This window comes from Sander lucioperca, chromosome 7, assembly GCF_008315115.2.
Source record: "Sander lucioperca isolate FBNREF2018 chromosome 7, SLUC_FBN_1.2, whole genome shotgun sequence".
Classification (NCBI taxonomy): Eukaryota; Metazoa; Chordata; class Actinopteri; order Perciformes; family Percidae; genus Sander; species Sander lucioperca.
In genome coordinates, this window is record NC_050179.1 from 24,856,741 (window position 1) to 24,978,636 (window position 121,896).

The following is a 121,896-nucleotide window of genomic DNA, read 5'->3' on the forward strand; positions in this document are numbered from 1 at the left end:
TCAAAATATACATTTTAAAGTTTCTGAGCACTAGTGGCACTGAAGATGTTTTAATGAGTTAATGTGTCATTTCTATCTAGCTGGTAGTGAAAATGTGTTAGCAATATGCTGTTGACATTGCTGGTTTATAGTCTGTTCAATAAAAATAAATAGGCTTTGCAAATATTTGAGGTAAGACATGATTTTGCCAGGTCTTACGGATAAACACAGAACATTTATTTATTTTTTTATTATTATTATTTTTTTTTTTTTTTTCCAAAGAAAACTGCGCAGGCTACCTGTAAAAGCATGGTTGATGTACAACTCTCTTTCTGCATAACTGTTCTATTGTAAACCAGATGCATGATTTGCATTTTAATTGATACCACATACACACGCGTGTAAGTGCAGCAGTTGTGGACTGGGTGGACTGTACCCAGCTGAGACTTGTACCTGTTTGGTTCCTCCCTTATTGGTTATGTCCTTCAAAAATAACCAACAGGAACAATGAACAGTGCTGCAAACTGCAGCCCGCAGAACAGGGCCACATCACATCGTGTTTTCCTTTGTCCAAACAAATGAAATTTTTCTCCACAATATACATGTGTCATGACTTTTGAGTGGACTTTATTGCTCGCCTATTTAGCACGTTCCCAACCTGGTGACTGGCATCTACACCATTGGCCAGCGTGTGATTGTGACGGACGTTCAGGAGAGCCTGTTCTGGGTTCGTTACCGACGCAACGAGAACCAGCTCATCATCTTCGCCGATGACACCTATCCCCGCTGGGTGACCACAGCCTGTCTGCTCGACTACGACACCATGGCCTCTGCTGACAAGTTTGGGAACATCAGCATCGTAAGTCTGGGGACACGACGTGTTGGGTGTGTGCGAATATCTGACTTGTATTAAATGGCAGAGAGTAGGCGCAATTACCTCTTTGTAGCATTTGACTCAAAAACATCAACAGTGATCGTAACACAAAAAAAACAACTTCTGGAGCCCAGTAGGACTGACGAGCTAAAGAAATTCATGTCTTCATTTTCTATTTCATTTTCTCAGGTGCGTCTTCCCCCCAACACCAGCGATGATGTGGATGAAGACCCCACAGGGAACAAAGCTTTATGGGACAGAGGCCTCCTTAATGGAGCATCACAGAAGGTAAAACCATCATTCGTCAAGCCGTCTGCCCTGCGAGGCTTCTGAAGGTGTACAGTGTAATTAATCTACATTTTTTTCCCTTTTATTAATCTCTAGCATACTCTAGGAACCAGTGATACAGATTCCCTGAATGAAATTCTTTCTCTATTTCACTGGTCATGCCAGCATATGTTGTTGTGGTGTAGAGGTCTTCAACTTGACATAATCCTGACAGAACATGTCAGCCTTAAAGACGGCGCAAAATGAACCTAGGGGTTAATAACACGTGTACCGAGTCGACCGTTCTCTGGGATATGTTTTCATGCTAATCGAATGTGTCTCTAGCTTGAAACAAGCTAGCGCGAACCGCTGATTAGCTTATAATGCTAGGCTTTCGGGGCACTGGTAGAGTAAAAATAAATTGCTATTTCTGTCCCACTAACAAGGCTCAAAATAGCAACACACTTCAACGGTAGCATAATGAGGGTCCCTACATTTAAACCGGAGCATTGAGAACTTTAAGTGTACAGACAGTTTATTAAAAAAAGATAGATTAGAAAGACATTACCATTCGCGTAGACAGGCGGGCGCCATCTTGGGAAAACAGTCATGACCAGTCGAACCACGTACGCCCTGCTTGAGCTATGTTACTGGTTACTGGTTGCACAGCGTTCGTCGGGCCAGAAATAGAAAAATTACCATCAAAATTAAACGTTATGTAAGGATGCATTGATTACAAAATGTACAGATTACAAACACAATTTTGCACCTAATGATGCACCAGTGTCTTTATTGCACGGCTGAACTTTTTTATGTGTGCATTTTTTAGAGTCTGACTGGTCTATTCCTCAGCATTTATGTGTAAGACAGAGTGCGACAGGAATGTAGAGAGAACAAAAGTGAGTTTTGGCGTTGAGCCCAGGCGGCGCTAGTTTGAATGATTCAGGCCGGCTCCTGCTACGGCCGAAAAGTCGGGCCCGTGCACTCTTCCGCCTCCTCCACTGTTCTGACCTCCAACTGCCGACACACAGACACAACACACATGCACATACACAAAGTGCATAACATCGTCAACCACAAGTTTAACCTACTCACAGATGCAAGTGTGTACACACACACACACACACACACACACACACACACATCCTATATTTAAATTCTGGTCAAAAACTGTTTAGGTAGCAGATAGACTGGGAAAGTCCCTCAAATTTAGACATTATGAGTTGGTCCCAGTTGTCATTGTGACACAATGTTTGTCTGCTATTTCTGCCTCCGCGCACATTGATTGAGAATTCCATTTGTTTGGAAATGAGAGGGGGGGGGGGGGGGGGAGAGAGAGAGAGAGAGCGAGCGAGATCTGGCTGGGTGAACTTAATTATCCATACATGGCTGGGCTAATGCGGTCTTACATTAAATTAGATGCATTCCACTTTTATTTGATTAATGTATCTCAAAAGATCAAGGTCAGGGAGACAGAGCGGTCTGTTGAGTAAAAGGAAAAGACTGACTGTCTTAACCCCAAGTGTGTGTGTGTGTGTGTGTGTGTGTGTGTGTGTGTGTGTGTGTGTGTGTGTGAGATTTCTGTCATGTTTTAAGCTGTCTACCAGGGAGTCCATCCCTTCCCCAAGGCTCCATTCAGCCTGGGCTGACTTACTTTCCTCAGCTCCTCAACACTTAATAAACAAAAAGCTTAATTCATAACGTTGACATTCAACTTCTAAATTGACATTTAAATGCTGCCCAGCTTCTCTTTTTTTTTTTTTTTTGCATGTCTATTCATTCTGTTAAAACTCCAAATTTTGGGGGCGCCCTCTAGCTCACCCAGTAAGAGCGTGCGCCCCATGTAGGCTGAGTCCTTTGCAGCTGCCCGGGTTCGAATCCGACCTGCGGCCCCTCTGTCTCTCTCCCCGCTTTCCTGTCTATCCACTATCTAATAAAGGGAAAAAGCCCCAAAAAAATAATCTTTAAAAAAAAAAAAAAAAAAAACTCCAATTTTGTTGAAGATAAAGATTAAGCTACACAAATATTATTAGTATTCCACTATTAATAACTCCAGAGTGTTGTAAAGTCCAAAACTCAAAATGTAGGGAAAAAAAGATCGTAATCATTTCCAAAATTCTCAACATGTTTCTATCTTAATGAAATATCCTGCTTCAACCCATATTTGTTGGCGTTTTAGCCAATCATAAACAACAATTTCACTGCGGTCAAAGAGAGAGCCATGCACCTGTAGTAACGGGGTGGTCTAGAAGCAATCTAACAGCACCATAAATTATGTTTCTATAACCAAATTAAGGTTTAAAAAAAACATTTTGGGTGATGTCATAAAACATGACAGACATTCATAGCCTTATTCTGAAAAAAAAAAAAAACTTTTATAGAAGCTTTGAATGTTAAAAAAAAAAAGTGGCATTCGGTTCAGCCCTTTGTTGTCTTCTATCTGTGCTCTGGTGTGTTTGTTTAATCCTGAGAAGGGCTCAGTAATCCCCTCTCAGGAGACATTGTTGTTGATCTCATCCACACCTGTTGTTTAACACCAGAGGGAAGCTGAGTTCTGTACATTTAATGTCTCAGTTGTCTTTCTTGCGTGTATTCTTGGTCTCATGGCATCAGTGTCATGTATGTCCTGAATGCAGTTTACTCAGACTAATACTGTGGTTTGATTGCTCCCGAATGCTGCCTTTGTATCCAGGGTACATACTGACCTCACACATGACCTCTGATTATTGGCAAAACGTTTTTTTGATGATTATTGGATTAGATTTGACCATCCAGACGAATTTCCTCTAAGCAGAGGATGACTGTGTCTTCTTTGTGACCTGGGTACAGAGGCCACTGTTCATGTACTTTATACGTACATGCAGCTGTTAGGAGGGTCTTGGGACCTGCATGGCTTCAATGACTCGTCTGCTGTTTTATCATATGATCTAATTCCTTCTATTTTAACGGAGCTCCTTGAGATTTTCCATTGACTGTCACAGGTCCTCAAATTCCACTAATCAGAATAATAGCCCAATCGGAATAAAAATGCCTGTAACCACCTCAACTGGAAGTGACTGGCCCGATCAGAAGACATTTTCATCGGGTTGAGAGTAGGGCTGGGCGATATGGAGAAAATCAAATATCACAATATTTTTGACCAAATACCTCGATATCAATACCGCAACTAAATTGTAGTGTTGACTATTGGTGCTTTCACAAAATATTTACACAATGAGATTTTTGATAAATAATCGTCAGTAATGTGGATATAACGACTAAGTAGGTAAAGGCAAATAGTGGAACAGCCACAACAGTCTTGTAAGTTCAGAAATCGACATCACTTTACTGTAATGCAGCCTTTAAAACCAGGAAAAGACAACACTTATGCCATATTACGATAGCCAAAATCTAAGACGATATCTAGTCCCATATCACGATATTGATATAATTTCGATGTATTGGCCAGCTCTAGTTGAGAGCATTTTTACTGTATCAATTTGGAGAATTTCCAAAATGTAGCTGTTATTTAAATAAATAATTGACGCATTCGGGTGATGCCGACGTAAATGAAGTGCATCCAAGGACATACCCAACTTCATTTGAACATAAAAAGAATAGTCTATTGAGCTTCACTAGAGCTGGTTGGTGGTGGTGGCGCAGTAGATATGACACATGCCCTAGTTGCTCCAGAGGCGTGCGACCTCTGATATATAGCAATTGTAAGTCGCTTTGAATAAAAGTGTCAGCTAAATGACATGTAATGTAATGTTGCCAACTATTAAATTAATTGGCAACCATTTTTGATGATTGATTATTCAGTTGGAGTTGTTCTCTGATTCCAGCTTCTTAAATCTTAAATTCTTCCATGATAGTAAACCCAGTTTCTTTGAGCTGTGGACAAACAACACCTTTTTCTGACATTTTATATTCCAAACAACTAATCGATTAATCGAGAAAATAATCAACAGATTAATCGACAATGAAAGTAATTGTTAGTTGCCGCCCTAAGCTTGACTAACGACGACTAGCATGAAACGGATGATAGACAGCAACTAGTGCACTGCCAAAACCTTCTGTAAAATTTATAAATGTATAAATAAAATTTTGGTTCTGTGAGGGTGAATACTAGACATAAATAGACTATTTTGACAGTAATTGTTTGGGTCATGGCGTACTTAGTGTCCTGTACCGACTGGTTCGGGGCAAATACAGGTACCATTAATCTGTTTGTGTCTGGCTGAAGTCTTTCCCTCCCCTCATTGTCTTCCCAGGCTGAGGTGATAATGAACTACCACGTAGGAGAGACGGTGTTATCCCTCCAGAAAACCACTCTGATCCCTGGGGGTTCAGAGTCCATGGTCTACACCACTCTGTCTGGAGGCATCGGCATACTGGTCCCATTCACCTCGCATGAGGTAAAACACAAACATCCACACACACGCACACACACACCATGACATAAGGCTAATGTATCATCGTGGCCCCCAAAATACACACGGTCTCCGTGTCATGTAATGATAAATTTGATTACACAAAATTAGTTTTCTCATCTCCTTCTGCATCATTGTACTTTTTATTGCCATTTTATTTTTGGGGCTGCTCCATTTCTTTTTTTTTTTTTCTCATGTCTCGCTCTATTCCTTGTCTTTTTTGTTCAGGACCATGACTTCTTCCAGCATTTAGAGATGCATATGCGCTCTGAGTTCCCTCCACTGTGCGGCAGAGACCATCTCAGCTTTAGATCCTACTACTTCCCAGTGAAGGTTGGTATTTTTTTATTGTTGTAAACATCTCATCTGATCCGTTTATCTCCTTCAGATGTGGATATTTAGCATCGCAGACTATTAGAAATCAATATTTCATCATTTTTTGTCGTCTCGGTTTTTCTCTCCAGAATGTGATTGACGGAGATCTCTGTGAGCAGTTTAACAGTATGGACCCTCACAAGCAGAAAAGCGTGGCGGAAGAGCTGGACAGAACGCCACCTGAGGTCTCTAAGAAACTGGAGGACATTCGAACTCGCTACGCCTTCTAGGTGTACACCTTCATGCAGTCAGAGGTGTACAGAGACACACTCATAAGTAATATTGCACACATACAAACACACACACACACACACACACACACATATACACAAATCCTTCTTTTCCACATTATGCCTCTGTTCAGGACACAGATTGACGAACACTTATGGATTGTTATATGGTTGGCTGTGGGCAGACACAATCCTTATTACATGGAAACATACCACAAGCTGTCACATGCTTGTTATTCCCATACATTGCCCAGTTACGATGCAAGTCACATGCACCTCTTTGGCAACGTAAATACCTGGAATCAAAACTAAAAGTGCGTGAACATACACCCACACAGCATTGACGTCATCCATGTACATACTTACCGACTCACTTAGTGAGAATTTTCTTACATTTTTCACACCTCCCCTGTGCTGTTGTCAGCAGAAACCGCACACACATAGCGACACCATTACATGGAAACATGGCAGTTCAGCTCTTACATTGCAAGATTGCGTTGCCAAAATTCCCTCAATTCACACGAACAGCGGTGTGAAAAGAATTCACACGCACCCAGATGTGTGACGAGTAACTGTCTGCACCCTAAGAGAACACACACATGCGGACCCCAAGGAGGGGAGGGTAGTTATGGACTGTAAAGGTCAGGCTTCCTGGACAGAAGACACTTGAGGCTGAGAATATTTTTTGTGTTTTTAATTTAGTCAGAAGGTGTATTTCAGTTTGTGTGTCCCCTATCTCTGATCTTAGCTAAATTAAACAAGCATGTTTTTTTATGGTATGAATTGTTTGTGTATTGATTACGTTTATGTTATGATGCATATACCATAGTCCACAATGGTATTGTTAAATCCTAGCCCCTCGCCCTACCTGTCTGTCTGACAACATGTTGGCCCCAGGCTCATTAAAGCATATTGCTTACTTGCAACTGGGAAGCAAACAGAAGCCACCGACTAACCCACTCTAAGCCTCAGGCCACGGTTCAAGCAGTGTTGCCATACTGTGGCATTAGACGACGGCTGAACTCAGACTAAATAAGTGGGTGGAAGAACACTGTAGGTTTGCACTGGGTGTTGTTCTTCTCTGTCCTGTAAATTCCCAACCTCAGCCACAGACACACATAGCATTCCTCAGTAGTCACTGAATTTCGGGGGTTTTGGGATGGGGGCAGTGGTCTGTTTTTGTAAATAAAGTTGTTGTTTTTTTGTGCTTTATAATACCATGTGTTTGTGTCATTTCCTGTCACTGTGTGTGTGGAGGAACCATCACTCGGCCAAAGGATTCATGACTGCATTTGTCTCAATAATTAACACATCAAATGTCCAATATTAGGTTTTGTAATTTTGTCATGGCGTTAGCATAGGAACAGTATGTATGCTGTGTTTTAATTAAGCATTATATAGCTTAAAGGTATAATATGCAGTGTTATCCTTAAAAAAACAAACAATGTATAGACTAATACACAAATAGTCCCTCTCAATCAACACTTATGACCCACTAAAAGTGTGTGGTGGTGTCTGTATGAGACCCTGCCCTCTGCCTGGATGGTTTCTTATTTTGCTGAGCGTGGGACGTTTGTGTCAGCTAAGAGCCTTTGGGCCCCATGGGGTGTGTAACCCCCAACAGCGGGCAGGTTGTGCAGCCTATTCTTATTCCTAACTTCCCGCTTTGCCCATCAGCTTCTCATACTGGTGCAGAAGTTTAAATGACAGAGACACACAAATGGACAGATGAAGCTCTGCATTAGCTCATAACACCTTCCCGCTGAGGTGTGGGTGTTACTATTTGTGCTTTAGAGCGTAACCATCGTGAAACAATCCAAAAATAATGTTCTATTTCTCAGATTCACTGCCTTGTTCGGGGCTCCCTCCATCATCATTCACTCTAGCTCCCTCGACCGCTGATGTGCTCTCTCTCTCTCTCTCTCTCTCTCTCTCTCTCTCTCTCTCTCTCTCTCCCCCCCTCCCTCCCTCCCTCCCTCCCTCCCTCCCACATTTGGTGAGGTGCAGACCCCACAACTTTTTAAGGCCTAAAGACGAGGATAATGATTTGTCACAGTAACACTCAGCTACAACAAAGTCCTCACATCTGGCTCAGTGCTACTGCACATGATGGGTTTTGCTGCTGTGGGAGAATAGCAGAGAACTTTCCAGACTAAACCTTCCCTCTTAGAACAATGGCATTGTTTTATAGAACAACAACCACATGGGCAGCTTTTTAAAAAAAACACGGTGCCCTGCAGTGAATTTCCAAAGGACATGCTGCTAATTTGAGGAGAGAAGTCGATAGGTCACAGAAAAAAAAAAAATCTGCTTCTATAATAATACCCCATCCAGGGAAATTACTGGTTTCACATGCTACTTTAGCAGTTAAATTCATAACTACTTTATTTTGGAGGGTATCGTCGTCGTAAAAATTGCAGTAGTGTACAACTGTGTGATGTGAGGAGGTAAGTGGATGGATTGGTTTTTATTTACTTTTAATTTTTTTTATTGCAAAACGTGAAAAATAAGCCATCTAAATATATATACAGTGTATATCTATATGTATATGTGTATATAGAATCAACGTACCTCTTCCATCCGAGTATCAAGTTTAAAAAAATCTGATAACATACCAAATAGTTTTTACTCATGTAAAGAATGGAAGAGTAAACTTTTATCAGAGATGACAGTTAAAGTACAAGTTACATTTAAAAGGACAAAAATAAGTCATACACCTAAAAAGGCAGCCTCTAAAACGTTCACAGTATATACAGCAGTTTATACTTTATTGCATACCTGGCCATATATACACCGTATACAACCCCAGCCAACAATCTAGCACCTATGCTAAACAAAACACATTTAGTTTGACTCTAGTATAATAGACTAATATAATAAAGTTCGGTACACAGCATGGCAAAAGGGAACTTCCGTGGTCATGCTACTACATCGTGATCAGACAAGTTGGTGCCAGCATCGCTGCTATCCTCTTCAGATGTGTCACTCGTTTGGCCTGCATGACCGTCAGGGGTCATGCAGGCCATTTCAGTAGCTCATTTATCACACATTCCTCTGACACCTACATAAATCTTTTTTTTTTTAAATTTTTTTACAGATGCTCAAAGCATTTAAGGCTTGTGGCTTTGACGTTGAGACAGTGTCTGTGCTTCAGTACTTCCTATGTACTCTTCCCACCAGTGAGGGTTGATGAAATCTTGGTTCTACCTATCTGGTTTCTGTTTTAGTTGCAATGTCTGCATAACTTCATTATGATGAAATATACTCTTTTGCCTTCCGCTTGTTTGTGCTTTGTGAGGAGCTATTGCTTAATTTAAAGGAACACGCCGACTTATTGGGACTTTAGCTTATTCACCATATCCCCCAGAGTTAGACAAGTCCATACATACCCTTCTCATCTCCGTGTGTGTTGTAACTCTGTCTGACGCCCACAGCGCTAGCTAAGCCTAGCACAGATTCTGGAGGTAACCGGTTCCAACTAGCCTACTGCTCCCAATAAGTGACAAAATAACGCCAACATATTCCTATTTACATGTTGTGATTTGTATAGTCACAGTGTGTACACATAACAAGGTCATATGAGACACAGCCATCTTCTAAACGTATACATACTGGGAACTATATTCTCAGAAAGGCGAAGCACTGCTACTTGCAATATACAGTAAAGTTACATCAGTGACCAAAACATCAGTAAATAAAAAAAGTGGCCAATACTTAAATAACAAATATCACAAATAGGACTATTGTACCTCCACTCTCAGATTTAATTGTTGGCAGTAATATCATGCATGTCTAAAAAAAAAAAAGTAACTTTGGTGATCCCTCAACTTTCATCTAGCATTAGCATTTCTCTCAAAGCAACGCTGTGCCCAATTAAAGCCTCTGGGCTGGCAAGGCTGTAGTCTAGTTATCTAATACATTCATTTTTTTTTTTTTTTAAGATTATTTTTGGGGCATTTTTTAGGCCTTTATTTTTATAGTACAGATGGAGACATGAAAGAGGGGGAATGACATGCAGCAAAGGGCCGCAGGCCTGTCGATATAAATGGGCGCGTGCTATACCAAGTGAGCTACCCAGGCGCCCAGTACATTAATTTCTAACAAAATGTGCCTGCTAGCAAGATAATACATCAGACAAACATTTTATTTCTTTTAAAAATGTTTTACCATTCTTACCTGCACTGTACAGGTTTTATACACCTAATAGTCTTTATTTTTTGTTTTAAAAACCTGATTATTTTATTTTATTTTGCTGTTCTGTGAAGCACTTTGTAACATGGATTTTTGGAAAGTGCTATGAATAAACATTATTATTAATATTAAATGAGCAGCTCAGAATGGAATTACACTATAGGTAATCACAGACTAAGTAACACAACTTACCTTCTACGCATTCAAAATGTACATTTTCATCAATATTTCTTGAGCACTTTTTTTTCACAATTTCAAATGACATTTGGCATTGTGGCCCTGCCATGGTGTTCTGCTGTTAGTTCACCTTGTCATAATCATCTGTTTCCATAAGCATCAACAGAAACGGCTTACATTAATGGCAAGGGTCACACAGTTTTAAAATGCTCAAGTTATGAAGTGATGACTAAAATGGAGTACTGACACAAGAAATTAAACTTGACAGATATACATTGTATAGAGCTGACAGGGGTGCACGTGGTGGTGGTGTAGCCACCTATGTTTCTAAATATTTATCCTCGGCGCTTATCACTCCATGTGAAAATCCTGTGTATTTTGAATGTGTTTTTGTAAAAATCTGTTTTCATGCAAACAAACATCTGATTATAGGTAACATTTACAGACCATCAGGCTCCCCCTCAGAATCAATAAAGTGTATTGGCAATACTATTAGTTCTTTAAATTGTCCAAAAGAAATGATCATCTTAGGGGACTTTAATCGTAATTGGTTAGACCGTTCCTCCCTCAACGAAAGACATTTTTTGGAGAGCCTCAATTTAACACAGCTAATTAAAGAACCTACTCGAGTTGATAATAGATTAAAATCTTTATAGATTGGATCCTGGTCACTCACCCCGATAGGATTATGGACTCAGGAGTACTCTCTGATTGCTTTAGTGATCAGATTACCACGCCTACCACCTAAAATAATTAAAGTAAGTAAATTTTTAATGACGAATATTTTATTGAAGATCTATTGAATATAAAGTGGGACAGAGTTAATTTAATCCCTTCTGTTGATGATGCTTGGGACTTTTTTCATACTGAAGTACTTAGAGTTATTGATAAACACACTCCTTGGAGGTCAGTACGAGTTAAAGGAAGACATCTACCTTGGATTAACGGTGAATTACTACTATTTAAGCAAAGGGATAAGGCTTGGGAGAAACACCGTTCATCAAAGGACCCTCTCTCTCTCTCTCTCTATATATATATATATATATATATATATATAGTTAGGAGACTGGGAATTACATATAGCAGAAAAATGCTTTTCTTAATTTTTTTTTCTTTTCTTAAATGTTTATATATATATATATAAACATTTAAGAAATGTATGTACAACAAAAACACGGAATGCCAAATCCAATTACTTTAAAAGTTCCTTGTGTAAAGACTATAACAATCCCAAGAAATTCTGGAAAAATCTTAACACCTTACTTAACAAATCTAATACAAACGCTCCAACCAAAATCAGACTTCAAAATGACATTATTTCTGATCCTCCTGCAATGGCTAATGCCTTTAATCAGCATTTTTCTGCTATATGTAATTGCCAGTCTCCTAACTACCTTAACACTACAAATAATGCTCACCTCTTCTGTGCCTCTTCTTTTTCTTTTTTTAACTATTTGCCCCACTGATGTTCAGAGAGTTATTTCACAACGCAAGTCTGGTAGCGGTAGAGACCTAGATGGTTTGGAAACTAAGTTTTTAAAGATTGCTTCTAACATATTGGCATATCCATTATCAGACCTATTTAACTTATCATTAACCTCTGGCGAGGTCCCACTAAGATGGAAATGTGCCAGAGTAACTCCAATCCATAAAGGAGGTGATCCATTCGATCTTAACAATTACAGACCCATTTCTATTATTAGCAATGTGGCAACATTTTTTGAAAAGCTAATATTCAATCAGTTATATAACTATATTAATCAGTCCACCATTTTGTCTCAACATTAATCTGGTTTCAGACTAACATTTTCTACCACAACTGCCCTACTAAAGCTTACCAATGATGTGTCATCATCCTTGGATAACAATATGTCCACCTGAGCAATTTTTATAGATTTAACTAAAGCATTTGACCTTGTTAATCACTATATTCTTTTGGATAAACTTCATGCCATTGGTCTCTCTAAACAAGCTCTTCTCTGGTTAAACTCCTATTTACATTTTCAACATCAGTGTGTCCTTATCCATGGTAGTTTATCTTGCTTTTCTATTATGGAAAAATGTGTCCCTCAAGGATCATCTTTGGGTCCTCTCTTATTCTCAATCTTCGTCAATGAGCTCCTCCAAGTTTGTTCCGATTGTTCTATACATGTATACGCTGATGACACAGTGATATATACTTCTGATACTATGGTATCTAAGCTACAGAACAATCTTCGATATGATTTCAATATTATTCAAAAATGGCTCCAATGTAATGATCTTCTGTTGAATAAGAAAAAATCATACTGCATGCTTTTCCCAACAAGATCTGCTGCCTTGAATCAGACTAACCTGTTAATTAACTTCTTAGATGGCACCCCTCTTGGGAGAGTAGATGAATATAAATACCTTGGCCTTTGGCTTGACTCTCAACTCTCCTTCAAAGTACACATAAACACTATTGTAAGGAAGTTAAATTGCAATCTAAGGATGTTGTATCGCTCTAACAATTGTATTACACAGCTGATAAGGTTAAGAATTGGGAAACAACTATTATTTCCAATTATAGACTACGCTGATGCAGTATATCAGAACACTACTGAGACCAATCTCAAGCCTCTGACTGTTGTTTTTAATAGTATCTGTAGATTTGTGTTGAGATGCCCCTACAGAACACATCGTGTCCTGTATTCCTCATTGAATATCTTGTCACCTAACGCTAGGAGACAGTTTCACTGGTTTCAGATTATTTCCAAATGTATATATCTTAACTATCCACCCTATTTGAAACAATATCTAACACCTTACCAACAATTTATAGTTTAAGACACACTGCCGTCTTATCCTTTAATGTGCCTCGCATTTTGTGGCAGGCGTTCATTTAAATTTAAAGCTCCCTTCGATTGGAATAGCTTGCCTGGGTCACTAAGATTAATCACATCTTTGAGATCCTTCAAGACATCTTTGTTTATTTATTTGCAAACAAGCAATTGTTGTAAATGCTTTCCATAAAGCTTGATTGCCTTCTGGTGTAATTGTTAAAGGGATATTTCACTGCTGGAAAGCTGAATATATCTTTAAATTGGGTCACTTATGTAGTATAAATGTGAAAAAAAATTGAAATTGGTGCCTTCTAGGCCGAGAAAAGCCAGGAAATGTGTTTTTGGTTCATGTGGATGAAAGACACCAAATCCCAGAATGCACTTGCTTCGCTGCTCTGAGTACACTCCCAAGCTACGCCTACCGTTTACAGACAGACAGTGACGGTCATCTCAATTCAACTGTGTTTTATTGTCATTTCAACCATATACACGAAACAACGTTTCACTGTGGCTCAAGTGGTTACACAATTAAAATATATAAAAACGACATTATATACAAGCGACATACGAAACACATTATATGCTCCGTAAAGTTCAGCTAACACATACTAGCATTAGCGCTTGGTAGGCTGTACACATTGGAGACGAGACAGCAGGTCTCATATTTCCGACACTACAAAGTTAAACATTGTTTGTTGGGCTATTTCGTTAATAAATTCCCTTCTGATACTTTAAGCGAGAAATCAACTATATAAAGCTCAAATATGGGCAGTTTTACGAAAATTTATGGCTAATTGCAAATTTGGTAAGACGTGTCGGACTTCAGGAGCTCCACACAGTCTGACGAGAAAGCTGCAACCTCCATGACCTGTGAAAGTCACCGTTTCTCGGGTTTCGTTAGCTGCTACTGTCCCTTCAATACTATGTGTACAGATAGCAGTTAGTTAGCTTCATTTTCGGCATAACTTTCGTATATTTACAGTTTTTCATCACGCCACTTACATAACATCTACCCCAAGGTCTTATAAAGCTAACTATGTCAGCTAACAGTCCGTGTTAACACAGCTCACCTCCACTAGCTAGCCTTACCCAGCGACAGAGCTAGTAGAGTAGCTAGACTGGTAGCTGGATAGTCCGATACAGCAATTGTTTCCACAACAACAAAAACACAGCAGTCTCTGAACTCGCGTTGGGAGTTTCGTTGGTTGGATGTAGTCCAGTTTGTTGTCTAATGAGCTGACAACAAACACGATTTTGCCACCCACAAACTCGTTCAACGTCCCCCGCTGATGATGTCCCTTTACCGGCCAGAGGCATCGTGCTGCACAGCTGGTCTCCATAGCAGGCGGGCGAAGCTGTGTCGAGTATTCCGTCTGTAATAAAGTGTCCTGCATAGTCTCCGATCTGTACCAATGTATCCCGGTGGTACACGTGTGCGGTAGTTTGAATGCACATAATTGTTGTTCTAAAATTTCCTTCGGGATGAATAAAGCTATCTATCTAAAGTTTTGATGCTGAGAAGCCACGCTACGCGAGGATTCAAGATGGCTTACACTCGTTTTGTTTCGTGAAATTTCCGAGAATGTCGGCAGTCCAACCCCCTATGGGCGGGTTGACAACCTGCGGAAGTAGGTCCTACTACTGGCTGTAGTCCATAGCCTCTGGGCAAAAAAGCCTCAGATGACGCAAAAATCGTCATTTTGCGTCATCTGAGGCTTTTTTCAAGACCCTCAATCCAGAGATCTCCCCTCTCAGGGGGACATGAGGGAGGGAAGCACGGCCATTCAAAAATACTACCGGGTTTCTACTGATACAAAGCTTAATGCTAAATCGGTGAAGTATCCCTTTAATTGTTTTTTTGGTTATCTGATTTTTAATTTTTTCTTATTTTCTTTTTTTTCTTTTCAGTTTTCTGGTATTTCTCTCTTTTGTTCTTAATTACTCTTTATATATTTTGTAATGATCATTCTGGTGATGTCTGGGCAGGGGTGTGCGGTGGGAGGGGTGGGGGAAGTTAGAATGTGAGTGAATGTGTATGTTGTACTGTAATGTCTTGTCCTTTGTACTGTCCAGTCCTACCGAGGACCTTCTCGAAAATGAGATGACACATCTCAAGAGGTATTCCTCTTAAAATAAATAAATAAATAAATAAACACGTGATGCAAAAAATACCAATATACATGGCTGACACAATTACAATTCATCAAATCGTCCTACAATTTTGATGGATCTGTTTGAAAGGAGCATTTGGTTTTCCCCACAACATGGCAACTGCCCTGTTGTTTCAAAGAGTTTTGCATGTGAGATGTCCCACTGAGACTCCCTGTTGTGTCTGGAACTTTTGGGCCATGTACTTGTAGGCCATGACCCTTGACCTAGTCTCACATTGCCAGACCTATGTCTACAGCACTTTGGAGATACACCACACATACGTTCTGGGGTAGGAGAAAAACATTTTCTGGGTTGTTTGCATTTCTTTTTTGGATTATTTTTGGCCTAGGGCATAGGACAGCTTAAAGCAGGGAAAGTGTGTGTGGGGGAGGGGCAACATGCAGCAAAGGGCCGCAGGTTGCAATCGAACCTGGGCCGCTGTGTAAGGACTAAGCCTTGGTACACGGGGCACATGCTCATCCAGGTGAGCTACCAGAGGGCCCCTGTTTGCATTTCTTTAAACCAATCACAATCGTCTAAGCTCCGCACAGCGACGGTGGCTCTGCAAAATGGTCTCTGCAAGGAACTTGTACTGGTGGAACATTTGCACCCTGCAATCTAAATACAATATTAAAGGAAGTTCATGCAACACAGTAATGTGAGCTATTTAGAAGTCAGCTAAGAAAGTATATAGTGACTGAAAAGGCTTAGGTTGAAGCAAAATCTTAAATATGTCTAGCCTATGTTCCCATGGATTAAATCTATCCACCTCAAAGAAAAATGAAATAAAAACAAGATATAAGTAAAGAAACGAAGAAATGACCCACATTTGTAACCCTCAAAAACTGCTTTACAAACCGTTTTTTTGAAAACCAAAAAAGGGAAAAGAAACCAAGATATTAATAAGGAAATACTAAATTATTCACATTTGTAACTATAAAAATAGCATTACATCAAATTAGCTGGATACATGGTTTAACGTAATTTGCTCTTACCAGTGTATCCAGCAATCCCACCAATCGGTCCCAAAACGTCGTAGTTAGTAAATGCCGTAAACATATTCTTTGTAAATCTTTACAATCATTCTCTGAAAGAACCAAGCAGACCTGCTTTGCTGCACAATCCAAATTTTCTTCAGCACTTGCCATTTTCAGCATGAAGCTTGCTAGCTCGACGTTTGGCAACACACAGAGAGCGTAAAGTGAGGGACATTTATCCTGGAAATGTACTTCTGTTGTTCCAGACTGCACTTGACCATAACCCTCACCTTGACTAACAATTAGAGTGATACGCAATACCCCCGCATTGGGAGGATGTCTCCATTTTGGGTTTTCCTATGGGCTTGTAGTTAGACTGGACAGTGGACACACAAACTGGACAGAGCAGAAGGGACTGATGTAACATGGTAACCTTTAAGCTATATTTCTATATCAAACAGGCCTCAATGTGCATCAAAGTGCTCCAGTCACATTACATGTTCAGTTCTGCTCTTTCCAACAGTTCGACACACATGAACGCAACGTGATGGAGCTACCGCTGGGCTCAAACTACCCTGTTTCAGAAGGAAACCAATCATCATGTGAATGAATGTCATTTCTACAAAATAAATCCACCTTTATGCATATGAGAAGATATGATTACATAATTATTCAAGCACCTGTAACTCTGAAAAATGATGGCATTTCATCAACTACCCAGGATGCCGTTTTTACCAGCCGTGTCAGCGACACTACTGTTTTTAACCTTGTGAATCGTGTGTGTGTGTGTGTGTGTGTGTGAAGGGGCTTTCTGTGTGACAAATATAGAAGGGATAGAGCGCAACAGGAGGAGACAGTATAAATCAAACAAATTATAAAAAGAGAAATAAGAAAAAAAACAAATAGGCCTACAATATGCAGGCTTGTTAGTATGAGCTTGGGGGCAGCAGGGTGTTAAATAGATAGATAGCTTTTTATTATTAGACTCATTTAGAAAAACTAAAAACAAACATATGACATGATTAAAAAGGACAGATACAAAACAACAGACACAAATTAAAAAAAGACATCTTCCAGTATTCCCATGAGGGTGACTGGTATCGCACAGCACTGAGCCTAGAATTCAGGCGACCAATAACCTTATACATTAGATTCCTCAGTAAAGAAGAGAATGTATTGACTCCAGCTTGACAAAACAATTCACTTGCACTACACCACATTGGCTTTCTGAGTAGTATGCGCAAACAGTCATTATAAGCAACCCGTAGCTTATTGAAGCTTGCCTTTTTAAACTTGACCCATAAGGGGGCAGTGTAAAAAGCAGTACAATACGCTCTAAAGAGGTTTATCTTGACAGTATCAGAACACCATGAGAACTTCTTGGCGAGCATGTTCGCTTGTATATATAACATGCGGCGCTGCTTGTACATGTCATCATCATCTGACATTTGATCCGTTAAGATGTGACCCAGATACTTACTTTTACAACTGTTGTATCTTTAGTTGCAGTGCTGCGTTGCCGATGTGTGGAAGAGGAACTTCGCTGACACTGATCTTGATTATAAAAAGGTTTATTACATCAAAGATTTCAGCATCAATTTACAGACTCCATGGAAATCTGTCGAGACGACAGACCTGAACTTCCAAAAAGTCGCTCTGAAGTTCTACTGTTAAAATATGATATATATTTTGTGCATTGTATACATAAGGTGGGGGTGTGAGTATATGATTGGAGTAGGGAACTGACCATTTAAGGCCCCATACATGGTATAGCTCCAACAAAATATCTTCTGTCTTAGGAGGCCCCTTCTAATGTTAACGGTTTCAAAATGTTTCAGCAACAGTAGGGTAAAGTTCATAGGAATTCCCTTATATGGCAAACCTTAAGTCAAAGTTGTAAATCTTCAGATACCACACAACAAACCGATAGCACTTGCCCTGACAGATGAAAAGATGGGAAAAAAAGGTTCTTATCCCTTCCTTTCACTCTACAGATAATAACCAAACACCATAGTCAGAACATATATTCAACAACTCCTGAAACCTGCACTGCTAGGAGAGACCCCAGCCACGTCATCAGCATACATAAGATGGTTCACTAGCGTGTTACCAATCATACATCCTGTTTTACACCCTCTTAGCTGGTCAGGCAGGTCATCCATGTAGATATTAAAGAGGGCTGGTGATAATATCCCCCCTGACGCGTTATTATGGATCCCACGTAACTTCTAGGCAAGTCCTGCCCTATGAAGCAGCTCGATTGGTTGGGGTTAGGCATTGACCTTGAGTGGTTAAGGTTAGGATAGCCAATTGGTCAGGGCCCTGAGGACCTGAACAAATCGGGTTACGTTACCTTGCGTAAGCATGGACGCCTGGCCAGTAGTAGTGTGTGAATGCTATTGAAGGGCGGGTCTTGCCTAGAAGTTGCGTGGGTTCCATAATAACGCCCCCCTGACTGACTCCATTACCAACACCAAAAGGGAGAATACATTCCCCCATTTGATCTGCATGCTCTTATTGGCATACCAAAAAGCCAGGATCCTAATTATACTGTTTGGTACTCCTCTTCGGCTCAATTTCAAAAACGTCTTGTGATGGTTAACTCGGTCAAAAGCCTTGGAGGCATCAATAAAACCAATAAAGACAGAGGAATTTTGTCTTCTGTAGGTTTCTACCCTTTTAGTGCGTAAATACATAAATCAGTACCATGCTTGGCCTTTTAGCCAAACTGGTTATCTGAAGTGTACAAATAAACACACAACCTGTCTAAAAAAATTATTTCCAGGACTTTTGATAATACACTAGCTAAAGCAATAGGTCGATAATTATCCACACTCCCTGCCTTGCCCGCTTTGTCTTTAATGATAGGCACCAAAAAATGGCAAGAAGAGCTGCAACTTTCGGGCTGGCCCATTTCAGGTGCTCTGCAGCAATTTGATCTGAACCGCTAGCTTTGTTATCAGTTAGCTGTGTAAAAGCTTGATAGACCTCATTGGCTGTGATTCCCACAATTGACAATATGGCCAACCTCGTAGGGTTCACTTTTAACACAATTAAATAGGTCAGAGTAATATTGCCTCCACAACTCAGCTATGTTTTCAGTCCCAGAGACTCCCTCTATGTTGCATGGTAATGATGCACTGTCCCTGTTCAGAGCTCTCACCTCCTTCCAGAAGCCAGTAAGATCATTACCAAGGAGCTTTTCAGACATAGAGTCCGTTCTTATTTCTTGCTCATATTTGTTGACATAACGAAGTGCATATTTACGACTAGCATTAGTACGATTTTTGAGTTCCAGGACAGGCTCCTCTCTGGGCCTGCCTGTCCTGACCCAGGCCTTAAAAACATTATTAGCTTCAGCATGATGAACTGCCACATACAGTATTTGTTCCACCCTGGCTTGATGATGTGTCTTTTATTAGGATAAGTAAAGCATGGCCTACTGGCCTCATACACAGATCCCACAATATGATTATACATGGCACAAAGGTCCTCATGGTGAGAGCTTATATCACAATTTACATCATAACACAAAATTGCATCTTTGGGCAGAGATATATTGCTCAAAAGTACATCAGATCTTCTGAAGTATGACAGCACATCTTCATGTGTGAGCTTAGACCAGGGGTCACCAAGCTTTTTGAAACTGAGAGCTACTTCATGGGTACTGAGTCATACGAAGGGCTACCAGTTTGATACACTCTTCTGAAATAACAAATTTGCTCAGTTTGCCTTTAGTTATATATGATTATTAATGATTAATGATACTCATCTATGTGAAGACATTGATCACGTTAATGATTTCTCATTATCAATAATTGTCAACAATGACTTAACAAGGTGCGAAACAGATAATATCAATATTCAATTTTCATTTTTAGAACAGGCCTGAGGGCTACTCATGTGGTCCTTGGGGGCTACCTGGTGCCCGCGGGCACTGTGTTGGTGACCCCTGCCTTAGACCAATCCAGTTTAGCCTTATGGGCACCATTAACCTCCTGAGACATCTCAGGGAGACTATCACAGTCAAGTTACATAATAAAAGGAATGTGATCCGACATGGATGCACCATAAACAATCTCTATTGAGCTCTGGCTAGAATGCGCATCAGGAGTGCTGATGCAGTGGTCTGGCCATGATGTTGTGTGCCTCACTTATGTAAGAATAGCTATCTGCAGGTAAGAGCCTTTGGCTGGATAGTATACGATTATTATCATCACGGAACTGTAGCAAATGCTTAGCAAAGAGTGAACTCCTGGCTGAAAGGTCAGCATTCATATCTCCCAGCACATAAACAACTTGTAGGATGTTTATAGAAAATAAAAGTTTATGAAAGCCAGTCTATTCAAGTATTCATCTTCATTTTTATGTGACTCGTATGGTGTATATACATTCAGGATACTAAACTCCTTATTGTTAATTGTTATCTGGACAGCAATACACCAGTCAACTTCCAACCTGATGACACTAATCACAGAGTCCATTTTTTCATGCCAAAGGATAGCCACACCTCCTGCTGTCCTTCCTCTTACATTTCCCATAGATAGGTCTGTAGTGGACTCACCAGCCCCATGGAAACCGTCACTATAAGAGTTCAGTTTCCCCAAATCCTGTTTTGGTAAAAAAAGTTTCTTGTAAACATAAATTGTCACAGTTTTGCAGCAGATTATCTGCCACTATACGCCGGCTTCTGTCACCTGCACAATTGCCCATACGCAGGCCGCAACAGTTACTGTATATGAACCAACCCGCATACAATTTAGTTGGGCAGTGCAGTTGTATCCGCATTCTGTGCACTTATAGCAGGAATAGGCCTAGCTGTGCTAGCTCCCATCACTCCCACTTTGCATGGCTCATAATGTCGTCTCACAACAGATCCTTCAGGTCACAGTTCTGGTTTATCCAACTCTGCAACTTCGTTGCACTCAGCGCACACTTTAAACAAACTGTATCTGTTGCTCATGGTGACAATACGCTGACAGTTATCAATCTAGATTGTTCTAGTGTGAGTTGCCCAGTGTTGGAGATGTCGGCCGTAGAGATGTCTGCCTTCTCTCCAATATCATGGAACTAGAGACGGCTACATGAATACATGAAAAACTCAACAGCAATATCTGGTTAATATTAAACACGTGGGGCTCCAAACTAAGATGATTTAAATGTATTGCACTACACTTAGAATCTACCTCTGAGAGAAGATAAGATATATTATAACAGACATGCATCTTTCTGAGAACAGTGCTGTTGCCTCACAGAAGGACCCTGGTTTGATTTCTTGCCTGCTGGGTCTTTTCCTCCAACAGTCCCAAAGAAATTTGAGTCAGACTCTCAAAAGCTCATATCAAAGTGAGCCATCCTGTGATAGACGGGTAAACTGACCAAGATGTTGCCTTGCACGGCTCAAAACCGCTGTCCAAGGAAAGTAAATGCTTTAAGGTGGATTTCTCTCAACAAAAAAATGAAACCCTGTCCTGATTCATTATCTTTGTTCTTTTTGGACAGTTTTCCAGCGTTAGAAGGATCTGGTAAAGAGATAGTCGACATGTAACAAAGAACCACGAATGCATTGAAACTCAGGACATCAAAATAAACATTTACCACACATGCATACCATGACTAACTGAGCCACCAGGGTGCTTACTTTGTGTTGTTTTAATAATGGCTAGCGTTGGGTCTCTCCTCACTAAACTAAAGATTCATTAAATAAGTAAGTAGGTAAGAAACAGCAGATCCAGGAAGCCAGGATTGCTGCAGCTCATAGACAACTTAACTGAGCTGTTATGGCCCTTCGGGATTTATTGAATTTCAATTATAATACCTGTAAGTAAGAGAATTAACCCGTAAGCAAACCAGTGTCACAGGTTATCTTCCAACTTGTTTTTATTTCATTACACTCTCAAACATATGAATTCTGTTTTTGGCCAGTCCTTTCCTTTCCTCTTATTCAATAAGTGTTCACAGAGGCCTTGCAGCTGCATGTCTGTCTCTGTTATGATTTTAAAACTTAATTGACTTATGTATTTGATATAGAGTAGAATTTGATATCCTCCATTCCAATCATATTTAATGTCAACTCTGTATTTTGAACTAGCCACCAAAGTGAGAGAAAAAAAAAAATGAAACTCCAGCTGACAGCACATCTGAATAAACCGACACATTTACTCTTGTTGCCACTAGCATGCCACTGATTATTAATTCATTTAATTGACAGGGACAGTTCATATTATTGAACATTGCTGTGAATATAACAGAATAATCCAAAAAGTTAGTTTTCTTTTGTTGTCGCTGGCCAGATGTTACAATAGTATCCCTAAAAAAATAAAAGAATAAAAACAAGGAAAGGTAAAGAAACAGCAAAACATTGATAACATTGACATGTTACATTTGAAAATAAACAATCATGTTAATGATAATACAGCTAAAAATGGCATGACAACATTGGAGCGGGTGGAAGTAGCCAAAAAAAGCATAAAATACTTTATGGGAAGCAAGCAACAGGAGAACATTAAGCAGCATTAAGTATAAGATCAGTTTAATCGATGAGTGACGACTCCATACACGACGGGCACAAGGGACCTGAAATGTGACACACCCTTCACCCAGCATGTGGAAGAGGATATGTTTCAGACCAATGCCAGACAGAATACTATAATCATATCTATGGGGTCTGCTACAGGTTATACAAGCATATAGTCACACATACAGCAGCTCAGTGTGATATGTTCCCCTGCTTAAATGGCAATGAAAAGATAGATTTTTTTGTCATGCAGGTGGTGAAATTGAAGCTCAAGGGTTTGAATCTAGACCAAGTTACCAAAACTGACCTTTTTCAGTGTGACAGTGAATGTTATTGTGGCCTGAACTCAGTCTCAGTCTGTGTGTCTCTGTCTCCGTCTGTCTGATGCTAATCTATATACACAACGTTCCACTCCTGGGATTGCTCTGGTGCAGCCAGAAATTCCGCCGGATGACCCTCGTTTAGGCCGGATATCCGTTACCTTGGGCTTTCTGTCTGTTGGCATTCTAAACTCCAGTCTATTTATGAGGCCTATGGTTAACTGCTCCTCAGATCTCTGCAGGGTAAATCCAGACAGCTAGCTAGACTATCTGTCCAATCTGAGTTTTCTCTCGCACGACTAAAACAACTTTTGAACGTACACGTTCCACCAAAACAAGTTCTTTCCCGAGGCTATTTTGCAGCGGCACCGTACAGTATTTAGCTTGACGACTGTGATTGGTTTAAAGAAATGCCGTTAAACCAGAGCACATTTTTCTCCCATCCTGGAATGCTGTGTGGACTAGCCAGACCTTCCTCTGCAGTGCTGGGGAGGCAATAGTTAAAGGTGGTGTTGTATTGTCCTACATTATAGTCAGAGGTGTTTCAAATTTTTTGTCCTCCCTATTTACATCCATGGGGGGTGCAGAATATTGGAAACACCTCTGAATATAATGTAGTCCAGTACCACACCATCACCAACTATGCCCTCATTGCTAAAACATATTATTTAATTAACAACTCTGACATTTAACAACAAACCATTAAAGTGCTCATATTATGCTCATTTTCAGGTTCATAATTGTATTTAGAGGTTGTACCAGAATATGTTTACATATTTATTTACATGTTTAATTTTCAAAAAATACCATATTTTTGTTGTACTGCACATTGCTGCAGCTCCTCTTTTCACCCTGTGTGTTGAGCTCTCTGTTTTAGCTACAGAGTGAGGCATCTCACTTCTGTACCATCTTTGTTGGGAATCGCGCAGTAGCTACTAAGCACTGCTAGCTAGTCAGAAACAGAGTATGAGGGCGTGCCACGCTCGCAGCTAGGCAAGCATTATAACGTGTGTTACAAAGTGACGCACGTTCATCTCTGAAGTAAAGGCTGGACTACAATAGAGCTGTTTGGTGCAGTTTGTGAACAGTGTTTTCTGTTGGAGATGGTAAGTCCCTTTGGGGTGGACTTTGGGCTTTTCCACTTTGTAAACCTATAACATGCACAAAAAAAAGATATATAACACAATAAAAGAAATGGAAAAAAGCCAAAAAGCATAATATGAGCACTTTAAAGGTCACATATTATGCTTTTCCGTGTTTTCTGTCATATCTACAATGTTATAATGTTGGATTAAACTTCATATAATGAGGTAAACGTATTTTAGACAAATCCCTGTGAGCTAAAACGTTCAGATTTCCAACTGTTCTGAACACTCTGGTTTCAACAGTTTTTTCTACTCTCAGCTAAGTCTTACGCAACTCTAAGTCGGCCTTCTAAGATTGGTCATCTGCTCCAAGTACGCAGGACTGGAGTGTTTTTTTTTTTTTTTAAACCACTGCGGTGTTAACATTGTCCCATGTAACTAGCTACATGCTAACAGAAGTAAACAATGTCACCTTGGCTGCCAGTTTTGTTAAATTCTCCCCAATTCCAGGTCACATTACTCCTGAAACATTTTCTGTTAGTAATATTTGGTTTAAAAGCCTTTATTTGAGATTTCTGTAGAAATTGCTGCTATATTCTATTAGTGTCAACTGCTAACTGAAGTAGCTACATGGCTAATGGCAGTAAACAATGTCATCTGGGCTGCCAATGTTGTTAAATTCTCCCCAATTTCGGGTCGCATTACTGCTGAAACATGTCTGATTGGGTAGTGTTTGGTTCAGAAGCCTTTATCTGCAATTTTTGACGGTAGAAAGTGCTGCTTCGTTCCACTACAATCTAACGTTAACATACTGCTAACTATTAAGTAGCTACATGCTAACGCGACATAGCTTTAATCTCGGCCAATGCTGGTCATTTCTCCTCAAATTCTGGTCACTTTACTGCTGGGACATGTCTGGTTGTGTACTATTTGGTTTAGAAGCATTTACTGGTGATTTTTCACGGTACAAAGTCCTGCTGTATACTCCGTTGCAGTAACTCCAGCTTAAGCTAGTGAAACACGGAGTGGAGGCTCCGGAGATTCCAGGAAGCGCGCTGGCCAATCAGAGCAGACTGGGCTTTTTCGGGAGGAGGGATTAAAGAGACAGGCGCTCCTACAGAGCATCTAAAGCTCGAGACACACCAAGCCGATAATATTTTCTGCCGAGGGTCGGCCATCTTGTCAGTGTGTCTGCAGCTTAATACAGAGGGTGAATACAAGTGCAGCAGCCATGGGCAGTATGAGAAAAATAGTTAAAAAAATAAGGTTTTTTTTTGTTAACATTCAAGCATGTAAACATGTTCTAGTACAAACACAAAATGCAAGTATAATCCTGAAAATGCTACATAATAGTTGCCCTTTAACATTAAATGCAGCATATACTTTATAGTAGAGGAGCTATATTAGATTGTTGGAGGTGTGTCTAATAAATTGGCCGGTCAGTGTATAGGTTCATCAGTCCACGCCATTAACCAAGTCTGTGTGTGTCTGTGTGTGTGTGTGTGTGTGTGTGTGTGTGTGTGTGGCAACAGCAGAAGAGGGACAGCCTCTGTCTTCAATCAGCATGATTCAACCTTGCCTTATTTCAAAATCCCAGTCAGGATCCAGTTTGTGTTCAGTAGGTAAGGAATTCCACATGTTGATCCCTGAACAGTAAAAGCCGTTAGTCTGAAGAAAGATTTCTGTCAGTGCTCTCTTGCTCTGTGTTTGCCCTGTTTGTATCAACTTTCCGTGCAGTTGCTGATGTTATAAAGGTTATATAAGACGTTCCACAGCAGACATTTTGACTTATCAGAGCAAGAACAGCTTTGACGTGGCTAATAACATTAATGACGGCTTGTCTCCATTGAAGTGTCCCATTAGGTCTTAATCGTGATTCACAAGCCTTCGGACCTATGACGCTACATGGAACGCAGTCATTATTAATTACTCTCCTGCTGTGACATGTCTAGTTGGCTGTCATGAAAAGGGCCTATTACACAAATCTTACTGCTTCCTGCTTGTTTGCTGGATACTGTAGTTGCTTTGTCATGGCATGCTGTCCACACTCTGACACGGTCAGCACCATGGACAGAGCCCTCTGCGGCTTTGTTTTCTTTGGAGATACTGTGTTAATTGACTCATGTCAGATAAAAGTTGGTTTATTTGGGATTTCTGTTTCTGTTTCGGTAGCTTAGGAGGAGCAAAACTTTTGATTCACTGCCACACTTTCATGATTCATGAAAGCAGTCTGTGCCCCCCGTGTGTGACATCAGATCCTCACTTATTGTGTCTTAGTGTGAATGATATGACATGACAAGATGACATGCAGATCATTCTAAATTAGAGATGCAACTAATGATTATTTTTATAATCGATTTGTCACAGCCCTTTCTGTCACATTCCAATAACCCAAAGCACGTTTTTATCCTATTCCGGAATGCTGTGTGGACTAGCCAGACCTTCCTCCTATGCGCTGTGGAAGAAGGTCTGGCAATGCGAGACTAGCCTCTGCTGATTACCTGCTATTACCTGCCGTCATACTCAGCAGAGTGCACCGCTTCTCTACCACCAGACGACATCAACTTCCACTGGATGTCCATCCCGCCCGCTCACCATTCAAACACTCTGCTTTGCATGCATCAAGTTCGGCTTAGGCCAAATAAAAAACTTTCTATACTTAATCCTGTGTCTGAATCTCCCCTGGGGGTCTAAACAAAGCTAAAACCAAATTGTTACACAGTTAAGCCATTGACGCATTTTTTGATTCATCGATGAATTCTTTGAATAGTCCTAGTGCTATTGTGATCCAATTTTTGCTCTCCAAATCTCTTAAAATGCACATATTTAGATCAGGGAAATCATGCCCCCAAACCTCCCTAGTAAGCTCCGTTTTTGGACCTCGGTATTTCTAAAACCCTGCGTAAACGGCCATGATGGATTATGTGTTTAACTTCTTTGTATTTGTCTAATATTATAGTTTGCCCTTCATTTGTAAAATATGCCGCTCTGCTGCCAGTAGACTTGGCTATGCTGCAAAGACTGCCCCTTTATATGAGCGTGCTCATGGTTAGATTGGGAGACCCTGGGTTAGAGTTGGGCGATATGGAAAAAAATCAAATATGATATTTTTGACCAAACACATCGATGTCGATATTACGGCGATATTGTAGGGTTGACTATTGGTGCTTTTACAAAATATTTACACAATGAGAGTTTTGATAAATATTCACCAATACCGTGGATACGGTGACTAAGTGGTTAAAGGCAAAATAATAGAACATCTAGTAAGTCTGGTGAGAATTACATCACTTTACTGTAATGCAGCCTTTAAAACCAGGAAAAGACACCACTTATGTGTCATCACGATATTACGATATCCAAAATTTAAGACGATATCTAACCTCATATTTTGATGTTGATGTAATATGGATATATTGCCAAGCCCTACCTTGGGTTGACTTATCGAGTTGATACCTACCGCCGTGTGACTGCTTACCCCTATTTTCTACCGGGCGCGTCTGCGCCATGCTCCGGATGCGCCGCGGGCTCCACGAGCAATCGCAGCCATTCAAGTCAATGCTTGATAATCCACCAACTGCACCACAGTGAGTCCCAGAAGTGTGCGTGAAGCAGCTCTCCGCTAAAGATATGCGCCAGGTCTATTTTCACGCAAGCCGCAGGGCGTTTGGACTGTTGGACAACGAGAGCAGCCGGTGAATAAACGAAAACACCCCACCTCCCCGATTTTGTATATGTCTCCTCTACAACACCACGGACGACGAGAGATTCATCTTGGAGGTGGAAAAACATAATAAGACATCACAGATATTTTATACGCCAGAAAAGAGAAGGCATGGAGTTCACAGTAATAAACACGTGATTGTTCTGTAAAGGACTTGTAGAGACAATAAAGTCTGTGAGTCGGGCAGCAAGACGCTCCGCTTCTGAGATGCCCTCGGAAACAAAACCACGGGACAGCCGGAACGCAGCACAGAACTGGTGGGAAATCGGGGTTAGCGTGTCTGCAGTTTTTAGGCTTAGTGAAGCCAGATAACGAAAAGATATTCTGGGGATGTTGATCTCTCTTCGTAGCCCAGAACCTCAGAAAAAACGGCCCATTCTGATAACAAACAGATTAAGAGGGAGCTGGGCCCACATGTTAGAGAGACAGGCACACTGAGAGAAAGAACAGAGATAAAGAAGTTATGTCTGGCAGAAGGAGAAGACGATGATCAACATGGTGGTCTCTGTGCAATGACAATAAAGGTTTACCTTATCTCTCGCTTATCTAACATTTAAAAAGATGATTGATTGGTTGTCTTGGTTTTTTTCCCCTTTCATGTTCATCCTATTTAAAATGTTTTCTGATCTGTGTTTTATGGTTTGTGATAGTTTTTCTAAAACTGTTTAATGAAGCATCATTTTGTTTTCTGTTGTGCGCTTCTGAGCCACCGTAGGAATCAGCGGTACTGTATTGATGGACGACTAAAAACACATTTATTTACTGTTTGCAAAAATGAAAAGCAACATGAGGAAACATTTCAGTCAATCTAGACGTACTGTATACAGTCTCCTGAGTGATGACAATATATATATATATATATATATATATATATTTATTTATTTATTTTTTAAGATTATTTTTTGGGCATTTTTAAGCCTTTATTTGGATAGGACAGCTTAGACATGAAAGGGGAGAGAGAGGGGGAATGACATGCAGCAAAGGGCCGCAGGTCGGAGTCAAACTTGCGGCCGTTGCGTCAAGGAATAAGCCTCTATATATGGGTGCCTGCTCTACCAGGTGAGCTAACCAGGGGGCCCATGATGGCAATATTTCAAACTGAAAGTTGGAACTGTCTGCGAACAGTATGTAACCTATAACAGACTGGGAAAATGGGAAATAAACAAATACCAAGACCTGAGGGGGCCCAAATCCATTATTTTTTTTTCAAAGCTTATTTTTTGGGCTTTTTCCGCCTTTAATGTTGACAGGACAGCTAGGTGAGAGAGAGATGGAAGACACGCAGGATATCGTCACAGGTCGGCTTCGAAGCCTGGACCTCTGCGTCGAGGCATAAATCTCTCAGTATATGTGCGCCTGCTCTACCCACTGAGGCAACCCGGCCACCCAAATCCATTTTCATCACCGTGTGCAGTGCAGAATGTCTCACAGTTGTGAATTTTCAGTCTGCCACTAAGAATTGCTAAAATCAAAAGTTGCTGCCAGTAAGAGCATTTACTGTTTGACAGATAATATTTCCACAGATGGCTACACCCTACAGAAATCAAACATTGTGTTTTGGACCTGCCTAATGTTTTGCGCATGGACCTGTGTGCTCAGGGTCACGAGTAAATGTACCGGTGGCAAACAAATTAGGTAACACACGGTGTGTGTATGGGTGCCTGGATGCCTCGAAATATGCTCTGACTGCATGGGGATCAGCTAATAAAATTTATTTTTAACTTCATTCTGGAGGGAGCGAGTTTTTTTTTTTTTTTTTTTTTTTTTTTTTTTAAATAATCCAATGCACTTCAGCAGTAACCACTTAGTGGTCTGAAACAGATCAACCTTTGAGAACAGAATGCCACATTTTATTCACTTCTTCTGGTTGAAGGAATGAAAGGTTGACCACCAGTATTTGCTGATCTGCACTTGTGGTCAAAACTCTTTTCAAAACCAAAGTCTAAAAATCAAACTTGTTGAAGCGTGTCATGTTTTTTCTGCACACGGTCTTTCTTTTCAGAGATGGATTAGTTTGTGCCTTCCTGAAAAATGCAAGTGAAGACAGCTGTGTGCATGTGTGTGTTGCTTTGAGTAGATACATGTGTTATTTATTTGCAACGTCAAGTCAGAGTAGAAACAACCGAGATCAAATGCTCTGATACAAAAAAATTCTAAATCTCAAAAGAAAAGGTGGAAGGCAATGAAAATAGACAGTTTTTGTTTAACTACATTTTAGTGTTGTCTTTTTCGTCAATGATACATGATGATATCGACAAACATCTGGTCATTATTATCGTTAACGAATTGAACACTTCAGCTTAGGTGTTAATTTCCATACAGGCTTAGTGGCTTGCCGCTTAACGTTGAAGTATAGATTTGATTCGCGGCGGGGTATTTTGCTGACAGTAATGTTATTAGTGTTATAAGTTAGCAGCACACTTAAACAACCGGACCCTGGGTGAGTCTGAGTGAGACGGAGGAAGACTGCTCTCTATGCCCAGTCAGCTCCGAGATGACGTTATGTTCTGCCGTCTGCTTAGAAGCTCACAGCAACCATAATATGATATAGTGTCTGGCTTTTGTTTGATGTCTAGTGTTGGAAAGAATGCCTTTTTATTGAGTTTCCTCTTAGCGAAATGCTCTGATTGAATTTAAGCTGGACTTTTATTGTGAAGGGTAGACACGGAATACTTTTTTTTCCTCAACCTTTATTGTGTGGTCGTTTAGTTTAATTCATAGTTTATTAATATCCAATATCCAATGCTGTCCAAACTGCTCCAAATTCCAAACACCAAGTTTATTGTGTACCAAGGAAACAAGTGTGAAGTAGATTGAATAAACGGTTCATAAGATATTTCAAAGACAGACCACACAGACACACACACACACACACACACACACACACACACACACACACACACACACACACACACATACACACACACACACACACACACACACACACACACACAAATATATCCCGATTTATTAGAGAGATATCTGTCTCAGGTCCAGGGCCTTAAAATTAGCACCCAACGACGCTCCAACTGCGGGTGAATTTTGCCATTGGTGAGTGAATCTGTCAATCTACCTGCCACATATGCGGGTAGTCATTGAGAATTGAGTGATTCATTAGTTGTTTTTTGCCACTGTTGTTTTTTTCACATTTCAACCAAGTCCGCCATTTCCTTGGATTTAAGTTCAAAAATGTGGCGGCACATTACTGTGCTGAAAAGTCTGGCTGAAACAAGCAACCAACAAAAAGATGAGGATGATTCAAAGAAAAATAAAAGAAGACGTTTTAATGTAAGTGGACAGTTGGCGACAACGGCAAGTTTCGTGAGTGGCTGATTCATGACAGCAGTACAGAACAAATGTACTGCAGTGCAGTATTGTTTTATGGTTATATTGGTTGTATATGTTGTTTTATATAGTGCAGTATTGATTTCATTAATAACTTGATAGCACTTAAATGTGTATTCTTAACAAGTTCAATAACAATGCTTGTGCATTTCCTGTATTTAAAATAATTGTCTGGTAAAAAGTCTGTGTGACTAGTGGATTTTACAGTAATATCCACCTGCCACACTATGAAGCATCCTGTAAAGCCAGTTTATGTGAAATTTTTTTTTTTATTGAGTTGACCTTATAACTGACTATAATAAGATGTCATAATCTCCCTTTAAAGTTTCTTGATCAATCACTGGCAACAATTTATGAAAATACATCAGTTATACAACACAATTTTTAAAATCTGTTTGCTGTGAATTGGAAAACCACTATTTCTTTGATATTTTGTAAAAGCAGATGTTGTGAATATGAAAAATATCTGCAGAACCCCTAACTGTACTTGTCTTGAGAAGTTGCCAGACATTGGTAGGGACTTTCACCTTGCATCGCAGCTGGATTCTCACAATATCACAAGATCACGCGAAAAATCACGCGTGATCACATATCACACAAAAATCCATCTTGTCAGGCTTCAAGAAAAGCTTTAAACTACCAGCTCACCGAACCAATCAGCGTCCGGTGAGGAGCTACTGGCAGCTACAGGCATGCTATAGGTGTGTGTGACGGCCGCGACGTTCGTTCAAAACAACAATGGCAGGCATGAAAGACAGATGGTTCATCCAATCACCTGCCAGGTAATTTTTTAAAGTGCATGCCTTTTTCCAAACAGTTTCCAATGACGGCTCATCAGATGTTTCTGTGTAACAAACCATCTGGTTCGTCAGGTTAAAGGCACTTTCCCTCCAGCATAGATTACCCCTTTGATCGATTTTCCTTAGATCATGTGGTTTAGAGCAGAGTTGTGCATTTTTTATTAAGGACATGCCACATGTACCCAAACGTCCCAGGGGAGGGATATGTGAGCATGCATGCTGTTAGTCCAGGGTCAGATCCATTGAAATACTGTGAGGATTCCAGTGAAACATTACATGCAGAGTTAAGAAAGGCACAGCAGTCCAGCTCCTGTCAACACACACATAACCACAATCTGGCTAATGTTAACGCTGGTATGAGTGTCCGTAAAAGTTTACTTTCTAGATGATGTAGCTTTTAGGTGGCTAATTGTGATGCTGCTGCACTACCTTAATAGTTAATGAAGGTCCTGTGGTAACAAAGTAATATTTTTTTTTCTTCTTGTTTTCCCAGCTGGTCTGGAACCCTCCTCTTCCCCCCATGCATGAGTGCCCTGGTCTATGTTATGTGTAGTGATGTCTATATGTCTAAAAATTACAGACACAACTCACTCTTTTATGTACTAAATAGACACACATCTAGCATGAGATCTGTTACAGTCATCCACTTTCATAATTATTTTGGATTTGAAATACCTTTCACATGTGCTTTTCTGTACCAAATTAGACAGTGGTAGTGATGCGCCAGTTCCATTTATTTTTTTATTAAAGGTAGGTTGTAAAATTGGTGTTACCCAGAAGCTAGCAATAATATTATATAATAATCCACTTTCAGTGTTATATCTTGTTAGTTTTAACTTATGGACTTTTAGTTGTGAAAAGGATAAACAAAGGAATGATTTTGTGATCTCAATGAGTCAGACTGGCTTGACTGAGGGCTAACAGAAGGGCAACAAAGGAAAAGGTCTGATAGACATAGTGAAGGGCTGACCTGAACTATGAGCGCCATTAACATATGGCAGCAGTGCCTTTGGAACAAGGGAGCAAGAAGAAGTTTTACAACAATACAGAGAAACTGCTGAATGTTTAAAGTTTTCTTTATTTCAAAATAGCACAAGGAACTTGAGCCCATTATAATGGATTCCTGTAGGGCATACATGTTGAGGCCACCAAACCAAACCATGTGAGTGCAAAGAGAGCATGACCACCAGAAACAGATGCACTCTGCTGGTAGATAAACACTCCAATACATTTGTGCAGCTTTAAGTTTTTTTTTTTGTATTTTATTCTGTAAGTGTCTCCATCCTGACTGACCTGAATTTGCCTCCTGAACTGTGAACTGTGAAAATATTGAATTTACTTTGTAATAAATGTTTCAAGTTGTTTATTGGGGAAATCTTTCCTTAGAAAACATATGTTAGTTGTTTTATTGTTTAAATCAATGTATTATTTTATGTATTAGCTTTGGGGTATTTGAAGAGGGGCAGAGCAGGGTGGAGCACAAATAACTTCCAAAGGGGCCAGAAAAACAAAAAAACATAACACAACAGGGTCAGGGAGACTAAGCTCAACGGTACACAGTACCCAGGGTCAGGGAGACTAGCTCATGGTAGACAGGACCCAGGGTCAGGGAGACTAGCTCATGATATACAAGACCCAGGGTCAGGGAGACTAGTTCAAGGTAGACAGGACCCAGGGTCAGGGAGACTAGCTCATGGTATACAGGACCCAGGCTCAGGGAGACTAGCTCATGGTAGACAGGACCCAGGGTCAGGGAGACTAGCTCATGATATACAGGACCCAGGGTCAGGGAGACTACCTCAAGGTAGACAGGACCCAGGGTCAGGGGGACTAGCTCATGATATACAGGACCCAGGGTCAGGGAGACTACCTCAAGGTAGACAGGACCCAGGGTCAGGGAGACTAGCTCATGATACATATGACCCAGGGTCATGGAGACTAGCTCATGGTAGACAGGACCCAGGGTCAGGGAGAGTAGCTCATGGTAGACAGGACCCAGGGTCATGGAGACTAGCTCATGGTAGACAGGACCCAGGGTCAGGGAGACCAGCTCATGATATACAGGACAGTAATTTTTGTATTCACTCGACCCAGATTTAAAAAAAGTGGCAGCCCGCCAGACCATGCTGTGACAAAGTACTGACGTTCCTCGGTCTGGTTGCCGATAGAGGATCCAGAACACACTGTGTTCTGGAATTTGGCATTTGTCACAGACAGTGACGCCAGTCGCCCTGTGCTGAAGCTTTGTTTTTGTTTCACTGCGCCAATGAATATATATTAAATAACAATTAGAGCAGAATAATACATAGGCAGATTTCTAACCTTTGCTATGAGATTTGAGTTGGATTCATAACTGCAGCTAGACTCAGTAGGGCTATGTTAACTTAACAGACTCAGTCAGTGAAGTGGTGCTTTTAATGTGACGGCAGTGATTCAGCACAGAGGACTGATGACAATAATTCTATAATTAATCTAATTTGCTAACTAATTGGCAACAGCAAGTACGTTTGAAAGAAACGTTATGTTGCTCGGATTACATTTTCTATCAGCGAAAAAAGGTTGTTAATTAACGTATCTGCCAAGTTGCAAAATGTTGATACTGAACTTATCAGCAAAATGTTTACTGACATTGTACAACATCTGCGCTTCAATAAATGTTTGTAGCAATTAAAGCATGATTCAACATGTTTATGGTTATGTTTAGTCAGAAATCTATTTTTGTTGAATTTAGGTATTGGTATCCCCATTCTCAAGAGTTTTAAATGTTTTTGACAGAGACTTTTTTATAACCTTAGTATGATTTTTTTAGTCATAGTTTAGTTAATTGAATGGTGTATTTCTTCAGTAGTTCAAAACTGCAAATTCAGTAGTATGTACATGCACATTTATACAGGATAAGAGATACATACAATCTTAAGGAAGAATTTAATCACAATTCAGTCCTATCCACAGCAGTATAAATTAACATAGGTTTATATAGTATGCAACTCAATTAAGACTCATCATCCCTTATTTGAACAACTGTCTCTGTATCTGTTAACCTCATGCATGTTTAATATGAACTAATGAACTTACATTACATTACAAAAAACTAAATACATTTTGCTCCGACAATCACAGAATACAAAACAGACTTGATCCCAGAGCAGGATGTGCGTCGCATAAGTCACACACTATTCACATCCGACAGAATGCTGCAGGAATCAGTGTCTCCTCATTAAAGTTAAGCAATCCCCTTTAAAACTAAATGGATGTTCATAAGAGAGGGAAATCATTTTGACCACTCGGTTTTATGAAATAAAATCGAAACAAAATAAAACACCTGACATGCTCCAGTTGTCATTTGTGTTTCACATTACAGTAAATGATTTGATACCAAAGTTCACAAACAGAGTTGTTTCTAGCTCTCTGCAGTTGTGGCTGACAGTGAGCTGCACAGCGCAGTGACGCACAGCACTTACCACAACAACATGACAGTGTATTATGAGTCACAGGGGAGCCCTACAAGTTGAGAAATAAATACTTTTAAAAACAGACTTACGTTTATGTACAGTTTGGTAAATTGTAGCCAGATTTGTCTGTGCTGTTCAGTATCCTAACTCTTGCTCTCACAGCATGTTCTGTCAACAGTCCAAAGAGAGTACATGACATACAACTCTCAGCCATCACTGGTGCCCTGTCTCGGAGGAAATTTCTGCTATATTTAGACTCCTCATTGGATTTTCCTCTCAGCTTTTAAGGGTCTATGATGCAGTGATTCAATAAGTCTCTTTCATTCAGGTCCCTGCATGAGCTCACTGCCTGACTTAATTATGGTTTCCAGCCATGTGTGGTGGAACTCACAAAATTAAATGATAGAAAAGAGTAGACAAAGGTATTTAGAAATTCATAAATTACGTCTGAGTAAAGACATGATAATCGTCTTCATCACAACTGTATTTGGTATTTGTTTCAAAGTTGTCTTAAGGCGGGCCCATGTAAATTTTGTAAGACAGAAAAACCCTTCAAATTCATAAGCAATAGATCTTGTCAAATTCAATACATGCAGAGGTTTTGCAGCTACATGCTTTTTGACTTTTCACGTTTGTACGAATGACGAAAATGTTTGTCAAAATAAGAGCAGATGTTTCAGTAACTTTCCTATCCTTATTCTTTGTTTCTTCTACTTTTCGCAAAAATTTCATATTTCACAATCAAATAATTTGATGCAACTGACTGTCACTCCTAACTGAAATTGATTTTGAACAGTTGGACAGTTTTTTATTGAATTTCACATCAGATTTTGAAAAACCTGAATTTCAAATAATGACAATTTCCAAAATTTGAATGTATATTAAGACAGCCTTTGGCATATCTTAGAGCCCATCAAATAAGACTAAGCCAAAACCCATAATTCAGAATGCAAAATTCTATTATCTTTGGCTAGTGGCACAACTCTTTCACCGTACATCACACAGGTTGCTTTGAGTTTGAATTCTGCCTCACGTTATGCAACTACAGTCTGCAAATTGCATGTTTAATTTCAAACTACTATAACTGCCATCAGTTTTTATTAGCCACATTATAATGGTGTATTAAAATCAAGTATTATATTATTAAAAGGCACACAGTATGAATCTGGCCTAGAGCTAGGGGTTTAGAACACGGAAGCACGGAAGGGAGGGAGAGGGGACGGGATGAGGAGGAGGGAGGGGCGAGCTAGCCTCGTTTTGTTTGAAAATACTTTAAACGTCAACAAGAAGTGCCATTACCCAACATCGCTTAGAGCACCTTTAAGCCTCACAGATGATGCAGTCGCTCTCTTTCAATCTGTCAATCTGTGTAAAAATAGCGCAATCTTAGTCTATATCCTCGACGTTCCACTTCCGGGATTGCTCCTGTGCCACAGGAAATTCTGCCGGATGCATGTCTTTTCGACGATGTCTGTTTCCTTCTGCTTTTTTAGTGTTGGAATTTTAAATTCCGGTGGATTTGTGAGGACTATGGTTAACTGCTCCTCAGATCTCTGCAGGGTAAATCCAGACAGCTAGATAGACTATCTGTCCAATCTGAGTTTTCTGTCGCACGACTAAAACAACTTTTGAACGTATGCACATTCCACCAAAACAAGTTCCTTTCAGAGGCTATTTTGCAGCCGCTCCGTGTGGAGCTTAGCACCGCCCAAGACAATTGTGATTGGTTTAAAGAAATGCCAATTAACCGGAGCACGTTTTTCTCCCAACCCAGAATGCTGTGTGGACTAGCCAGACCTTCTCTGCTCCGCAGCATGTGGATGGTCTGGTGAAGCGAGTCTAGCATAATCTTAACAACAGACATCATTACTCTTAGTTTGGTCTGCATTCCATCTGCTGGGTCAACATTAGCCAACATCCAATCAATAATATTGATTAAATATTTCACATTTTTATTTTGTATGATGAATGATTAAACAGACTATTGGCAATCCGTAGTTATTTCCTCGAAAACTTCTTAGTGGTTCAGTAGCTATTGGAAGAAACAAACATTAAACAAATACTGAAAAATCAGCCCCACAGTCAAGAAGGCAATAAAGCACTAAACTGCTCCAGAAGTTCCCTTATGACTCATGTGTAGCTTACCACTGAGGTCAGTGAGAGCGTCTGCCATTTGGAGAACAATTTCAACTTAAAGTAACCGGTCCTGGAGGTCACTTTGGTCTTTCAGGTCAAAAGGTTTATCATTCTGAGGCAGTGATTTAGGGAGCTGATGTCTTTTAGCAGTGTCTTTGCTCTTTAATTAAGATATTGATGTTTCGAGAGACAACTAAATTGAATAGACACGAAGAAGTAAGATCCTTTACTTTAGTTAAAGTACTAATACCTCACTGTAAAAATACTCTGTTGAAAGTAAAAGCCCTGCATTAAAAATGTCACTTAAGTAAAAGTATGTATCATCAGGACAATGTACTTAAAGTATTAAAAGTAAAAGTACTCAATGCAGAAAAATCCTCACACTTTAGAAACTGGAAACGATCCAAACAGTTCTGTCAATCAACTAAGTGTTTAATCGTCAACATTGTTGGGTAGTTTAATTTATTAGAAAACTAAGTAAAGTACAAGTACCTGAAACGTGTACTTAAATACAGTACTACAGTAAATATACTTACATTCCATCACTGGCCAGCACATTATGGGTCCATATAAGATAAATAATCTTTAAGATTGACAAAGGTCCCACGTATTTGCTCTTAAGGACCACATTCAATTAAAAACCCACCTGAAAAACGTATTTGTATTTGTGGCAGTCTGTATAGGCAGGACATTTGACCAACAAATCACAAGAGAACATGTGTATATCAAATGTCTGCAGTGTCCTAATGACTCATTGTGTTTTAAGGCGTCATCCATTAGGATTTATGTTAGTAACCAAAGCTTTGGGTGGCCTTTATGAAACCATGAACAAATGAAAGGGAGAACTGGACACAATAACCAATCTAAATACAACCACAGAGTCCTCTATTGTTGGCCACTAAGCATTTCTACCAGAGCTGAATCACTACTGTTGGTGGAGGGGAGAGCATTTTGTAGATTTGACAAACATTTTACTTTTTTTTGCTATTACATTTCATGTCTTATTAAAATGTTTGACATGTTTAACAGATACATACAGATATGTGGTTGTTTTCTGTAATAGTTGTGATATATGTCTCATGTCCTCTTGTGTGTTGTGTTTGTGGGTTTGCCGTCTACTGCAAATCAAATGTCCCCTTGAGGCACAATGCAGGACTGAACTGTTTTACCAGTTATACTCCATTAACAGGAAAACAAATTAGGTTTTGAAAAATCTGTTTGGCTGGTCAGTCCACCTGACAAACTAAACAACTAAAGGATGTTTTAACAACCCCAAAGTTTGTCTTATTAATGGATATAGCTTATTTATAAAGTAAATTATATAATAGACATTACAGTTTTTCTCAGTCGCTTTGGTACATTTCTCAGATCAGAATTGAAATTCTCAAAACTACCTGTTCAATCTTCACATCGTTGTGTCACTTGTGCACATCAAAAAAACAGATGTACAAGTTGCAAATGCTTTGGTACATCCATGCAAATGATTATATACAATTCTCTGCTGTTTCCTACATTATCAATTGCTTATGTCATGTTGATCAAAATGTATTATAATGGGTCTCTGTTGAATAGTCTCACCCCCCACAACATTTAGGCATTAGTTCATAGCATAAGTCTTGCAAAATGGTTGAACAAGTTGTCATAATATGTCAAGCATATTTCTATACATTTCCATTAGACTTTTTTTTCTAAATCTGTCCTGAATTGGTAAATTGCTCCCAGGTGAATCTTGACTTTCTCTAACGAAGGTGCATCTCATGAACCATCAACTGGCAAATATATATATATATATATATATATACATATATATATATATATATATATAAAGCCGGAGCACAACACAATGTTACAATGAACGTCAGGAGGTGTAAGAAGACTGCACTGTAATTCCTACAGCACTGCATGTACAGTTTTCCCTAAGGAGATGTCCTATGTTCACATTTCGCCATAGCCATAGTTTACATCAGAACATCCCTCCAGAGTACACTGTTATATTGACAACATGAGTAAGCAATTTGACTGTCTTATCCGTACACAATGACACAAGGACTTGTCATTCTGATGGCACTGACATGTTCATTCACACAGATATTTACTTTTGAGAGATGAACTAAGGATTTTGAGCAAGAGACTGGCTTTTGCAGGTAATCCATGGTGTTTTGCTATTTGTACGAATTGTTTTGAGAAATTGAGAAAAAAAACAGTAAGTGTACTGTTTTGCAAATGTCTAGGATTATTCGAGAAAATGTACCAAAGCGACTGAGAAAAACTGTAATAAAAGACATTAATTGCAATGTATAACCCCATTATAAAGGATGACTTGTTAGAAAGTGGCACCATTTTAATGTACTGCTCTGTCAATGTATTTTCCCATTAGAGCACCCACAAAAATCTTACTTTTGCTGTATGGTTTCAACGACTTTGATTATACAATATAGATTTTGTATGCAACTCCCATCATAATCTTAACTGGTTTTCTTGACCAGCTCTTTCTTGAAATTATAAGAATGATAAAAAAAAGAACGTCACTTTTTAAATCTGGCTATAAACAATATCAAAGAGTCCTTTCACTAAATGGAAATATTCATTTAAAAAAAACAACCTTGCTGGCTGGGCTGCGTCCACGCTGCTGCTCTCCTGCGGGCTTTCCCTTCTGAGCTCAGCAGCCAGTCTGGATGTGTGGTTGTGGTGAAGGGTTGGCTCTGAGTGGTTTGGTTAAGATCTGGTTCTGGTCATAATGCAATAATATCCCTCCATTATGCACGCTCAGAGTCAGATAGATAGATAGATAAATAGATAGATAGATAGATAGATAGATAGATAGATAGATGGATAGATAGATAGATAGATAGATGGATGGATAGATGGATAGATAGATAGATAGATAGATGGATAGATAGATAGATAGATGGATGGATGGATGGATGGATGGATGGATGGATAGATAGATACAGTAGATAGATAGATACAGTAGATAGATAGATGAATGGATGGATAGATAGATAGATACGATAGATACGATAGATGGATGGATGGATGGATGGATGGATGGATGGATGGATGGATGGATAGATAGATAGATAGATAGATAGATAGATACGATAGATACGATAGATGGATGGATGGATGGATGGATGGATGGATGGATGGATAGATAGATAGATAGATAGATAGATAGATAGATAGATAGATAGATAGATAGATAGATAGGACGCCATTCTGTCAGCCGTATCCCATTTTCTCTAAACGGAATATAATTGCATGGCTGAAGGCAGCGCTGGAGCGCGTTGTAACGCAACAATTTGAAACATGATTTGATTTGAGAACTCGATTTTAAGATTTGTGTTACATTCTCTGATATTGCAGGATTACACTTAGAAATGTCACATTTGGGTCTTGAGATCTTATTTTGCCAAATGAGCTGTGATTTGATTTGACCAAAAAAGGTTCAAAAGCTCTAAAACGCGTCGAGTCAGTCCTCATTTGCCCTCTCTCTGAGGCGTTTACAGGTCACAGCAGCACAGGTGCTTAATTTGTCTTTGCCATGAGCACGTGTGGATTGTTTTTGTACTACTGATTTGTCAGAAATAGATTGCAGGTGACATGTTTTGGAAGCAAGCCCCTTATGATAAAATAACTTGATTAGGACCAAGAAATTCAGCAGGCACGTTTATTGAACAAAACAAGAGAAAATAATCATTTTCTTCTTTTTAAGTCTAACCATCCATATCTAAATGATCTATAAAATGTAAGAGAAGAGAAGCCTGTAATATCGATCAAGCCGCTTTGTGAATGCACACGCACTGACACAGCTGCACGCCGAAGCTGCAGAAGTCCAGCAGTCTATCATTTGAGAGCCAGCAAGACCTTACCGCCTTTTAACACTGCTGTCTATAACAATGGGATACAGTACCGACAGTTCCGGTTCAAACTCAACTTTCAAAGTAAATTCCGAATTAAAGGACCCATCTATGTTCATTTAGTAATGCAACATACCAAGAAATGAAAGGACAGCTGTGTTACTAGAAACCAAATGTCGTTTCCTGCAGGGTATGAAGTTCCATCTGTAGTCTATAGCCTATGTGGATCTAAACAGTGTGAAACCTGATTATAAAAGGCATCACACATATTGGTCAGAGTAGGCTTATCAATGCTAGTTCACTGCCAAGGTTTTTAAATGGGTTATTACAGGATGGCCAGGGTATGGAGATTATGGTTAAGGTTGGAGAAATACTAAAAACTAATAAAAACTGCAGCAGGTTAAGGTTGGGGGTCATTGTCAAATCTGATTTCTCCAATGTAGGCTACTGCTCCTAAAACCTGAGGTAAATCTTATATTTTATACATTTAATCTACAAAAACAAGTTGGTTTAGTTTAGTTTAATAGACACATTTTTTTTTGTTAAAATAGGCAACTAGAGAGGAGGGGACATGTGCGTGTGTGTGTGTGTGTGTGTGTGTGTGTGTGAGAGAGAGAGAGAGAGAGAGAGAGAGAGAGAGAGAGAGAGAGAGAGAGAGAGAGAGAGAGAGAGAGAGAGAGAGAGAGAGAGGACTGCAAGCCATGCAGAGGCTCCGGGCTGCGTACGCTTTTATTTTGAAAGCAGGCTGTATTTGTGTGTGTGTCTGCGGCTTGACTGGAAGGAGCTACAGGCCAGCCTGTTGCGCACTTAGCGGCACACACAGACAGAGCGCACAACAGCCGCGTGGATGGACGGAGCCACTAAAGGACTTCCCTTGCTGACTTTTACAGGCAATGTTATGATTGGATACCTATTGGGTCGGCGTTTCTTCTAATTTAACGAGGGCTCATTACAACGTGCCACCTCTGACCGGATATAGCCTTTACGCATCCCGGGAGCCGGGGCAAAAAAGGGATTCCCCAGGTGCGTGTGTACCCATGTGTGCTCTTGTATGCGCGCTCCTGGGTGTATATTTTAATTTCTCAAACTTTGCACTTGGTCACACAGGTGTGCGCTTGTGTGTGTGTGTGTGTGTGTGTGTGTGTGTGACGCAGGTGAATGTGGCCGCAGCTGATCTAGTTGTAGATTTTAGTTGTCCAGCAGTAGCCTATACTTTCACTTTCGTCATGTGCCTAAGTTATTTATTGAGCCTACCTCTGGCGGAGGACAGTGACACTATTGGTCCGCTGATGATGTTTGCAAGGCAAATAAACGCATGGAGCCAGCAGCAGCTGTCAGAGATCATGCACGATAGTGTGAGAGAGCTTATTGAGCCCAGAAGTGGACTCGGGACGGGTTCTCACAGCAAGAGTCCATCTAGATTAGGCCATATAAACATCTGCATCAAACAATTTCAACACTAGAGCAAAGGTAGGAGTGAGAGAGAGTTTTATTCTTATTCTTTATTTTTTATAAAGGACAACAACGTTTAGGTTTCATAATTAAGAAGTAGTCAGGCTGCTGCTTGAACTTACTAAGGCAAGACACTGTTACTCAGATGCGGGTTTAAAAAATGTAGAGCTACTGCAGTGTGCGACGCGCTGAGAACTGATGCTAAATTGAAATTTCCCAAATAGTAAATGATTATTTCTGGTAGACATGGTGAGAGGAGTTCATGCAGCCACAGAGAGTAGCATACGCTTTTCCAGCATGCCCATTTGACCCACTGTTACAATACAAGACGCTTCAGTTTATTTAAATGCAGTTGAATGAGCATTTTTGGCCAGGATATGCAACTGCAGATTATGCAGGGCAACAGCTTCTAGTGCTGCCAAATTAGAGCCGATATGCCACTGGCATATGTAGGGCCTCTTCTCTACTATTGGCTAGAGAGAGAGAGAGAGAGAGAGAGAGAGAGTGTGTGTGTGTGTGTGTGTGTGTGTGTGTGTGTGTGTGTGTGTGTGAGTGTGTGATAATGTACTTATATCCTTGTGAAGACAAGTCTGAGGTGTGATGACTCTTTTTGTGTAAGGACAAGACTGGAGGTCGCTAATATGACTGACCAATGTACTACCAACTACAGTAGGCTGCAGATGTGTGACAGTGGGCAGAGCTAACTTAGCTCTGCTGACACAATATAATAATAATAATAATAATAATAATAATAATAATAATAATAATAATAATATATTGTTTGTATCTGCAACATAACATCAGAAACGTATGAATAAAATTAGCCAAACCCTGATAAAGATCTATGTCGGTCGCAACGCGTTGGTCATTTTAAATGCATATTGCCACGTAAAATAAATGGCAAATAATGGCATTTTAATTTTGTCACAGACCAGTGTGCCTTGGATCGTTTTCCGAAGAGATTTGCATTTGAGAGTGGATTCTATCCATGCAATGAGCCATTCCCAAGAAACGCCAAAAGAATATGCAACAGAAATCAATTTATACCTGATTTTTCATTCATTCATTACTTTTTTTTTACTCAGACATAGTTTATATCTCCATGTAAGGCTGCTTGATTATGGGAAAAATCATAATCACAATTGTTTTGGTCAATATTGAAATAGCGATTATTTAACACAATCACTTAATGACTTTTGGAAAGATGTTGCATTTATTGAACTTTTAAAACAGTAAAACAGTTAAACACATCAAAGACACCTTGAACTGTGAAATTTCCCTTAATACTTTTCCCATTTGAACATTTTCAATTCCCCTTCAGAACACTAGACAAAATAAGAGTTTACTTGCAAAAAAAAAAAAAAATAATAATTCTAGATTACATTGTTTCTTTGATCGTTAGGAGCCAAAATCAATATCGTGATCATAATTTGATTAATTGCACTGCACAGCCCTATCTCCATGCTAATGTATCAATGTCGAGTCTTTCAAAATGAGTCATTGTTATGCTTAGTTGCTGAGCATTACAGGCAAAGTCAGGATTGGGGCCGCACCATGGATCAGGGGAGTCTTGGAATGGGCTGTCTCACCCAGTAAGAGCGTGCGGCCCATGTAGGCTGAGTCCTTTGCAGCGGCCAGGGTTCGAATCCAACTTGCGGCCCTTTGCTAGGTGTCATCCCCCATCTCTTTCCTGTCTATCCACTGTCACTGTGAAATAAATGGAAAAAAGCCCCAAAAAATAATCTTAAAGGAACAACCCCATTCTTTAACATAGGGTTTTAAATGGGACACTTTAGAAAAGAAACTGCCTGACACACTGCCTCTAAAGCTGCATTTACACAAAACTATTGTTATTTCTTGTCACGTTTACTTTGCCTACATGTGACCAACGCATGCTGTACTTACAACTTACACACTGTTCCATTTTTTAGCCGGCTGTGAAACCAACAGTTGGGTTCAGTCATTCGTTGATCCCTGCAGCTTGGCTGCCTGCCACGATGACTTGAGCGCTAGTGGCCAATTCACCCACCCAAGAAGTCATCAAGTTAGTCAGCTGACTACTTACTAAGGGTGTGACGTGCAGCTGTGAAGCGCTGGAATGAGTTTGGCAAAAGCTAGATGAAGAGGGCGAGCAAGGGAGGAAGAGATGAGGAGGCAAGTAACGATTTGAAGAGAGGAAAAACAGAAATAAAAGAGGGAGAGAGGGAAACAGAGAAGGAAGGAATGACTCATCATACATAGTTTATTGTCTGGGTAAATAGAAGTGAATACTGAGACATGTTTAAACCTCTTTTTAATTAGCTATGAAGAATACCATTGACACGTCATCAGTACGTTGAGTTGAATTGTGTAACATAAACTTTCTCTCCCAAAATAGGCACTTTATGTTTGAGTGAGTGTGTCAAATCAGTGACTCACCAGTGCTTATACAGCATGTTCCTGTGTATTTCATCAGAATCACTCCTGAGCTTTTTGCTGAAATTTACTTGAGGTTGTAACGTTTTATTGACGACAAGACAGAAAGCATGCGCTGGCTCTGCCTCTCTGCAAGTCTTTGAATCGTATGGAGAATGCCTCTGCACTCCCTGAGATGTTTCTAATATTTCACCTAACGGGGTTAGAGAAATATTGCAAAACACCTTTAAATATAATGCATTCCAGTACAACAGCACAACCAACCACAGCCAGCCACAAGATCACAGCGTTGACTTAGCGCCTTTCTGACTGTGTGAAATGCATACATCAATCTTGACTGTCTTTTTTGATCTTTCTGCTGCTTGACTTACATCTAAAATGACCTCGTAGTTCATCAGAAGGTGCAAGATTTTCTATGTGCCGAATGTGATAGGACAAACCTACGGTCTATATATGGACCGGGGAGCACTGATTAAAGCGTACCAGCGTTTTGTTAGAAAAACCAAAGCCTTGACCAGTGATTTTCCGTTTGCGGTGCACAAGTTTTCCTTCAGAGTTGCCCATGTGTGCTGTGAAGAAGTCTGAAGTAAAACAAGTTTTCTAAACATAAGGACTGACCGCGTTTGAGTGTGTGTAAAACAATATCCAGCCAGTGCAGTTGCTCCCATTTTCAATAAGCTTTATACATGTTATATATATTTCAGCAGAACAATTTTTTGGCTCTGGGAAGGTTCCACGAACCTGCAGGGTACACACAACATTACACTGCAAACACACTATTGTGGGGGCCAACTGTCACCACTGTTCATTGCAACAATACCCAAACAAAGTGTTAACTAGTTTATATTATCCCACAAAACCAGTTGTCACTAAACAGTGGCTTGATGCCTTCAGGAGTTTCCACTGAATTTCAAAGTTTACTGAGGACTTACATTCTGTTGGGCTAAAAGATCATTTTAAAAGGAATATAAATAATGATAGCAATGAGTGATTCGATTATATGTTATTCCAAACATCTCACATACATTTTCATTAGAGTCAAGCAGGGGCAATTCTAGGATCAGACCTTTAGGGGGGCTCAGCCCCGAATGAGAATGTGACACAGATATAGTGCCTTGCAAAAGTGTTAACCCCCCCCTGCTAAATCAGTAATTTCACTGGATAACAATGAATATATGTATTTATTATAACAGAGGATAAATGCAAAATATTGAACATATGAAAAAACTACAAAGTCTCTTTATGGACTACCAGAATCAAATGAAATGATAATGAGGTGTAAACAATAAATAAATAAAAAATAAAAAAATTCCTTGACTGGGTTACAGGTGCATAGCATTGGCAACAGCGACACGGGATATTAAACCTGTTTCTTTGAACGTGTAATTGTCTGTCACTAACAGACAAGTTCACAAACTCTAAAATTGATTTAAAAAAAAAAATGATATCATTTTTAAAAAGGGTCAAAAAGCACCACTGGAGTCAAGGCAATACTAGTCCATAAGTCATTTTCATCTTTATAATCAACTGTATTTATTTGAAGATGAACTTCTGGCTTTCATAATAAGTTACCATAGCCTTCTATAAAGGAGGTTATAGTAATGCAGCAACCATTTTTGATCTATGTGAAGAATTCAAATGTCCACACGAGTCTTAGACTTCAATGAATACTTTGTATTGTTAAGCAAACGTGCAGGTAACATACAGGCAAGAGGTAAAACTTAACTCTCCACAACCACGTGAGTCTTACGTTAGGGGAGCCATGTGCGTACGTGCCTAGGGACGTAGCAGAATGCCCTTAAAGGTATATAGCCACATTTGCATGGACACATTATATGACAATCTACAGATATAAACTTCCGAGTTATTAACCATTTCCAAAGTTGAGCCTTGGAACCTTGGAACCTGGATGGAGGTGGTACTAAAAAAGTACCTAATGTAGTAATGGAAAAAATGCCAATAGACTATACAGGGTGTAACAATTCCACTTTCACAGTAAAGGCCTGCAGTTGTTTTTACATTACAGCACATTCATGTCAAAGCACATGCACTTAGTATGAATGACAATGCTGTTTGAGTGACAACATTACTGCTGACAAATAATGATACTTAAGGCAATAATATGCATAAGGAATGAACAATCAGGCGTGGTAGGCCACCGTGACTGATTGAATGAAGAGGAAACACTGATATATGTTACTGATTCCCCACATTCCTCTAACCTTTTCCAAATCTTCACTTTGACAGGAGAACAGTTTACCTCTGTAACTGCCTCTGTGACTGCTAAAGTTACCTAGTGATGCCAAAAACTACTTTAATCATTGCAACATCAAAACCAATTGATGACGTTTATGTAGCTGTTAGCTGATCTCCACAACATGTTATAAAGAAAAGTTTGTGTTGGTTGCTCAACATTCCTTTTCGTTCCGTTTTTTCTTCTTTCATCTTTGATTCATCGCTTGTTCACCTTTACACATTTTGATCTGTAATACAGAGAAATACATTCTGAGGTGGATTCTCTCCCTAACTAGTTATATAACAAGTTTCCAGAGAAAGTGGCAGGACTCCCTGCCGATTGTAGCTGATCAAATCTGTCATTCTGCTGTTATGCATTTTAGTTTGTGCTACTTTAGCTCCGATTTTTCTGTCATTTTAATGACTATTTGACTCACAGCGAGCCATGCTATTTGGTCAAAAGCCAGGTAAGGTCAGACAAAAAGGTTATTTCTTGTCAGTGGATCATACTAATCATCAAACATGTTGATCAGTTACACATGTTATAATAAGTTAAACCTGATGGTAGTGCTAGAGGAAAAGTCAGGGGATCAAAGTTATTGCAATTTAATGAAGAACATGACATGGAAATCTATCCAATAGTTATCATTTCAGTCTGCACTCAAGTAGTAGACCAACTTTCCCGATCCTCTGACAGTCCTTCATCCTCAGAGCCGGGCCACTAGCATGGCTAAAAACAATCACTATATATATATATATATATAATATATATATATATAATATATATATATATATATATCTAAAAAAGTGTTAGTGGCAGCCCCTATAATCCTCATACTCAGTGAGCCATCTCATATTTAACATATCATATCTTTATCAGTTTGCAAAGATCCTAAAATTCTATAAACTAAATTTCAGGTAACATTGCCCTTTGTTAAAAGTTCATTCAAGTGATGTTGATGCTTTTGAACAACTATACCTTGGGTATTGGGAATTGTCACATATCCTAAATCTGTAAATGCAGTGTGCACTTTTCAGTGTTGTTTTTTCACAATGGGCTTTTAAACATTGGTGAGATGCATGATATCCCCATATTTCATCAGAATCAAAGATGCTGGATGTGATGAATGAGTGAACAAAAAGCTAGACCAAACGACCTGAAAGTGTCCTTTGACCTATAAAGAATTATCTGAAGAGTAGGGCTGGGTATCGTTCAAAATGTTTCGATACCGATACTGGTGCCGATACCGTCAATTTGATACCGGTTCCTGAGTGATACTTTTATTCGTACCAATTTTTTTTTTTATCAAAATCCATTTTAACAAAAAGAGATAACACCATTACACATTACTGTACTTTTTTTCATCTCCTTTACACCTATATGACGCACACTGTAGTCATGCCTCTCAAAATCTGACAACACATACACTAGGCACGGGCCGGTATGAGATTCTGACGGTATGATAACCTTCAGCAAAATTCTCATGGTTTCACGGTATTGCAATTACAGCTTTAAAATGTATTATTTTGAAATGCCTGGGTAAAAAGAAAACATTTTCCCCCCATTGAACACAATATATTTTATTTTTAGACACTGCACACTGGCAGGGAGAGGGATTTCTAAACTGCACTTTCTGTCCTCGATGACTCATAAAACAACAGCTCATACCACAGGAATGGTATGACGGAAAATTTTAGTGGCTTTAAAACTTTGACTTTTTCGAACCAGGGTATACCTTGAAACTGTTAACCGGCCCATGCCTAACACACACGTGAGCCCGTCTCTGTGCGTAACATAGAGTTTTTCCTGCATTTCTCTATGACGTGTAACATTAGACAGCCAATCAACAGCATTATTAGATCTAGGTACAACCATGCTGCATGCTCATTGGCTCACCTGATGAGATTTACTCCTTAGGTATTGAAATGTGGGATTGAATGACAAGGAATTTTTCGATACTCGATACTTTGGAGGCAATTCGTTCGGTGCCTAAAAGTATCAAAGTTTGGTACCCAGCCCTACTGAAGAGGCAAACATTTAAAATGGAATAGATTCCCCTCTAAAAGAAAAAAAAAAATACCATCAAAATACTGTACATCAGTGCATGTGTCCAGGTCAGATGCTGTAGTGTGAGTCGGAGGCTGGTACGGCGTGGGAAGTGCAGAATGAAGTTGATACCATGCATACCATCTTCACGTACAAAACCAAGCATTCTGTTACAGGTGTGAGATTACGAGCAAATCAAAATATGTGGATATTTTTATTTGAAGACTTATCAGGCTTTAACTCATCAGTGGGGTTGACTGCCAATCCCCCCCCCATCTGTTTGATAGATTCCTTATTTCCCTATTTGGCTTCCTGACTGACTTTTCTCACTTGTTTTCAGATTTTCACAGCAGGGAGCAACAGAAATCCAAGAGCCATAAAAACCAGCATCTGTCTCTGCTGGCATTTTCCAAAGATGCTCAACAATGCCATAAAGACCTGAAGCCCAACAACCCATGTGTATCCCACCGAACACACTGAAGAGTTTCAGACACCAGTGTTGTGTGTGTGTGTGTGCTGAGTTTAAGCACTGTGGATCTGAGGACTTAAGCTCAAGAGTATGGTCCAACTGTCCACCTCAGTCTACTTGCTGGGAGGCCTTTTGGGTAAGGGACATCTGCACATCTGTGTGTGTGTGTGTGTGTGTGTGTGTATGTGTGTGTGCGCGCACGCACGTGCGTGTGTGTGCGCAGTGGCCGGAATTTGTCTGTGCTCTGTTGCAGTCTGGTCAGTGGCTACAACAGATTATTGCTTTAATCTGTTTTGGCAGCAGTTGATATAATTGTAAACACTGTCAAACACTGTTAGTTTAACAGCACAACTTTATTGCAAGGCACATACACTACCGGTCAAAAGTTTGGGGTCACTTAGAAATGTCCATTCCACTCCATTCCAGACAGAATACCAGCTGAGATCAGTTGCATTGTTTTTTTAATCAGGGCAGCAGTTTTCAGATTACATTATGTGTTTACATGTCGGGTTGGGCGATGTGGCCAAAATATCATATCACGATTTTTTTACTTTTTGAATTCCCCTTAAACTACTCTTAACATCGGCAATTAGATCCACCGCACAGCACAAAATATGTCACTTTTAAAGCTGGTTCATCTCTTACTCCTGTTATTTCCTTCTTCCAAAACAGTGGTGAAGAACACCAGGAGAAAATGCCAGGAGTTGAGTTGTCATTATAACTAAATTGTAAAAATTATGACTGGTGTGTTAACTGCATGCCAAATTCATCACAGCACACAGAAATTCTTTCCTTATTTATTCATTACCATATGACCAGCATTTAAAAAGGCTATTTTTCAAATGAAGTGCGGCGCAGTGCTCAAACTATGCTACCGACAATGTTATCTTCACTTCACCTGTCTCTCCTCCGCTCCATGTGGAAAAGCTAAGCCCTGCACTCGGTGAAACACAAGCTTTGACACGACCGATAACTAATAACAGACTGCTTAATGGCAGCTACACACTGGGCTGATAATCAGGCGAGGTCGGTGACTGGAGTCTATTCGGTGTGTTCCGTGCCGTCGTCCGTCCGAGGGGCTGTCGACCTTCATTTTGGCCGACCTGACATGCTCAGTCGGAGACAGGGCAGTCGGGACTCACCTGGAAACGGGGAGCGGAATGAGCGTGACTAAGCCTCTCAAAATCTGACGAAAATCTTTTAAACTGACCTTTGTCGATCTGAAATGAAGACAGATTCAGCAACTACATGGCCTATTTCTCGCTTAAAATGTTTTCAGAAACACGTTTCAGTGAACTATTTTAGTACAATATGAGATAGTATTCTGAACAAGCCGCCACGACAGTCTGTCTCTGAATTTCCAGGGGGAAAACAAAACCTATGTGACACGTTCGTCCAATCAGCTGCCGGATTTCATTTTTTGGGCGACAATACAGATTAGCGCCGCCTGCTGTTATGGAGACGTATTATGTCTCGTCGCTTTGGTGTGTTCCGAGGTACTTTTTTGACCAACTCGGGGAGACTGATCAGTCCAACTGCTTTTTCTGCCAACGGTCGGCCGTCTGGTTGGTGTGTAACTGCCTTAACAGTGACAATGTCTGGGGTTGTTGGATCTATAATCCTCGCTCATCCCCGACTCTGACTTCTTAAAGTAGAGATAGGGAGTTTTTTTGCTTTGGGGAAGATTTTTTATATAGCAGCACTCTAATCATTTAGGAGCAGCGCTGCACCACTATATGCAGGGGTTACAGTGGAGCCATAGAACTGCAACTGATAGAATGTGCACTGTAACATGACAATAACGATCATCACTGTAAATGCAGATCCTGGAGACATTTTCACGATCTAATATTATCATATCGCACTCCCCTCTTAGATAGGCTAATGTATTATTGAAAAATTGTTGAGGACTTTTGTGAATCATTAGTGCGGTCTGTAAATTAGGAACAGCAATATTTCACACTGCAATGTTCAGTTTATTATTTATATATTGTATGTATTTATAGATATTAAACATGTAAGACTTCTGGATGTTTCTAGATAAGACAACAATTTCCATTCTAAGATAAATTGCTATCGTAAAGACAAAAGGCAAAAGTGGGCTGGCTGAGATTCTGGAACAAATTAAGTTCTCTATAGTGGGCTTCCCTCACGACAAGTTACTAGACTAAGTTATTTCCCATAGGTAATTCAAAGGGTTTCACCCACAGGGGTCTATCATTGAAGTGTACATATTCTGTCTCTACACATGACATGTGTCATCACTAATTGTCTATTGATACAGGTGTGTTCACTTCCGGTTTAAATCATTGTGAAACCCTGCCATGGGTACAACAACTTTGACATGCTTGATTTAGATTTTGTCAGCATCTTACACATTTTTTGTGTAACATCCAGCTGTGCATGGTGGAGTTGAGTCCAAGGTCTTCAAGCTTTGTGACAAGCCCCCCCCCCCCCATCCGATGTTCATGTGGGCCAGGGCAGTGTGGAGCGGTATGCAAACTGCAGCGGGTCCCTCAAAACACTTCATCACCACAGGGGTCAGAGCTACTGGCCAGTAGTCATTTAGACAGCTGGGATGAGGTTTCTGAGACTGTTGATAGCAAGGGGATTAACAGACTGGGGGAGGGAGAGGTGGTCGGAGCAGGCTCTAAGAACACAAGTCCTGCTGCCTTCCTAGTGTTGACCTTTCTAAACCTATTCCTCACATCTTGATACTTGTATGACCCTGTACCTGCAGATGATTAGATAATCAGAATGAAGATCTATTTATCTCCCGTGCAGTCAGACTGGAGTTGCTCCCTTGTCTTCTTCACCAGTCACATGAAAGTTGTACAAAGCTGCGTTAGCATCTGGAGAGCTACCAGTTTTTTTCTACAATAAAATAATTTTAAAAGTAAGGGTTTCCAAACAGGTATTGTACGTAAAATCAGGGACCGGTCGTGAAAAAAACAAACTTTGACAAATTATTTTCCGGGAGACAAGACTAAAAAAATAAGGACGTAGATAGAAATGCGTGGATGTAGATGTGAATGAACAACGGGACAGTCTTCAAGTGAAGAAAAACAGCACTCTGGGAAGATGTATTAACTATGTCTAAATTTATGAACAAACCAGTGTTTCATACCAAATACATGTCAAACTACACTGGCATTGAGTATATACTGTACTTTGGCTCATAAACGCCATAATACATTTTCTGTTCAATATTCTAAATGTGACATACTTCCAAATTCCACAGTACCTTACCATCAAAGCATTACAGCCAGGGAAAACATGCAGACACAGTATACTTCGATCACTTTACTGATGATTGATTTCAAATGCCAAGGCAACAATCAGTTTACTACAAACGCAGTTGGACATCTGTTATGTATTTGCTACAGATGTCCCTGCAGTTATGCCAGAACACAGTACTGTACAAAGAGAATTTTAGCATATTTCCCAATCACAGTACAACTTTTTAAACCTACACATGCATGACCATGTTCAGCTATACGTCTTTAAACTTGTGTGGGAAAATTGAAACAATCTAAACAATACCAGAGAAAGTTATTCTGATAATAAGCTCTGGGTAAAGCATGGCCTTCTGTAGAGACAATGAAGACAGATGGGTTGCAGCAGATAACTGACAGCTCACATGTCATCTACTGTGTGAATTGTCAATGTACTGTAGCCTGGCAGTCTTGTTACTCAGGCATGCTTTGTGATGGTAATGTGCAGTGCAAAAGAGAACGAATCAAGAATTTGTTTTCCCCCTAAGCAAAACATGGACCACTCATGGACACATTGTGCTTTTAATTAAGGCTAGGGCTGGGAAAAATATCTATATTATATCAATATTGTGATATGAGACTAGATATCGTCCTAAAATTTGGATATCGTAATATCATAATATGGTGTTTCCTTTTCTGATTTTAAAAGGCTGCATTACAGTAAAGTGACTCACATCCAATAAACTCACATAATGTAGAGAGAAAGAAAGAAAAATTCTTACACCTATTTTCCTTAAAACAGAAATACAACCGTACACCTTCTGAAAAGACTAGCCTAATTGCCTTGTTAACTTATCGCAAAAAACACTACTCGACAGAAACAAAATCAAACATAACAACTGCCACCACAACCGTCTTTGTTAGTCTGTTCCAACAATCACCAACTCTGTATATAGTATATTAATTTTGGTATTTTCATTCTTTCATTTTGCTGACGTGTAGTTGCCTCACAGCAAAAAGGTCCTGGGTTCAAACCAGACCGGATCTGACTGGGGCTTTTTGGGATTGCATTTTCTCCTTGTGTATTTACAAATGTTTCCTTCCACAGTCCAAAGTAATGCATATTAGTTGAACTGGAAACTCTAATCTGCCCATTATGTTACAGTAACATAAGTGTGAATGTGTTTTTTCGGTCTTTGTGTGTTATATACTGGTGACCTGACCAGTGTGTTTTTCCTGCCTCTGCTGTGATAGGATCCAAATGTGCCGCAGCCCTGAACAAGATGAGTGATAGTAAAAATGAAAAGGGTGAAAAAGTTGAGTCTTTGGTTTCATCTCAGTGTTTGCCAGAAGCAAGAGGAGACTTGTGGAAACATGAGGAGATTATACTTAACTGCAAGCACTGACATATTGTTGGTGTGTAGATAGATGGTCAAGCATCATACATTAAACATTAGCAGCTATTAAAATGTTTTTTAAACCAACTGTAATTCACTCTTTGTTGGAGCTTTACATTGAACATCTTTGATAATCTGAAATGCAGATATAATATATAAAATCAGGCCATGTGGTAAACCTTGAGCACAAGTGTTAATCAGAATTTAAGAGGGAGCAAAGTAAAAGTATTGTATTTTAGTGCAGAACAATGATAATGAGGTTTAAAGTTTCAAATGTTCCATATTGGGCAAATATAATGGAAATAGTGTGTTGAAATGTGCTCACATAATGCATATTGAACATCTGTTGATATAACAATACCAGCAAAAGTGTTTTGGCATTTAAATTTTTCGGACTGACACATAAAGTCTACACTGTGCCAATGTGACATCACTGAATATATTTACATGCATGTTACTCTAAATACTCTCATGTCATGGTAAAAAAAGAAGCATTGACGAGTGCTGGGGTTACTGTATGTGTGTAGAGAAAGAGCAAAGAGTTTTAGGAGTGTGCATTTATGGTTCAGCAGATCCTATGGAATATATTGGTGTGATTTAGTGATAAAATACATGTGACTGCGACAGTGTAGCTCGGTATCTATGTTCTGCATCACGAATAAGATGTTTACACTGCAGAACCACATATATGGGAAAATATGTTTTGTGAAGGACTGTTTTGCAATTGTGGAGACCCATACATTTCTACCCCACTATGATTGGTTTCTGTGGGTTTCCTCTGCAGATATAGAATCACAAGCAGCTTGGTAAACGTCAAGTGCACTCACTGTCTGACCTGACTTATTATAGAGTCAAGTTTCCTGCCAGATGTGTATTTCAATCAGGAGAGCAGACAAAGGAACCTTTTTAAAGTTGGATAGCAACGATATGGTTGGCTCAAAAAGATTGCGTCAAAATCTGATTGGTTTAAAGGTGCTCTAAGCGCCCCTCCCTCCTCCTCATCCCGTCCCCTCTCCTTCCCTTCCGTGCTTCCGTGCACTAACCCCCCCAACCCCCACTTGGCACAGCTTGTTTTTGTTGGCGTTTGTGGAGCCTGGGCTGTCTACAGAGACCGCATTTTTTTTACAGTGTGTTCAAGGGACAGGTAGCTTAGAGCACCTTTAACTGAAAGAGTTAACGCTTATAGTGAGCTGATTGAGTAGAAGCGAGAGAGCGAGACACAGAGAGAAAGTGTGGATGAGTGAGAGTCTTCCTGACTGAACATCCACTAAGCTTCATGTGTATGACGGGTTTGTTAAGTTGGAGGTGGATTTGTTTAGTGTAAATGTTTTTTTAGTGGGAATGTGGAGAATGCAGAAACATGAATTACCCACAGACCCACAAATAGAGGTTTTTGACAAACACAGATTCCATAAATGGTTGTGGTTGATTGAAAACCCTAACAGGAGATAGTCTTCTATGTGCAAATCAGAGGAACTTAGTTTCAACTCCTGTGACACACAGGACACCACTCGAGGAACTCAGATGCACTACCTCAGGGGGGTCAATCGCTTACCCACCCCGTGTGCCCCATGCGGTCATTAACCATGGGCCAAAGACAAAAGAGAATTATGACTCTTTTAGCATGTAGGGTGGATGATTTGACAGTTTTCTACAGATGACACATCAGCCCCCCCCAAAGTTGAAATGAAACTTACGCAATTGCTGTCTACTACACTAAGAAAAACCTGTTTAGCACACAACACACAATGAAAAGCTCACTCAATTAACAACACTAACAAAAAAATGTAAATAATCTTAGGTTGTACAGTACAAATGAGACAGACACACACACACACACACACACACACACACACACACACACACACACACACACACACACACGTTTGCATGTGTACAAATGTGCTGAATGCAGACTCTCCCTGCATCTTTTACCTGAATAGGTCACAAGTTATTTGGCAGTCAGCATGATCAACTCTACAAGCGCACATATGAAAACAGTTCAGTTTAATGCTAACTAATCGAATCTGATTCTAATCAAACAGGTTTTTTTCAAACGCTTTACACATAGACTTCCAGATAGTGTAGTAGCACTTTCACTCTCCCACCTGTAGATGTTTAACCAAAGGCTAGTCTTAAGGCATATATCTCAAGACAGAAGATAAAACTAGTTGTGATGAGAAGTATTACAACTATTTGCAACTATATTGTGTACACTTTCACCCGTGCTGAGCAGAATCCCGAATGCTTCTTCTTTCCAACTCGCCAAACCAGTTTATACAGGAGCCCAGCCAGTGCACCTGCAACAGATAATCAAATTAACATAAGACACATTCTCACATGGCGTGTTCATGCCACCTCGGAATGACAAGGACCGCCCCCGTGATTACGTTGTTTTTCTGACTACCAGCGTTCACATGGTTAGGATGGTCGGGATGCGTGTTCTTCTTCTTCTGTTATATTGGCGTTTGGCATAACAACTTGTTGCATGACTGCCACCAACTGTTGGGCGTAGCCTAGGAGCATCCTTATATATGTCAGTGGGAGCATCAAGTGTGTGAAAACCTGGTGAAAACATGGAGGCCACAATAATTTGCTGCTGTTTTCTTATGCGAGCATACAGCATAAAGCAGCACATGGACAGGTGTTTGTTTGTGTTATCTGCAGGACAACGAACGGGAAAGGACACAGATAAGGTTTTGTTGTTTTTTTTCATACATAGGCCTATTTATGAATAATTTGAAACATGTTATGTCTGTGTATGTTTCTCAGCAGAGGCGTTTGTCCACAATAAACAGTTTATTGTCATTGAAATATGTTCAGTGAACCAAATTCGCCTACATCAAACGTCAGTTGTCAACAACGCGTCACCAACTGGGAAACTCGGTTAGCAAAATCTGGCCCGAGTTTCCCACCTCTGATTCCCACAGGAAGGGACGTGAATGATGACGTTGGACTCGGAAAAACGTTTTTCCGATGTCCATGAACGCACGGACAGTCTGCAGCCAGTCATTACACAGCAAATCAAGAGTGCTGTATAAGACCTCCCATTGAAAAACACATGCAAGATCAATTCAAGGAATTAATAAAATTAGATAACATATGCAAGATTAAATTAAGAAATGTCTACATGGAATAAAACATGCTAGATTGAATAAAAAATATTAAAACATGACTACAGAACTATTTTGAAACAGCATTCAACCAGTGATTTCTTTGTGACTGTTACACATGTGTAGTACATTCAAAAGAACATGTGGTTCTTTTTATAGAAACTGGAATACTTTAGTGAGGGCTAGTGGATTTCATATCCAGTTCAGACAGTAAAGGTGGTTTCTGTTTATTATTCTATTCAATTTTCTATGTGAAAATCTGTCACATCTGTAGAAGCTTCTGCTTTGGTTTAAAAAGTTGTTGCTGCTGTTGTTTTGTTAAACATGAATATGCAGCAACGTTTTGGTTGAATGGAAAAGTAGATCCCAGATAAATCTGACCTATGAGTCTTGCAGATTGTATGTAATCTTGGTGCAATAGGTTTAATAGAGTGGTAGCTAGTACAGCTACAAGCTACTACTTAATGAGTTAATGAACGTCCGTTACATTCAAGCCATTGCCAAATGAGTTGCTACAAAGCTGTTTTAAGACTATCAGCTCCACACAACTCTTTATGTTCAAAAGATTGTGTCGTCCGGTGACTTTCCCGCACAGAAACCCAAGTGAAGATAATGACCTCTTCTGAAGAGTCCATCATGTTTTTTTTAATCCTCCATGTCCTTCTTGGCTATTTGCAACTGCGTGGAGGAGGGGTGGGGGCGTGCGCGATCACGGAAGGCTTGTATCATGTGGACGCGCCGACAGTGTTGTTATCATTACTTAGAATTCCCCAAGGGGGCGACATAAACTATGCACTATAGCTTTAAGGTTTCTACGTAATTCATCTTGGCCATAATTCATCTCTTCAACATGGCCTTTCTCTGTTTTTTTGATTCTCCATTCATGGTGGAGGAATGCGACAAAAATAAAGTTGTCTTTATGAATTCAAGGCAAAACTCTGTTAGTAATTGATATACAAATGGTCATTTTGAGGGTAAAGCATTCCTTTAATTGAGGAGATTGAAGCATTGGTGATGGAGGCCATCAAAGACAAAGAGGTATATGACAGGCAGCTCATCCTTGCTTATTGTATGCATCCACCTGTTCTTAAAACAAAACTTTATAGTGCCAATTGAAAATTGTGTAAGACATGTCAAGGCTGTATTTCAAGGATTTAAATGGAAATATAATGGCATAAGGTATGGTTGGCTAGTTATGTTATGTTTGTCTTTCTGTGATGTTTCTGTATTAGGACTAGTTACTGACTAGTTTTGACCTCTCACACTGCGCAGAATGTTCATATCTGTTGGTGGCTAGCTGGCTATTAGCTGTAGTGTTTACAGTGTGTTCAAGTGCAACTTTTAACAAAAGAGGTGAAGCCACGTTAAAGGCCAGTTCCACCACATTTACACATCAATGTCTGTTTACAGGTCTTGCTGAGTATGCATGTATAAAAACGTTATATAAATCCATTTGTGGCTTCAGAGGATACAGATGTTGCCTTGAGTGACGTCACTTCAGTCTGTGTCAGTTGGGGCTGAAGAAGAAGAAGAAAGGATCTGGAAGTGCGAAGTTAGAAAGAAGGAAGCTTACCAGATTTCTCTAGCCGGCTCCTCATCTCTGTTTGTGGTTCCCGGCTCGAGGCTACATTAGCTGCTACTATCATAACACCTGAATCTCCAACTGTTGGTGGGTGAGTTGCATTGTGGCTAATGTAGGAGCCAGGCTTTGATCTCTGATTCTGCTGCATCGATTTCCATACTATAAAAAACTGTCCATCATGAGACAGACAAGGTTATAGGTATAGGAGTGTAATGCTAAATTGGTGGAATGCTCTTTTAATTGTCAGTGCTAGTTCTCTGAGGTTGGCTTTGTGTTTCAGGGCCCTAATTAATCAGTACTATTACGCTATTAATGATGTTTTGCAGCTTAAATAATTTAACTACTACTGAATGCGGGAACATTGTAGACCAACAAATCACCATTAGCAGGAACTAGCAGACTTCCTAGTTGATGGTATCATTGAAGGGACCATAGCCAAATTGATCCGCTATTGATCCCACCATTCCTCCCACTCTGTGTATTGTTTATGTACTCTATTGTCTAGCACTCAGTCGATTTTAAGGCTTAAGTTTAGCAAATTCTCAAATATATTTGCAACTGATTAATTGCCACAAACCAATTGACACACTATAAACCTAGGGCTTTCAGGGTTAGGGGGTCTTGAGCCTGGGGTAGTTGCATACCAACTTTGCCCAATTGGTAATCTAACCTTGGATGGGACACAGAGAGCATCCTCAGTACTCTAGTCTTGACAACCAACCAAATTTCCGTAGGTTTTCCATTATTGTTGAGAAATAATACTACTACTATTGTAACTGCCTCCTAATGTCAGAATGACAGAAATGTGATAAATGTATAATGTCATAACCAATGCAAGATTTTTAGCATGAGTACATCACGCTATAGACCACTGTATGTTGTGTGGCTTACCTAAATCACCCCTGATCTGGGACTCCTTGTCGTGAATTTTTAACTGTAGTTCAAGTTTAGAGCTCTCTGACACCATTCCTTAAAGTGATAGATACGGCCTCTGGGGGTTGGAGGTGCATTGAGTGACTATCTTTCAAGAGTCTGACCCAGTCACTAGTTGTGATTTACACAAAGATTAGTCTTTAAAAATACCCCTGACCATCTGGAGGCCATCTGGTCTTGATTCATTTTTTTGTAGATACATTAATTTCTGTCAGTTTACATTTTTACCAGTATGGTGTAAAGGAATAATAGAACGTCCTCACATGCTTTTATTTGTTAGAAAATGCACTACAGTAATTGCTAAGGGGGGGAATAGAAAGTATCTTTGGCGATCAGACCCTGGCGTCAGCTAGTAGAAACCCCTTTGAACCTATACAGGGATTCCCCTACCTCAAGTTTGATCCACACCTGAAGAGCTGGAGGCTGGATGGAGACCTGGTTTGGGTCTCTAAAGGCCCTAGACTGGACCTGGGCCTAGATTCAGATATATTCAGCCAGGGATGTTGGTTGGTTGCTCCTCTACTTTGGTCCAGACTGAAATATCCTCAAGAGATATTAGATAGATTTGCACTGGTTGAGATTATACTAGTTGAGATTAGAAATGAATGTTTAAAAACAATTATCAGTGCTCAGTGAACATGTTAAGGACGTGAATACATAAAACACATATTTGTACCTACAGTATGATTCTTGGGTTTTCAAAAAAAAAGATTGGCCTGTCTTTGATTAATGTCTTAACTGTTTCTGTTTTTTTTTCCTATTTATGTATTCAAATGCCATCTACTCCTGATGTTAGTATATTTTGCCAATTGAGTGTAAGTAAAATAAAGGCTCAACGAAAAAAAGAAATTGGTATAAATATTCTGACAAAGATCCATACTAATGACAGTTATCTGATTGTTGGATTGACAGAAGTCAATGTATGTTTGCCAGCATGCATGAATATGTGAAATGTAAATGTGTTTCAACTGTACTTTGACTGTATTCTTTATACACACTTGATCGGGACATCCCTGGTGGACAGTGTGAAAAGTAAGAATAAAATGGCAATGCAGGGGCGCCCTGATAGCTCACCTGGTTGAGCGTGCACCCCATGTACCAAGGATCAGTCCTTACCGCAGCGGCCTGGTTTCAATTCCGACCCAAGGCCCTTTGCCACATATCATCCCCTCTCTCTCCCACTTTCCTGTTTTAAGCTGTCCTATTCAATAAAGACAAAAAATAATCTTTAAAAATGGCAACGCAAATAATCGCATGCTTTGTGGTTTCTGTAGGCCTGTTTCTGCTATCACCTGTTCGGGTGGCCCCGACACCAGCCAGCATGTGCACACCCTTGAAGACGCTCAACGACAGCCTCAGCCACAGGCGACGGTACATGGTGAGAGAATGATGGCATGTTTGCAAGCAGGTCTCAGTCAACGTGGAAGCAAGCAAGCAGATTTCCCCCTCAAATAAACACATTAGAAATATCATCACCCGTGTACGAAGTTCGGTGTGTTCTAGGGGTCATTTTTAGAAGCTCTGTCCACCTCTGACTTCCTGCTATTCCCAGAATGACTTTTGACCGGCCCCAGCCAACTAGACAATACTCGGAGACAGCAACAGTGATAACAGCAAGATATTTTCCACCAAAGGGTACTCAGTTATTCAGTCAAATTCCATAAAGTTTGGGAACAAAATTTAAAAATAATGGTTGCTGACATATCCTGACTTTTGGTTACTAATTTGGCACAGGCTCCATAAACACTTGCTCCTACAATTCCCATAATGCAACTCGTGTCTTTCCCTCTCTGCCACGTCTTTAGAACTCTACGCCCCCAGTCTCTGTTAAAAATGTTTAGTACCCAAGCCCAAGTTGAGATGACCCTAATGACATCACTATATCACTTTACAAAGCTCCACCAGAGTGGCAGAAGACATTATAGAACCGTTTCCACAGGCTGAGTAGTACTCCCAGTTAAAAAAAAAAAAAACTGACCTTGTTGTGTAAAATTGGTGGAGTGACCCTTTACATTTTCATTCTAAGTTAATAATTGTCCAAACAAACTGCACAAAATGGATCAGTGCTATCTCATTAGCCAATGTACAACATGTACAACATCTTGGATGCTGAGAGAAGACAAACTTCTTTGTTTGTATGTAATGTTATGAATTCATGTTGAACTTGCATGTGCAGGACACAAATAAACAACAATTACAATTATCCAATTATCCAATTTTGACAGAACTCATGGAAATTATGTATCTCACTGTCTCAGTGATTGGCCCAGATGGGAAATTGAACATGACATATTTATGGGTTATTGCTGTGTTTTTATTTGGATGTTTGTGATTTCACAATAAGTTTTTTGAATGTTCTAGTTTCGATGGTAAATGTCACAACCAATTTCTCAAAGACAAACTATTATTACCGCTCTCTGAGTTATGAATGCACATGCTCATTTTTTCTCTCTCTTTTTTTTCTTTGCATTACAGAAGCACAACTTTCCCATCAACTACACCATCAGGGTTCATCGGAAGGAAGTCTTTAAACCGTCAAACATCAACTCATTGGTAAAAGTCACAATGATGTTCTTGATTCAGTGACTGAGAGAAAATGGTGGGGGAGATGCCTTTGTTGATGCTTGTCATGTGCCTGAGCGTGCATTCACACTGACTCACTGTGTTGGCCATCAGACGATCCGGCGAAAAGTTGAGACTGATTCAACTTTTGGAGAAAAGCAACCTGATGTCCCCCTGCGGTGGCCAATCATGTAACCGGTGATCAGACTTGGTAGTCTGTTTTTTTTTTTTTAAGATTATTTTTGGGCTTTTCCGCCTTTAATTGACAGGACAGCTAGGTGAGAAAGGGGACAGAGAGGGGGAAGACATGCAGGAAATCGTCACAGGTCGGATTTGAACCCTGGACCTCTGCGTCGAGGCATAAACCTCCAAGTATATGTGCGCCTGCTCTACCCACTGAGCCAACCCGGCCACTTGGCGGTCTGTTTTGAGGCGGTGTGAGAGTCCGTACAGTAAACAGGAAACATCCCTGCCTCTATCGCTGCCACAAGATAGTTTTAAAACACTATGAGGGTAGAAAACGGAGCACAAGCACTGAACTGCCCAGGAGTTTTTGTAACAGCTGACTGTTTCCTGTAACAACAAAGCAGAGTCCCGCCGTCTCTTTCCTTTTTCTCTTTCTTCGTGAAATAAAGCTGCCTTCAACTGCGGTCGGAAATGTCGAGATCTATAAAAGATCTGACTGTAAACAGTAATTGAGGAAATATAAAGTCTACTTGTGCTATGTTGGGGGGTTAAAGAACACATCAGGACGTCACACAAATGGACCATTTCAGTAAAACTCCCACACCGCCACACAACCCTGCAGCTATGGAGACCAATGGAACTCCAACCACCACTGAACCTGCATCACCATTACCATAGTTTTCCCTTTCAATATTGCCAATACACTGTTAAGTGCTATATGCTGATGTACTCTCGTGTGAATGCTGAAAAAATGTCAAAATAAATTTGTCAAACGTTCTTCTGAATGTCGCAGATTCACATAATCTGATGAGCCCATTAATTACATTCTCTCCTCTCCTCTCGACCAATCAGAGGTTGCAGGTGAAGGGGTTGGATGAGCTGGTTCTCCAGAGGTTGTGGTTCCAGGTTAACCAAGGCGTGTTAAAAAAGGTAGGAATATGTTGTGCGTAAAATATGCAATATGTTAGATTGGTAACACTTTACACTCAATCTATAGTGTGTAGTTTCTGTCTCCCCCATAAGGAATTCTTAGTAATGACAAACAACAATCTACATGACGCAAAGCCTTCGGTGATCGCGCGGAAGTTCTCCAAGAGGAAGTAAAAGAAAAGTACTTATTACGTTTCATCAATTATCAAGCTGTTCCTGATTTATTCCTCACCTGTTTCTCAATTAACTAATTAGGAACTAATCATTAGCTACTGTATACAATTTGATTAGTTACTCATTAACTAATGGTTCACTAGTAGTTAGTTCCTCATCTGTTCCTCATTTGGTAACTACTCAACATTCTGTGTACCTTATTGTAAAGTGTTACTGTTGATTTTGTCCCAAAACAATGATTTTATTCCCCTCGTGTAAACAGTTTGTGTATTTTGTTAAAACTACTGCCTCTTTTCCTTCTCTCTCTTCCTTTTCCTGAACTGTCAAAATGATTATGACACTTGCAATTCATATATAATATGTGTGGCCATTAAGGTTTGTAGTGGTTCCAGTGAAGTTGGAGCTTTTTAAACAGATAGGAGTCCACAGTTGTTCAGTCAACAACTCACTTTTGAAATGTGTCCTTGTATTTTTTTCCACACAGATATAATGCAGCTCAGTCAGTCAGTTAGTCAATAAGGTTCAGAATTTTAAAATCACATGTTAGGCATTGACTGATTAAGGAAACTATTCAAGGAGCTATTCAATTACAAGTTCAATTGGGCCAGATTTTAAAACCACAAAATGTATTTGGACCTTCAGCAGCCTATGTAACTGATAAATATGTGAAACACAATCACAAACAAGCAGTGATCCAAATTGGTGGAAGCGTATAAACAGAAAATATTTAGGTGAATCATTGGTAAAAAAAAAAACGTACATACGTGAATGGATTTTTTCCCCCACTCCTAGTTTATAGATAGTTGAGTGTGTTGTTTGCTGTCTTTAAGTTTAAGAGCATCTTGTTGCCTTAAAGGAATATGCCACTGTTTGTTGAAAGAGAGTTATTCACCGTCTCCTCTATATTTATGTAGGTGGGCAAACGCATTTTTGTCTCAGTGCATGCATTGTTTTAGTCCGGCAGCGCCACTGCTAGCTTAGCTTAGCATAGTGAATGGAATCCTTTGTTGCCGGTTAGCATGTCGTGAGTAAAAGTGAGCCAACAACAAAAAAAAAACATCCTAATTACTTCTTGTGGTCTGCGTATTCACGAGTACAAATAGCAATGCAGATTAAGACTAGACAATTTCCTATGCAGATATAGAAGCACTGCTACTTGGGTGCAGCGTGCAGCACCTGAAAACCCCCAACTTCCGTCAACATACCGGCGTGAATATTAGCTGGCTATTTTTCCTATAGTAGACAGTGAATGGTGATGAACATGGCGGATTTTGTGAGAGACGAAGAGGATGACTTCTCAGACAGTCAAGATCCAGAACCATACCTCTACGAACCACAGTTTTCAGAAGAGAAGCTGCGTGCTTTGGAAATAGAACGACAGGAGGAGGAGGTTGCGATCATTCAACGGCCTGAGGACGTAAGGATAAGAGCCGACACGAACTGGTGGTGTGAGTGTGGGGGAATATGCCAACCTATGCCGACTGAAATAGAGTGTCTGTGCTGTGGCGAGTGGGACAAGGTACTGCCATCGATGACCAGGCTCAACGTGTCAGATCAAGATGAGCGTGCCCGCAATTGCGTCACAGCTACTGATGATTTCTCGGCATTGATCCATCCTGCAATCCTTAACTTTTTTTCCGGTGCGATAAAGTCAACTGGGAAAAACGCTGAATGGACCCAATAAAAACAGCTGTCCACAGAGTAAGTGATTATTGTAAACATGACGCATGGTTATTTTACGGGATAGATTGACCCATATAAGACCTGTACTCACACAGAGTTGCTGCGTGGTATCTCTGCGCCAAAGTAGCAGTGCTTCGGCTGTACTTCCACCCAATATAGTCCCAAATCAATATCTGCCTAGGAAATCGTTTAGTCTTAAACTGCATTGCTATTTGTACTCGTTGTGAATACGCAGACCACAAGAAGTAATTAGGTTGGTTTTTTCTTGTTGTTGGCTCACTTTTACTCACGACATGCTAACTGGCAACAAAGGATTCCATTCACTACGCTAAGCTAAGCTAGCGGCGGTGCTGCCGGACTAAGACAATGCATGCACTGAGACAAAAATGCGTTTGCCCACCTACATAAATATAGAGGAGACGGTGAATTACCCTATTTCAACAAAAGTTGGCGTATTCCTTTAAACTAAAGACAAATTGAAATTTCAGATCATCCGGGTTATGCCAGAGAGACATCCTTCACGTCCATACACCACTGAGTTGGAAAGACGCTTCAGGGATGTGGAGGGCGTCTTTGTACAGTCACATCCCGCTGAGGTAAGCTAGAGTTCAGGTATCTGCACCACAGCTGTATTCATTCCCTCTTCAAATGAAGCAATTCACTTAGTAAGTGAATTTCCCTCAGACCGTAGGGGTCAGAGGATATTTGACAGGAGGTGGATGTCACATTGATCCTATTTATCAATATTCGGAATGAATGCCCTTATCATTAGAACATTGAATGCGGCTTCTGTTTATGATCCAACAAGAGTTAAGTGAAGGTGAATTTAGTACACTCATCGCTCATTCAGTGAAGTGCGTATGAGGGATATTTTTCAGGGGAATGAATACTTGGGCATTTCTCTAAATCCTCAAATGGTGACTCGTCTGTGCTGGTATTTTATCAGAAATGTCCTCTTAGATTTCCATCTTAAACCATGTTGCCCAGTGGTAGCAGCGATAAAAATCTCCAAGCTATCACTTTCTAATAAAGTATAAATGCCGAAAAAATATCTGCTGTGTTGAAGTAGACAATGAGTCTAAAGTCAGCAGACAGTAAGTGTGGACTGATCACAGCCAGATCAGATGTCTTAATTGTGATCAGTTTATGATTGTGATCCATATTTGGTCTGTTCTTTCTTGTGATTTGCAGTAAAACGCATATCCTCTCTCATCATTTTTACTAAATCATTTGGTTAAATACACATGCTAAGTTGAGAAGTGAACCTCAGTGGGGTTTGCCACTTTTGTCGCCTGGCTTCTGCTGGTTACCCTCAGTTTTTACTGCCTCATCTGGCTTGTTGCAGTGGACTCAGTACTCAAGTATTTTATCTTATCACTATGAGTGATAACACTAATAACACTAATTTGCTGCTCAGGGAAGTTCTGGGCCAAGATGAACCGCCATTATTATCACATTTTTAAAATGCTCACGGCCAAAGCTCTTAACGTGATAGTGACATTTATAGATGGATCACATCAAGCCTACCTGGCTGTCTCTCACTCAAGCGTCTGTTTCTGTGTGTGTTTTCGTGTGTGTCCAGCTGTTCCAGCAGGAGCTTCCAGAGACTATCCAGGAAACCTGGGATCATTTAACAGAAGAGTCTGACAGAGTACCAGAGTCCAGCTGGCGATTAGCTTCCCCGAAATCCCTCCTGGACAACTTCTGCCACACCATGCACTGCCTCTTCAGCGAGTGCTTTGCCAGCACAGAAGCCCAGCAGGACTGTGAGTATAACAGAGGAAACCCTCAAGTGACACTGCAGGCAGTAACTAAAAACACACAAACAAAAAAAGGCTTTGTAATTAACCATTCAAAGCAAAGAAAAACCATTAGCTAGCTAAACCCCCTAGGCAGGGCATTCTAGTATGTTGGAGTCCTGATGTCAAAGGGTTCATCTGCATTTGTTTTTCATCTACATTTTTGGTCAGCCAGTGGCAAAAAACACTGAAACCATGATCTGCCTCATTTGGGGTTAAAAATTGTGTGAAGCAAATATGTTGTAGTGGATGTGCATTTTTTCATGTTGCATGCAATCAGGAACCAACTCAATGGTCAGATTAGACACAAGTTGTTATTTGACATAAACATCATTTAGTTGACAGGACAGTACATACCCATGATTTTTTTGTGGCTCTGCCTTGCTATGGAGGATGTTGTGTAAGTGTCCTCTTCTGCTCTCAGTCAAAGCACTGCAGAGCCTTTGATGCTCCGGGTCGAAGTTTTGCCATGTGGACAAATCTTTGTGGCTCCAGATATTGTTTGACACACAGAAAGAACGCTTGACACTAACATTCCTGCTTGTCAAAAACATTGCCCCACACGCACGCACACACACACACACACACACACACACACACACACACACACACACACACACACACACACACACACACACACACACACACACACACGCATTTGTTTGTTAATAAAAGAGCAATGGAAAATACCTGGCATGGCATGGGCCTCATTCACCAATATCTTCCTACGTTTTTTCTTAAATTTGTTCTTAATTTAGAGTCAGGAGGGCGACTGGGGAGATGAGGAAATCGCTTTTGCAAAAAATGCCTCATCTGAAAAAAACGAAAAAGGTGGCTTTTAGGCAGGCCAAATTTCAGTGATACTGTAGTTCAGCAAAGGACAAGAAACCCCTATTGTTGTAAAGATCACTAACACAGGTAACGCCGCTATCAAACCAAATGTGAAATGTGAGGTCAAGGCGAGATGGCTCGAATAGATGATTGTTGTGATACGGAGCTAGTGTAGAAGAACCATGTTGGCCAAAATGTTTACAAAATTGAATCCATATTTTTTTTTTTTTTTTTTGTTAACGGCATTTTAGTCATTGTATGATTTGCCCCATTCCTATGATTTTATGATCTATTGGAACAGTTTTAAGGTGCGTGCGTGGAACTAGTAAGAACAATGGGCCTCATTCACCAACCGTTCATACGAAGAAATGTGTTCTTAAACCCCACTTATGCACTTTTTACGAAGACTCTGACATTCACTAATGTTTTCTTATCTTGGATTTGTTCTTAGCTAAGAACAAAATCTACGAACACTCAAGAGCACTCTTACGCACATTTGAGTGATGACAGTTTGCTCCAAATAATTGGTTACTGCATTTTATCTAATTCTACAGTCGCTTACAATGATAGTATTGTACTGTAATGTATTTCTGATCATTTGTTGGAAACAAAATCATAGTATGCAAAGAAACAATAACACTGCAATTTACATCAGCAATTAAATTGTCCTGCGTTATTTGGTGATTGATTGCGCTATTTTTTAGGGCCAAAATGCAGTGGTGGAATGTAACCAAGTACAAATACTTCGTTACCGTACTAAAGTACATTTTTCACGTATCTGTACTTTACTTAAGTAGAATCATTAGTGCATACTTTTGACTTTTACTTCGTTACATTTTGCAGCAATTATCTATACTTTCTACTCCACTACATTTCTACAACGTTCCGTTACATTTTTGTTACATTTTCTTATCAGTTTTTTCCCCCTGCCAAAACGTCTTCCTGACTGTCACACGTTTGTCTCACCAGTGAAGTTTGGTTGCCATAGATATATATAGAACCTCCAGAGCCTGGGCGCAGCGCCGCTGACCCTCGGTATACAGCCTCCGGTAAAAGTGAAAATGAAAATGTTTGTTTTTTATTATTCCCGTTTTTAAATCATAGTTGCCATCTATTTCTCTCCACAGTGTGGTTTCCTTCTCCGCCAGGCAGCGTAAGACGCGTTCATATCATTTATTTGGCTGGACCTCTTCACATCTGCCTCCCCATTTTCGCTGCTTCACACACTTTATTTGCTTACGCTCCCATGGTTAAAGGAAATAAAACCGTCTTAAAATACATCCATGAATAAAACCAAACACATTCCGATTCTAACAATATATTTCCGTTTTATGCTGGTTAGGATAGGAACTTTTTTTTAAAAACAGGCCTTGTTTGTGGTAGTGGACATATTACCATTTAAAATGGTAATATGCAAATAAGATTAAGAGAATAAATCGTTATGCAAGTACTTTTACTTTAATACTTATTTATACATTTAAAATACATTTTAATACATTTAAAATCAGGTACTTTTAACTTTCACTTAAGTAGGCTTGTCATTGTGGTGCTTCTACTTTTACTAAAGTAAATATGTCTCTGGTTATTTGTACTTTTACTTAAGTACTGAGATTCAGTACTTCCTCCACCACTGCAATGTACAAGTCATCTGCAACTCCGACAACCATATCTTGAACGCGGTCTCCCCGCTTCCCAGGAGGTGCACAGGAAGTGTCATGTCCTTATATGGGAATTTGCGGGGCGTCTTCTTATGCTAATTAGGAACAACTAGCACGCGCTTTCGATTACGAAGACGTGGGATTCATCTAGGGCTGGGCGATATGGAGAAAATCAAATATCACGATATTTTTGACCAAATACCTCGATATCGATACCGCAACAATATTGTAGTGTTGACTATTGGTGCTTTCACAAAATATTTACACAATGAGATTTTTGATAAATAATCATCAGTAATGTGGTTATAATGTCTAAGTAGGTAAAGGCAAATAATAGAACAGTTATAACAGTCTGGTAAGTTCAGAAAATGACATCACTTTACTGTAATGCAGCCTTTAAAACCAGGAAAAGACAACACTTATGTCATATTGCGATATTACGATATCCAGAATCTAAGACGATATCTAGTCTCATATCACGATATTGATATAATATCGATATATTGCCCAGCTCTAGATTCATCAATCCTAAGAACACACCTGTTGTAGAACACGTCATGAATCAGACGTAGACTTTTCTTAGGAACTTTCTTAACAACCTTTTGAATCTTGATCTCGGTCAAAGTGATCTCATCTTAGTTATTTCTAAGTTAATATGCTCTTGTTATCCTGATGTCTTTGCGAATCTTAAAAGAACATAAGAGGATGACTTGGGAACAGGAATGTCTGATCATAAATGAAAACACATTTTCATTCAACAAGTTCATTCCTCTGTTATGCGTGCAAGGCACGGCGTTCTTCAACGCACGATCCTTCACATAGCTCATTATACGAATGCTAGGTTGGCCAAGATATTCCCAAACCTAGCCTGCCAATACCATTCATCTCTACACACATATGAAGATAATTACATCTTCTGAAGAGTCCATCATGATTTTTTAATCCTCCGTGTCGTCTTTGGCTGCTAGCAACTGCATGGAGGAGGGGTGGGGGCGCGTGCCCGATCACGAAAGGCTGTATCATGTGGACGCGCCGACAGTGTTGTTGTCATTACTTAGAATTCCTCATAGGGGTGACAGAAACTACGCACTATAGCTTTAACTGACTATTGGACAAAATATTCTAAACTTATCAAAATGTATTTCATATTTCCGTAGATCCCAACCTATTTACAGCGATATATGGAATTCATATGGAGAACAAGTTTCCCATAGGCATGCAGAGGGTTATTGCCTTCACTACACTGTTAGCCAGATGCCTTATTTTCTTCAAATGGAAACTAGATGGATGTGGAGGCCTGCATAGTGTCTTATGCATTATGTGTCTCATATGGAGCTAAAATAGTCTCAATAAAGATAAATGCACACACTGCATTCACATATGCACACACAGGATTCATACATGCACACACATGATTCATAAATACACACACAGGATACACATATGCGCACAAAATTCACAAATGCACACACAAAATTTAAAAAGCACAGAAGATTCACAAATGCATACAAAATTCATAGATGCACACAAAATTCAGAAATGCACACACAATTCAGAAATGCAAACAACATTTACAAATGCACACAAGATTCAGAAATGCACAGGACAAGATTCAGAAATGTTTTTCTGATGCACACACAAATATATCTTGATTTACAAACTGCTTGCAGTCTGTGAACTTCACTGCATTTGTGTGTGAATTTTGTGAAAGCATTCATGTGATTGGCTTATAAGTAAACAATCCCCCACGTGGGGTGCGTTCTTGTGATTGGCTAAAACAAGGGAGATATCTGATTGGTTGTAGATCATTCTGTTTAAAAAAAGGCATTTGTGTGTCGAGCCAAGTCAGGGGAGTCTCAAAATTCACACACAAATGCAGTGAAGTTCACAGACCGCAAGCAATTTGTAAATCAAGATATATTTGTGTGTGTATCAGAAAAACATTTCTGAATCTTGTCCTGTGCATTTCTGAATCTTGTGTGCATTTGTAAATGTTGTTTGCATTTCTGAATTTTGTGTGCATTTATGAATTTTGTGTGCATTTCTGAATTTTGTATGCATTTGTGAATCTTCTGTGCTTTTTAAATTTTGTGTGTGTATCTGTGAATTTTGTGCGCATTTGTGAATCTTCTGTGCTTTTGAAATTTTGTGTGTGCATTTGTGAATTTTGTGCGCATTTGTGTATCCTGTGTGTGTATTTATGAATCATGTGTGTGCATATATGAATCCTGTGTGTGCATATGTGAATGTAGTGTGTGCATTTATCTTTATTGAGACTCTTTTAGCTCTATTGTCTCACCCCTGCAAGAAGGATTTAATATGGCAGTCAACATTTACATACACGTTTGAATCTGTTTCATGGTTCATCACCAAATATCAAATGGCAGCGTGCATCACAATCTCAGCATGTTGCAATAGCACAAATATCACTACAGCAGCCAACACTTGACGCATTTCAGCAGCAGATGACAAAGTGATTAACAGCAACACATCACTGTCCTTCTTCTCAGCTGAGTGAATAGTCAATAGCCGATGAGCTATTTGTTGCTTGGATGGATTGATCTACGCGTGGCTCTACACTTGATCGTTTAGGAAACGGTATCAAAGTCACGGTATTGGTATCGGTACCGGTACCGGTATCGAATATTTTTGATCGATACCCAGCCCTAGTAGTAATATTCTACATATTGGTGAATTTGGGGATGTTTTATGGAACTAAAAATAAAGTTATTGTATAGGGGTGCAACAGATCACAAAACTCACTGTTCGTATCACGGTTTTGAGTCACAGATCGGATCAATTTTCGGATCAGCACAAAAAAGGGGGGAATTTAAATGATTTAGTTAAAAAAGAAATAACAATAACTTTTAACAATAATAACTTCTTACACCTGTAAATTGCTGTTAACAGATGAGAAAAGGGTATTTTACAATAACTTTGAATGCACCACGAGATTGACCAGTTTTAAGTAAACCCATCCTTTAGTCACTCCTGTGTTGTTTTTCCGACAATAGCAGGGACTAGGCTGCATCTCATAACCCTTATTCGATAGCTCCTCGACTCCTCGGTCATTGGCTGAACCGGAAGTTGTTCTGTCCCTCCTCGGTGAAGGCCGTCTCAAAGCTCTTATTTCTGCCCCGAGGAGCGAGCATCGAGGAGGGATCACCGAGGAGCTATAGGCGAGGATACACGAGAGCAGCCTTCCTGGAAGCTGTGCAGCTGAAGGAGTTGCTAACTCCGCCTAAACAGCTGACGAATTCATGTGGCGCTTCAGAGGAAAGGATGTCTCATCCCCCTAAAACACATTTGCTCATTGCCTCTCTCCTCCCAATATTTCCTTGCGTCTCTCCCTTGCCTCCTCGGTTGGAGGGACTAAGACGCGAGGAAGGGAGGCAAGTGGAGGACTCGAGGAGGCAATTTAAGGGCTATGAGATGCAACCCAAGTGCTAGTTTGTGTCTTTTAGCTCATAGCTTTAACTGCAGACTGTTATACGACCTGGTGTTGGAACCCTCTACAGTGAAATACAGTCACACTTCTACACCTCTACTCTTTTTAATGAAATGAAGTTGCTTCTGTCCGGCTGTAGATACCGTCTGCCTATTTGCAGGACCAATAGGCTCACAAAATTAATTTGAGGTTTATGTTATGCTCCATTTGTTGTTTTTACTGTCTCACTGTGATTGTGTGATTTTTTTTACATTGGTTGTCTGTTGTGTGGTACTGTAGGCTGTAAATCAAATTGCCCCTCAGGGATAATAAAGTTTCCTTGAACCTTGAAAACACAGACACATTACTGACAGTATGTTAATAACATCCAAAACACACAATTCATTCTCAGTGGTTTATGTGACATGAGAAATACTTGAATACTTGAATGAGTACGTAGTCCCGCTCACAGTTGAGTAGGCGTTCTTTAATGTGGCCCAGGACCCATCCCCGGTGGGGAATAATGTGGTTTTATTGATCGGATCTCAATGCGTCCTGAGAGTATTTTCACCTGTACTTCACTCAGATCGGATTTTAATACCAGGTGGAAACAGGGTCTAACACTCTACATTAGCTGTTAAACAACTCAGACTGAAATATGTTTTGTAAAAAACAAGCCAGGCTAGCTGTTTCTCCCTGTTTCCAGTCTTTAGGCTTAGTTAAGCTAGCTGGCTGCTGGCAGTAGCACCATATTCAGCATAGACATGGGAGTGGTATCAATCTTCTCATCTAACTCTTGGCAAGGAAGCAAACTTGTGTATTTCCCAAAATGTCAAACCATTATACTACTATTCATTTAAAGATGCAGTAGGTAAGACTTATAAAACTAACTTTCTGTCATATTTGCTGAAACTGACCCTATGTTCCAGTAGAACTACATGAAGCAGGCACCACCTACAGCCTGTAGTGTGATTCGCAAAAATCCACCGCTCCCTGTTCAGATGCACCAATCAGGGCTAGGGGGAGTGTCTAACTGTGTGTCAATCACTGCTCATGCACACGCATTCATTCTCCCTTGTGGGGGGAGGGGCTTAGGAGACCGTTGGGGCTTTAGCAGAAAGGGGGGGAGGGACTGAGAAGTTGTCGATGTTCAAATTCTTTGGCTAAGTCCTGGATCTTCGCAATCCTACCTACAGCACCTTTAAGCACTTTGCTGCATCATTCAGAAAAATATATATCTCATGTATACCAGTGTCAAAATAACCTTTATTAGACTTCATCCTGCATGTATTGGATGAATTTGGAGTTGCCAGAAATACACTTTGCTTGCAGATAAAACATTGTTTATGTGTTAAAATTGATGCCTCATTGTTTAAGGAAGCCTGTGTAGGGTATGGTATGTAAATTAACCAGATACTATTAGTTTAACATAATGCTACAGTGATCCAAGTCTCTGTAGTTTAGTCATACTGTAAATAGTGAGATTTCCATGTCTTTTTTATTATAAAGCAGGCCGAGGTGCTATATAAATACTGTGAAAGTATCCAAACGCTCAATCCACAGAGAAATGCAACCAGCCCATATTCAGAAACGGTGCCTTTAAACGAGCCACCGGGACTTCTGCGCGGTTGTGGTGTCACAACTATACCGTGTATGGGTAGAAAGTGCACATACAGTTATATTTCAGACAGACAGAAAATATTAAAGCGTGTAAACAAGTTCTAGTAGAAACCCAAGAATGAACCTGAGAATTAGCATTTAATGGGAACTTTAACAAGTACACCTGTTTATACATGACTCCTCAAAAAGGTGAAGCCTGAGAGTTATTTACCTGTCCCCTAACCCTGTTTTCAAGTACCCCTTTTTGAATGATTTATTATTCCATGAGTTATTATTCCATAAGTTGAGTAGCTCCGAGTTGTCCCAAGGCTCATACTGTAAATCCATATGGAGAGAGATAGAGAAGTGGTGCACTTCAGATTCATAGTGTGCCGGTAAAACATGTAACGAGATACACGGAATAATATTTATTTTAGGAGTTCATCAAGTTTCTCTTCTCGTCTTTTTTTCAGACTGTGCTGTTTCCCGTTGGAGGAAAGGCAGGAAAAAAGACTCCCATCCTGAAAGCTGAGAAGAGGACTGCAGGGTGTAGTTGTCCCTCTTAATACTGATAAGGGATTGATATCATTATCTCCCTTGAGCGAGAGGGATGAAAGAACAATCCACACGGTAACAAGAAAGTTCAGTCCTGTATGTGAACATCAACAAGTTTTTCCCAAATCTACCAAACAGACCTAAGATTGTCTTGATGATATGATGAAGACACAAACAATGGCTCCATCAGCCAAAGCAGACTGATATTGTAGATACAGCAGCAGTGTGCGTGGCGATTTCACGAGCATATGGACTTTCTGCTAAGATGATATATGAATAAAGCTCATTTGAGATACAAGCTCCAACTCAGATTTTTCCAATTCTCTGTCACTCAGGAAGTCTAAAGTATTTGTCCTTTGATGGCAGGTCAGATTGATGCTTTGGTACTTGGGTTTCAAGTTTTTGGAAGAGATATGTTCATTTTCACATATACGGACTAAATTGATCATCAAATCGATGTCACTGTGGCTTTGCCAAATCTGTTTCCCAAAAAGCCTGTGATGTGCTCCAGTGGACCTGCATGGGTCACCTCAGAGACCAAAAAGCAGCAGTAGGAGAGACTACACATTGGATTGTTAGTATATTGAGTAACTTCAAATGACTTTGTACCATAGCAAAACGTCTTTTCTATGAGCGCCTCTTTCAAACATCAATGAGCTACAGCGAGAGTAATCTACATGAGCTGAACTTCAAACCTACAGTTAAACTGATAACTTCTGTTTTCTCTTCCCTCTTCAATTGTTGACTATGCATTTCTCACCTTATTTTTAAGATATGTGCTATATAGGCCCGCATTGCCTATTCAAAATCTGTCAAAACAAGTTTATTCATTTTTACCCCATTTGTATATATGTATATGTATTTTTCATGTACAAAGAGTGAGAGTTGAACCCGGACAAACGACGACATACAATCATGTCTCTCCGTCCAAGTCGAGTATTTTTATACTTACTGTAGTTATGTAGTTATGGAGTTGTTGTTTTCCCCCTCGGGCAACTATTGAATATTTTGATGACAGTTAACATTTGTTTATACTTTATAATCAGGCCCCAAATTGACAGATTTAACTAGAATTTAATAAATGTGATAATTAATCTTAAAATAATTACATGGAAAACTATTTTCTAAAATTCTGCAGTTGGGTAGGTTACATTTCGTCAGAGCAGACAACATTGGCATCCCAGGCTGGTTTGGGGTGTTTTTAGTTGCTCCATTCAGAATTTCAGTTCTGAACATGTAACCTGAAGCTCAACTCCATACCATTCCATACTGCACTATAATAGAATGGAATAGGTATGCTTAACATTTCTAATCTTTTACACTTTCAAGTTTTAGTTATATGACAACAAATTCTGACTAAGATTTCACTTCAAACAAATCACTATTTCCTGTCATTATTTTCTGTCTGAAATTGCCTCTCAGGTTGTCAGCCTTTGTTTATTTCATTCCACTCATGCAATTCAACTCAAGGCTATATTGTTGCTGTTCTGTTTTGAGTAATTAAGACATACAATATATCCGTACAGTATATATCATAGAAATCATACTGCAGTTTAATAGTCACTATGGTTATGAAGCGCACATATAAAGGATGATGTAAATCTGTGATTTCTTTTTTTAAATGAAGACATGAATAATGCTTTGGGCATATAAAGGACACTGTCAGCCTTCTGACTGAGGCATAAATTGTTGTTTCATCTAAGCAGTTAGGAGTACTCATTATTTTTTACTTTGTATTTTAATTAAATTACATTGTAAATAACTGCTATGCTTTATGATTTGGGTTTACCAAAAATGAAAGGTTTAAATTCAATTTCTCTTAAAAAGCAAACAAATAAAACATACAAAGTAACTAGAAATGTAATTTGCATTACAAGAATGGCACTTACACTACACAATTTGAATAAGAAATGTGGTGTTTCACTTATAAACTTCAGGTATTTGTCCCAAAGACAGTTTAATAATACTCCCAGGACTGCACAAAGTATCTGTTTGTAAAAGCTTACTAAGTTTTAGTTCATGTGTTTACTCCTTACTTCACATGTTCAAGTGTTGGAAGCCTATGTGCGTCACTCGTCAGGGGCATAACGATGATGTTTAATGATGATGTTGTTGAGCCTGAGTCTGAAAGAACTTTCACAGCTTTAATGATGTATAATGATAATTATTGGTGTATTGATCTAAATGCAGCAAGCATATTTTTTGTTATACTTAATCATATATAACTTTGTGGTTGTCTTTTTGTAACCATTAGAACATTTTAAGGTGTATTCAAAGATCCCTCATTGTGAACATAAAGTGATATTTCCCAAAGCTGACTGGCAACAACAGAGAAACGATTACTGCAAACACATGGATGGTTGTTGTCTGTGGTCTTTAGAAACAGATTTTTTATACACAAGATATTGAATTTATTTATTTTTTTGAAATGTATAATGCTATGTGACAATACGTTCATGAAATAAATAAAAATCAAATAGCTATTTTTATCAACTAACCCTGTGTCTAGTGTCCAGTCATTGTTAAAGTCAGTCTTTAAATATGCTGTCATTATTATGCCATTATGGCCAATTGTTTTGCATAATAAACTGCAGGTCTTTCAATCTTTTGTTGATCATTTTATTTCTCTAAAATAATAGTGGATTCATTATTATTTTTTTTTAACCTGGTTAGTATATAGGTTGGAAAAAAATATGTAATACATAAAGTTAAAAAGTGGAAAATACAACTGAACAAAAATATTTTCTTAAATGCTTAAATAACCCTAGAAGTTACAACAGACAGTATTTTGTACCTGAAACCAAAAGAAAAACATGAGCTTGTGTTCACTTCTTCCAAATGAATTGTAGATTGTGGTTACTAGACTAGTTGGTTATTATATGGAAGCACAGAGAGGTCACCCACACGCGCAAATAGGCTTGCATGATATAACCTTAATCTCAACATTGTCAGAAAAAGGTAAACATATTTAGTTGCCTTGTGTTACTGTATTTAAAGACCTGCCAATCAAGTCTGCAGTAATAAGAGGTTCCAACTACTAAAGTGACTTTGGTGGAAGAGGTATTTAGATCCCTCAACTTTATAGAAATACCATATCGTTGGCCCATTAGACTACTTAAGTAAAAACAGTGAATCTGCAAAATGTACTTGAATTATCAAAGGTAAAATAAAACTGTATGCAAATTGGCTCCTGTCAGATTATATTATTATATTATTATTGGTGATGTATTACCATGTAAGAAGCATTTTAATGTCGTACCTGGGCTGGATGGTGCGCAATTCTCAAGTACAAGTACCTCAAGATTGTTATTAAGTACAGCACTTGAGTTAAGTGTACAGGGTTACTTTCCATTCCTGAAACCAACATTAAAAAGAAAAAAAGAGCAACACAAAGGCTGAAAACCTCATTGCAATTTATTTTGCAGCGTAAATGTAATGCAATAACGTACAGTTTGTCCCTATGTACTTACCGTAGCCAATACACACAGGAAGTCAAGGAAGTAAGAGCATTAGTAGGAGCTGAACAACTCTTAAATGTGTCAGTTCAGGGCAAAAGGTGAGTGTGAAAACAAAAAACACCGCGTTTTAATTTCAGAAACATTATCTTTCAAAAACATGCTTTTTCTTTTTTTTACACTAGGAAATTATGTGTTCAGCTCGTCAATGAATTTGATGAGTTTTATTTTGAAAATACTACTCGGAAGTCTTCTGTTTACACTTGCCTGGGCTGTTTGACAGGAGGAGTGCGTATTTGTTGGCAAGAGTTGTGTTGTAGACAGTGGCCTGGCTTCTCGAAATATCGGACAATGGACTCCGGCGGCGGAATACAGATACCGAGCCGTCTCCCGCTGCTGCTGACCCATGAAGGGGTGCTCCTCCCGGGTTCCACAGTCAGGTTCAGCGTGGACTCTCCGCGGAACATGCACCTGGTCAGCCAACGGCTGTTGAAGGGCACTTCTCTGAAAAGCACAATCATAGGAGTGATTCCAAACACCAGAGACCCAGAGAACGACACCGACGACCTCCCCACCTTGCACAAGTAATACACATTTAGTTAAATATGTGGATAGAGAGTAAACAGTGAATGATTTCCTAAATTTGATAAGATGGTGTTGATGTTGTTTTTGAGGTGAGACGTAGCTACAGCTATAATAGACCTTTTTCACGGCAGACATGTTGACATGGTATAGTAGGAAAAGCACAGGTGTATTCATGTCAAATTTAGTGTAATTGGTATTTTTGTGTTATGCACAGTTCATATTTTTGACAGCAGTTGCAGTGTGTGAGTTGTTCTAGAAAAGTCTAACAGTTTTATCAGTGGTCCTGCAGCCAAGCACAGTAAAGTGGACTTTAACCTTTCACCAGCAGTTTACCAGGTCGGCCTGGTTACTAAGTAGCAATTGTTTGTCTCTCGATGGTTTGTCTCTTTCAGCCACAGTTACTGGAAAATAAAACCTTGTTCTTCCCACTGCTCCTTAATAGCTAGTTCAATTGATTAAAGGATGCAGAAGATGAATTTGTAAATAAATACAAAGAAGACAATCTGATGTCCCTGTCCCTTGTTGTGGTAGACCACAGTAATGTGGCATGGATGTTAGGGGAAATATGGATTTAATGCTGGTTGTCAAAACATATTTTTTTTAAAGCAGTACATTTGTCTTTGATTTAGAGCCACAGTACATTTTAAAAGGCTTCTCAAATCAACCATTATCCACACATAACTGTAGTCATCTATTCTGTGGTGGCTGCCACTTAACTTCACATTGAATACAGGAATATATTGGCTCGCCACTGCTAGCCCACAATGAGACATATTTTGTGTGTGTGTGTGTGTGTGTGTGTGTGTGTGTGTGCATGTTTTTCAGGCAACATCGCCAGGAGCTGCTAATGTATTGATGCATAGATACAAGTTGTACAATGTGCTGCCGTACTGCACACTGTCCTGCACACTCGCAGTAATATTTAAAGACGCTCAGCTGTTAAAGTATTGGAGCTGTCACACTCAAAGATTTACTGTTTCAGTAAATTGTGGGGATCTCATGTATAACAAGCCTTTTGACAAATCCTATTTAGGTCATTGAGGCCCCCACACTCTATGTATGACAACGTGTAAGCATCACACAATATATTAATAAGTCCCAAAGTACTGTCAATTATGTGGAGTTTGCGTGTTCTCCCCGTGTTTGCATGGGTTTCCTCCGGGTCCTCCGGTTCCCTCTTACCATAAAGACATGCATTTTAGAGAACTAGGACTACAGTTGAAAATTTGCCAACTGGCTAACACTGGTGCGTTTACAGAAATGTTGATTAATGTGCATCGTCCTAATAAATAAATCTTAAATTTAGCTTGTGTTTATGAAAAATCAACATGACAATCCTTTTGCGTCACTGAAAATAACGCTTTGTTAACGCTTTGTTTAATTACTTTTTTTTAGTTTATTGGGTTCAGTACACTATGTAGCAGCAAAGCCTGGCTCTTGGTGTTTATTGACGTGAGACTGAAATTAGAGACTTCCACATATTGCAGCACACCTGCCGATTGTAACAGAGTTGTTTGATCCAAATCAGCAGGTCTTCGAGAGGTCTTGACCAGATCCAAGGTGTAAAGACTGAATCTGTACAAACTTGAAACAATCAGGGTAGATTATATATGACGCTCAGGACAGGCCAAATCGGCCGTGATCCTCCTGCAGTGAGTTTTCTGTCATCTATTACCTCCTCTGTCTCACTTTCTCTCTCTCTCTCTCTCGATCTCTCTGTAGAATTGGTACAGCGGGGATAGCAGTGCAGGTGGTGGGCAGCAACTGGCCAAAGCCCCACTACACCCTCCTCATCACAGGATTGTGCCGCTTTAGTGTGTCAGGTCTGCTTAAGGAGCGACCCTTTGTCCTGGCAGAGGTAAGAATGACAACCCCATCATCGTAAAAAGAGAAAATGATTGTCTTTGTTGAGATGATTTTTATTGCACTATAATCATCTCAACATAGACAATCATTTTCTCTTTTTATTGCACTATTTGCACATAACACTGTACATTTCATATTTTATTTATTATTACTGTATATTTGTTTTTATTATATATGTTAAAAGTCTGGATAATATATGTTGTTTGTATATGTTGTTTGTATACCTGGAGTGGTAACAAAAATAATTTCCCCCTGGGATTATTAAAGTATTTCTGATTCTGATTCTGATTCTGATCATTCTGACAATGTCTCGCAGTTAAAGATGAACTTAAAGCTGCCCTGTGGGCGTCTTTGTGCGTGTGCATGAGATCACAAAACGTCCGACCCATTCATAGAAAAATGGCTCCATAGCACTACTATAGGTCTGAAACTCAACAGGGAACCTTTAACACTAGCCATGCAGTGAAAGTCAGTAAAACCGACCCCTGTAACTAGTATTAGCCAGTACTTTAAGGCAGTGGTTCCAAAACATTTTCACATCAAGGACCCCTAAACTGACACAAATTAGACCACGGACCCCCATTTGTTAAGATTGTGTCCCAGGGTCCCCCAGTTTTGCTTTTAGATGTTTATTACAGAGAGTGTATGAAACCCATTAGCAAAATAGTCATACATTCTGTCATCTTATGGATGGAATTATAGTAAAAATAAATGATTCCCCTTTTTGCTGGGGACCCCCTGGAACCCCCTCAAGGACCCCTTGAGGTTCCCGGAACCCCACTTTGACAACCCCTGCTACGAGGTACCCTGTAGAATTTTCGTGTGAACAAAAATAAAAAAAATGTATGTTTACATGTAATGTCAAAACACATCGTTTGTACCCCTGAGTCATAACAAATGTTTGGAATGCATTTTCTTCCTCATAACAGCTGTTTTTTGTTGTTGTTTTTTTTAAATATCTCTATTGTTTAAATCATGTTTGCCTGTCTGTCTTCTTCATTTCTTGTTTTGTTTGTTGGTGCATCGCTAGGTTTCTTTGTGCATTACTGCTGCCATCTGTAAGTCAGCAGAAAAGTGTGAAACCTGCGGCAGCAGTGTATCGTGTCACCCCCTTTCTTGCTTGTGTACAAATACAGGGTGTTTCCTGGGTTTTAAGAGCGCTTACGCGCAAGTAACGTCATGCACTCATTTGCATATATGTGTGACATCATCGCACGATTATTTGCATAAAGCTGTGTGGTTGTCAGTTGCAACAAGGGTGAGATCACCTTAAAGTGATGGTTCAGAGTAATTTCACCCTAGGCTGCTTTGCACATTTACCTCGAGCCAAACAACCCCCCATAAGCTTTTTCCCTTGTTATAACGTTGGTTGAGTTAGCGTTATCAGCTGGTTAGCTTAGTGCAGGCGCTAATGGATCCACGTTTGTATCTCGTAAATTACCCCACTAATAATGCAAGGAATGATACCAAACTTCTACAGTAGTACAAATAGTTTCTGTACTCATAAAACGAGGCATTAGAAAGTTTGTAACTACATGAAGGACGTCCGGCGGACTTTCCGGCGGCACCTGAACTGAAATTAAACGTCGTCGATATAGACTAGGCTGACTGCAACATGTGCCTCTTCTAATTGGAAAATCATTGCAGGTGCAGCAATTGGATAAACTGGAGCAGTACACGACCCCAGCAACAGAGGGTGTCCCAGCAGAAGAAGGAGAGCTGGGGGAGCTGTCCCACAAGTTCTACCAAGCTGCTGTACAGGTGTGTGTGTGTGTGTGTGTGTGTGTGTGTGTGTGTGTGTGTGTGTGTGTGTGTTTTACTATATTCATGGGGTCCAAAAACCGGGGAATACAGTATACTTGTGGGGTCTGCACAGCATTGTGGGGCCCAAAATGCTTGACCCCACAACTTTAAAGGGCTGTTTGAGGGTTAAGACTTGGTTTTAGGATTAGGGTTAGAATTGGGTTATGGTTAGGGTGAGGGTAAGGGTTAAGGTTAGGCATTTAGTTGTGATGGTTAAGGTTAGGGTAAGGGGCTAGGGAATGCATTATGTCAATTACGGGTCCCCACAAAGATAGTGAAACAAGTGTGTGTGTGTGTGTGTGTGTGTGTGTGTGTGTGTGTGTGTGTGTGTGTGTGTGTAACCCTAACCCTATACAGGGGTGTGTGTGTACAGGGGGGTGTGTGTGTGTGTAAACCAGGGTTCATCAACTACATTCAGACGCTGTGGGGGCTGGACTTGTATACAAAAAGAATACAATTTATTTTGGCCTAATTAGCCTACCATTGTTTGATATTCTGTCTGACCAATGAAATGCCTTTTCATCAGCTGGGATCAGGTGACAAATTTGACTGATACATTAAAAGACAAATGGTCTGCATCAGCAAGCATGTACGCATATTCAACAATGAATGAAACATGAATGACTTGAGTTAGTGAAGCTGGTCACCAGTTCATTGTGGGCTGGCCGTCTCCACAAAAAAAGCTCTGCAGGACTCCCTGCATGCAGAGAGAGCATTCCCAGTTTGTTTGAAAGTGTTAATAGCAAAAAGTTGTCCTGTGGAGTTTTCTTTATAAACAAAATCTATGTTTACATTCAGTGTTACTCACTGAAACACTGTATCTAACAAATATGTTTTGAATCCACTATATTTGTGCTTACTAGCGAGTAGTTTTTCTTCTTCCCTGCCTTTGCTGGCACATTGCAGTGTATCTTGGAGCATTGAGCACACAAATTTCCTTCAGGATGAATAAAGATCTTTCTTATGTTATCTCGTCTTGCTGTGAGAAGACCTGCAGGTTGCAGGTGTGTAGCACTTAGGGAAGTTGGAAAATCTATTACTCTAAGTACTGACAAGCCCATTCATCAATTACTGAAAAGGCTTCGTCATATGTCTTTGCATTCATAATTTATACCACAGCTATACCAAATTCCTGGGTATATGAACTCTAAAAATGTCAAAAGTTAGTAACAAGAAACATTTGTCTTATCCGTTATAGGCAAGGCATAAAAAAATAGTATTGCACCTTTCAACTACAACAACTAAAGCACTTCAAAGTTCATTACATAGGAGAGAAATAAAAAAAAGAGATATAAAGATGTAAAGAAAGATATTAAAGAAACACAAGGCAATATAAAAAGACACATACATTGGGTTTTAGAGTAAAACAAAATAAAAAAAAGAGGATAAAATAGGCAATAAACTGATCGATCATGACAGCAACAGGCTGTGATGAATTGGACTTAAGCCTCGAATACACGCTTAATTGTTTCAGTAAGTCTAATGTCTCTGTGTGTGTGTGTGTGTAGTTGTTAGGTATGTTGGACATGTCCGTTCCAGTGGTGGCTAAGTTCAGGCGTCTGTTGGACAGTCTGCCCAGGGAAGCTCTGCCTGATGTGTTAGCCTCCATGATCCGCACCTCAAACAAGGAGAAACTACAGGTGAAGTGAACTGTTGGGTCTGTGTAAACCGAATTTCAAGCTGATAACTTCAAAAAAGAGAAAGAAACGGAATTTGACAAACCACTATTTGTAGAGTTTTTAATGGTGTGATTACAGCATATTTTGAATTACTCAGATTAAATGTTTTTATTAATTTATTTAGGTTGAGAAACAAGTCAAACACGGTGAAAATGTTGCGTTGCCTGTAGCAGTAGAGTGAGCGTAATGTAAAGATTGTTTTCTACAGCGAATGTATTTTGAAATGAAGTTTTTGTTTCTCCACGTGTGCTGCGAAGGTCCTGGATGCGGTGACTTTGGAGGAGCGATTTAAGAAGGCTCTGCCCATGTTGACCAGACAGATAGAGGGACTAAAACTGATAAAGAAAACCAGGAAAATCGGTCCTGACAATGAGAAAAGGGTAACAAACATTTGCATTTCTCCTTTTCCTTTCAACAATGTCTGTATTGATATCCCTGTTCACCTCTCGGTGTCTCATCTGATCAGGTGTTATCGGTGCGTAAAGGTGGAGTGTTCCCGGGCCGGCAGTTCAACCTGGATGAAGAAGATGAAGATGAGGATGGTGATGACACTGCAGCCTTGGAAAGGAAGGTCCACGGGGCCAAGATGTCTGAAGCTGCACTTAGAGTTTGCCTCAAAGAGCTCAAGAGGTAAACTCGCCCTATAATAAGCCATGACGTTTGTGGTCACTCTGTCCTAGTTATCTCTGAAATGTATTTAACAGCTGCAGTTTAAAATAAGCATTTATTTGCAATAGCTTTCTTGGACTGTGCCTTTGACTGCACAGTTCTAAAATGCAAATACTTGCGGTGAAATAATGGCACATGCTGATTAGGGCTGGAAGATATTTAATTTTTAATTTAATTGAAATGTTTTAATTTAATTTTTATTTTTTTAAATTTAAAAAATATATAAATATTTGTAATTTTTTTTTTCAAAAACAGTGTAACGATATTTCATACATACATCTCGTTATTCATATTTCAGATCTTTCACACTAGGACAAAACCGACAAGAAATGCCAGAAACATAAATAAAAATAAAGACACAAAACTACAAAACAAACAAATCAAACATTATAAATGCACACTTTTGTCGTAATCCCTAACATTAATGTAAAAATGTTTAAAAATCTAATTCTCCATGAGACTGCCATATCTTCAAAAAGTCGGAGGTTCTGTCTTTACTCTTATAATAAATGCTGTCCATAACAAAGTAGCTTGAGAGTTCATTCCACCAGTGGACTATTGCTGGGGGTTTGGAAGCCTTCCATTTTAAAGCTATGCATTTCCTAGCTGCCATCAAAGCAAGATCTATGTACATACGTTCATATTTATTCCACTTGTCTGATATTAATTCCCAAAAGACATAAACGAGGTGAAAGGGGAACGGATACATTTAAACACAGATATCAGCTTGGTAACAAATTTCCAAAATAATTCAAAGTTGTTCACATGGCCAAAGCATATGAAAAAAAAAGTACCTTTTATATTTCTTACAATGCCAGCAGAGGAGGGCTGCAAGATTCTTGATAAAATGAGAATCGCGATTTGTTTTTTAAGAATTTAGATCATGATTCTCAGGGAAAGCGTTTATTTTATTCTATAACCAAAACAAATGATTTGCACTATTGCATTTCTTGCCTGTAAAAGCCTCCTACAAAGAAACAAAGCAAACATATGGACTTACTGTATATTAAACAACAATTATTAAAATAACAAGGTCAGAAAAATACGTCCATAAAAAACAATTGCTATACTCATCTTTTTAGTCATCTCATCCCCATCAATCCACAGTAGTACAAATGCTGGGAGTTGGAGGAAATAGGGTCAAAAAGGTTGCATGACCAAAACCAGATATGACGCCTCCCACAACTGCTTCAGTTTCCACACACAGCATTAGAGTTGCGAAGGTAGATTGTCATGTACTTAACATAAGTCGGATAACAATTGCTATCAAGCTAGGAGAGTTTTAAAGATGGAATAACAAATACGATCTTGCAATGGGCAATGGACACCAAACGTAACAGAACTGTACACACATGCATGCATGCTACTTTTCCTAGCAAAAAATGTTCATTCATTGACTACACAATAAACAATCTGATAGTGTGTTTACTGTTGCGGGGAGCGAGGAATAGTGGACCCAAACGCAGGGAGAGGCAGGCAGGCAGGTAGGAGGTTTGTTAGGTCTGATTTATTAGTCAAAACACAAAAATGAACAAAGGGAGTCCTGGATGAAGCAGCAGGCAAAAACCGATTCCAAAACAAGAAAAGGCATAAAAAAAAAAAGCCAAGGGAGTCAAAAACCAGGGAAATACAGGAGGGGAAGAAACAGACCAGAACAGACACGAAGAAGCACACAAACTCACACAAGCGGCAAACACTGACGGCACGAGGACACAAAACAATCTGACAGGACACAAAGGGAAACACAGAGGCTAAATAAACTAGGAGACGAGCAAACCAGCAACAGGTGAGACAACAGGTGAAGCACATCAGGGCGAGGCAGGACAATCAACTAAGGCGGGAAAACACAAAGTAAAGCTGGACATGACAAGACAGAAAACAGACTATCAAAATAAAACGGGAAACAGAACTAACAGGGAACGCACAACCAGGAACAGACAAAATATATACAGACAACACTACACAACACAGGATACATTTACCAGACAGGGAACAGAAACCTATAGAAAAAACAGGGAGATAACTAAACAGAAATATACACAACAGAAATATACATACAAAAATCTATAAACAAGGCAACAGAAATGTACAAACAGGTAACAGAAATGTCCAAACCATAACATTTACAGCCTACATTAGGGCAACACACATCGACATACACGTCAACATATCCAGCCAGAATAATATGTTTGCTAAAATGTTCAGTCAGTGACAGTCAAGTTTAGCCATCAACTTTGGCTCTATCTCACTTTGTTAGCGTAACAAAACCGAGCATAGCCTCGTATTTACAGTAGTTATTGAGGTTGTCCCCGCATCCATAGCCAGCCTGTGTGAGATGAGCAGAGCCAAAGTCATTCTACGTATAAAAATACCTCTGATAGAGGTAGTAGCAGTAACAGTGCTTGGTGTACGATGCCGTTATTCTGCCATGCTTTTGTGTGTAACTTACTGATGCCGGGTCAACACAGTAACTTTAGCTAATAGCATTATCTTACCTCCGCTCTGTCTGCAGCTCTCCACTCTTGGAACAGCATTTTTTTCTTTAGGAAAATTAGCTTCGGTATAGGATTTCTTCTCCTCTTTGACTGGGTGTAGTCATCCCCGGTCAAAATGGTTACTACAGACCCGATGGTCTGCAAAGCGCAGTCTGTGGAAAGGAGTGTTTGGATCCATTTGTAGCTGTATGCTAGCACAGCTAGCGACAACTTCAGCCTATCTGTAACGTCTGTGAAAGCTGTGCAAAGTATAGCTCTCACATTTTGTTAGCACAACTCGGAAATGCGCAATTTCAAATCTTTTAGACAACACAAAGCTACACTTCCTGTACTCCAACACATCGAACTCAACTCGGCATGCCCCTCTCCAACTCTCTCACTCACCTTCCGCACCGCTGTCTTCCGGCAACAAGAACCTCGCGAGACTTTACAATCTTTCCACTAATAACAATCTGAGCCTGTCATGGTAAAAAAAACAAGCACTTTTAGTGGACGTACATTGACGGTTCGTAATTGTTACATTGTAGCCCATTTTGCGGCTGCTAGCTGCAGCTACACTCGCTTAATACTGGACCCATTTACAAAAATGGTTGTTCCCATTAGTCACTAAGACACAAATACATGGAAAAATAGGTTTCAGGTTGAAAAATATGAAAGTTCCCCTTTGGCCATTAATTGTGAAGCCCTTATGCTGATATTTTTTAGTTGATGTACTTTTAGGAGAACAAAGCTTGATTCTTTTTTCTTTTTTTTTTAATCCAACATTTTAAAGAACCCTTTCAATTCTTCTTTGATCCCTTCAAATCATTACTCAGATGTGGTTTTGTCTTGAATGCATAACCCTACTTCTTTTCTGTTTAATGCATCCCGGTCCACAGTCTGACCAGCGTTACATTTAAACCCATTCATCTGTATTCAGGTTGAAGAAGATGCCTCAGTCCATGCCTGAGTATGCCCTGACCCGAAACTACTTGGATCTGATGGTAGAGTTGCCATGGAGCAAAAGCACCAAAGGTAAACAAAGCTGGTGACCAGGTCCACAAGCCAAATGTTTCATAAGCCTAAATATATGTTTCAGTAAATGTTTCATTAGCTGGTGAACATAGTGCAGCATTTAGCAGCTGAAGAGACAGATATTTTACACAACAGTTGGTGGAGAGCAAACCAGAGCTGAAAGGAGAGTGAATATTAGAATTACATTCATCATTTTAATATGATGATATGTTAGTGATACCGTGTCTACAGCTTGTTCTACTGCCCTTCACAGCTTTAAATAAAGTACTTAACGCCACTTACAAGTCTCACATCCGGTATCTCTCATGTCCAAATGTGAACCCAGGGTCATTTCCTTTTTAAAATACCAAGGCAACGATCTTACACAAAGAGAAAATACAGCGTACCACACAAAAACATTATGTATTTGTGGTGGCCAGCAACAATATCAGAATATCACGGCCGCTGCCAATAGATTTCACAAACTGACATAACACTGGTGTTCGACACCGAGTCTTTGCCACTGCTCTGCTTTGTCTCTGCTGCTGATGGCTCAATAACTAATATTAGTGGAGACTAGCCAAAGATCACAGCCGCAGTATTACCTGCAAATAAATCTGATTGTTTTTAAAAAAGCTTTAAGCAGACTTGTCTGTACTGTACTCTTCTTCCTCCTCACTTTCTCAAATTACAGTCACTCATCCCTCTGTTTCTGCAGCTCCCACCTTCACTAACTTTAATGTTTTCTCTTCTTTTCTTTGATCCATTATCTCACGCATGCACGCACACACACACACACACACACACACACACACACACACACACACACACGCACTCTTCAGACTGCCTGGACATCCGAGCCGCTCGCACTCTATTGGACAACGATCACTATGCCATGGACAAGCTAAAGAGACGCGTGCTGGAGTACTTGGCTGTTAGACAGCTGAAGACTTCCCTGAAGGTGCGTCTATTAGACCGCTCTGTCCATTAAAAGTACAAAAAGTCAGGGATTTCTTTAATGTGTCACATAATACCTCCCTTAGTATAGCCACTGTAATTCTGTAAGGTGTCCTTGGGTTTCATGAAAGGCGCTATATAAATAAAAGTTGTTGTTGTTGTTGTTATTGTTATTATTATTATTATTATTATATTAATCCTGTGAATTTCATGCTGCTGCTCTGTCTTTAGGGACCCATCCTCTGCTTTGTGGGGCCTCCAGGAGTCGGTAAGACCAGCGTGGGACGCTCCATAGCCAGGACTCTGGGCAGAGAGTTTCACCGCATCGCTTTGGGAGGCGTCTGTGACCAGTCTGACATCCGCGGACACAGGTACGCTCATTAAAACGCAACTCCACTGGAGATTCCATAACAGCAGAAGTCTCATGACCACAGTGTAGAGGCTGAGTTTTCTGGAGCAGAGGGGAGAGTTTACAAGGTGAGGCAAGACCAAGTACATAATATAAATATACATATTTCCTTAGACCTATCAAAGATAAGAATTTATAGACTTAAATTAGAGGTTATTCATCTTATTAAAACCTTGATTCACTGCAGATGGGTTTGTGTTGTTAAACAGTGTGTAATTCTGTCATCTAGTTTCAGGACACGGATAATCGAGACATTGGCTAGTGCCACTGCAGTATGAGCAGAGCTGGGTAGAGTAGCCAAAAAACTGTCCTCAGGTCCCAGTACTGTTACTTTGCAGAAACAGGTACTCAAGTAGAAGTAAAAGTAGTCATCAATATAACTACTTGAGTTTGAGTAAAAAAAGTATTTACTGAAAAAATGACTGAAGTAGCGAGTAACTTTAAAAATAAATAAAAATAAAACACCGGCACACTACTATCTTATCCCCCCCCCTCTAAGTATTTATTTGACTGGATTTATTTAAACAATGGATGATCTTCGTCAGGTTAAGGGAAAGAAAGGGAACATACACCTGTTTTCATTCCTGATAAAAATGACAAGTCATCATCTCCTGATTAGATAACCTGACCACATATACACCAGACAATATTCCCAGTCTGTAACTCTCAAGGGTGGAAACAAAATATTACATTAATATTATACTCTACGTATGTATTAAGTACACCAATAATCGGTTATGTCAAAAAGTAAATATAAAGAGTCTCGACATGTGTCCTAATTTGACGTGTATTAACTTTGATAATCCCAGTATAAATGTCCTTAGTCCTGGTTTCTGTAACAGAAAGCCACATATCAGGTGTTAGCTTTTTTCGTATATGCATAATTGGATCTCTACATTTTCTGTCTCTCTTTATCAGGCTACACCAATGAGCATGACTAGTTAAATGCACACCGCTTGCACACCGTTAGCTTGAATACTTACATGACAACAGAAGACAGGAGTAGTAATGTATATGTTATTAAACTTCTTAGCATTAACAAAACAGACGCTTACTGCGCTCTGTCAGCTCAGTTTTCAGCATGTACTGACTCCAACCGGAGTCCACTGACGTCCAACGTAGATTTGTCTGTAAATATTAGCTGCTAGTGCTATTTGAAAGCCATGATGTCAACGTTACTCCTGATGGAGCTTCAGCCATGCTGCTTTGAACAGAGTCGTGTGCAGGGCCAGGGTTATTATAGTAAACTAAACCAAAATTAAGCAGTGAAAAACTGAAAAAATCAGCGGAAATATTGCCAGGTTAAAGAAGGTATAAAATCAAATAGAAATGAACGCAAATCATTTCAGTTTTCATTTTTTTTTTTTTTTTTTTCAGAAATTAAACAGATTTGATATTGACATTCCAGGAGATGCCGCTGTGCAGCAATTGCTTCACATCGGACACTAAAGTAGAGCAACGATTAGACATTAAACATTATGGCCCTTCCTACATAGTTCTCCAACCACAATTTTGTATGTATATGTGGCTACTGAGACATTATACCTGGCCCTGACAAAAACAAACGCAAAATATAAAAACTAAATCTCTCTGGAAAACTGAAACTAAGCTAAAACTAGCAAACACACTCTGAAAACTAACTAAAACTAAACTAAAATGAAATTGAAAAGTCAAAACTAAACTAAAATAAAAAGTAATTGAAAATTCAAAACTATAATAACCCTGGTGGAGGCCTGGCTGCGGTAGGATAACAGAGGGCCAGCAGACCTGGGACCAGCTGACCACCTGCCTCTTAATGATCGTGAATGAATTAAATAGTAAATAAAAGTTGCGGAATGATTGCATCTAAATGTAACCGAGTAATAGGAATGATCTTTCTCTAAAAATCTACTCAAGAGTGCATTGAAACTATTCTGACAAGTACAATTTACTTAAAAGTTACTTGTACATGTAACGGAGTAAATGTAACTTGTTAGTACCCACCTGTGACTATGAGTATATATTGTATGGATGGTGGTGCTTACGTTGGCTCTGTGGAAGTGTATTGGAGCACATGAGTAAAGTATTTGGATTACATTTCAAACATCACATTGACAAGTACAACCCAGGAAAGATTAACGCAACTTTTTCTTAAAAAACATGTTGGAGAGGAAAAATGAAATATTTTCAGCACACTGGCTCAAGATGTATCGAGATCGCTTGGAAATCCTGCCAATATGTTTCCAGCCCACCTGTGTGTCATTTAAAAGACTGATGAGTAAACACACCCATGTGCATGTTAAGGTCCTGCTGACATTTATAGGTTCTAACAGCACATCAGTAATGGGACCTCCACATTTAGTGATGTGGAAAGTTGGCCTCTGACAGGTAAACCCCATTGTCATTGCCTTTTATATCATATAGGAACAATTAAATCAAATAACCTCAGATATGGGCAAGAGGTGGTCACTTGTTATGTTCTGGCAAAAAGTACGACAGCGTTAATCTGTGTGGAATTGACTTTCTTCTGAAACTATAATCTGACAACCATAAATATGTACTTTGCGAAATAGATCATCAGCCGTGGTAATGAAAGATTATGGTGTAGTTTCTCTCACATCATATATCAAGTGAAGTTCACTGCAACACAAACAACATGTGAACTACAGTGTATTAATTGACTCACACCTACACAGTATATTTCGTAACCCGAGTCAGTAAAAAGTCAGAATTCGGCAGTAACGTCACTCAGCTCGCCATTGATCGTTCTGTTAACAGCCTCGGTCCCGAATGAGTCTGAAGAAGGGATGTCCCGATTGAAAGTATCGGATCGGGGCCAATATGGGCTTTTTTTTAACTGATCAGAGATCGGTGATTACCCCGATCACCTTACTTCGATCATTAACGTCAGTTGAGCACAATTTGCGGCAGAATGTAAGTTGATTTTATATGTGAGTTTAATGAAAATGCTAGCTGCGCTAAGTTAAATGTATTAAGCTGAAGACATCTTATAGTTACTTTGTTTACTTAGTCATTTTTGTAAACTAAAAAACGGCGTGCAGCTCTATTACCTAGGCAAATACAAGTATCGGATGGGGACTCAGTATCGGCAGATATTCAGGTTTTTTTTTTTTTCTTTTTAATCGGGAGCCAAAAAAGGTGATCATGACATCCCTACTCTGAAGTCTATCAAAACACACACAACGCAGACACTCTGTTGTGTGTGTGCACTAGTATATAGTGTTAGGTTGGATTAACAAGCAACATATTGAAGTGTGTGTGTGTGTACGTGTAGTAAGTAAGTAATACAACACAGCAAATTAAAATATAAGAAAATTTAAATAAAAATAGAAAACATAAACAACCATAAAAACCCCTCGACTAAAAGCCTGCTTGAATAGCAGAGTCTTCAGTTGCTTTTTAAAAGATTCAACAGAATTCACACAATGTAGAGAGGGAGGCAAGACATTCCACAGCCTAGGAGCCACTGCTTGGAATGAACGATCCCTCTAGTTTTAAATTGAGTGCGGGGAACCACTAATAGCCTCTGACCTAATGACCTGCGACTAAGGGTGGGAGTATGAAGCTGTATCAAGTCAGAGATGTAGGGAGGAACTTGACCGTGAAGGGCTCTAAAAGTAAGGACCAGGATTTTAAATTGAATTCTATACTGGACTGGTAACCAGTGAAGTGCTGCTAAAACAGGTGTGATGTGTGCCCTTTTATTAATGTGAGTTAAAAGCCTTGCAGCCGAGTTCTGAACAGCCTGGAGACTGTAAAGCTCCTTCTTACTCAAACAGGTAAAAAGACTGTTGCAGTAATCTAAACGAGAGGAAATGAAAGCATGAATGATCATCTCCAACTCACCCTTTGACACTAGTGTTCTTAATTTAGAAATATTCCTCAGTTGTGTGTGTGTGTGTGTGTGTGTGTGTGTGTGTGTGTGTGTGTGTGTGTGTGTGTGTGTGGAGAGGTGAGCGTGGCAGAGCACAGTTCATCATAGGTTGCAGGACTGATCCTGGTATTTTAAAGGAAGGCAGGACAGCCAGATGGGAAACATGTGTCTGACATACCAACATTAGGAGGAGTGCAAGGGATAAAGATTTAAAATTCTTTAATGATCGATTATTCAGTTTGTTCAACAACGACAAAAACATTTTTTTATATCCTTTCTTGGAACCACATAAACTACACATTCCCTGCTTTCAGTTTGCAAATGCTTAAAACATGCTCGCATTTGTCACTGACAACTTTGTGTCTGCATTATTTTATTATTGTTGCGTGGTAGCGCAATGCACTCTTCTGGAATTAGTCTGTGGTGAGGCAGGCCATACACGTCCAGTTTGCCCCATTAATAAGCACAAAGCCACTAGCCTCTGTTATGTCCCCAGACCTGAGTTTATTGTTCCCCCTGAAGAGCAGGTAGATTCCCCTCTGGCCACTGTGCAGCTAAATTGTAAACCCCCCAAAGCCCTGTATTGTGAACATTTTATATTTGTTACCTATCAACATTGTTTTTAATCACTTTTGACCTGTTTGTGGGCATTTGCCCTTTAATGACTGATTAATGAGTGTAACACCTTGGTTGAGATGGGTGTATCTTCAGGCAGCTAACACCCATCTTACGCACAATCACACCTGTTGATGATTCTTATTAAGGGCCCCATTCTCTCCAAGGACTCTGATGAAGATGTAACCCTACATCGTCACTGTTATGCACCTTAAGAAATACAACTATTAAGTAAGAAGACAGCTGTGTTGCACCGGCAATTTTTTGTTACTTTGCACTGTTTTGTCCTGCCTTGTTTGCACCGGATTGTTGTGGTCTGCAGAAGCGCAGAGAACTCTCTTTTTAACTGGTTGTTCCCAGTCCTTTGTTCAGTCTCAACTTTTTTCAGAGGGAGTTGTGGAGTGAGGGAGAAACTGTCCCAGTTATCTGTGTCCATGGACATGAGGAGCAGGTCCCCACAGCAGAGGTTTACATTGAGGCTAAGACAGACACACTGCAGCTAATGCCATTCCATGGGGAAGATGTTGTGGCAGGGCCCATAGTCATAGTTTTCAACAGTTTCACATTCAGTTATTCCATGGTTTTTCTTTTGGTAAATATTTTCTTCTCTCCAGTTAACTTATATATATTTTTGGGCCAGATTTGCACTGTAAATAAGGCTGCACGAGATGAACGTTACCATCTGGACTGCAAACTGGGTCTCCCTCTCGGTTTTTGTGCCTCCGCCTCGGCCAACGTTACAAAGTCGATAACAGCCGGCTATGCAAATGATAACGTGTCATTACAAAATAGAATAGAGACGTGATGTTCACCTTTTGCACTTTTCTGTTGTCAATATTTACACAGTAGGTCAGTAGTTCAAATTCTGCTCCTTTCTCCAGACGCACATATGTAGGAAGCATGCCCGGCCGCATCATCAACGGTTTGAAGACAGTGGCCGTCAATAATCCTGTGTTCCTCCTGGACGAGGTGGACAAACTGGGGAAGAGCCTGCAAGGAGACCCTGCAGCTGCACTGCTGGAGGTCAGCTCTGTTTCTCTCTCAGTCCAGTTCAGTCACTTCATTACTCTCTCTCAGTTTAGTTATTATTTAGGTTACGGCGTTACTTAATGGTTGAAATTAAACTAATCTCCTTCCTCACCAGTGTTTTAGCCCTGTTTCAGAACTAACCTCCGTCTATACTGGGCAAACGTGTGCTGATGTTGTGCCGAGTTTTGCATCCACCTCGCGGGCAGCAAGGTAATGCTACTACCATTGATGGAGTACTCGAGTCCGACTCGAATCAATATTCCCTGGACTTGTGACTCGACTCGGACTCAAACTCAGGTAATGGGGACTCGACTCAGACTCCTCTTTGGTGACTCGGACTCGAACACTGGGGTCTCGAGACTTGACTCTACAGTTGATAACTCGACTACAACACTGGCTACTACTATTGAGTCTAATGAAACATTGATGATTCTAAACCTACTAAAACTTTAGACTTCAGATCATTTATCATCATTGATGAACATCACGACGAAGATTACAACGTTTTTAAACAGTACTTTCCCTGTGGATGCAATTCTTGGCACAGCACCTGTAACGATGCTAGACACAGGAATTGTTGCTCAAATAGTAGCTTGCCTTAGGGCTGGGCGATATGGAGAAAATCAAATATCACTATATTTTTTACCAAATACCTCGATATCGATACCACAACTATATTGTAGTGTTGACTATTGGTGCTTTCACAAAATATTTACACAATGAGATTTTTGATAAATAATCATCAGTAATGTGGGTATAATGTCTAAGTGGGTAAAGGCAAATAACAGAACAGCTAGAACAGTCTGGTAAGTTCAGAAAATTTACTGTAATGCAGCCTTTAAAACCAGGAAAGACACCACTTATGTCATATTGCGATATTACGATATCCAAAATCTAAGACGATGTCTAGTCTCATATATACACACACGATATCGATATAATATCGATATATTGCCCAGCTCTAGCTTGCCTCCTGCGCATGTAGGCACTAGTAGCATTATAAAATGCAAAAATATTACTGCACAACAGCTGCTAGCATCAACAACCAGGTCAAAAACGGCTGTAATTCGTTATCCATGTTGATTTAACCCCCGGTGGTCAAGGCTGATGAAGGATGTGTGTTTGTGACTGATAAGACCCAATCAGGAAGCGAACGTGGGTTTCTGCATCATTGCGGAGATTTCAAATTAAAACAGGGTTAGCAGCGTTTCCAAATGTCTCTGTTTTAGGGCCTCGGAAATGTGAGCACCGCAAATGCTTGAAAGTGTGGACGCTAGGCGTAAACATAGCAAAAGATGTTAATTTTAAAACGTAGTAGTGGGGATGTAGCCTCAGATGACTTGTGTTGTAGTATCAGATGTCTTTACTGCTTTTTAATTCCTGCTTTAACCTTTGGTGCATTAAGCTTAACCTGGCGGTTAACTTAGCTTTCCAGCTAATTGAGTGATTGACTGAAATGAAGTTTGATTAAACAGTAAAAACACACACACTGAAACGGTCTCTACTGTTCCCTAAGGTCCTGGACCCAGAGCAGAACCACAGCTTCACAGACCATTACCTCAATGTGGCCTTTGACCTCTCCCAAGTGCTCTTTATTGCCACTGCAAACACCACAGCAACCATTCCCCCTGCCCTGCTGGACAGGATGGAGGTGCTGCAGGTACCAGGTGGGTGTAGACAGAAAGTCACTTTCAGGAATCCTCTCCGCAGTTTCCAGTTGATCTTGAAGACAAAGGGCCCAATTTTAACGATCGAATCGCCTCCACTTTTGCTAGTTTAACGGCGGGAAAAAGGGTCCGTGCGCCAGGCGCATGGTTCAAAAGGGTTGTACTTAATTAATTAATTCATAGGTGTGTTTTGGGTGTAACATGCAATAAACATATCAGAGTGTCATCTCCCATTCCCTTTAAAAGCCAGGCGCGTTTGTACCTTGGCGCATTGCTATTACAATGGCGGATTTGCACCCTAATATTTTTATTTTTAATCTTTAGGATGTTTGTGTGCCGCTGTGTGTGTACCTAGGCGCATTTTACTAATTTGCTGTTGAAATAACAATGAAATGCTGCGTTATTGACTGTAGACCAGGTTTTTCTTGGTCAATGGTGCGATCACGTTCCGCTGCCTCAAGATAACAATACGCCAAGAATGCACCTGAACACATCTCCCTGTAAGACCAGCACACCCATGGGCGCACAGATGGACGCAGGTGCATTTGCTATTTGAACGACGTGGGCGCTGGACAGGAAATTGACAACTGCGTCGGTCTTAAACTAGCAAAGAAACTTGCGTCAGGCCTTGTGCTGCAAGATAGGGCCCAAACTCTTGCTTTTGTGACATAACTAATCCCAAGCAGAGTGCATCTGTGTGATTGAATTGATTGCCGTGTAGTCGGGGTCCAGCTGCGTATCCGATGACAATTGGATCCATACAAATGTGTGCGCACACACAACCACCACAGCCACCGCTGCCAGCACTCAATTCATTACAAATAAAGTCATGCATAGGTTACCTAGGGTCTTATGAAATCTGTTCTAATATTTTCCAGATTCTGTTTTATTTTTTCCCAAATTCCGTGTTTTAAGAGTCAAGCCTAAGTTGTAATTCGAAAGACAGTTAGACATCTAATCAAGAGGTGGATCAATAAAATTATAACAATTCAATAAGAAAATATTCAAAACGTTGAAGAAACACAATATTGCACAATTTTATTCATGAAAGAAAGTGCTTCAATACAGTTATAAAACAAAACATTCCATCATATTTGTAAAATAAAGTCCTTTTGTTGTGTGTGTGATTTTCCTCTGATCTGCAGCTTTTGATGGAAAAAAAAGTTGTCCAAATTCCTAGAGGAAACACTGTACCATACTGTTTAACTGTACTTTTCTAGTACAGATCCTCCGATAGTACGCACCAAAAAGTCATAAAAAAGTCTGACCTGCGATGTCTGAATAAACTTTAAATAAAAAAACGCCCAGAATGCTGTTACATGACCATGTGTGATAAAGGCTGTCAGAAGTTTGAACTAACCCTTAGACCTATGAGGGGCAGTGTACAATCTTAAAACCATGCCTCGCACAAATAGATGAAGAGTTAATACTTTTTTCCATCATTTCCCCAGTTTTTCTTAATCATTGAGTGTGACGAGTCTTCCATATCCTGGTTATTGTTCCCTAACCTCTGGTTTGGTTTCTAGGATTAAGTCAAGAGATGTTTTTGGTGGCAGCTGGCAGGGAAGGAAAACTGACTTTGTATAAAAAAAAAAAAAAACAATGTGCTGGTCGAGCAAACTCATTCTTAACTTGATCAAATTACACTATTAGATTGAGGGAATTAAGTCATTTTAGGGCAAAAATTTGTAATTCGAGGGAACAAAGAAAAAATTAAAAAAAACAACTTAAGTAACTTTTGCACATCAATTATTAAGCACATTACGTCTGCTTTGGGAAGTACTATTATTCATTTATTTGTTTATTTCATTTCTGACAGTCCCAGAATTTGCTCAGTAGTTAAATTCCATCAGCAGTCCATGTCCGCTACTAGCACAACACACCCAAATCTGCAACCAAACTGTCGGCGGTCAAGTCGCATTGTGGACAGTGCAGGCACCTAGAAGAAGAATGGAATAAAAAAGACAATATCTTTGCTCCTTCTATTTAGATACTGTACTTTTAAATGGTCAATCATAAGTCTGACACTCTTACAGATCTACTGTTATCGGTTGAGTACTCTTTAAATGTAATTAGATAGTATGATTTACTACTTTTAGGGGATGATTTATCAAAGTGTGTGTGTGTCTGTGTGTGTGTCTGTGTGTCTTTAGGCTACACTCAAGAAGAGAAGGTGGAGATAGCTCACCGTCACCTGATCCCAAATCAGCTGGAGCAGCATGGATTAACGCCTCAACAGCTGCATATACCACAGGACACCACACAGCATATAATCAGCAGGTACACACTAAAGAACGCATACATAATGAGCGGACGTGGATTTTCATCTCTTTAGGGGCAAGGAAAGGTTGTCATTTTTTTGAGGGCACAAAGGCCAAATACCAGGGCAGCAAGGCCATCAAATAAAGCAATGATTTTGAGCTCAATACAGAGTATAACTGTCAATGAAATTAATAAATAAAAAAGCTGTTTATATCCCAAAATAATTGATTGATTTACAAAATGACCAGTATTTGTAGTTCACTCAGTGTGGCATTGGCACATCAGAATGAGTTTGATTATGTACACTAAGTCTCCTGGGCCCAGATGCCTACACCTTCTCCCACACATAAACTGGTGTTTCTGTAAAATGTAAATCACAGGCCCATTTATAAACTTTGTTTTTAAATTATTTGTGAGTGATGGATTTCATCATTCTTTTTATTTACATTAAAGCCATCATCTCCCTGTTAATGATCCGTTAATTTGATCCTGAAATGTAAAGCACTTTGTAAAGTCAGTTTCAACATAAGCAGTATGACTAAATCATTGATGGAGATTTTAGGATAGGAGGAAAAAAAAAACGCTCTGGGTTGTTTGTCTTGGGCTTGTGATTAGTTGTGTTTTGAATGACAAGAAACTAAACTGAACTGAAACTGAACAGAACTGACCTGAACTGAGACATTTGTAGTAAAATGAATATTTATAATGTCATATGTACAGGCATATCAGCTTCTATAAGACATTTATCTCCTGCTGCAGTAATCATGTAAATGTAGTATTAAAATTTAATCAAATTAGACTCAATTTTTATTTATATGGACATTGTGGTTGCATCTTCACTAAAGCTTCTACGTTTAGCCTGTGAAGAACAGATCTAGTGTGTGATGTGCGATGTGTGAAGCCGAGCGCTCAAGCCAGCTGGCAGCTTACATCTGAGGCTAACCTGGAAGTCATTAAATTGTCAAGTGGTTTTGTGGCTATTTGTTTTTAATGTTTACGAGTACTTCTCTGGCAGGGTGGCTTTTTGTTCAGAGAAAACATCTTTCGACCAGATGAGTGCAGCCTCCTTTTGTCTGCGAGCATCTGCCTGAAACAGACAGAGTGTGTCGGTCTGATTTAGTTTCTTCACAGTTTGGATTTAATATCAGTGTTGTTCTCCACAGTGGTTATTGTTTCTAACACGATGGCATCTGCTCCAGTGTTTTTAGCTAAAGTCCAGCTTTGGATCTCAATCATAATTTAACAATTCTTTGCTTTACAGCTTATTGTGAGTTAGAGGCAGTTTAAAGATAAGATCAGTTTGTTTTTTTTTGTTTTTTTTTGATGGATTGCTTAATTGCTTGTTTTGTCCCATCAGTAAATCCAAATGCATCCAAGTAACAGTGAAGAGAAGTAGCAACTCCTGACATTTAGTAAAGCTGGAACCAGTCCAATGATCTGTCAATCGTCTAGTTAGCACTAGTGTGACTTTAATAGTAATATTTGTAAGTATGACCTATCAACAGCCCGATCAGACTGTCTGGCACGTTGAAAAGAAATCGGCAAACATGGTGCTGCTGATACACAGGCTTCCGGTCTTTTCGGATGGTTAGCAGCATGCCGCCTGCAGACCTGCAGAGCCTCTGTACAACACTCGCCACACTCCAGTCCGGTTACCATAGAAACAGCCAACAGCACAGAGCTTGGTGCTCATCCATCGAGGGATACTCCTGATTTTACTGGCTAGATCTCTTTAGAAAATCAAAACAGAAGAGGCCGGGGTGGTTTGGGGTTAAAGAGGACTTAGGAGAAACCAGGCAGGTTAACAAAAGTATCCTCACATACAGAACAAGATGGGATTTCTGTCAGGGCTTCAGATATTCCAGTATATGAATACTGCTCAATCCCCCCCCAAGTCTTTGTTGATATGTTATTTCATAATGCTGCACTAATGCAGATTATCAGGTTTATTTAGAGTTTAAGCAATCCTGATAATCTGCATTAGTGCAAACACTATACGACAGTTGCAGGTCAAACCAAGATGTTTAAAATGAACTGCTTTGCCTACGTTTTGTGTTCCTGATCACATCTCTGACCTGATCCTTGGTACACACCTAGCAAAGGAGGCTTACAGCACCAGTGAAACCCTTACCCCCAATAACTGTGTTTGTTCTTTTAGTTATACTCGCGAGGCGGGCGTGCGCTCCCTAGAGAGGAAGTTCGGGGCGATCTGCCGAGCCGTGGCTGTGAAAGTCGCTGAAGGCCACAGAGTCACCAAGACAGAGGCTTCCAGCCCCGAGGACCCAACACAGCAGGAGGGTAAGAGTCGGAGCTCTGTCTCTGTGGGCACATTGGATTGGCGGAAGGGAGAGGTTCAAATGTGTGAGCCGCCTATACGCGAGCTGCGTTCCGTTCCACAGTGTACATTAACAGTACTCCCACTCCCTGCTACCTGTTCAGGGAATGTCGGTTAATTCAACTTCCCTCGACAAAATTCCTGCCGAACACCCTGCACCAACGCAGATATCACATTCCTCTATGCATTACCCTGGTAACGTACATTTTACACTCCTAAACTAAAATATTAAAACAAAAACTGATACCATTATACAACTTGTTCTATTGAAATGTCTGTTACTTGTGAATAAATGTGATTTGATTAATTTACAAGATGTAGGGTCATTTAAGCGAGGCGTAATGACTGGTGGGTAAACTTGCTTATGAACTTCAGGCGCAGTGATGAACCCTTTGAGCTGAGCATGTTTGCTCCCTAACAAATCAAACGCACATTATTATAGGATTTCTCTGTTTCTGCTGACAATCACAATTTTCTACGGGCGCGCTCGCACGGAACGTTTCACCGTTGCTTCTTCAACTTTACTGCTTACAACAGTGGTTCCCAAAGTGGGGGCCAAGGACCCCCAGGGGTTCTTGAGGGGGTTCCAGGGGCTCATCAGCAAAAAGGGAATCTTTTATTTTCACTATAAGGCAAGGTGGCTTTATTTATATAGCACATTTCAGCAACAAGGCAATTCAAAGCGCTTTACGTAACACATTAAAGAGCAGTTAAAAACGGTAAAGAAATAAATTTAAAAAAAAGTGAAACGTTAATTAAAAAGAATAAGACAACAGCTAAAATAGAGTAAGCAACAGAATACAAAAGTTACAGTGCAGTGTACGAAATGAACAATTACTTGATTTAAAAAAGGTGCATTCAAAAATAAAAGTCTTCAGATTGCATCCATAGTAACACAGTCACAGAATGTATGACTATTTTGGTCATTGGTTTCATACACTTTCTGTTATAACACATCTAAAAGTAAAAATCCTATCAGACGGGGACCGTGTGACAAAGTCATATCAAATGTGGTCCGTAGTCTTATTTGTGTCAAAACATTTGGGAACGGTTTTCACCGTTGCTAATAAAAGGGGAAGCACAAGTGCAATTCATGATATAAATGATTCATGTGCTCCAGTTTCAGGGTCCTGGTATTGTGCATGCTGGCTCCCTCCACGTTACTTATGACCTTAATGTTATAAATAACACCCTTTTCCTGCCATGACAAGTTAAAACATCTCCCGTGATAAAAGCCTATATGAAAGATAATAGGCTAGTTCGAGATGAACTGGGCCGCGCCTGTAAAGTGGAAGAGAGCAGGCGGGAACAGCCGGGGGAAGTGACAAAAATCCGCTGTCAAGTCAGACAATTTCCAGCCGTTTCCAGCAGCCTTCAGGCTGAACAGGAAGTCACAGAACCACTGTGGTCCGATTCCGATTTAATAAAATGTTATCAGACCCATATATCAGCTTGTACACAGTCTCCAGTTGTTTTAATTATAGCTGATTTTAATTAACAATACACTGTAGATGATCTGTAATCTGAACAGATTTAGTCTCTCTGACTTCTAAACATAACTATCAGCCATACAACATGTGTTCTGTACAGAATAAGCCTTTAAATCAGACAAATAGCAGTTAAAATCCCTCCAAATCAAAATCAATAAAAAGTTTATATAAAACGTCATCATGTTGAGTCGATTCTGAACCAATCAGCTGTTAGATCAGCTGAGAGGCCGGCGTTTCCCAGCATGCCCTGGGTCCGCCTGGGTCTTGCAGTCGGTGAAAAGCAACTGCACTGCCTGCGTCTCAGAACTGCGGCCGCCTTGATCCCGTGAGGTTATCGTTGCCCACGTGTGCATGACGTCAGAGCAAGTCGGGATCAAGTCGGACGCAAATCTAACCGGCATGCATTGGGTGGCGATCGCCGGTGATCGATTCTGCGCAGACCTGGCTCATCTCGAACGAGCCTATTGCTGCTAACGGTGCCTTAGCAGTCATGTCCCAGTATGTACACACCAGTCAGCACTGAGGAGAGCGCTAATCAGGGACAATAAGTGAAAACACCTGTGTGGGTGGCCACAGAGTAACAGCTGTTCAGCACAAGATGGCGATAGTCAGTTTGAATAGGACTCAGCAAAAGTGCCCCGATTTTAAATGGCAGAGTATTACAGGTGCAGTTATTTAGTCAGAGAGCCTTGAAGGGGCTATACTTAAAATACTGAGAAAAAGTTGTCTGGGATTGCCTCTCACAGACCGTTCCTCAATTGGTGAATTACCGGCGTTTTGTCACGGACTTCATTCTCAGCTCGGCTTGCCATTACTCCACCATATTTTCACATGGCAAATATTTGTTTGCTGCCTTATTAATGTTCTGAATGTTAAGTACAGAACCTTTAAGGAAAGGAGTGGAAATGGAAATTAGAGCTGGGGATGAACAGAGGATATCAGCTGGTCGTTTTGTGCTGCTTTGTAATTAGAAAGCCCTCTGTGTTGCCAAGTAACTGATGTCACGGCCAAACAGGTGTGTGTGTGTGTGTGTGTGTGTGTGTGTGTGTGTGTGTGTGTGTGTGTGTGTGTGTGAGAGAGAGAATGATGTGCTTTCTAGTGCATGTATTTTGCATTTTTTTCAAAGGGGATGGTGTGTTTGATGTCTCTGTTCACTGTTTGTAGTGTCACTGTAGATGTATAATATAATATATATATAATAGTATAATATATTTGCATTGTGTGTGTGTGTGTGTGTGTGTGTGTGTGTGTGTGTGTAACATACATAGTGTTGGTTCTCTATACAATATGTAAGATGTATGGATGGTTCCAGCATGCAGTGCGTTTACATGCACTTTAGTAATGTGATTATTTCTCACACTCTGCAGTCACCTGATTCCATAAACGAAAAAGTTTTTTTCATTTACCCCTATGACTCTTCCAATGGGACCTCTCACCCAACGCGTTAAATACATTTGTATTTTATACAGATGCTGCATAATGAATTAGCTGTGTGACCAACATCCAACAGTACTTTCATTTCATGTGTTGCTCAGACAAGGCGGTGCCCCCCGAGCTGCCCATAGTGATCGACCACGTCGCCCTGAAAGACATCCTGGGACCTCCGCTGTTTGAAATGGAGGTAAGCAGGACCAACAGAGGTCCACAATTGCAGAAAGCTGTGCACAATTAACCTCCATATATTATTTTATTTTTTTACTGTGGCTGTCTGAACTTTCTAGAGCGCTCTTGCAGCTCATGGATATAAAGGCAGCCTGTGACGATGTTTTACAGCTCCACAACAGCTGCTGTACTTAAAGTCAGAATAATGCAGTTTGCCTTCCAGCAGGCATTTTCTCTCTCTCTCTCTCTTTTTGTTTTCTTCTCATAATTAGTCTCTCTCATCCCTCTTTTCGTCGTTCTCCCTCTACGCTTCTCTCGCCCTCCTTTTATACCTTTTCATCTTACTTCCCTCTCTCCCTCCTTCACTAACATGTTGGCCTTGTGTTTCACATTCATTCTTGAATTGTTGAAATTATTGAAAAGATGACAAACCCTCCTTTGTCAAGCTGCTCTGTTTTATCTTCTGATTATTCCACCAACTACAGCTTGGTGTGTGTGTGTGTGTGTGTGTGTGTGTGTGTGTGTGTGTGTTGGAAGGTATCTGAGAGGCTCACCCTGCCCGGTGTGGCTGTGGGCCTGGCCTGGACCCCCCTCGGTGGGGAGATCCTGTTTGTGGAGGCCAGTCGAATGGAGGGAGAAGGTCAGCTCACTTTAACCGGTCAGCTGGGAGACGTTATGAAAGAATCCGCCCATTTGGCCATCAGCTGGCTCAGGGCCAACGCTAAAACCTACCAGCTCACCAACAGTGAGTTCACACAGATGTTGACGTTGATGCACTGTACATGCCTTTGCAGAATCCCATAATTCACAGAATACAAATCGTCTTTCAAACCCGACATTTGTCTGGGTTTGAACAGTGGTGGGAGGTCCAGACCCGCTAGAAGCAACAGACATCCACCTCCACTTCCCTGCTGGAGCTGTCACCAAGGATGGCCCTTCTGCAGGTGTTACCATAGTAACCTGCCTAGCCTCGCTGTTTAGCGGCCGATTGGTGAGATCAGACGTTGCCATGACAGGAGAGATCACCTTAAGAGGGCTGGTGCTGCCGGTGGGTTTTCACATTTCAACCATAGACTGTAAAATAGTGGATGTAGAATTGTGACGTCATCCATTGGTTTGTGGGCTGCTGTTTTGAAGCCGAATTTGGCGATACGGGCGTCGCGGGAGGGTGGAGCTGGGGAGGGTGACACGGGCCAAGCCATTTTTGTTTATGGTTGTAACAACGCTGCGCAACGCTAATCACTAAAAAGGGAAAGTTGACGGTTTTCACCCCTTCTGAAGCGAGTCATCCGGCAGAGTTTTACCGGCGGGTAAACGCGGACCTCCGAGTACTGGCTCCATTCATCTGCATCTACCGCAGTACAGAAAATCTTGGTTGACATTAGAGATGAGCCGATACCGATACCAGTATCGGTATCGGCTCCGACACTGCCTAAAACGCTGGTATCGGGAAGTACTGGAGTTTATGCACCGATCCGATACCACATAATAAAGCCCTAAAGAAAATCTACGTTAAAGTAGTTTATTTATGTTCTTTTTCCGTTATAACTGACTGTCAAACTGGAGAATAAAAGAAAGTTCTGGGGCGTTCATTATTTGTGTTTGTTCATGTTTCACAAAGAGTTTAACCTGAGCCAGACTGACAACAAAGATAGAAATAATATCACATCCATACAGGGATAGTAGTATACAGTTGTTAAAACATAATAAAATATATGACACACTGGTAGTGTGGTATCAGAATCGGTATCGGGAAGCAAAAAATGGTATCGGACCACAACAAAACACACAGTGAGAGGGTTAAAGTTTAAGATAACACGGACAACACCAAAAAACAAGTTCAAGGCTATTTTAATGTACAGTACACAGGGCCATGGTTAGCATTGCTAAGCCTCTGTCCTGATTGACAGGTTGATGTGTAGCCACGCCCCTAAAGCATCCGTTGCTTTATTGTCAATTTTAAAATAAATGAGACCATATTTTACAAAATGAGCATCATGCTGTATTGAAGAAGACAACCAGTGCAACCACTTACAACCAGTGGTGTCGCCCCCTGCTGAACATTATATAGAAGGCACATCCAGCACTTTTGGCTTAACTTTTCAGGCCCGGAAGCTCCATCCATTATTTTTGCAGTCTATGATTTCAACACATAATACGATGTAAACCCGTCCACAGTTTTAACAGACGGGATTGGTCTGTTTTCCTCAGGTGGGCGGAATCAAGGACAAGGTCCTGGCGGCCCACAGGGCAGGAGTGAAGAGCGTCATCCTCCCTAAACGCAACGAGAAGGACCTGGAGGAGCTCCCGGCTAACGTCCGAGCCGACCTCGACTTTGTCACGGCTGCGAACCTGGACCAGGTCCTGAACGCCGCCTTTGATGGAGGGTTTCCAGGGACAGCCAGCACCCACACACACCCTCAGCTGAGCAGCAAACTGTAACCCGCTGATGAAAACACACACACACACACACACACACACACACATTCAAATGATTACTTTCCTAGTGAAGAGATAATTTGAGGTAAATGAAGCTACAATTCAGAGTCAAGCCCTGTAGGAGGATTCGGTCAAACTTTACATGGACAAGTGTTACATCGTTGTTATTCACATATTGGCTGTACAGCCATTCACAGCCAGCTTGATGGTGTTTTAAGCCCCCGTTGTTGACTTCAAGGCAGCGCTGCGACCGTCGATTTCAAGGCACCTAACCCTAACCATTGCCTAATCCAAACACCTCACAGCCAAGACTCGATCCAGGTCACGTCACCACTGTGTGTAATCATGTTGGTGCGTTTAAGAGTTCAGCCTTAGTTTTTCGAGACCGACTGGCTGCTGTTTTCTCGGATATTTGCATTATATTAACAGCCCTGCTGTAGCCAAGTGGAGTGGATGTAAGCTTATTAAAGCCTCAACACATTGGTGAGCAACTACAGCACCCTGTTGATTTAGCTTGATTGTTAAAGTTTGTGCTGAAAAGAAAGGTAAAGTAAAGGTAAATTTGCTGATATGTTTTGCTTTTCGTAAGTGATTGAGGCTGATGAGATGTGATCAGATGGTCTGATGGTGTGGTGCAGCCTGATTCCAGCTATTTCGGTTTTACCAGTTCTTGTAAATGCACATGTTGAAATTTCTTAGCTGTGCAAATGTTGCAACAACTGTTAACAAAAGACTACTATTTAGTTTGATCATACTGTTAAGTATCAGATCCCCTGCTGAGGCCCTGCCTGCCTGAGGTGTGGAAACAATTTCCCTGGACAAATATTCTTATTCCATTTATCTGGCAAAAGTGATCAGACCTATTTAATGTCTGGAATCCTGTGCACCTGTGGGCATTGTATGAGCTGACATTGTATGGAGAAAGATTAAGGGTTGGATAATTCCAAGGTAGAAAAGGTAGAAACCTTCCATGGGAAGTAACGAGTATAAAATGAAAATATCGGGGTTACCTGCTCAGGCTGTATTTACCATGTCATGTGTAGATAGAAACAAACCTTTACAAAGAGACAAAATCCATTAATTTGCTGAATACATCCATTCATTTGTCAAATGCATACAACGTGAGTGAGCTAGCTAGTAGTGACAGACCGATTTTATCGGCCGGCCCATATATCGGGCCGATATTTGCGTTTTTACATGTATCGGCATCGGCCAATACGCGGCTGCTGCGTTCGCCGATAGTTTTTTCCCGGCATTATTTACAGACAGGCGTCCGCAGGCAGCTCTGTGTTGCTGGAGACGCTGCAGTTCACGTGCACACCATGCACTGCCCCTCCCCCACTAGCACCATGGCAGTCTTAAATTACAAATCTTTATTTCAATGGCTACTTTTCAGGTTTATTGTTTTCTTAAATGATTTAAATGTGTCGACAAAGGACATTTTGTGATGACCTGATTATATCTGTCTTATAATATGTCAGCAAGCAATGCATCATCAAGGCTGTGTTGTAGATGTTGATGAAAGCCTTTTACCCTTGCACAGTTAACCATATGCAGTGTACCCATCCATATGATGCACATTGCACACATAATTTGGGTGATATCAATGTAAGATGATTGCAGAAGTGACACTGATCTGTGTTTTTGTTTATTATTTTTAAAGAAATGGCAGAGCAGATTCCGAAAACAAATCCAGTGTGGCAGGGTTTACATTTTTATGATGTAACCTGAGGGAGCAAAAGCAGTATCGGCTCCAAATATCGGCTCAAGAAAATCGGCAGCCCGTATCGGTCATCGGCTAAGGCTGATGAAAAGAAAAACAGTATTGGCACTAAAGAATCCATATCGGTCCATCCCTACTAGCTAGCTAACGAGTTAACTAATGGGGAAGGGTAGTTTTGAAAATTCAAGCTGACGATGTGGGCTGTGTGCAAACTCAGGGGCCTGGTTTTCACCTGGTATTAAAATCCGATCTGAGTGATCAGATCACAAGTGGACGCCTCTAAGTACAGGTGTAAATGCACCCAGGACGCATTGAGACACGATCACTAAAACCACATTCAGAAGTGGTCTGATCCGCAAGTGTCCACATTCTTATAGCAGTGAGACCGGGAATGTCTCCTGAGCCACATTGAACACTACTCAACTGTGAGCGGAACTACCTACTCATTCAAAGTATTTTTCATGCCACAGAAACCACTGAATGAATGTTTTGAATGTTATTAACATGCTGTGCTGCCTGCTCTTATATCCCCGGCTGTCTGGAGCTCTGTGCAGAGCTGTTTATTAGAAAAGGCAGCCGCCGTTCTACAATAATGTTATTTTTAGTTTCACAAAACGTCCCCGAATTCACCAATATGTAAGATATTACTCAGTCCTTCCAGAAAAATGCGGAGATTTTTTGTGATTGTTGCGGGCAAAAATCCTTGATTATGCGGCACGTTTTCTTAAAAAATGCGTTGGAATATGCGGGATATTTATGCAATTTTATGCGATGAAATTGCGGGAACTTGTAAAAATTGCGGGAACTTGTAAAAATTGCGGGAACTTGCAAAAACTGCGGTGTCATCATGGCTTCATCGCGGGGTTTGCAGCTTTTCGATGATGTTCACATCGCGTAAATACGTCACTTCATAACGTTCCCATGGCAACAGGGGAAAATGGCTGCTCTTGCGTGAAGTAAATGCCACATTTTTCAATTTTCTGCTAAGATATATGTGACTTTTTTGCAACGAAAATGCGGGGATTATGAAATCATGCAAGCCCCGCATATTTTGCGCGGAAATTTATGCGGCGAAAGTGAAGCCTATTTGAAAAAATGCGGCCCCCACATAAATATGCAGACTTTGGCTGATTATGCATTAAATTATGCGATCGCATAATCGCGTTTTTCTGGAGGGTTCAAAGGAGCGGATGTAAAACTATTTTGCACACTAAAAGTCCCTGAATGCTTTTTTTTATGAGGCTGCAAAATTAAGGAAATGTTGGGTCTTCATCAACGTAACGTAACGTAACGTAACACGACTCCTATAAACGGACATGAAATGTAAAATGAAGTAGATATAATATAGAAACTAAACTTCAGCCCACATATATCCAGTAAGAAGCTGCAAATATACTGAGAGCTGAACACACGGGACTTTTCAAATGTCTTTATCTCCTGCAGAGGACCCGCCGCCCGTCAGTAGACAGCCTTCTGTCGGCACACAGACAGTAGTCAGCGCTTTTTCATTAGTCATCCCAAGTTTCTAACTAATAAAGATTTATTGTCAGTAACAACTGACATTTATAAACTCGCTCACACACAACCAGCCTATATGCAAACGGAAATGATGAACTGTATGTGTTTATTTGCATACAGAGCGGGGAAGTGAGATCCGATCACAGGACGCATTTGGAGACACATTGTGCTGCCAGGTGAAAACACACACACCTCGAGCTGTCCACTTGTGATCCCATCACTCAGGACAGATGTTAAAACCAGGTCAAAACAGGCCCTCAGGGTTTAAAGTGAGCACCTAATTTATAAAGAAAATGTTTAACAATAAAGAATGAATGAAAATAGATGAATTAAAGCTTTCGTGCCTAACTTTTTTTATGTTAATGAATGTCCTTTACTTATTCAAGCACAGGATTAGCATTACCTGGTGACCTCTAGTCATTTGTAATAATTGGTCTGAGGTTGTCTGTGATCTTAATCCCGTGTGAATCGGCCATGTCTGTAATTTGTCAAGTAAAAGATAAAGATAGAGAAACTTGGTGCGCAATCATGTGGATGCAACAGTGTTGTTGTCATTTGTTGTCACTTAGAAATCCTCATGGGGGAGACAGAAACTATGCACTGTAGCGTTAAAACTCTTCACTTAGCATGCTCAATTAAGCTACACATGGTAACGGCTAGCTAGCAAAAACTGGGAGAAGATGTTAACAAGTTGTGTTACGGGCTTTCGCGTCGGGGTCCTGATCTGATTGTATTCGCTATAACAACCGCCTCACTCTACATTATCCCTTACATAATGATGGTCAATGCTGAGTGGCACAAGTTACAGCAGGGAGAAGAGGATGAGGAGGAAGGGAGAACTACCAAACAACTGAATCTTCTTTTGAGGAGGAATGGTAAGAAGTTATCCTATGTAGTAACTTTTCAATAATGGTTAAAATTGCCTGTTGATTTATAATATGAACTGAAGTACATTGCCCTTTATCATGCTTGTCGGTGCTGCTGTTTAGCTAGCAGGCCACATTTGTCTGACGACTCATTCATTTTACTATAGGTAAATAAAACTGCACCACAGTTGTGGTAAGTAACTAAGTACATTTACTCATGTACTGTACTTAAGTACAGTTTTGAGGTACTTGTACTGTACTTGAGTATTTCCACAGTACTTCTACTCCACTACATCTCAGAGGGAAATATTGTACTTTTTTGACAGCTTTAGTTACTTTGCAGATTCAGGTTAATAATACAAAATATAAAAAAAATGTGAATGTATTACTATAGGTTAAACTACTAAGCAGTATATAAAATAATTACAATTTGTTATATATACATCTGAAATGAGACATTCTACATAATGAGTACTTTTACTTTCTGTACTTCAAGTGGTTAGTTGATGCTAATAAGTCTGTACTTTTATTTAAGTGTAATTTTGAATGCAGGATTTTTACTTATAACAAAGAATTTTAACACTGTAATAATGCTAGTATTAAGTACACGATCTTAATATTAAAGATGGGTGGTGTAGAAAACTGTAGCACTAATAACTTCGACACAACTCTGATTTCAAACTAAACCGAGATGCACTTGTGTCTTATTAAAGGACGCACAAAATGAACCTAGGGGTTAATAACACGTGTACCAAGTCGACCGTTCTCTGGGATATGTTTTCATGCTAATCGAATGTGTATGTAGCTTGAAACAAGCTAGCGCAAACCGCTGATTAGCTTAACGCTAGGCATTTCGGAGCACTGGAAGAGTAAAAATAAATCGCTATTTTATACCACTAAGAAGGCTCAAAATAGCACCACACTTCAACGGTAGCATAATGAGGGTCCCTGGGAAAACAGTCATGACTAGTCGAACCACGAACGCCGTGCAACCAGTAACACAGCTCAAGCAGGGCGTTTGTGGTTCGACTGATCGTGACTGTTTTCCCAAGATGGCGATTGCCTGTATACTCGAAGGTAATGTCTTTATAAACTATCTTTTTAATAAACTGTCTGTACACTTACAAAGTTCTCAATGCTTCGGTTTACATGTAGGGACCCTCATTATGCTACCATGGAAGTGTGGCACTATTTTGAGCCTTGTTGGTGGTATAAAATAGCAATTTATTTTTACTCTACCAGTACCCCGAATGCCTAGCGTTAAGCTAATCAGCGGTTCGCGCTAGCTTGTTTCAAGCTACATACACATTCGATTAGCATGAAAACATATCCCAGAGAAAAGTCGACTCGGTACACGTGTTATTAACCCCTAGGTTCATTTTGCGCCGGAATTGTCCTTTAAATAACAAAAAATTGAGAGTTAAATTAAAGACGCTTGGAATCTTGAGAAAGTGCATCTTTTTATTCCTTCAGATGTCCTTGTCCTTCAGTGAGGGACAATTAAATGCACACAGCAGGGGTACAACTGTATCAGTATGTGTGAACATGTATCCCAGCTGAATTCACTCTGAAGCAGAAACATTTGATTTTCAACTCTGTGCTACAGATGGGATTGTTTTTCCCCTCCCCTGTAGCGATATAATGTGAAACACTAGCGTGCAGTGTGGTTTTTCCATATTTAGACAGCCATGAAAAGATTAATGGACCCATGCACAAATGCATGAATAAAAGCCAAGAACATCAAAAGAGTGATGCGTGTACATAACAGATTTTGCAAACAGCACCTGTGTGCATTCTAGCAATGTACTTTATTGTAACAAAATATGCAAAAGCTGTGCGCCGGGGCAGCTCACCTGGTAGAGCGCTCGCCCATATACAGAGGAGGCTCAGCCCTCGACGTAGCGGGTTCGGTTCCGGCCTGTGGCCCTTTGCTGCATCATTCCCCCTCTCTGCCCTGTCACGTCTAAGCTGTACTATCAAAAATAAAGGCCTAAAACAAAAAAAAAATGCAAACACCAGCAGTGCTGTTTTTATCAATGTGAAGGATTAATCTTAGTTTTTGTTGTGTTGTTCATTTTTCAAATGATAAAAAACAAAAATAAAAATAAATATTTAACATTAATCCATATGTGTCTCTGTGTATTTGTGTCATCATTACATTGTAAGTAGCAAAAAAACAAAACAAATACATCAAATCCATAAACGTAGCCATAGTGAGAAATACAGAGTTATTGTGTGGTCTTACTGTAATTAATTTTGTATCAATTCATTTGGCAATGGCTTGAATGTAACAGACATTTATTAATATAAAATAGTTGTGCACTATAGCTTTAAGTTGTTATGGCGAACTTGTTAGCAAACATTTGCTTATTTACACATCCAGCAGAAAAAGAAAACTATTCACCTGGAGTCTTGTTTCTGGCCACCTGATGAATGTCCAATGTTTTTTAGCTGTTTTTGCTCTTCTCCAACTCCTGAAGAAAATACCTGGCTCTTTAACTGCTAAATGCTTCACTATGTTCACCAGATAGTCGCTAGTCTATATCGACTTATTGACAGCGTTTCATTTCTGGGATTGTTCAGGTGCCACCGGAAATTCCACCGGATGTCCCTCATTTTCAGCCGGATGTCCAGTGGAGGATGGATACCCGACCTGAGCCCGATGGGACCCGATGGGACCTGACAGTACCCAAGGGGCCGGGTTTGGACAGATATTTAGAAATATTGTTCAGGTTCGGGTCGGGCTCGGTCACATCAGTGCGATAAGGCATTGGACATTTTAAATTTAAAACCGCTTATTATGTACTGCGCGTCTGTGCACTGATGCTTAATAAAAGCTGGCTTTCCACACAAACAAACGTACAGTACATGTGTCATTAGTATGAGAAAAAAAAGAGATTTTAAATGTGTTGGTCTCGGACATAAATATCTTAATGCCTGTCGGGCTCGGGTCGAGTTCGGTTACTGCTCTGTTGGACGCGGGCCGGGCTCGGACAGAAAAATCCGATCCGCACTCTAATGTCCAGCACCTTCCGTTTTCTTTGTGTTGCCATCCAACTCTTGTGGATTTATGAGGACTATGGTTAACTGCTCCTCAGATCTCAGCAGGGTAAATCCAGACAGCTAGCTAGACTATCTGTCCTGAGTTTTCTGTTGCACGACTAAAACAACCTTTAAACGTACACGTTCCACCAAAACAAGTTCCTTCCCGAGGCTATTACCATCGGCGCCGTTGCTCCGTCCGGTGCTTAGCGTCGCCCAAGACGATTGTGATTTGGTTTAAAGAAATGCCAATAAACCAGAGCACGTTTCTTTCCCATCCCGGAATGCTGTGTGGACTAGCCAGACCTTCCTCTGCAGCGCTGTGGACGAGGGTCTGACAATGCGAGACTAACCAGTCGCTAACTGTGCCAGTCTGCCATTTGGTGCTGGGCAGCTAGTATGCACAGGGCACAACTACTCAGTGTCAGAGGGGTATGCAGCAACAATTTTGGTGACCAGTATGTTCAAAGTGCTTTACATGAAAACAGATTAAAAAATTAAAAACAGATAAAATACGAGAATAAAAGTTACAGTGCAGTATAAGAAATTAAACATTAAAGAGCAGTTAAAACAGTTAAATATATAAAAGCAGATACAATAGGAATTTCTCTTTATATGCTTATATAGTCATACAGTGTCAACAATGCAACTTCAGTATAAGAAATGAACAGTTATTTAAAGAAAGGCAACATCAAAAAGATAGGTCTTCAGCCTTGATTTAAAAGAACTGAGAGTTGCAGCAGACCTGCAGTTTTCTGGGAGTTTGTTCCAGATATGTGGAGCATAGAAACTAAACGCTGCTTCCCCCTGTTTAGTTCTGACTCTGGGGACAACAAGCAGACCTGTCCCAGACGACCTGAGAGGTCTGGGTGGGTCATAGCGTAGCAGCAAATCAGAAATGTATTTTGGCCCTAAACCGTTTAGTGATTTATAAACCAGCAAAAGTATTTTGAAATCAATTCTTTGAGACACTGGAAGCTAGTGTAGAGACTTCAGTACTGGAGTGATGTGATCCACTTTCTTGGTGTTAGTGAGGACTCGAGCAGCAGCGTTCTGAATCAGCTACAGCTGTCTGATTTTTTTAGGGAGACCTGTAAAGACACCGTTACAGTAGTCAAGTCTACTGAAGATAAAAGCATGGACAAGTTTTTCCAAATCCTGCTGAGACATAAGTCCTTTAACCCTTGATATATTTTTAAGGTGGTAATAGGCTGACTTTGTAATTGTCTTAATGTGGCTGTTAAAATTCAGGTCTGAGTCCATGACTACCAAGATTTCTGGCTTTGTCTGTTGTTTTTAACATTATCGTTTGAAGCTGAGTGCTGACTTTAATCGTTCTTCTTTTGCTCCAAAAACAACCACCTCAGTTTTTTTCTTCATTTAATTTAAGAAGGTTCTGGCACATCCAGTCGTTAATTTGTTCAATGCACATATTCAGTTGTTGGACTATAGTCCCCTGACGATAAGGTTATGTAAATTTGTGTGTCATCCGCATAACTATGGTAACTTATTTTGTTGTTTTCCATAATCTGAGCCAGTGGAAGCAGATGTTAAACAGAAGAGGCCCCAGAACTGAGCCTTGGGGAACTCCGCACGTCATATTTGTATGCTCAGATGTATAATTCCCTATAGACACAAAGTAGTCCCTATTCTTTAAATAGGATTCCAGCCACTTTAGTACTGGGCCAGAAAGGCCAACCCAGTTTTCCAATCGGTCTAGTAATATGTCATGGTCGACCGTATCAAATGCAGCACTGAGATCAAGTAATACTAAGACTGTAGTTTTGCCACTGTCTGTGTTTAAGTGGATGTCATTAAAGACTTTAACAAGAGCTATCTCAGTGCTGTGGTGTGGTCGAAAACCTGACTGGAAGGCATCAAAACTTTTTAGTGACAAGAAAAGGTTGAGTTGTTGATGATTTTACTTAAAAATGGAAGGTTTGATATTGGCCTATAGTTGCTCATTAGTGACGTGTCTAGGTTGTTCTTTTTTAGGAATGGCTTGATGACTGCAGTTTTCAGGGCCTGTGGGAAGATGCCTGAGAGAAGAGACGTGTTTACAATCTGTAGAAGATCAGACGCCAAACAATTCGAAACATTTTTGAAAACACCCGTTGGTAGAATATCAAGAAAACAGGAGGAGGTTTTCAGATGTTCTATAATGTCCTCCAGGTTTTTATGGTTGATCATATGAAACTGTGTCATATTGGAATTTGTTTTCTGTGAACACTGTGACAGCACATATCCTGTACTTAATACAGAGGCACTGACTGTCTAATTTTCTGAATTTTGTCTTTGAAGAAGGAGGCAAAGTCATTGCAAGCCTTGGTAGACAACAGTTCAGATGCTACTGGTACTGGAGGGTTTGTTAACCTGTCAACAGTAGCAAACAAAGCACGTGAATTATTATTGTTTCTGGTGATAATGTCTGAGAAGAAAGACCGCCTTGCATTCCTTAGTTCCAAATTATAAATGCGAAGTCTCTCTTTTTAGGTGTTAAAATGGATCTGGAGATTAGTTTTTCGCCACCTGCGTTCAGCTTTTCGACACTCTCTTTTTTCTCTTCTCACCACTATAACATTTCTCCATGGAGATCTTTTCTTACCAGAGACAGCTTTGACCTTAGTGGGAGCAATGGCATCAATAACATTTGTAATTTTTTAGTTGAAATTGTCTACAAGCTCAGTGACTGAGACCCCAGTGAGGGCGGGTGTGGAGGAGAAAAGCTGAATGAATGTTTCAGTGGTGTTTTCAGTGATATACCGTTTTCTGATTAACTTAGTTTGAACACTTTTGGGCACCGAGATAGTGCCGTTAAAGAAAACACAGGAATGATCAGAGAGAGCAAAATCAGTCACCACAACCTTGGAAATGTTCAAACCCTTGGAGATAATCAAGTCCAGAGTGTGCCCCTTATTGTGCGTGGGCTCCGTCACATGCTGAGTCAGTCCATAGTTCTCAAAAGCACAACACAGTTCTTTGGTCCCTCTGTCCTGGGGGTTGTCAACATGAATGTTAAAATCACCAGCAATAATTACACAGTCAAAGTTAATACAGATTATAGACAGCAGTTCAGTGAAGTCGTCAAAGAAGGTTGCACAGTATTTAGGTGGCCTGTAGATATTTAGAAGTATAGCTTGAGGGGAGGACCTTAGCTGAAGAGCCACATATTCAAAAGAAGCAAAATTTCCATAAGCTATTTGCATACATTGGAATGAGTCATTAAACAAAATAGCGACTCCACCTCCTTTCTTATTCACTCTATTCTCACTCATAAAACTGAAGTTAGGGGGAGCTGACTCATTGAGAACAGCAGCACTGTTATTATGGTCTAACCAGGTTTCAGTTAAAAACATAAAATCAAGATTGTGTTTAATAATAAAATTATTGATTAAAAATGATTTTCCAGCCAAAGACCTGCCGTTTAGTAAAGGCAAGTGTTAGCGTGTTTTCATTTTTTGGGACAGGCTGTGGCTGACGAGGAATGGATGCTAAATTTGCTAAGTTTGCAGTTAAGTGCTTATTTGCCATTCTTTTTCTATTACCTGTCACAACATAAATTGAGGAAGAATTTAATACACAGGGCCCGGGCTTGTCTTGGAAAGAGTCATGAGTGCTACTAGGCGTGCAGCCTGGACCTGGCCCATATCAGTTAATGCTTGCTGCATTTTGTACACAAGCATCCTTATCAGTTTGGGGAGAAGGAGTTAGCTGCCATCCTGGTAGAGGTGCCTGGCATTTTATTTTTGGCTGGGGGCAAATGATGGGAGAAGGAAGGGGGGCATACATGGTTCCAGCATGACACACGAACGTCCACACACATGACGAAATTAAGTGTAGTCCTACCAGATTGGAGTGGGCGGTTGGGCAACTAGAGTTTGTCCCACCATGCAATGCACAAAGGGAATGGAGGAGAAGCTCACAGGTAGAAACGATTGTAGTGGTCAGTGCTGAGAAGGTTCCAGTAGCATCTCAGACAACAAAAAGTCTTAAATGATTTGAATGATTTATGAAAGTATCCAATGTCAACGGTAAAGTGCATTGATTTCTTGTTTACTAACAGCAAACATTGTATACTATGTTAATTTGTAGGCCACAACGCAGCCCGGGGTGGGTAATAGGGAGAATTGGGAGAATTCCCGGTGGGCCGCTTCACATTTGGGCCGGTCGAGGAATTTATTTTTTGACATTTGTCACGTTAAACGTGTAGTATACTCGCCGTTCCCGAGTATGACGTCATGGGAGCACCGTAACTATTTACACTCGCACGTGGTCTTCTTCAGTTGGTGGCGCAACTGAGGAAAGGCTACCGACTTTGCTATTTCTATGGACTAGAAGAAGAAGAAAAAGGTAAACAATGGCGAAGAGAAGAAGAGAAACACTTTGAATACTTAAGAATGTCTGCACAACGATTCGATGACCTACTTCATCGGATCAAGCCTTTCATTCACCATAAAAGAACTCATCTTAACCCAGTATGTTTACAAGAGAGACTTGCAGTCACTCTCGAGAGTCCTGGCATCCGGTTGCCCTCGAATTATCCATGCTTCCTGTTTCTGCTTTGTCGTGAGGCGCTGAAAAAAATAGAGTGGCGCACGACCTCTGGTCGCGCACTTAAAATCCTGGTGCGCCAGCGCGATCTACGTCATTTTGACGTCACATTGGCTCGCGACAGGTCGGGTGCACCGACTGTAAAGAAGCCCTTAGTCTATCTTCTCTTAAAGTAGGCTACACATGTTCCGCATTCTGACACCGCAGCCTCTGCATTGGTTGTACCATGTGAGGGAGTTCTTCCCTCCCAAATAGAGTTGGTTGGGTCCATAGCCCGTCAAGCTTGATCTGTGTATGCAGTAAAATGACCTCTTAATTATTTTTTTGCAGCTTCTGAGCAGCAGATATGCCATTTCCCCCGCTGAAAATGATGAGCCCGAAATTTGCAATGAGGAGGCCATGACTACAGGGACAGGTAGAGAGGATAACAGAGTAAACAATATGAATTAAAGTTATTTAACGTAAGAAAGAGCAGTATATGACAGTACATGAAACCAGTGCATGGCTTAGGTGACTACTGATGCTGTAGATGCTCTTGGTGCCACTCGCAATGTAACTGTAAACTGTACTGTGAATTGAACTGTTCAATATGCCTCTTTGTGGAAGAGTGGGATACATTTCAAATGCTTTCTTTCTTTCTTTCTGCTTTTGTTAATTTATCAACCTATCCTTGTGGAATAATGGAATATTTTTTGTTAACTTCTCAGCTTAAGTGAATTATTATTTAACCTTTACATTATTTGTTGAACCATGGTATTAATAAAAACTACAGGATAGTAAGAGCTGAACTGTTGCTTCATTTATCCAGTTTCCACCACCACTGAAACTCCCGGGCTGAAAAGCGGCCCCACTCTGGTACACGCTGCAGTTTGTATGTATTTCCTGTTAATATTTGCTGTCCCCAGAGATCTATTGTTTTCAATTAATCCCTGACCATTCTTGCAACCACATTTCCATTTGTACACAAGAATAAAAATTTCATTTTCTATTCATGCTCTCCTCCAGGAGCCAAATGTCAACTTTGCACGCAAGATATCTCATAATCTCACAGGCCGTGTCATGTGTTGAGCATCTTAGAATTTAGTCCTTTTTGGTGTAATGATGATTTCTGCCTCTTGGGGCTGCTATTTAGTCAAAAAAGGAAAGAAGCACAGAGGCCCTGCAGATGGAGCTGGGTGCTCTCTCTGTACTTTACCACAACATATATCACCTGCATTTCACATCCCTCCTTGGTCACAAAACACTTAAGCCAGAGTATTACGGTGTTTGCATGTGGCTCTTTTACTATGTCTATGTCCATGTATGTACACTGCATGTGTGTCACAGAGAGTTCACTGCAGACACACCCAGTATTAGGACTCCCTCTCTAAGCCCCCTGGATTCAACATTCACCGTCACCGCAAGCACACATGCACACATTTTCCCTCTAGTGAATGGAGGACCTTAATGTATAACATAATTACCCAGAGGCCCTTGGGGGGTGCTTAGCGTACTTGCGGCATGCCTACTTCACATGGCAGAGCACCCCTACACACGTACGTACGCACGCACGCACGCACGCACGCACGCACGCACGCGCGCGCACGCACGCACGCACACACACACACACACACACACACACACACACACACACACACACACACACACACACACACACAGAGCTCATACTGTATGCTCTTACTTCAGCTAATTTTAGGTGTGGCCCCTACAGAGCGGCTAGACCTCTGTGACCACATGATGGCAGGGAAGGGAAGGTGTAGGAAGGGTTGAACCATCATGTCTGGATTAAGTCTTACACCCCACTTCAGGTTGCAGATGGTACTGTCCAGTTCAGAATGTTCAAATATTTGATGTATGTGCACCAGTCTTTTACAGAGATAAAATACATAAACTAATATGTGTTTCTGTAGGATTTAAATGGGTTCTTTTGAAGGAGAAGGATCATTAGGGACTGTAGGAAAGTTATTTGTGTGTGTGTGTGTGTGTGTGTGTGTGTGTGTGTGTGTGTCCGTGTGTGTTCAAAATGAATGAGCA

At 40.2% G+C, this 121,896-nt stretch overlaps 3 protein-coding genes and 1 long non-coding RNA gene across 6 annotated transcripts in view; 3 read left to right on the plus strand and 1 right to left on the minus strand.

Annotated features, from left to right (window-relative positions):
• sf3b3 (splicing factor 3b, subunit 3) overlaps nt 1-7,354 on the plus strand; it is a 36,282-nt gene extending 28,928 nt beyond the window's left edge. Inside the window, exons 23-29 of one of the 3 annotated variants that reach the window (XR_004897847.1) lie at nt 626-838; nt 1,043-1,141; nt 5,374-5,517; nt 5,761-5,865; nt 5,997-6,152; nt 6,328-6,363; nt 6,408-7,354. Coding sequence is in view for 2 of the 3 variants with exons in the window: in XM_036003091.1 (XP_035858984.1) it covers nt 626-838; nt 1,043-1,141; nt 5,374-5,517; nt 5,761-5,865; nt 5,997-6,137 (702 nt within the window). In the remaining variant the exon portion in view is untranslated. Of the gene's footprint in view, nt 1-625; nt 839-1,042; nt 1,142-5,373; nt 5,518-5,760; nt 5,866-5,996 lie in introns of all 3 variants that reach the window. The other 2 variants (XM_036003091.1, XM_036003090.1) reach the window with 2 other exon arrangements.
• Nucleotides 7,355-23,676: 16,322 nt separating this feature from the next.
• Nucleotides 23,677-37,523, minus strand: LOC118495460. Its single transcript, XR_004897892.1, has 3 exons — nt 37,437-37,523; nt 25,168-25,170; nt 23,677-23,710 (listed from the first exon to the last, which is right to left on the minus strand). It is a non-coding gene; the product is annotated as an uncharacterized LOC118495460 (long non-coding RNA).
• Nucleotides 37,524-42,420: 4,897 nt separating this feature from the next.
• On the plus strand, nt 42,421-78,435 carry il34 (interleukin 34). The gene is made up of 8 exons (XM_031294822.2): nt 42,421-42,699; nt 50,166-50,430; nt 61,809-61,912; nt 63,010-63,087; nt 64,135-64,212; nt 66,558-66,665; nt 67,652-67,835; nt 75,857-78,435. The coding sequence occupies exons 2-8, from the start codon at nt 50,385-50,387 to the stop codon at nt 75,913-75,915; spliced, it is 657 nt and encodes a 218-aa protein (XP_031150682.1). The 5' UTR covers nt 42,421-42,699; nt 50,166-50,384; the 3' UTR covers nt 75,916-78,435.
• A 1,208-nt stretch (nt 78,436-79,643) lies between these two features.
• lonp2 (lon peptidase 2, peroxisomal) lies at nt 79,644-109,243 on the plus strand. Its single transcript, XM_031294820.2, has 18 exons — nt 79,644-79,977; nt 81,701-81,836; nt 83,492-83,605; nt 85,156-85,287; nt 85,584-85,706; nt 85,793-85,956; nt 89,410-89,504; nt 90,326-90,444; nt 90,672-90,811; nt 96,220-96,361; nt 97,884-98,034; nt 100,188-100,314; nt 102,455-102,594; nt 105,657-105,742; nt 106,261-106,468; nt 106,581-106,771; nt 107,935-108,923; nt 108,960-109,243. The coding sequence occupies exons 1-17, from the start codon at nt 79,745-79,747 to the stop codon at nt 108,163-108,165; spliced, it is 2,532 nt and encodes an 843-aa protein (XP_031150680.1). The 5' UTR covers nt 79,644-79,744; the 3' UTR covers nt 108,166-108,923; nt 108,960-109,243.
• Nucleotides 109,244-121,896: the final 12,653 nt, after the last annotated feature.

Coding starts and splice junctions, on each gene's coding strand:
- il34 (XM_031294822.2), top strand. CDS start 50,385: ATGGTCCAACTGTCCACCTCAGTCTACTTGCTGGGAGGCCTTTTGG. Junction 50,431..61,808: donor CTTGCTGGGAGGCCTTTTGG/GTAAGGGACATC, acceptor TGGTTTCTGTAG/GCCTGTTTCTGCTATCACCT. Junction 67,836..75,856: donor CACAGAAGCCCAGCAGGACT/GTGAGTATAACA, acceptor TCTTTTTTTCAG/ACTGTGCTGTTTCCCGTTGG.
- lonp2 (XM_031294820.2), top strand. CDS start 79,745: ATGGACTCCGGCGGCGGAATACAGATACCGAGCCGTCTCCCGCTGCTG. Junction 90,445..90,671: donor AGCTGAAGACTTCCCTGAAG/GTGCGTCTATTA, acceptor CTCTGTCTTTAG/GGACCCATCCTCTGCTTTGT. Junction 96,362..97,883: donor CTGCAGCTGCACTGCTGGAG/GTCAGCTCTGTT, acceptor CTGTTCCCTAAG/GTCCTGGACCCAGAGCAGAA.